Source organism: Haliotis rubra, unplaced genomic scaffold (genome assembly GCF_003918875.1).
Source record: "Haliotis rubra isolate DU_JTF1 unplaced genomic scaffold, ASM391887v1 Scf92, whole genome shotgun sequence".
Taxonomy (NCBI): domain Eukaryota; kingdom Metazoa; phylum Mollusca; class Gastropoda; order Lepetellida; family Haliotidae; genus Haliotis; species Haliotis rubra.
This window is the reverse complement of record NW_025767657.1, coordinates 638003-782181: the sequence shown is the minus strand read 5'-3', so window position 1 is coordinate 782181 and position 144179 is coordinate 638003. Positions and strand designations below refer to the sequence as shown.

The window sequence follows — 144179 nt, the reverse complement described above, 5'->3', positions numbered from 1 at the left end:
GCTAAGGAAGCATCCACTGATAAGGTGTTGGACAGTGTAATTGTTATTATTATCATATTATTTGGTGTTCATTTTCAATGAATATCAACAAAACTTCGTCAGATTTTTCTAGTCTTTTCTTCCTTTGCGTTCCTCCATTTGTGGCACGGTATGTGTTTAAATGAAAATATATGTAACATTTATCTTACTATTCAGTGCTTAATATCGCTCCCTACACTCGCCTTGCTTTATCTCAAAACAGTATTGTATTAACGGGCGATTCTGCGATACTTTATCTATGTAGATGTCTATGATGTGGGTTGGGGCGTTGTGGGTAGCCTAGTGGTTAAAGCGTTGGCTCGTCACGCCGAAGACCCGGGTTCGATTCCCCACATGGGCACAATGTGTTAAGCCCATTTCTGGTGTCCCCCGCCGTGATATTGCTGGAATATTGCTAAAAGCGGCGTAAAACTAAAATCACTCACTCGCTCACTATGATGTAGGTTAATACAGAGAGTGAGTTAGGTTTTGTACAGTTTTAAGCATTATTCCATTGATATCACCAGAGACACCAGAAAAGGGTTTCATCTACTGTATCCATGTGGGAAATCGAACCCGGGTCTTCGACGTGACGAGCGAACGCTTTCACCACTAGGCTACTCCACTAGGCTTTGATACAAGGAACAATCGGGTTTTCGCCGGTCATTTGCAGAAGCAAGCTATGGAAAATGGTTGTATACAGGAACAAACGCAAATGAATTAGGTTTTAATTTATTGTAAATCCACATTTATATTTTAATCGCTGATCAATATGGCGTGAAGATGTTTCTTAGTAGTTGATAAGATCTGAAACAACAAGCATGATACATGGAATATTGAAAACCCCAAAACAAGGAAATTATGACGGCGGTTGATATAAAATATCTCTTTATCTGATCGTGCTTACTGATGAGCTGACAATGATGTGTCCGTATACTTCATATACTCTCCAAAAAAGAAACGCATAGATAATATTGCTGTACGAAATTTCAAATATTTTTCTCAAAATTTGTGGTTGATCGTTATAATTTTGCCATTATAATGCTGCTTTATGTGCTTTGAACCAATGCACAGCGCAAAAACATATCTCGAAAGCTTTCATGCACGCTCGCGTTCGAAAACGTCAACTGGAGAAAAGGCGGCTCGCAATGTGTGCGCGCAGTTCTGAGTAATCATGAGCAGGGACATTGCTGTTTTCCTTTTAGACGTTGATTGGCATTTGTCAGCTAAGTGAAAGAGTATCGTTATGCCGCGACTGACTGCTGTAAGTCGAAACATTAGCACTGGACGTCTGGATGCTGGGGAGTCTCGATCTGTCGTTGCACGTCACCTCAATGTTCACCAGAGTACCGTCAGTCGTTTATGGATAGATTCCAACAAACGAATTCCACTCAAGGTCGTCCTCGAAGTGGTAGACCTCGGGTTACTACTGCAGCGGAGAGTCGGTACACCCGGGTACTTCATGTGCGGAATCGAACTGTCACAGCAACTGCAAGTGCATGTGCAGAGCCTGGTTTGAGGACAGTGTCGGCACAAGCCATTCGTAATCGTTCACGAGAAGCTGGACTTCGAGCCAGTAGACCTATCTTGGCCGTCGACGGGTTTGGCGGTACAATAACGTTCGATTCTGGAACGTTTTGCCCATAATTGCCCATAGGTTGACCGATATGGTGGTGGGAGAGTCATGATGTGGAGGGCCAATTTCACTTAATTCTAGCTTAATTTAACTGCTGTTTGGTACAGAGACGAAACGGGTTGACCGATATGGTGGTGGGAGAGTCATGATGTGGAGAGCCAATTTCACTCAATTCTAGCTTAATTTAACTGTTTGGTACAGAGACGAAACCTCAGACAGCACATGCCACTATTCAGTATCTTCAGGATGAGAGCATTACAGTGCTTCCTTTGCCTTCCAGATCACCCGACTTCAACCCCACCAAGCACTTGTGGGGTGAACTCGGCCAACGCGTACGTGTACACCAACCGGCGCCCCAGACCAACTGCCGCAAGCATTGCAAGAAGAATGGACCAGAATTCAACAAGGACGAATTCAAAGACTTATTCAGTCCAAGCTGAGACGGTCCAGAGCAGTTTTGGGAGCTCATGGTGGTCACATCAGATATTGAAGACAACCTCCAACTGGGAACGGACGCCTTCACTGATTGAACTTGTTATAAGCTATAAATATTAACAGACATTTGATCTTTTACACTGTGAAATGTGTCTACAACTGATCCAGAATGACATGTTATCGCAATTATAATTTAGTAGATTAAGGTTATTTTAAAATACACCTATGCGTTTCTTTTTGGGAGAGTATATGTCCTGATTGTTAGTAATCATGACAACGTCGCAATGCCCCATCAGATAGAGTCTTTTTTACGTCATAAATATATTTCAAGCCTTTAAACATAAAAGTGTAGCTCAGATTAAAATCAAAATGTCTTTTTTCCCTTACTGTCTCAGTCAACAGTGGTATATTAACCAAGTCAGCCAAGTCAAACACCCGATCCCGTTAGTCGCCTCATTTGACAAGCCCAGGTTGCTGCCAACTAAATCTAAGCATCAAAAGGGAAGGCAGATGAATATTTAGGTAAACAAATAAACAAACGCTTGACTAAAATATCATACGTACATTGATCAAGGAAGGTGTCGTATGGGTTATAACCTCCGTCTGTGGGAAACAAAGTTATATGTCATCAGTCTGAAACTACAACCAAACACTGTATTGTCGAAGTTGAAGGGACTTTCATTAAGACCTTGTTTTCAGACGTTGGACACGACAGCAACATGATGACTAAATAAGGTAAATGCAAGGACCAAGCTTTTACTTCGAGATAACCGTAGGTCCGATACAGTGAAGTCCAATGTTCATTTCCTTACCACATGTCTTATGTGCCGTAAACGTCAATTTACAAACCTGTCCACTGACAATAATAAAAGCCGGTGCACTTACTATAACGGTAATCGTCACAGTGTTGGAGAGTGTCATAGATCGAGTGATTGTCTCCGTTTTACGACACAGTAAATAGTAGTAATGTCTCGATTCACGATACACCAGTGCATCGCTGGCAAGCTTAGCACGATACGATGCATGATTCATTTGTTTTAGTATCGATTATAATTTGACATATATCGATAATTATTTTGATGCTGCACCGATATTTCGTCTAAAACAATTGTTGTTAAATACAAACAGGCCATTTTTAAAAGTGAAAACATGTGAGACCCTGTAAATGTATTTGGTATTCTATTCCAAAATCCTAACATGTGAGACCCTGTCAGTGTGTTTTGTATTCTATTCCGAAATCCCAACAGGTGAGAGGCTGTGACTGATTTTTGTATTCGGATACCAATGGGTGCGACTCTGTTTTGTATTCTCATCTGAATGTATTTTAGTGGTGGCTCAGCATCAGGAAAATGGATGTAACCTACACGGGTGGCTAACAGTGAGTGAGTTGAGTTTTACGCCGCTTCTAGCAATATTCCAGCAATATCACGGCGGGTGACACCAGAAACGGACCTAATACATTGTACCCATGTGGGAAATCGAACCCGGGTCTTCAGTGCGACGGGTGAAAGCTTAACCACTAGGCTACCCAACCGCCACCAGGTAGTTAACAACGCTAGCAACCATGACAGCCTCTTCCCTCTCTCATAGTGTTTTCTTCCTTTCAGGAATTAAAAAAGAGGTCGAGGTAGTTTGTATTCAGTCTTTACTTACTGTTGATGGCTCCAGAGGCTCCTGCTCCTGGGGCTCCTGCTCCTGGGGCTCCTGCTCCTGGGGCTGCGCCTGGGGTCGGTTTTGGTGCTCCTGGTGACAAGAACATACATTGAACGCCACACAGCAATATTCTAGCTATATGAGGACAGTCTGTCAATAATCCAGACAATGCAGTGATCAACAGAATGAGCATCAACCTGCGCAATTGGGAACCGATGACATGTGTCAACCAAGTCGGCGAGCCTGACCACCCGATCCCATTAGTCGCCCCTTACGACAAGCATGGGTTGCAGAAGATCGGTTCTAACCCGGATCTTCACGGGTTGTGCATGGCGACGTACGACCTTTGCGCTTCGGTAGCATTTACCGCATGTGTAACTTACAAGTCCTATCAGAGTATAGTTCTAAGGAGCTGATTGAAATAAAGCTACTACTGCTCTCTCTGAAGGCTACGAGCAAACATTTACCTAAAATTACCAAATGTATGCCTGGTACATTATTAAACAGACTTTGTCTCTGTAGGCTACGAGCAAACATATACCTAAAATTACCAAATGTATGCCTGGTACATTATTAAACAGACTTTGTCTCTGTAGGCTACGAGCAAACATATACCTAAAATTACCAAATGTATGCCTGGTACATTATTAAACAGACTTTGTCTCTGTAGGCTACGAGCAAACATATACCTAAAATTACCAAATGTATGCCTGGTACATTATTAAACAGACTTTGTCTCTGTAGGCTACGAGCAAACATATACCTAAAATTACCAAATGTATGCCTGGTACATTATTAAACAGACTTTGTCTCTGTAGGCTACGAGCAAACATATACCTAAAATTACCAAATGTATGCCTGGTACATTATTAAACAGACTTTGTCTCTGTAGGCTACGAGCAAACATATACCTAAAATTACCAAATGTATGCCTGGTACATTATTAAACAGACTTTGTCTCTGTAGGCTACGAGCAAACATATACCTAAAATTACCAAATGTATGCCTGGTACATTATTAAACAGACTTTGTCTCTGTAGGCTACGAGCAAACATATACCTAAAATTACCAAATGTATGCCTGGTACATTATTAAACAGACTTTGTCTCTGTAGGCTACGAGCAAACATATACCTAAAATTACCAAATGTATGCCTGGTACATTATTAAACAGATTATTAAACAGACTTTGTCTCTGTAGGCTACGAGCAAACATATACCTAAAATTACCAAATGTATGCCTGGTAACATTATTAAACAGACTTTGTCTCTGTAGGCTACGAGCAAACATATACCTAAATTACCAAATGTATGCCTGGTACATTATTAAACAGACTTTGTCTCTGTAGTACGCTACGAGCAAACATATACCTAAAATTACCAAATGTATGCCTGGTACATTATTAAACAGACTTTGTCTCTGTAGGCTACGAGCAAACATATACCTAAAATTACCAAATGTATGCCTGGTACATTATTAAACAGACTTTGTCTCTGTAGGCTACGAGCAAACATATACCTAAAATTACCAAATGTATGCCTGGTACATTATTAAACAGACTTTGTCTCTGTAGGCTACGAGCAAACATATACCTAAAATTACCAAATGTATGCCTGGTACATTATTAAACAGACTTTGTCTCAGGAGGCTACAAACAAACATATACCTAAAATTACCAAACGTATGCCTGGTACATTATTAAACATGCTACAAACAAAATTATGGGATATGAAGCAACATGTGTCTTAGAAGGCAACAAACGGATTATGCCTCGCAAACGTTGTAACAAGCTTAATCTAAGTAACCTACTACCCCATCTTGTAGAAGTAGTAATACGTTTTGTCTCTGTAGCCTACAACTGGCAAATGAAGTAAAAGCTTTGCCTAAGAGTGAGTGAGTGAGTTTAGTTTTCCGCCGCACTCAGCAATATTTCAGCTATATGGTGGCGGTCTGTAAATAATCGTGTCTGGACCAGACAATCCAGTGATCAACAGAATGAGCATCAACCTGCGCAATTGGGAACCGATGACATGTGTCAACCAAGTCGGCGAGCCTGACCACCCAATCCCGTTAGTCGCCTCTTAGACAAGCATGGGTTACTGAAGATCAATTCTGATCCAGATCTTCAATGGTCCTTTTGACTAAGAAGCCTACAACCTGAACCTCTGGATACCCAAAGCTTACAACCTCAGTACTGGCCAATATTGTCACACTTCTTACAGCCTGACCACCAGTTATGTAGATCCATCGCGAAGTCCATCACTTTATATTCTGATCTATTTACAGACCGCCGTCATAAAGCTGAAATACTGGTGAGTGCGGTGTTAAACAAACAAACATACAACATAAACGAATAGAATAAAACTAACAATAAAAACCGTAGTACAACGAGGAAACACACTTATAAAAAATTAACCTTATATAACGCAAATTGTTCCCTTAAAAACCTGCAGGTGTTTTCTAATATAGACGCACCATCTGTTATATCTCCATCACAGTCTCGCCTCTGTAGCCGTCAGGTAAATATTTCTCTGACGACAACAGTATTGCAACAAAAAACAACACATCAGTCACAGAAGTCACGATCACTGTGACAAGGCCTGTCACAAGTTGAAGCGGTGTGATGGACGTCATTGAGAAGGACGTACTGACAAGAGTTTTATGCTGTTCAACTCGCAGCAAAAGTATTTCGGTTGACAGAGCGGACGCCAGTAATGCATTGTAATGTGACAGATTTACAAAGGAAATAAAAGTTATTGGTTTTCTACGTCTCGATTGGGCATGAATATTCCTTGCTGGTATGCTACTGGTGTAATTCAAGGTGGCACTTATCATTGTCTTGTTAAAATAAAAACTGAATTGATGTTCTCCCAACATGTCCATCATACATGTCCTTATGTACGTGCAACTTTTATTGTACATGTATAAATTTTATGTTGAATAAAGATACTGAATATAGTCTCTATCCAGCTTAATACAAAAGTAAGTCCACATCTTTTTGGATGCAGTATACCTCAAACTACACAAGAAGTGTTTTCAGTGAATATGTCTACAATTCTAGTCTATTTTTCAGTGATTATGTATAATCACTGAGTGAATCAGACATTATACATAATCACTGAAAATTTCAGTGATTATACATAATTCCTGGTTTTACATTTTCACAGTAACATATACACGACTATGTATTTAACGAAGGAACATGAACACTACATTATGTATATTACTCTATAGATTCTCCTCGTGTATATTATCGCATCCCGTTATAAGGTTCAGCAATTAGGAATAAATAAATCTTATTTGTTGGCATTTGATTCGGTAACGCCAACTAAAGGGCTGTTGTTTCATGATTGGATAGACAAAGAAGAGGAGGAGCCTGTGTGGCGATATTTAAAGGATTTTGCATTTCTGTCAACAGTTTCGTGCATGGATAATTAAGTAAGCAGTCTATGAAATTATTATATCGATGTAATTGATTATAAGAATATATTTCGATATGGTTTTGTATATATGGAGTTAAACTGGTGTATATATGGTGTAACACTTGTATGACCTCTTCGCGCACTTGTGGATTTACACAGTGTACACGTTCATACATACAAAACATAACAATATTGAAATCATGTAACTAATCTAGTCTGGACCAGACAACCTAGTGATCAACAGCATGAGCATCGATTTTGAGATACGTTGACATGTGTCAACCAAGTCAGTGAGCCTGACCACCCGATCCCGTTAGTCGCCTCTTACGACAAGCGTGGGTTGCTGAAGATCAATATTCTAACCCTGATCTTCACATGCAGCATTGATGACAGTGTCACGATTGACATAATAACATAAGGTGAGAGATAGCGTACCGTAAGCGCGACGCAGCAAAGCCTCTTGAAGGAGGTATTCACTGGATGGGTGGAGGTCGCCATACACGGATTCACCAATTCCAAGAGATGCCAAAGGTGACAGATGTGCCCCGGGACCAAGTGGATTCAGATGACCCAGACCATGTCCAAGGGGATCCAGTGGGTAGTCGATGAGAGGATCTGGGTAGATCAAGTCAGGGTCGAGAAACAATGGGTTAATTCCTCTGAAGGGACTGCTTGGATGGCTAAGATAGGGGTTGTAGCCTCCGGAGCCGGCTGCGGAGTTGACTGCGGGCTTTGTTGCGGGTTGGCTGGGGCGGTAGATCGGCAGGCTTTGTGCTCCTGTGGCTGGTGCAGCTGTAGGTGCAACTGCAGCTGTAGGTGCTTTTGCGGAGGCAGCAGGGCCTGGTATTTTCACTAGTGACAAAGATAACACACCGTATTAAATATAACGTTATCATTTGATTTTGATTGTTTGTATGTTGTTTAATCCCGCATCCAGAAATATTACAGCTATATCGCGGCGGTCTGTAAATAGTTGAGTCTGAACCAGACAATCCAGTGATCAACAGCATGAGCTGGGATACCATGACATGTGTCAACCAAGTCAGTGAGCCTGACCACCCGATCCCGTTAGTTGCCTCTTACGACAAGCATGGTTCTAACCCGGATCTTCACGGGTCCTTATCATTTGAAACTGTTCCACGTCCTTAAGGAACGTGTCGTTAAATTTCAGTTTAAATATTATCGTTTACAAAAAATTGGAATAATGATACCTCGTACGCAATCAGCAGCTGATACTAAGAAAACAAATTGTACATATATATTGCTCAAAAGAATTAAAAGAACACAATATGTTTTCATATTGCAATAAGCCCGAAGGATGAATTATTGTAATCTAAGAGGGATCAGGATTTCGCTGACACAACAGTTTCTTTCACATCACTGTAATCTGTCACATTCAACTCATTTTTTCTCACTCACTCTCAACTCACTCTCCATATGGCATTACAAGCACAGGTTGACGGATAACGCTTTTAAATGTTAACATATTTTTAAAAACAGGAATTACTCAAATGCTTTGACGCCTCAATGAAAGCGGTTCAGTTACATGGTGGCGGTCCATTTCACTAACGAATTTAGAGGCGGTGAGGTAGCCTTGGGGTTAAAGCGTTCGCTCGTCACGCCGAAGGACCGGGTTCGATCCCACTTGGGTACAACGTGTAAAGCCCATTCCTGGTGTTCCCCGCCGCGATGTTGCTGGAATATTGCTAAAAGCGGCGTAAAACCAAGCTCACTCACTCACGCTGTCCTAAGCAAGGAGGCCACTCATAAATGAAATATCACAAAAGCGCTACAGAATTTCTATTAGTCAGAACTATTTTCTATTTCGTTACTTACTACAGTGTCCGAATACCTACCAGCATCCAGTCCTGTTCCTGCCAAGGCAATCAGAACCAAAACCCCCAAAATCTGCATCTCGAATGTTAGTATCTCTGTGAAAAGCGTTAACAAATCAAATATTACATGATAAACGATCGGGTCAAGAATAAATGGAAAAAAATCGACAAAACCATTAAAAAAGAAGAATTATCTGCTAAAAGTCTCTGGACGATTCCGACCATTATCACGTTTATGAATCACTCTGAAAAAGTTAACTCCTGTGTTAAGGAAAAAATATAATATCTTGTGGTACATTTATATTCCTTATATAAAGATTGTATTCAGCATTTAATCCACCGCCACCTATTACATTTATATTTCACACATTTAATAACATGTCTAGTAAGGATCAGTTGTCATAGGTTAGTACAGAAACACTTCCACAAGATTTAATCAAGATAGCGTGTGAATCAAATTGTCATTTATACAGGACCTAGTTCTTGCCTAGTGGTTAAAGCGTTGGCTCGTCACGCCGAAGACCGGGTTCGATTCCCTACATGGGTACAATGTGTGAAGATCATTTCTAGTTTACCCCGACGTGATATTGCTGGAATATTGCTAAAAGCGGCGTAAAACCATACTCACTCAATCATTTCTCCTGACAGTGGGACGACAGATGGAATAAGAGAGGGAATATGAAAGGAAAAGTACGACAGATGGAATGAGTGAGTGAGTGAGTTTTACGCCGCTTTTAGCAATATTCCGGCAATATCACGGCGGGGGACACCAGAAATGGGATTCACACATTGTACCCATATGGGGAATCGAACCCGGGTCTTCGGCGTGACAAGCGAACGCTTTAACCACTAGGCTACCCCACCAGATCCTACCCTAACCACCCCAGATCCCCAGATGGAATGAAAAAGAAGGCAAACTAAAGGAAGAGTACTACAGGTGGAAGAAGAAAAACAGAAAACGAAAGGAAAAGATGCGAAAGATGGAACAAGAAATTGACAAAACGGAAGGAAGAATACGGGAGGTCGATCACGAAAGATGGAACACAAAGATAGGACACAAAAGAATTTAATATCTTCGGCGTGACGAGCGAACGCTTTAACCACTAGGCTACCCCACCGCCCCCAGATGGAATGAAAAAGAAGGCAAACTAAAGGAAGAGTACTACAGGTGGAAGAAGAAAAGATGCGAAAGATGGAACAAGAAATTGATAAAACGGAAGGAAGAATACGGAAGGTCGATCACAAAAGATAGAACACATAGATAGGACACGAAATAATTTAATATCTTCGGCGTGACGAGCGAACGCTTTAACCACTAGGCTACCCCACCGCCCCCAGATGGAATGAAAAAGAAGGCAAACTAAAGGAAGAGTACTACAGGTGGAAGAAGAAAAGATGCGAAAGATGGAACAAGAAATTGATAAAACGGAAGGAAGAATACGGGAGGTAGATGGAACAAGAAATTGACAAAACGGAAGGAAGAATACGGAAGGTCGATCACAAAAGATAGAACACATAGATAGGACACGAAATAATTTAATATCTTCGGCGTGACGAGCGAACGCTTTAACCACTAGGCTACCCCACCGCCCCCAGATGGAATGAAAAAGAAGGCAAACTAAAGGAAGAGTACTACAGGTGGAAGAAGAAAAACAGAAAACGAAAGGAAAGATGCGAAAGACGGAACAAGAAATTGACAAAACGGAAGGAAGAATACGGGAGGTCGATCACGAAAGATGGAACACAAAGATAGGACACGAAAGAATTTAATATCTTCGGCGTGACGAGCGAACGCTTTTACCACTAGGCTACCCCACCGCCCCCAGATGGAATGAAAAAGAAGGCAAACTAAAGGAAGAGTACTACAGGTGGAAGAAGAAAAACAGAAAACGAAAGGAAAGATGCGAAAGACGGAACAAGAAATTGACAAAACGGAAGGAAGAATACGGGAGGTCGATCACAAAAGATGGAACACAAAGATAGGACACGAAATAATTTAACAGGATAGAGGTAACAAGGAGTTTGAAAACTAAAACTAGAAATGGAAAAAGCAACGGAATACACACTCACCACAGTCTGTCCCTTGAAGTATGTTATGTGCAACAGCCCAACTTATGCTCCGAAGATTAAGAATCCACTGGTTTTGATTGGCTGAAGTGACACAAACAAGGGTGGGGTGATTGATGGGCGAATTAGGCATAGCTTTATATGAGCAGAACATTGTCAGTTATGGGTTTTTCCATATTTGTCTTATTCGTCTTTGTCACGAATATCCCAATATGTGAGGGAACTATGTTAATACGTCCAACCCATGCTAATACACTCGGGTGCACGCACTTAATCTGACATGCGTTTGTTCCTATCTATGTCCCAAAAATGCAAATATAAGTTATTTAAGTGACAATTTAAACCTGTACGTGTCAACATTGATTGATTTAGCTTGACAACCTTCTTCATATTCATGCAAGAATTCGTTCAGGAAGGACACAATTTTTAAATAAATAAAATATCACACGCTAATATCTATAATTCTATATGTAATGCGTCCGACCTAATCCCTAGATGTTTCCATGGAAACAAGATCGGACTAAATTCATTTTGTCAAGATGCCACCAATATCATCAATTTACTGTCGGGTAATTTTGAAGAAAATTAATCAATCCCCTATTTCAACGGACTTCTTCTGAATTTGTCTGAATGTGAGAATGCCCCAAGTTTTAATAAAAAAAAATTATTATGATAAATGGTTCTCCCAAGTTCTGGCCCCTTTGGTTTATTAAAAACCTTTCACTGAAATTATATTTTCGCTTCCGTTGTACCTTTTGACATCTCAGTTATATAGTTTTAATAATATTACATCAAAAGAGGTGATGTCACAATGTCACCTATAGCAACCGACAACAAATAAACTCTACTGTATCTCGAGGTGTGATCTGTTCAATTAGGAAAGTTGATCTAGTGAAATGAAGGATAAAGCTTGAAATAAATATATGTGAATTTGGAGAAATGTGAAATCCGCGTGATGCGTACTGTATGTTGTGAAAGTGATGCTGTACGCTACGTGTTGCATCATGGGGGAAGAGACGAGATGCGTACACTATAGTGACTGAAGATCCGTGACGTAATTGACAAGGTGTATTCTGTGAGGTGAGGTGAAATTGGGTTTAACGTCGTGCTTGAGAATATTTCGCTCATATGACGACGTGCATGCGTGTGTATGTGTATGTGCGGCTGCTTGTACTAGCCCAGACTGAAGCTGGTTTTATAGTGCTAGCCCACTGAGATACCATGCCGCAGTGAAGCATGAATACCCACTCAGACACATAATACTGACTCCGAGCCGACCAGTCCTTGTTGTACCCATTAATGCCGAGCGCCAGGCAGGGACCAACAAGTACCATATTTTAACGTCTTTTGGTATGACGCGGTCGGGGATCGAACCCGCGACCTTCGGCTCTCCGGGCAGACGCACAGGCAATTTTCAGTGCACTATGTCGCGAATGAGTAGAGAGTGTTTTTGTTTGGTTGGTTGTTGTTTAATGTCACACTCACGAATATTCCAGCTAAATGACGGCGGTCTGTAAATAATCGAATCTTGACCAGGAAATCCAGTGATCAACAGCAAGAACATCGATCTACGCAATTGGGATACGATGACATTTATCAACCAAGTCAGCGAGCCTGGCCACCCGATCCCGTTAGTCGCCTCTTACGACAAGCATGGGTTGCTGAAGACCAATTCTGACCCGGATCTTCACGTGTCTTGTGGAGAGTGAGTGAGTGAGTGAGTGAGTGAATGGGTTTAGTAAAATGCCCCATCATTGATTAGTTGATCCACGTGTTCAGGTCTTGTGCAGACAAACCATTTTACCTAGGCGACTTTGGGTTGAAACGTTTGATCAGAGGACACACACTCGATGTGTCTGGTACCGTATAATTGTTTCAAACCCTTATCTCATTAAACCTAGCTATAGACGATGAATAGCATTCGGAATCAGTCGTATAGCACGTGACTCGTTTGGAATGCCCTGTGTTAACCTTTTCTAGGTCATATCATACGGATTTTGACATGTGCGATCTCGTAAGCGAGGTTCTGATTGATTAGGCGTCCTGACGTGACCTATAATGGGATGTCCTCTGATCTTAGTTTGTAGAGGTAACTAGCACCAACATCTGACTTTAATGAGAGTTTGATGGAAACTCCGCCCAATGCTGCTTTCATTGTGCATCTGTCGCTTTTACTGTTTAAATTATAGCTGTATGTTGTGTGTAAAATAGTCCCCAACAACCTCCAATTGTACACTCGTCAGATGGGTACACGAAGTATGTACGAAGCATGTCATCTGGAATGCCAGTTATCAGACTTCCATACTTTTAATAAGGGAATTTGTATCCCCATTCTAATCAATTTCTGACTGTTCCACTATACAAAACAACGTTTGATAATGCGCTCTCTCTATACATTTCCCCTCAATATTAGACAACATAGTCATCCCCTTGTTTTGGCCAACGACCAAAATGGAGTTTATCTGAAATCTGAATTGACTTCAATCGTATGTAACGCTATTCGTGACTTTTAATGCTGCAGTAGGGTAGCCTACTGGTTAAAACGTTCGCTCGTCACGCCGAGGACCTGGGTTCGAGTTCCCACATAGGTACAATGTATGAAGCCCAGTTCTGGTGTCCCCCGCCGCCAATATGCTGAGGAAATGGTTAAAAACGGGGTATAAACTCACTCATTCACGCAGATGTAGCTTATAATGTCTTTTGTTAAGACTCCGTTAATTCCTTCTTGAAATACATGTATATTTCTTTCCTACTCGCTGTTGCAGAAACACACTATTAGAATGATGTTCTCCAGTTACCTGAGTACTTTAAAAAACTTGTCAGTGGCTGTTAAAGAAAAATAGTTTCTTCATGTAAACAACTTACGAAAATATATTTCCTTTGGCGTAATAAAAGATCACTGAGCTGTGAAAGTGACAATATCGTCGATCATGAGATGACATGCTCATCACGTTCTGGCAATTGATAAAGTGACGGAGGATTACTTCAGTGTAATCTGTCAGTAATCGTTCTGTCTGTAAAGATGCCCCAGGGCCCCGTTCCTCAAAGCGATCGTAGCGCTAAGGTGATCGTAACTCCCATACTTTAACAACAGACTTACGACTGTCGTAGCGCTACGATCGCTTTCAGGAACAGGGCCCAGGTCCTTTGTCATAACTGTGGCAATGTCTATGTAGTACTGAATTTGACTAAACTTGCCGATTGTCGTCTATCAATTTGTCTGCGATCATACTTGCAGTGTGCTGTATATTGACGTAACCTTTCTACAAAAAATAATACACGTTTTGCACATGTATTGTACATAATGCTCTTGTACACACACTCGCGAGCGTCTGTGTATAGAACAAAGAGCGAGACACACATACACACACACATGCATGCATGCATACATGCATGTATACATACATGATTACATGCATGCATACATTCATGCATGCATACATACATTCATGCATGCATACACACATACATACATTACATGCATACATACACATACATGTTCATGCATGCATGCATACACACACATACACATACATACATACATACATGATTACATGCATACATACATGCATGCGTGCATGCATACATACACACATACACAAACACATACATACATACATACATACATACATACATACATACATACATACACACACACATACATACATACATACATACATACATACATACACATACATACATACATACATACATACATACATACATACACACACATACATACATACATACATACATACATACATACATACATACATACATACATACATACATACATACACACATACATACATACATACATACATACATACATACATACATACATACATACATACATACATACATACATACATACATACATACACACATCACACACACACACATACACACACACATACATACATACATACATACATACATACATACATACATACATACATACATACATACATACATACATACATACATACATACATACATACATACATACATACATACATACATACACATTAATGTGATCACGTTAACACAGAAACAGATGGTCTAGATTGTACCAATCATTGTTGACAAAGCTACAGTGTCCTTATAGAGAAAAACTGTGTCACTAAGACAATCTTGGTTCTTATCTCATATCTGATTCATGATCCGCCATTCACGTCTTGTCACCTCACGGTCGCCTTGTCGGAAACAAATGGTCACCATGTTGAAAACATTAATCGTCTGTCTGGCTTTACCGCTTGCTGGTAAGATCATCCACTGTTGCTGCGTAGATTTAATTCACAGTCGGTATACTACATATGTTGAGTAGTGAGTGAGTGAGTAAGTGTGGTTTGACGCCGCTTTTAGCATCATTCCAGCAATATCACGGCGGGGGACGCATGAAATGAGCCTCACACATTGTACCCATGAACGCTTAACCACTAGGCTTCCCCACCGCTCCAGATCTGTTGAGTAAATATATAATGTAACGTCGACATTATGTCGTTTTGCACCGAACGGGTCAATAAAAGTAGTACCCAGGGGACAAGGCGGGCATTTCCTTTGAGCATTTCTTATGTATAACAAACCCCATCCTCATTATAACTTTTGTCGCTCATGAAGTTATATGTTTAAACTTTCAGTGAATTATCTTGACCAGTTGACCATATCTCGCGGTTTTCTCGATATGTCTGTTTGAGTACAGATACACTACTGCCTCAAAGGTCACTCCCCTACACGCGTGTGCAGCGCGTGACGCAACCCGTATGAGCGGCGTTGGTCACTCATGTGGAACCCGTTGGCCACGCGTTGTACACGGGTGTGAGTGGCGTTGGTCACTCATGTGGAACCCGTTGGCCACGCGTTGTACACGGGTGTGAGTGGCGTTGGTCACTCATGTAGAACCCGTTGGCCACGCGTTGTACACGGGTGTGAGTGGCGTTGGTCACTCATGTAGAACCCGTTGGCCACGCGTTGTACACGGGTGTGAGTGGCGTTGGTCACTCATGTGGAACCCGTTGGCCACGCGTTGTACACGGGTGTGAGTGGCGTTGGTCACTCATGTAGAACCCGTTGGCCACGCGTTGTACACGGGTGTGAGTGGCGTTGGTCACTCATGTAGAACCCGTGAGTCACGCGTGTGAGACCCGTGTTACATGCGTTGTACACGGGTGTGAGTCGCGTTGGTCACTCATATAGAACCCGTTGGCCACGCGTTGCATGCGGGTGTGAGTCGCGTTGGTCACTCGTGTGCAACTCGTGACACACGCTTTTCGGACGGAACAAACTTTTGGCCAAAGGAGGACCCATGTTAACCTGAAATTGGAGGCCGTAACAGGGTGATCAATTTTTAATTATCTGATCAAGTCTTTTTAGATATGATCTTGCAGGAAACTAAGAGTGATGTGATCAATCAGACCCATTTTATATGTATTACCTTAGTTTTCTAAATGCTATGCCATGGTGTTCTTGTCATTGAAAGGTTTGTGTAAATTCACATAAACAACTGAGGCACAACTTCCTGTGAGTTTATACATGAGTGAGTGAGTGAGTTTAGTTGTACGCCACAATCAGCAATCTTCCAGCTATATGGCGGCGGTCTGTAAATAATCGAGTCTGGACCAGACAATCCAGTGATCAACAGCATGAGCATCGATCAGCGCAATTGGGAACCGATGACATGTGTCAACCAGGTCAGCAAGCCTGACCACCCGATCCCGTTAGTCGCCTCTTACGACAAGCATGGGTTACTGAAGGCCAATTCTAACCCGGACCTTCACGGGTGACATGAGGTTAGACGATGAATTGTTTTTACTGGATCCTAATTACTTTGAGATGGCTTCGGTGATTTTTCAGTTAGCACCATGTATGATCATAACATGCATATGTAAGTTTGATACTTTGATTAGGATACATGTTGTCTTTATTCTCTAAATAGCAAGAATATTTGAATATTCGGGTTATATATTTTGATGAAAACGAATGTGTCGCCTGTGTTGAACTGTTGAACTCCTTTTGACAATGTTAATTTCCTCACCTCTTTATGTTTACAAACCAATCGAAACACTTTGTTCTTTGTGACAACGTCACTATATGGCTGAAATATTGCCGGGGTGACGTTAAATTTTAACTCCTTCACTCTTTGTGACAACCTTCGTAACAACGTCACAAAAACGTCATTAGTATTTGGCCTTCAAGGACATTCCAGCTACTGTTTTGTTTGTTTGTTGTTTAACGCTCAGCAATCTACCAGCTACATTATATTTGTCAAGTAATAATAATAATAATCCAGTCTGGACCAAGCAATCTATTGATTAACATGCAATCGATCCATGCAATTGGGATACGATGACATGTGTCAACCAAGTCAGCGAGCCTGGCCACTTGATCCCCTTCGTCGCCTTTGGGTTGCTGAAGACCAGTTCTAAGCCTGATCTTCACGGGTTCCAGACAGTGTACGTGAATGATCTTGGATTGAACAGTATTTCAGTTATATCCATCGTAACGTGGAGGGCCCGACGTGATGCATGCCTTTTTACGTATATTAAATTTGACGATTTCGCTGGCGCAAAAGCTCAAGGTGAATCTGGGATTTGAACTAATGTAAAACGATCCTGCGCTACTGAAGAATGGCTTCTACTCAAGAATCTTACTTGTTTAGTTTGCCACACTCAGCAATATTCCATCCATATGAAAGCGGTCAGTAAATAATCCAGTCTGGACCTGTCACTAACCTCACAGCAACGATCTACGCATCTGGGATGGAATTGTATACAATCTGTGAGTATGGTTTACGTCGCTTTTAGGGATAATTCAGCACTACCCCGGCGGGGGACACCAGACATGAGTTTCACACATTGTGCGCATACAGAGAATCAATTCCGGGCCTTTGGCGTGACGAGCGAACGCTTTAACCACTAGTCTAACCCACCGTACTTGATCACCCAGTCCTCTCACAAGCAAAGGTTGCTGGAACTATAATAGTACCGGAATCTCCACGGAGAGATAACATGAAAACGTAAATTTCTGCCCACAGCTTCCTGGACCTTGGACTGTACTAGTTTGGAGAACGGCATCTACCTCTATACATGCTTCTCCTACACCGAATGCGTCAACGGCAGTAAAGGAGTCATCAAGTGTGCCTCCAATGAAGTGTTCAGTGCAGCCGATGGCTTGTGCATCAAGTACGTGTTGACTGTATCTGTCAGTGTTGACTCGCTGTTGTATAACTGTCTCCAGGTGTATCTGCCAGTGTTGACTGGCTGTTGTATAACTGTCGCCAGCTGTATCTGTCAGTGTTGACTTGCTGTTGTATAACTGTCTCCAGCTGTATCTGTCAGTGTTGACTGGCTGTTGAATAACTGTCTCCAGGTGTATCTGTCAGGGTTGACTTGCTGTTGTATAACTGTCTCCAGCTGTATCTGTCAGTGTTGACTGGCTGTTGAATAACTGTCTCCAGCTGTATCTGTCAGTGTTGACTGGCTGCTGTATAACTGTCTCCAGCTGTATCTGTCAGTTGTTGTCTCCAGCTGTATTGTATAACTGCTGTCTCCAGCTGTATCTGTGAGTGTTGACTCGCTGTTGTATAACTGTCTCCAGCTGTATCTGTAGTGTTGACTCGCTGTTGTATAACTGTCTCCAGCTGTATGTGTCAGTGTTGAGTCCCTGTTGTATAACTGTCTCCAGCTGTATCTGTCAGTGTTGAGTCCCTGTTGTATAACTGTCGCCAGCTGTATCTGTCAGTGTTAGGTCGCCGTCGTATAAGTAAGTGCTCGCTTATGTTTCAAATGTGTAGAATATAATTCATAACAGAGATTGATTGTGTCTGTGCCTTCAAAAGGAGTTGAAGTACTGTAAAATTAGTGTCCCTCTGAGAGGGTACGTAAGTTCCATTTAAATCAAAGTATTGTTAATTTATCATTGTTTAATAGTAGAATATGTGTTATTTTAATATTCGGCTAAATTTCTAAATAATCGCCAACATCTGAAGGCATCGGGTAAATCCAGCTTGGGTCCATGCAGGTAGCAAATGTACTGTTAGTCCCCATGGCCCCCAGTATGGTCATCTACCTTCAGTTGCTGGCGATACTCAGCCCGATTTTATATTGTATTGTCCTAATGAAAATCCAGTTTTAGAGACAGATGGTAGTTTTGATTATTGTTTCTGTGATATCCTAGTTGGTTTTACAGGTTGTTCTATTTGTGCTGTATGTATTACGACTTTGTTACTAGTTCTAGTCACGATATGGCTGAAATACTTCCGAAGTGACTATGAACTAAAACTCACTCACTCATTTACTTGTACAGCTATTATTCCCAAAGAGCCAGTTCCGGCTCCATTGTTTATTGCTCCTATGTTTCAAAGGTCATTGTCCGAGAAGGTGCTGCACTGGCTTGTAATTACAAAGGCATTGCATCCAATACTGCTATATCTTGGTTGGCTGGTTGGTTGGTTGTTTAACGCCGCACTATATGGCCGCGGTCTGTAAATAATCGAGTCTGGACCAGACAATCCAGTGATAAACAGCATGAGCATCGATCTGTGCAATTGGGAACCGATGACATGTGTCAACCAAGTCAGCGAGCCTGACCACCCAATCCCGTTAGTCGCTCTTACAACAAGCATGAGTTAATGAAGATCAATTCTAACCCGGATCTTCAAAGGTGTTGTTATATCTGATATCTAAACACGTCACAAATAAATTCAGGAAACCCATTTGTCAAGTTTCTGACACAAAACCTGACAAACATGTTATCATGATTAGATCGCTGACTTTGGGTGCTGGCGACAAGATGTCTCACTCTAAGATTATGGGTTTGAATCCCGGGTGGAACTCAACCAAAACGAAGAACCAAAATATGTCCTTTACCGAGAAAGTGTCATCCAAAATATAACATATGTTACGATTACACATAATAATGTCCATATGTCCGTAGGTTACGTAATACGTAAAAAGATTAGGAAAGAGTTTCCGCATTTTTACTGAAAGAGTTTTCGCAATTTACTGAAAGAGTTTCCGCATTTTACTGAAGAGACGAAAACATTTCATTGTTATTAGATACGAAAATTAGAGTCACAAACGTATTGAAGTCCTAGTAATTGGAAGGCCTTACAATGTAATGAAGTCATGTTCGCGAAAAGTCATGGCGTAAGAATACGAATACTCTTCACCTTTTGCACACAGAATTCCCGATTTGTAAAAGCACTCTTAAAATTCAGTTTATATTTAATTTACATTTTATTCATATTATTCAGGATTTATCTTTTGAATTTATGATTTATGGGTATTTTTTGTATTGGAAACATACTGTCTTGCACTGTGAAATATAACGCGACTTCCTTGAGTTAGGTTTATATGTTCATAACATTGCCTTCGACCGACTCCAGTTTAAGTGCACTCTGAGTCACATATTTACGAGTTGAAGTTGAATTATGATCTAAAAGAACTTCGTTAAAAAGATTTTTACGAACGTTTGTAAAGAGTAATTGAGCCCAGCTGTCACAGACTGTTCGTCTTTTTGCCTATCACTTTCAGCAGCCACGCTTGGGTTCAGCAACCCAGTAACCTTTCCTTATGTAACAGGTAAAGTATTTTTTGTTGGAAAGAAATAAACTTCCACACTTAAACTGCAGTGATCTATTATGTTAATTTGTCACAGACAGTTTTAGTTTTGAGTTCAAACCAATCAATGACTTCTTTGTCGCAGTACATGTCACCTCTCTACATATATATTACATGAAGTCTTTTAAAGAAACGTTTAATCATCCCTTCCAACTTTACCCTAAAGCTTAACAGTTCTAGCAGCCTCTATTCCTGAACTACACTAAATCAGCGAATAAACGAAAGGCATAACTACTGGATACGTTTGGGAAAACACTGAACGAAACAGAATTGGGAACATACAGAATTGGGAACATACAGAATTGGGAACATACAATTGCAATGAAATAGCAATCAGAAATAACAAAATTGTTTACATAATCCTCAGAAATCAAAGAGTCCATCATTCGACTGCGTTTATACCATACTTCCTTATCATTAGGCTAACAACTTAATAACCTCCAGTAATATTTATTATCAATACTCATTAAAAATAATTAGTTCGTCACGCCAAAAACCTGGGTTCGATCCTTATGTAGTAACGATATGTGAAGCCGATTTCTGCTGTCTGATGTCTGTGATATTACTATAATATTGTTAAAACGGCATAAAATATTACTCGCTTACTCAATCGCTCTCTCCACGACACAACTGTTCAAAATATTCAACTATTGTGAATGTTTTGGGGCCTGTTTGAGAAGTTTGTTCATGAAAATATTTCTCAAAATATCTATGAAGGAAAGAATAGGAATCTACTGTTTTGAGCGAGTATGGAGTCCGTAGGATGAGAAATTTAATTGTCCAGATTTTCTATTTTCCGATTGACATTTGCATGAAATGTGACAGGAACAGCGACATGTTTATAGCATGTGAGCTGGAACAAAGACACGCACTGTTTGGAGTTCTGTTGATTGTACAACACCTGAGCATGTGTCATTGAGTACTACGACTTCAAAACATCGGAACAAATGCGTATTTAATCAGGTTCTGCGTTGATAAACAAATTGTTGAAGTTTTCTTCGGGATGGGACTTTAGGATCGGTTATTCGTAATAAAAGTAATAGAAATAGAACCTCTGATCCAATGAAAGCTTAAGCGTAATTATGATGGTTTGTGTTAATAGAGTGAGTTTGGTTTTATGCAGCTTTTAGCAATATTCCAGCAATATCACTGCGGGGGACACCAGAAATGGACTTCACACATTGTACTCATGTGGGGAATCGAACCCGGGTCTTCGGCGTGACGAGCGAACGCTTTAACCACTAGGCTACCCCACCGCCATCTGTGTTAATAGAGTCAGCTGAACAGTATTTATGATTCTAGTGCGAGATTTTGTGGTCTGGTGTCCGGACACAAAGTAGCACAACATAGAATCCTAGATGAATATTAGGTAAGAGCTCCAGCGCCATGCCAGTCGACTTGTTATAAACGCAGCTTATGCTTACAGACCCGCGGATGATTCCTGGCCGTGCCAGGATGTTGTGGACTGCAAGAAGCTCCCGGACAAACGCTACGCCGACACCAAAGGAGGCTGCCAAACCTACTACACCTGTCAGAACGGCTACTTCTACGGTCACAACTACTGTCCAGAGGGTAAGAGTCCATAGCGGGTCATGAAGCCACTTCGATGTCCGATGCAATTCCCTATATTGACGTTCCTGAATTATTCCAGGTGAACAAATGACTAGACTTAGCATATGTTTATGACGGGTGCCATCGGTGGGGCAGGATACGCTCACCTTTTCGCGAACACCTGGTATCATCACTATTTCATAGTGATTCATAAACACATGCTGTCATCGTATCGCATGGTGACAATCACTGGATAGCCTGGTTCAGACCCGATTTGTTTACAAACAACATCATACAGCTGTAATACTGCTGAAATAAATATCTGCTCATGATATAGTCACAATTGTACAATCAACTCTGCTTTTGGCAGAGATTTTCTATGAATGTAACAATCCCCAAATATTGGGTGCTCCATGTTCCTTGAGACTTCACCTACTTGTCATCTGTCTGGAAACACTTGAGGTTCTTGAGAGGCATATAGAAGTTGGTATTCAAGTATAAGACAAAATATTATGGATGTCAACTTCTTCTTTATTGTATACAAAACGTTTCTGGGGTTTTCCTTGCCCCTTCGTCAGGTGAATGTTGACTAATATATATACAGGATATATATACTAGTAATGTACATGAAGCCAGGGTTAATTTAAGCATGTACCGTATTTCCTCTAATAAGCGCCGGAACTCTATTAAGCGCCAGGATTCAAGCAGCCATTTAAGAAATAAGCGCCTGGTACGTTTTATAAATGTATTCTCCCTTGATCAAAAAATAGATTTATTGAGGACTGGCCTCTTTAGACATAACTTCACTAACAATTAATCACAGCCAGTAAACGCAATAAGCTCCGGGCCTAACCTACTTACACCACGTGGGCGCCGAATGGACTCGTCCATTGCTTGTTGCACGTGCGTTTCCTGCACCGCCACGGTTGTTATCCACATATCAACCTCTGCACGTGCAGATAACATATTCGCCTCAGTAATGATCCACGGTTATGTCAACTTAAACTGACAGTCACAATACAATTACAGAAATACTATTCCAATGCACCAACATTCTCGACAGTTAAAACAATACTTGTCATGTAAATGTACCTGGCATTGACTGTTTTGAAGTGTAGGATATAACATGACCCTCGGGCATTATTGAAAAATAAGCCCGCTTGCCGAAGGAAAAGGGCTTACCTTTCAATAATGCCCACGGGTCATGTTATATCCAACTTATAAATAAACCTACTGAAGATATAATTTCAATATTTGGTACTTACTGTTGAAATCAACTGGGATGAGACTGGCAGCCGACACCTTGCCTTGCACGCGCTACCCGTGTCCTGTACGTGCCCTGCCCGCACTACCTGTCTTGTGAGGAACACACGGTTCATGCTGATAGGCAATCGTATTCTTCACAGCGATCCTTCGTAGCCTAGTGGATAAAACCGCCAAGCTAGAGAGCGAAGGGTTGCGGGTTCGAAACCAGATATCGGCACTATATGTTGGAAGTTTTCAATAATGTGATGTCTTACGATCGCATTCAGTGATAGCAAGAGAAAGTTATATCAATCTTCAAAACAAGTAATATTGAAGTAATATCCCGGTGCAGAGGGACAATATTGAAGTAATATACCGGAGCAGAGGGACAATATTGAAGTAATATACCGGAGCAGAGGGACAATATTTAATTAAATTACATTTGTGATGTCATTCCATTGTCAGGAATGGAGCGATGTGTACCAGTTTCAAATTAAAGCCTTCATTTTGTCATTTTGACATTTAATTTTGATAACAGAAATATTCCCAATACTTTGAATGCAATTTACGTAGGGTAATGTATTTCTGTTATCAAAATTAAATGTCAAAACGACAAAATGGAGGCTTTAATTTGAAACTGGTACACATCGCTCCATTCTTCAAAAGTTATTTAATTTTGATAACAGAAATATCCCCAATACTTTGAATGTAATTTAAGTAGGGTAATGTATTTCTGTTATCAAAATTAAATGTCAAAATGACAAAATGAAGGCTTTAATTTGAAACTGGTACACATCCCTTGCCTTGCAAGAACAATAAAGTGACGTCACTGTCGGTTTATAACTACAGTTCCACTGCTTTTGCACTGTCATTATCCATTGTCCGCGTTTTACATTGTAGCTCGATAAACAAATATTTCTTTCTCGTTGGACGATAAAGGAAGCAGCATTAATACGTACAGTTGGTTGTGGTATTGTTTGCAGTTTGTACCACGTATATTTTAAGCCACCTTTGTTTACTGAAACATAATTTTACAATAGGTATGTATTACCGATAATAAAAGAGGTGGGGTGAGGTGAAATTGGGTTTTACGTCGTGCTTGAGAATATTTCGCTCATATGACGACGTGCATGCGTGTGTATGTGTATATGCGGCTGCTTGTACTAGGATAATAAAAGACGTGTGCAAGTAATTACAATGAATTGAGATCTACAAGATGTCTTATTGTGGCCGAGCTGATTTTAATTCTGGTTTGTAAATATGTTAGTAACATCGTTTACTTTGTCGAATTTCTGTCTCAGCCAGTGCCTGTCTCAAGTGGCTATTGTGAAGTTAGTAATATAAGTGAGGGGTAAATATATTGTTATGTTTCATATACTGCTCATGTCATATAACCAGTCTAAGTAAACTGCTAAATTATTATGTATATTTTACTAGGACAATGTTGGATAATGGTGTTAGTTCACATATTTCAGGAACCGTGTTTGATGAGGAGCGCCAATTCTGCAACTGGCCGGCAAATGTTAAGCAGCCTTGTGGCACAGCGGCATAGCGTGGATGTATCTAAATACTTGAGTTTTCAATAAAATTGCTCCAATACTGATGACGGACCGATTTTTGTTCGTGTTTGCTTACAAAGAAAGTATAATAACTTGTGTATGTGTTCTCCCAATGTGTTATTGAACACATTTGAATTTTACACTTGATTAATTGATTACCATAGTCTAGTGGACAAGGCGTCAGCCGGAGAGCGGAATGGCGGTAGTTCGATCCCGACAACGTTGTACCAAAGAAAGTTAAAAAATGGTACTTTATGTAACTCCGGCGCTCAGATATAGAGATATTAAACTGGGGCAGACGGCCATGTGAGTTTGGCTGGTTGGTTGTTGTTTAACGCCGCACTCAGCAATATTCCAGCTATATGGCGGCGGTCTGTAAGTAATCGAGTCTGAACCGTACAATCCAGTGATCAACAGCATGAGCATCGATCTACGCAATAGGGACACGATGACATGTGTCAATCAAATCAGCCAGCCTTGACCACCCAATCCCGTTAATCGCCTCTTATAACAAGCATTGGTTACTGAAGACCAATTCTACCCCGGATCTTCGCGGGTGAAGTGTGTTTGGAGCCAGTACACAGCGTCTAATGGATGTATCCGAGTTACGCTATGACATGGTATATCAGCACACTATAAAGAGATAATTTACATGATCAGCAGCCACACGTATGTACATACGTACTTGAATGCTAGTGGCTAGTGGAATAATCCAGAATGGAATTTTAACCTCCGCTCACCTCACCTTGCTTCACGACACCTCCCCTCTCCTCAAATTACCTCACTTCAATTCACCTATTTCACCTCTCATAAACTACCCTACCTCACCTCACTTCACCTCACCTGACTACATGTCATCTCACTTGACCTTACCTCACCTACTTCACCTTACTTGACGTCACTTCACTTGACCTCACCTGACTGCATCTCACCTCACTTGACCTCACCCCACTGCACCTACCTCACTTGACCTCACCTGACAGCATCTCACCTGACTGCATCTCACCTCACTCCACCTACCTCACTTGACCTCACTTAACAACATGTCACCTCAGTTGACCTCACCTAACAGCATCTCACCTCACTGACCTCACCTCACTGCACCTCACCTCACTGCATCTCACCCTACTTGACCTCACCTGACTTGACCTCACCTCACTGCACCTACCTCACTTGACCTCACTTAACATGTCACCTCAGTTGACCTCCCTGACAGCATCTCACCTCACTGACCTCACCTGACTGCACCTCACCTCACTGCATCTCACCCTACTTGACCTCACCTCACAGCACCTACCTCACTTGACCTCACCTCACTGCACCTACCTCACTTGACCTCACCTGCCAGCATCTAACCTCACTTGACCTCACCTGCCAGCATCTAACCTCACTTGACCTCACCTGACAGCATCTCACCTCACTTGACCTCACCTGACTGCATCTAACCTCACTTGACCTTCACCTGACAGCATCTCACCTCACTTGACCTCACCTGACTGCATCTAACCTCACTTTACCTCACCTGACTGCATCTCACCTCACTTGACCTCACCTGCCAGCATCTAACCTCAGTTGACCTCACCTGACAGCATCTCATCTCACTTGACCTCACCTTACTGCATCTCAACTCAACTGACCTCACCTGACTGCATCTCACCTCACTGGACCTCACCTGACTGCATCTCACCTCACTTGACCTCACCTGACTGCATCTCACCTCACTTGACCTCACCTGACTGCATCTCACCTCACCTGACTGCATCTCACCCTACTTGACCTCACCTCACTGTATCTCACCTCAACTCATCCCACCTCACTGCATCTCACCTCACTGCATCTCTCCTTAACTCATCCTACCTCCCTGAACTGAACCTCAACCAATAATTATGCAGCTACTTCGGGTTAGATTCCAAACACATGAAGCCCTTAAGGATGTCCTGGGCGTTAGCCAATTAAGGTATTATTAAATAAGGCGAAATATTCTTCATGCAACACTTTTGTCCTATACACACGCCATGATTTCACTCGTCACAATTCTAAACATTTGTCACGATCCTGCACCCTCGCCATAGTTATACATATCCCTATACTGGAAAGTCCATAACGCTCACATGAAGATATGGAGTGAGTGACGTTTGATTTATCGTCGCAGAAAGATGTTTCAGCTATGTATCGACATAACCATGTTATAACGGATATTCAACAAAAGGAGTTACAACTAGTAATATTTTATACCTTTAATTAGATAAATAGTTAAAAGTGGCATCTGACTGAGATTTGCACCGGTCCTTAAACGTCACATGACCAGAGATTCTGTTAGATGATTGGCCAAAGCGCCCTATATTGTCCATGACGTCGTTTACGATGACAAGTGAAACACAATAATATCCGCCTCTATTCTCAAGACAATCCCAGATACCACAAGGCATACCCCAGGGCAGAGCCAAGTTCGTTGTGAGTGGTCGGTGGTTATGGACAGTCAAGCATATCCCAGACATGTTCGATGGGTGACAAGTCTGGACTGAGGGCTAGCCATGGTATGTGTTATATTCTCCTGTTGAATCGCAGCTGGCTGTTCACGACATATTGGATCATATTCATAGAACTGACCATGGTTACTATTGACAACAATGGAGAACCCACTCGTGCTCATTTGACAAACAGGTTGATTGCAATATGGTAGCCACATAGAAGCATGTCTTCTGTTAAATATACAGGTTATGAGCCTTGAAAAGATTCTTCACCAATTCACACTTAATACACAGGCGGATCCATAGTGGGGAGGGGTGCAGCCCCCAAATGCTGCATTCTCAAAATGCTGCATCCGTTACTTTTGCACGGTACCCTGTAACAGACAGATACACTACGCGTTTCTGATACTATCTCAAAATGCTACTGCGACCGGAATTAATTCTGTTTTTATTGGTACAACAGGTAGGTCATCTACACAAGCAGAATCAAGCATTGGACGTTTGCACATTCTTGTACAGAGAGCCTCCCTTTGGCAGCCGGAGAGTTCGTGAAGTTCCAATCCCAACTCTGATTATTTGTCTGTGTTAGACAGAGGAATATTTAAAGTCGATTACACTTTCTTTTATACAGATTCTAGTATTTTACTTCCCAAATATTTTTGCTTACATTTGACCACTTTCTAAAATGGCAAGTATTTCATCGTATATTTTGTCTAAATTATAACCTGCCAGGCTTTGATGTAATCAGTTACATCCATCTACGTTGTCACTTTATATCATTGTCCTCCGATGATGGATGACCTGGTGGAACCCTTTTGTAAACATTCCCCAATGTGTGAACGCCGTGATATTTTGCCAAGGCGGTATCTGGTTTGCAACAGATATATTACATGAAACACTAAAAATTTGCATTAGAAGAGGAATATTTAAAGTCGATTCTTTTAATTTTCAAATGTTATTATCCTTGACCTCTCAGACACCAATCCCTAACATCCGATGATGGATGACCTTGCAATGAACTTTTTCCATCCGGATGGACAAATGCAACATTCTTGATAGGACTGACTGACTGAGTTTGGTTTTACGCCGCTTTTAGCAATATTCCAGCAACATCACGGCCGGGGACACCAGAAATAGGCTTCACACATTGTACCCATGTGGGATTCCAACCTGGGTCTATGGCGTGACGAGCCAACGCTTTAACCACTAGGCTACCCCTAGGCCCCTCTTGATTGGAATGAAACGTGACAAGTAAGAAGAGGAAGGATCAATCAGTCTATCTGGGCAATATGTTCAATGACCATACTGTGGATGGTCAAGCATTTGCATACTAAGGGATGCAGGCTAGAGCAATACTTCCTAGTGCCCATGTAAAGGACAAACTACGGGCAGAATACAAATTAGACTAAGAAAGCATCCGGAGTTAAAAATGGTCAAGACAAAAAATTCTTATGCTGTTCTTCTTCTGGTGTCAACTGGACGAAACAGAAAGTTCTGGGTGTTGACACACTCACACAAAGATTCATGTCAGACAAAAGATTCCATCACCCTCACTCTTCCGTCAGTCGCATTAATGTACCATTTATAACAGGCGCGGTTTGATAAGCGTGGAGGCTCTTCATGACAGAATTTATTTATTGTTCATTTTCGCAAGCGTATATCTGTTCCATGATTCTCTTTTGACATTCCACCGTACAGGTGCCAATGATGGGATATAATCTAATTGCTTCAGTTTGACCTTACTAATGTGAATGAATTAATGTTGATTTGTGTTACTGACATATTGATAATACTTATATTGACTGCAGTGTCCTATGATCATTATGATAATTTATATACGTTTAAAATTTAATCTGTCCCTATTGACAGCAATGTGATTGACAAGATTCCGGAAAAGCATTATATGCGGGCTTTGCCTTTGAAACATCTCGCTTGCATCCCAAGTACACTGTCGTCAGACTCCCCATTGTTCTCGGTGCCCTTGGCGAAGATCAGGGGAGTGCCCGGGTTCTCCACCGGGAGCACAGCCCTTCTGACTCTCTGGGTAATGCAGAAGGCTGCAGTGTTGGGGACTCACCATACTCTCCGGGAAGTTCTTGGTGATTTCGACTAGGCAACACTTCCTGAGAGAATTCCCATGTCTAGCCTGAGCTGATGATGAACCTAACAAGTCTGACTGTCAGGAACACTCGAACCCTCCTTGCTGCATGAATGTGTTATATCTGTAAAATGCTGATGATGAACATACCAGCCTGACTGAATCTGCATTTTAATATGTGAATAATGCAATAACATTCTTGCACTTCTTTGACTGGCATTCTAGAAGTTGGGTAGATGAATAATGAGGACTATTTTTATGGATATACAACTTCTTTATTCTCTCTCTCAGTATCTTCGTATGAGCACCACGAGCTGCAATCACTGCACGGCATCTCCTGGACAAGAAACGGATAAGACGCCGGATTCTTTCCTGGGAATGGCCTCCACTCCTCCTGCAGTGCAACGCCGAGCTGTTGCAGCGTCTGTGGCGGCGGCTGACGTTGACGCACGCCGTCGAATCCAGAGTATCCCACAGGTGTTGCGTTAGGGTTGAGGTCTGGTGTGATTTAGAGGGCTATGGCAAGACATTGACGCTGGAATTCTGCAGAAAGTTCATTGTTGCAACGCAGTATGAGACCGGTGTCTGGGCTGAAAAATCTGTGTCTGTTGGTCAATCAATCGAGAAGGTGAGGCTGTAATACGTGGTTGATGTAACGTTGGGCTTTCAGGTTCCCTTCAACGATCACCAAGTCTGATTTCTGGTTGTATGAGATGGATCCCCAAACCATAATCGCTTTCCGCCAAATCTGTCCCCTGTCGGACGCAGATGGGCGCAAAACGTTCATGACGTCTCCTATACACACGTTTTCTTCCGTCGTGATGTTGCAAAGAAAACGGGATTCATCAGAAACCAGATGCGCCTCCAGTTTTGTAAAGTCCATATCCTTACGTTGTTGCACCACCTGAGTCGTCGGCGGAGATGTAGGGGGCGTAGTACAGGTCCAACAACTGGTCTACAGGCACGTAAACCCGCTTCTTTCAGACGGTTCCTAATCGTTTGAGCTGACACTCTCCTCAAACCTGGTATTTGTGTGGCAGTCACGGTTGGTAGGGCATGCCGATTACGCAGGTGATGGACCCGGATGTACCGATCTTGAAGGGGGGTCGTGATTCTGGCCTTCCACCTCGGGCGATCGTTGGTCAAATTGAAGTTGTTGTAGCGGCTCCAAAGTCGGGATATCGTTGTTTTGTGAACATTTAGGTGCCGTGCAACAGTTCCAAAACTTTCTCCGGCTTGAACACGACCAATGGCGATATTTCGGTCGGCAGCACTCAATCGTGGCATTTTTCACACAGCTTTTCATGCGACAAATGAATGAATATAATACGAAAGCACATGGGCTTTATACACCCCCTACATTAACTGCCATTTTCATGATTTGCATGTGTTTTTGTGCGAAGTCACCTATATAGGCAACGTTTCGACATAGATTCTTATTTAGTTGTCAAGCAAGTGGTACATGGAAAGCTTCCCAACAGTACCTTTATCACTTATGTAAACAACCTATGTACATCATTCCCTACTGGCTGCCCATCAACATCCTTAATCTCTTACATATACAACCATGTACATGTTCTTTACTGGTTTCCTTTCAACCTACTTAATCCTGTGTTATCAACCTCTTCTATTGTATAAGCAACTCATTTTCGCCTCATCCCTCATCTATTGTACAAACATATCATGTATATATATCACCCAAAATTACTTCCCATGTACCACTTGCTTGACAACGACATTAGAATCTATGTCGAAACGTCGCCTATATAGAATAAAGAAGTTGTATATCCATAAAAATAGTCCTCATTCATAATACCATTCTTGTAATTGTAGTTTTGGGTCTTGACTGTACTGGCCAGCCTAACGGAATCTACGAGTACTCCTGTTTCTACTATCTGGTGTGTTTACGGGGGATAGCCATCAACATACGATGCAATACTACTGAAGTGTTTGACCCCGACCACCAGCGATGCGTTAAGTATGTCATCAGAAAATCATTACTTCATGAGCTGTTATATGATTGTAGCTTTCATCCAGAAATATGTTTCCTAAAACATGTTTGCTACACATGTTCACGCCTTAACATAAACAGAGCCCGTGAAGATCCGGGTTAGAATTGGTCTTCAGCAACCCATGCTTGTCGTAAGAGGCGACTAACGGGATCAGGTGGTCAGGCTTGCTTATTTGCTTGACACATGTCATCGTATTCCAATTGCGTAGATCGATGCTCATGATGTTGATAATAGGATTGTCTGGTCCTGACTCAATTATTTACAGACCGCCTTCATATAGCTGGAACATTGCTGAGTTCGGCGTTAAACAATAACTAAAAAAAACACAAAAAGACATGAATTAAAAAATGATGTTTGTATTCATTGGATGGTATGCGGCGATATGTTTTGACGACGAATATCCGTCACAGACCACCTCGACCGCGATACAATAATCAGTACTGGTCGATAAAGGTATGTGTAGTGTGTAGGATCTTGGCGTGACTCTCACTCGTCTACTCACCTAGCAAAAGAAGGCCTGTCCTGGCCTTAACGTATGGCGTACATTAATATATTGTACCATCGACTGTTAACAGATTATTGTTACCAGACAGTCTGTGCCAGAGAGCAACATGACACGATAAAATCCATGAACGTCTCTATTCTTAAATAGGTTACTGTGATTGCATTGTGTCTATACTGTGTCTATTTTGGGGGAAGTAATGTTCACTAGGTCAGTTAACGGCAGGGTTGTCTCACCTGTGCCAAGTCTTTATCTGTAGTCATAGTCAAAATGTCAACTCCAGCGCAAAACTTATCAGCCGTTTAAAGCAATTCCACATACATAATTGGGTTACCCTGGAGCTATGGAACCAATTCCAGGGAACCTATTGAAAGGGATCATTATCACGGATGCAAGTTATGTTTCTTAGCTGCGCCAGGATCCGGCGCTTAAGGTTAAATAAGTGCAGAGCAGTCCCTAGAGACCAGTCGAAGATTTGAATCCCGGCTTGATTCTTGTCTTTCGCTCTTCATCACCTTACCCGAAGTGAAGTCACCGTTTCCTGTCCTCCCCCATTTTAAGTCGGTGGTGGGATAGCCTAGCGGTTGAAGCGTTCGCTCTTCACGCCGTGAACCCGGGTGCGTTTCCCAATATGGGTACAATGTGTGAAGCCCATTTTCGGTGGCCCTCGCGGTGACGAGCGAACGCTCTAACCACTAGGCTACCCAGCCGCCACTGGTGGTGAGAATGTTATTGTGTGGGCGTTCAACAACCAACGGGGGCGTTGGGGTCGCGTTTAAAGCGTTCGTTTCCCCACATGGGTACAATGTGTGAAGCCCATTTCTGGTGTTCCCTGCCGTGATATTGCTGGAATATTGCTAAAAGCGGCGTAAAACTAAACTCAATCACCCAGTCATCCTAACGACAACCATTGCTTTTTGTACCTCAATATACAAAATCGAAATTCTTCTTTTCTTGCTCTCAACTGTATTTTCACTCCTGATAGGCTCGGTACCGACTATTGGCCGTGCACGGATGTGAAGAACTGCGACGTATTAGCCGACCACAGATACCCTGACTACCAGAACGGCTGCCACACCTACTACACGTGTCACAACGGCTACTACTACGGGCACAACTTCTGCCCCGAAGGTAACTATCCTTAACAGATATTTAAAGACCTGAGCCACCCTAGTGAGATTTTACGGCGCTTTCAGCAATATTTCAGCAATATCACTGGACACCATAAACGGGCTTCACATATTGTACCCATGTTGGCATTGAACCCGGGAATTCGACGAGAACAGCGAACGCTTTGACCTCTGTATTTATTGCTTAAAGTAAGTGTATGAAACCCCAGCCAGTCATCATGGCTGGTAACTTCAAAATGTTACTAGCCCAAAATGGATTTAACCAGACCAGACGATCCAAAGAAAATAACTCAATTCTTAGATACAATGAATAATTTAATGAACCTGAAACATGTATTTACTAACAATCTATTCACAACAGTCATTTTCGGAGATTTTAAGATGTGGTGAAATTTACTTAGATGTATTTAACATGTTATCTCAAACTTTTTACCAGACCATCGGGCTGGCTAGCTGTAAATTAAGACCGTCCGTCAGAAATCTAGCCCGTATCGGGCGGTCGGACAGGCCTTATTTCATACACTGCTTGAGGCCATATCAACATCATGGTCTCTTTTCATAGATTCAAGAAATAATGTTCAGCATTCAAAATATACAGTATAATTGTTCCAATGACTAAATTGCTGAATTAGCATAAATAACCCGTGTATTTTATGTTCATAATGTTATAATTGCCATAGTGGTGGGTTAATATAAATTTAGTTTCTAATTCAATGCAAACCCAAAGGAAGTTACTTCAAAGAAGACACTACAAAAAAAACCCAATGATTCGAGGAATTGTTTTTGTTACGCTACGATATGCACGATTCATGTCTCATGGCTTTTAGCGAGGTATTATACTACTCACACTTTGCTAAGGATCAAATCATTGCTTCAACACAAAACTATGATGTGGGGTCAAATTTGGTTTAAATATCTAAGCTTCTTGTAAGCATCGATCCAAGTTTTCAGTATGTCACTGCATCTTGTGGATCCCGTACCTGCTATTGACAGGTGTTGTGTACTTGTCAATGACTCGTTCCATGATTTGCAAAATGGTTGGTTGGTGCCATGAAAACCATTTTTATGGTTACTCATGTATCAAGTGCATTATGTTAGATTAACGTTTTTCATGCCAATGTTGCCATATGGGAACATGTCATAAAAGACTTTGTAACTTTTTTTATTCCTGAGGATAAATTAATGCTTTTTGACCATATTGATCTTAAGATAATTGCCAATGTTCTAACATTTCAAAATCATACTTTGAAGTTTTTTTAAAGAATTGACCAGGGTCCCAAAATGCCAAAAAACGGGTTTTCAACCGAAAACGTTCTATAATTTTTTTTACAAATACAATTGCATTATTTTAAAACTTTTTTTCAAATGTCCTTACAAACAAATGATGTAGGTATAAAATGGCAAAGACATTTTATCATGGTAGCAGGAATTAAGGTCAAAATTTTGATTTGAAGTTAAATGTTCCCAATCATTGGCAGGATCATCGTTAAAATCAATATATTCACATGAACTGCATAAATAGATAAGAAAAACAACGAATGATCTGTTCAATTCTTAATTTCGAATGATATATCTTCCTTCTTGATAAAACCAATGCATTTATTACTGTTTTTGAATTTTCTGTCCCTTTTGACAGCAATGTGATTGGCAAGATTCACGAAAAGCATGCTAAATATGCGGATCTCAGCTTGGAAAGGTCTCGCTTGCATTCCAAGTATACTGTGATGAGCCTCCCCATTATTCTCGGTGCCCTTGGTTTGGTACCTCCTGATATCTTGGCGCAGATCAGGAGAATGCCCGGGTTCTCAACTGGGAGAGGGGAGTCTACATATTCTCCAGAAAGTTCTTGGTGGGTTCGACTAGGTAGCGTTTCCTGGGTTGCATGTAGAATGGGCAAGGGCCGTGGGCTGATGATGTGCCTTACCAGCCTGACTGTGCCAGGATTACCAGGACCCTCTTTGCTACATACTATTTTTAATCTGAAAAACATAATAATAATATATTACTATAGCGCCTAACTTCCTCCATCCATACAGGTTGCTCAGTGGTAATTTGTACAGGAGATATCAGAAAAAGTCATTCAGAATAGCTAGTCAAAGGCTTGCTTGAAGATGTGTGTCTTTAAGAAAGTCTTAAATAAGGTTTATAAGAGACAGTCCTTATAGGAAGAGGTGGATCGTTCCACAGTAGAAGAGCTGAGACAGAGAAAGCTCTATCACCCATTGATGATTTCATGATTGGAACTCATAGGCGAAGATGGTCGACAGAAGGGGTTGGTTGGTATATCTTGACAAGGCTCCTGAGATAGTGACATGGATGATTGATCATAGACACAGTTTTGGGCTAGAAGAAATATCTTGTACTGAATCATGAAATTAACGGGCATCCATTGGAGAGCCTTCAGGATAGGTGTTATATGCCCAGTTTGCGGCGTGCGCGTTGCAACCCTTGCTGCTGTATTCTGGATTCGCTGTAACTTTGTGATCAGGGATAAAGGAATGCGGAAGAAAAGGGAGTTACAATAATCCAGTCGTGACGTGATGAGAGTCTGCATAAGACGTTTTGTCGTTTCATGGTCAAGACGATGGCGGATTTTACTGATGTTGTGAATGTGGAAGAAGCAAGTTTTGCCTAAGTTCTTGACTTTTTCAAGGGACATGCTGGATTGAAATATGATTCCAAGATTTCTTGCAGATGGAATGGTTCCGACATTGCTGTAGCCAATGTTAAGCAACAGACCTGCAGGCACTTTCAAAAACTTCTGTTTAGAACCAAGTAGTAGAAATTCCGTTTTACTGTCATTTAATTTTAGAAAATTCACATCATCCATGATCTAACCTTGCTCACACAGACTTCAATTTGACTGATTCCAGTAGGTGGATTCAGATGGCTTTATCGATATGTAGATCTGATTGTTGTCAGCATAGAGATCAAACATCAAACTGTGTTTCCTGATTATATCACCTATTGGAAGGATATATATGCTGAAAAGCAAAGGCCTCAGAACTGAACCCTGCGGAACACCAACGTTAACTGCTGTCGGAAGTGAGGTAACCTCGCCAATCTTGACAACCTGTTCTGGCGGACAGATAGGATTTGATCCAAGAAAGAGCCTTTCCTGTAACACTGAGTCTTTCCTCCAAGTGTGAAAGCATTAGGGTGTGGTTTAGGGTGTCGAAGGCTGATGAAAATCAGAAGGGCCTGCTGGTCCATTGCCCTCATGACGTCGTTATGGACATGAACATGCGCAGTCTCTGTGCTATGTTTTGATTTGTAAGCACTCTGGAAGGGTTCAAGCAGGTTGTTATTGAGTAGGTGTTCTTCCAAGCCTTGGTGAAACAATGTTCTCCAAACATATTGAAATGAGATTAGACAGATTAGATACTGGCCGGTAGGTTTTTTAACTCCGGATTTAAATTGGCCTTTTTAATGAGAGGAGTTACGACTGCCTGTTTGAAAACTTTGGGAACCGTGGCATCCCTCAATTGGATAATGGACTGATGAGAGAATCCAACCTTTAAATATCCATGTTGGTATGGCTTCCAGGCTAGAAGCTTCTTTAGCTTTGGATATAACTTTGGATCTTATTTATTCCGGATAGGTTAAGAAGAGTTCAGACAAATATGTACTACTGAAACATTACTCATTGAAATCCTGATTCTGCAGAGTATGTCTAATATCAAGTTCTTGTCGTATATCCCATATCTTGGCGTGGAAGAAAACGGCAAATGTGTATCCGCTTCAAGAGACTGTTCAACAAGGAATATATGACAACAGAACAAGGATGAATGACAACAGAACTAGACTTCCGGGGAGCATGCTTATCCAGTATTCGTGATAAGCAAGTAGTAAACACATCAGTCTTGTCATCAACTCCACAAGAATCAGCGAGTGACTGCAGCAGCTCAAAACTGTCTAATATCTATATTTCAAGTCTTCCTGTAGCTAATTTCTTTTCTCACTTGCTTAGGTTTAGTATGTTTGACAGAGCACTGAGTAATTGAAAGATCAGATATCTGTTTGTAACTAACATCAACGACATCCAGAATATCACAACTATCTTTGGTTATGACTAGTTCTAGTGTATGGCCTGATCGATGGCCTCACCAGACACGTGCTGTATGAGGCTGAAAGATGTCACAGAAGGATTTAGCAACGGAGTCAGACAGAGAATCAACATTGATATTGAAATCCCATATTAGAGTGAGTGAGTGAGTATGGTTTTACGCCGCTTTTAGCAACATTCCAGCAATATCACGGCGGGGGACACCAGAAATGGGTTTCACACATTGTACCCATGTGGGGAATCGAACCCGGGTCTTTGGCGTGACGAGCGAACGCTTTAACCACTAGGCTACCCCACCGCCCCAAATCCCCTATTAGAACCAGATGACCTGGTTCAAGGGCAGTTTTGACAAGGCTAGACTAACATTCAGGAACACTTGCCACATGATTTTGGTCGCTGAAATTTTGGGAAGAAAACACATTCCACTGCGTTATACTCATCATCGTAATTTATGTGATCGTTTAACATCCATTTCATTACCTAGCTCTTCCCGGAACATTCCTGCATCACCGATTTATGTCTTACAGAAAGTTTTGTTCACTAAATTTCAAAGAAATAAGAGATATTTTACAAAAATAATAGTTTTGTTTCGTTTTCACGATGAGCCTGCCAATGTTCCCATATGGAAACATACCTGTATCTCTGGAACCGTTCAAGATATCAGTATGATATTTTGGACTTTTCTTAGTTACACCATTATAAGACTCTCATGTAAATTTGAAGTGTTTCCGACAATGGGATCTAGTACCGGTATGATAAAGGTTAAAGTGGCTATTTTCCTAAAATGTGTTACCATATCATTATTTATCCAGTTTTAAATGGATACAATTTCCAATTATAAATCAACGTTTAAGTAAAGTTGCGAATTTTTGTGATCCTTAGCAAAGTGTGGCCTGTTGATGGAAGCATTACGAATTATGACAGATGCTGTTGGGCAATATTATGAGAGTCGTGGATATTGTACGGCTCTTCAATTGAACGAATATCCATTTATCTTCAGTGTAAGCACGTGTGAGTGGCTGTGGGGTGAGGTGAGGTGAATTGGGTTTAACGTCGTGCTTGAGAATATTTCGCTCATATGACGACGTGCATGCGTGTGTATGTGTATGTGCGGCTGCTTGGACTAGCCCAGACTGAAGCTGATTTATAGTGCTAGCCCACTGAGATACCATGCCGCAGTGAAGCATGAATACCCCACTCAGACACATTATACTGACTCCGAGTCCTTGATGTACCCATTAATACCGAGCGCCAGGCAGGGACCAACAAGTACCATATTTTAACGTATTTTGGTATGACGCGGTCGGGGATCGAACCCACGATCTTCCGCTCTGCGGGCGGACGAGTGGCTGTGGGAGAGTGAGTGAGTGAGTTGGATTTAAGCCCCATCAGCAATATCACGTCGGGAAACACCAGAAACGGCCTTCTCACATTGTACCCATGTGGGGAATCGAACCCGGGTCTTCGGCGTGACGAGCGAACGCTGTAACCACTAGGCTACCCCACCGCCCCGGTGTGGGAGGAGAGGCTCCATGTGATGATGATACAGGAGTGGGTAGTGGGGTAGGTCGGGAGGCTTACGTGGTGGGTAGTGGGTAGGTGGTGTGTAATAGATGGAAGGTAGTAAGTGTTGGTGAGATGTAAATGGTGGGTATTATATGGTAACCATTAGTGGTAGGTGGTGGGTAGCAGAAGGTGATGGGTAGTAGGCGGTGGATAGTGGGGTGGTGGCTGGTGGGTAGTGGGTGGTGAGGTATGTACTAGGTAGTGCTACGTGGTGGGTAGATAGTAGGTGATAGGTAGTAAGTATTGGGTAGTGAATGGTAGGGGATGCTGATAATAAACAATGAACCATATGGACCATGGCAAATCAAATTCCAGTTCAGGATGTTACCGTTATATTTTCTTTTCAGGGTTAGTGTTCGACTTTGATGCGCAGATCTGTAACTGGCCTACCAACGTGAAACCCCCGTGTGGAACCAACATAGACATCGTTGGCTGACTGTGTATCTAACATGCCAAATCAATATGACAGGAATAAAAAGTCTCGGTCAGCTCAGAAATATTCAAATACGACGGCTCTCGGCAAACAACTGGTTCTGGACCAGACAATGTAATGATTAATATTATTACCCACAGTGGTGTGTGGAGCCATATCCTTGATACGGAGTGAGTGAGTTTAGTTTTTCGCCGCACTGAGCAATATTCCAGCTATATGGCGGCGGTCTGTAAATAATAGGGTCTGGACCAGACAATCCGTTGATTGACAGCATGAGCATCGATTTACGCAATTGGGAACCGATGACATGTGTCAACCAAGTCAGCGAGCCTGACCACCCGATCCCGTTAGTCGCCTCTTACGACAAGCATGGGTTACTGAAGATCAATTCTAACCCGGATCTTCACGGTTCCTTGACACGGTATGAGCAACAGAGCTTCCAACCCCAAGGCAGGGGCGGTGGAGTAGCCTAGTGGTTAAAGCCTTCGCTCGTCACGCCGAAGATCCGGGTTCGAATCCCCCCATGGGTAAAATGCGTAAAACCAAACTCACTCACTCCAACCTCAAGAGATTATATATTATTTATTATTTATATGTTGAGATGCCGGGATCCAAGGCCGTGGGCCCAGGTCGGGTCCAGGCTGAAATCTGGGAAGGGATGGGGGCGTATGTGGTGTGGGGTTTAGGGGGTGGAGGTGTATTCACGATGTATTCACTCATGAGCAACAAAAGCTACAGTCTCAAGCCAAAGGCGTGAGAGTTGGAAGGGATGCAGCAAAGCGGTACATCAACCGAACCTGGCCATCCGATGTATGTGGTCACCAGTTACGACCAGCATGGGACATAATCTTTCAAGCCGGAATCTCATTGTACTTGTGAGTGAATGCCGTTTAAAAGAACCATCAGCTCTTCTCCATATATGAAAATCGCCTGTATAAGATCGAGTCCTAAGCAAACAAAGAGCAGACTGAGGGCATGAGAATCCCGGAAAGCGACAGAGCCAGAATACTCAATAAGTATTGGCTAATTGGAACCATTTCAGCCCTGCAAGCTCGTGGCCTTTCTGTCAATTTGAAACCATTTCTTTCCCCGAGTTTGCAAAAATAAATACATACGCCCTCAGCATTGTCTGTCTTCCCAAGATATTACTGTAGACCCAAATAATTAAGATAATCAGCTCGAGTAAACGACTGATATGTATTTTTGCATAAATTATCTTTTACCAGAGTTGCATAATTCACATGTAATACATCCTTCAGAAAAAGGGAAACGTTCAGGTGATACTCAGAATGTTTATTGCGTTCATTCATGAAACATTCAATGAAATTGCAATATTTTTGGCTGACCAATGTTAGTTACATGTTCGTTATGGCCCCATTTCACTGGGCTACGACCAATCATGACTACCCCGATTAGTACCGATTCGTCACCTACGACGTTATCGTTCTCAATCGGCCATTTTTTTGTTTATATTTTCCTTTTCTACGTAGTATCAACGGTAAACCTACGTAATGGACGATGAAGAGACTGTAGATTTACGTATAAATGCCGAGAACACTGCGATTAAGCACCCGTTGTTGATACGATTTCACCCAGTATTGGCCGATAGGCTACGTTTAAATCACGTTTCTGCGGCGATATATCTACGATTCACTCCCGATTCCTCACGATGCTCGCCGACACAGTGATGTAAGGTTTACGATATAGAAGACTCATTGCCGTATCTGCCGATTACACGCGAAGATTGCGGATCGACGCCGAGTAAAGTAAGTATAATTGCCGAGTAAAACACGTAAAATCGGCCTCCAAACAACAAAATAGTCCCGATTCTGGGCTATAAAAGCTGACGATGACAGCCGATTCTTATTATCTAGCAACATGATCACAGCTGCACAACTAACTCTTCTGCTGCAACAACATATGGGATTGGAGACAGATATCTATCAATACAGAAGGAACCAGGCACCAAAAAGAAGAAAGCAGAAACGGTTTTGGGTTGAGGTTGGAAAGAAGATTGAACTTTGGAAACTATGACAATCTTCTATCTGACCTCAGATTCGAAGACACGTCTACTTTCTTCAACTAACTGCGAATGCCTCCTGATATGTTTGATGAACTGCTTAATTCCCTGTCTCCCAGACTTACCAAAAAAGGCACCAACTTCAGGAAGCTCTGCACCCTGGTCTGAAGTTACCATAAGTTATTATAAGGCACCTAGCCTCTGGAGACAAGTACCCCTCCCTCTCCTACCACTTCAGAGTGTCAAGACCCACCATAGCCATCTTTCTTCCAGAGGTGTGCCAAGCCATCGTAGACCACTACAAGGATACAGTAATTGCATGTCCTGTCACTCAAGGGGATTGGAAGACCATCTCCCTCATGCTGTTGGTGCCCTCGATGGAAAACACATCACGATTCGCAAGCCACATAGTAGTGGAAGCCTCTACCACAACTACAAGGGTTTCTTCTCCATTGTCCTGTTGGCCCTTGTAGATGCTAATTACAGATTTATATGGGTCATATTTCAGATGCACAAATCTTCAATGCATCAGAGTTGAAGGAGTGTACAGAAGATGGCAGCATATGCTTTCCCGAACCTGAACCATTGCCAAATGATGATCTGGATATGCCTTACTTCATACTTGCAGATGATGCATTTGCCCTTCGTCAATATCTGATGAAGTCCTACTCAAGAAGAGGTCTGTCAGAAGCTGACCTGATTGCCAACTACAGGATCTCGAGAGCAAGGAGAGTCGTGGAGAATGCCTTTGGTATTCTTGCAAACACTTCGCAACAGGGTCCAGATGTGGTTATGTTTATGGTTGAAGCTGCCGCGTGCATCCTGGCTGTCTTCTGGTGGTGAGGCGGGTGATCATCTCACCCTCTTCCTGCTGGCGGTTCTCTTTGTTCTTGCCATGTTTCCATTACAGCAGTTGAAATTGGAGTGATGTTGACGTCGATCGCCGGTGCTTTTATACCTTTTTCTGTCAGTCTGATGTGAATCGTGCAAATCGTGTGTAAAGCGTGAACATTACGTAAGTGGATCGTGTCGTATTTGGGAGGAATCGTCCTGATGCGCGGCTTTGACAGCTCTGCTTTGTTAGGCAATTAGCTTGTCGGTTCCATGTTGGGGATGTGTCGGGAGTTAATCGTGGTTGATCGGGAGTGAAGCGTGGCATTACGGGGATGACACGTGGCCGTTTCTGCCTCTCAATAATGGTACGATTCCTTCACGCTTCACCTATGGTTAAGCCGATTGCTCATGATGCTTGCCCATGAACTCCCGACACACTGGCGACTATCCCGATCAGTCACGCATAACTTACGACTTTTTTCAATCGGCCCATGTGTTTGAACTTGTTCAAAAACTTGGGCCGATTCAAAAATAACCTCCAGATTATGCAGACACACTCACGTATCTTGCTGACTGACTGACTGAGTTTGGTTTTACGCCGCTTTTAGCAATATTCCAGCAACATCACGGCGGGGGACACCAGAAATGGGCTTCACACATTGTACCCATATGGGGATTCGAACCCGGGTCTTCGGCGTGACGAGCCAACGCTTTAACCATTAGGCTACCCCGCCGCCCCCACGTATCTTGCTGATCTCCGCCGACTACTCCAGGTATATTTCCGACATTATACGATCGCTGGCAATTTTTTTAAAATGCAATCGGGACCGATCGCAGTCCAGTGACATGGGGGTATTAGCTAATGTAGTCCACCCACGCAATATTTTTAAACCTTTGTAGATTTACATAGCATCTTTTTTGAGGGACTGAATATTACAATTGCAACATGGTCATAGGGCCCCTTGAAGCTGGAGCGTCCTCTTCCCGTGAAGATCCGGGTTAGAATTGATCTTCAGTAACCCATGCTTCTCGTAAGAGGCGACTAACGGGATCGGGTGGTCAGGCTCGCTGACTTGGTTGACACATGTCATCGTATCCCAATTACGTAATGTTCAAGGAGAGATTGAACAAAGAGAGTTTGACGTGGGTTGCCGTTGTAGATACCATTTGCGGATGGTGTGATGTACGGTGAACGTTTTGTCACTGTGGCAGACCTACTGAGGGTGTACTCAACTGATATGTCTGACTTTGTCATCCCAATACTAGAAACGTGATGTACGGTGAACGTGTTGTCACTGTGGCAGACCTACTGAGGGTGTACTCAACTGATATGTCTGACTTTGTCATCCCAATACTAGAAACGTGATGTACGGTGAACGTATTGTCACTGTGGCAGACCTACTGAGGGTGTACTCAACTGATATGTCTGACTTTGTCATCCCAATACTAGAAACGTTATGTACGGTGAACGTATTGTCACTGTGGCAGACCTACTGAGGGTGTACTCAACTGATATGTCTGACTTTGTCATCCCAATACTAGAAACGTTATGTACGGTGAACGTATTGTCACTGTGGCAGACCTACTGAGGGTGTACTCAACTGATATGTCTGACTTTGTCATCCCAATAGTAGAAACGTGGGGTACGGTGAACGTATTGTCACTGTGGCAGAAGTACTGAGGGTGTACTCAACTGATATGTCTGACTTTGTCATCCCAATACTGGAAACGTGATGTACGGTGAACGTATTGTCACTGTGCCTCACATTGACATTTTAGGTTCGAATCCCTGATGGGGGTCCATCGAAAAACAATACCAGGATCTGTGAGGTGAGGTGAAATTGGGTTTAACGTCGTGCTTGAGAATATTTCGCTCATATGACGACGTGCATGCGTGTGTATGTGTATGTGCTGCTGCTTGTACTAGCCCAGACTGAAGCTGGTTTTATAGTGCTAGCCCACTGAGATACTATGCCGCAGTGAAGCATGAATACCCCACTCAGACACATTATACTGACTCCGAGCCGACCAGTCCTTGATGTACCCATTAATGCCGAGCGCCAGACAGGGACCAATAAGTACCATATTTTAACGTCCTTTGGTATGACGCGGAGGGGGATCGAACCCGCGACCTTCCGCTCTCCGGGTGGACACTCTTACCACTTCACCACGGAGGCGGTCACCTGGATCTGTACTTAACGTAGAAAGGATTATCCCAAATATGACCTATGTTGAACTGCGAGTGTTTACAATGATAGTACAGCAATGACCAGACCATATACACTAAACGCCAAAAGATGTTACCCTCCTACCTTTATGAATTATGTTAGAAGGTATTACTTTACAATAAGGTTTAAAAGCACTAAGTAGGTTTTTAACAACACAACTTTATGCAAATCACGAGAGGGTGGTGAAAATAATTCTCAAATGCATATTTAGGTGAAATGCATCTTTTTCAGTAGAGTTATATTGTCCTATTTTCGACCATGCCGAAATAAACCATTAACAGTGATTTAGATCATTTTAAAATAAAATTCTGCTTTGAGACAAAGATAAACCATTGAAGTCACCATTTTTCAACTATTAAAACAAGAAACCGCTGTTGTAGAGTGTGTAAAATTGTAAAAGAATCATTCCTATGGTTTCAGTCTTGTAAAAAAATCTGCTGATTTGCATTAGTGAAAACAAGTACAACGGGTCTTTCATATTGTGAAAAAGTGTCTAGGAACACCTAAAATTATCTTTGTTAACATTTTTGCTTGCAAAGTACCATTTATCAGTTTACACATAGCAATATCAATCGCCAAAACGTAGCAGTATTTGCATCACTTTCACGTGCAGAATGATTCTATAGCGTGTAAAGAGAGCCTAGAATGCATGATATGATACACAGGTACGAGAAATATGCTACGATTAACAGCAGAAGAGAGAGAAAGAGCCATTGGGATGTTGCAGATGGGGTCGACATACAATCGACATCGGATGCTACGGTATCACGGTTATAAAACTTAATCAGCGCTACAGACAGACTGGGGTCACCGTAGACAGACCAAAAATTGGACGTCCACGCATCACAATGCAGCAGTCAGTTTCATCCTCACTTGTGTAGATTTTAAGAAATTCATTTAGGAAGGAGGGTAGCGTTTCTTTTGGCCTTTAGTGTAATTGGTATTACCCACTCATCCTTTTGTGTGAGCAAGCGTTAACTTTGATATGCTTGTTAATTATTTACTGTCACAATGTTGGTCTGATGTTCAGTGTTAATAACAATTGTAGTATCATTCATTATATCGAAATCGGTTTATATCGAAATGTGAAACTGTCACCCCTATTTTTTTAGGTATAAGTATATCAATGCCCACACAAACTAACCTGTCACATTTTCCACGCAAGTTTGACGAATACGTTGACTGACGTTACGATGACTTCGTTGTAACGTACTGACGTTGTCATAGCGTCGTGTTAGAGGTTTTCGCATAGCGATCACAAAATGTTAATACAATACGACTGCGTCAATATCATGGTTGTACTGAAAGAACGAAAACGTACACATATATTCCTACGAATGTGTGTTTGTTTGAATGTTTTAAACACTCATAAAGCAGTTTACAGAAACGCTAAGGGACCGTTCATAATTTATGGCAAAGGGGTGGGGGTGGGGTTACGATTTTTATGAAGAAGCATGTACAGTGTGAATGACACTCCCCTACAATTTACGTACAAATATGTGACCCCCTTGCATATCATGTACAAAATCAACGCCCCCCACCTTCCCATAATTTTCAAGCATATTTTTTAAATATTCTTATGTACATAATTGCTGACACCACCCCCAACCCCTTGTACATGTGTACAACATTCATTCATAGGGATATTAGAGGGCCCACACAACCTGCCAAGCTGGTTTCTTACCTTTCCGCGTCAGCCACCAGAACATGAGAACCCTACCAGCTAACGGTACACACGTGAACTGACTGACTGACTGACTGAGTTTAGTTTTACGCCGCTTTTAGCAATATTCCAGCAATATCACGGCGGGGGACACCAGAAATGGGCTTCACACATTGTGCCCATGTGGGGAATCGAACACGGGTCTTCGGCGTGACGAGCGAACGCTGTAACCACTAGGCAACCCCACCGCCCCTTATACACGTGAACACGTCCAAGAAATGTCCTTTACACTACCACATTTCATTATGTCAATTGCAACCCAAACAGAAAGTGTTCACTTTATTGTGCTATGTTCCAATACGGTTAAGTCGAAGTAAACGGACTTACGTAAATACACGTTTACAAGGAATACACTTATAATGAACTGAGAGATATAACGAACTGTTCTCTTTTGTTCCGTCTGAACACTTTATTGTAAATACCTGTAGCAAACTACCATTATAACGAACTAAACTGAGTGGTCCCTTTCAGTTCGATATAACAGTAGTTTACTGTACTTCTAGCTATCCTAGGTTCGATACAACTACTAAGATTGACTTAATAAGAAATACACGCGACCTTTTCTTGGAGACAACAGTCAATTCGACATAACGCTGTTTGCATGTCCAAGTCCATTTCTGTATCCTGTCCTCATTCGAAACCTATTTCTCCAACGGGATATCTCGGCCGGCGCTAAAAGACATCCATACTTGAAGTAAATTCATTCTGTGACTGTCACACATCCTAATTGCGGCAACCGTTTGTTGAAGAATTCACAGATCGTCAAATGCAGGTGCATGAACAACTGTTTATTCCAACATCGAGCATCCTGCTGTACAAGTCTATGGGGTAAACATCACACTGAGCAGGGAGGACAAACGTTGTGTAAATTGGGACATGGTCCTGCCCAAAATCAGTAGAAGCAAGCGGTCATGAGTCGGAGTTTCACAATCCGACACACACAAACCGGAAGTGGATTGACACGGGCGAAACCAATATAATATACACTGGCGTTGCAGTCCTACAAACCGGAAGCTGATTGACACGTGCGAAACCAAAATAACAAAATACACTGGCGTTAAAATCCAACGAACAGACAGGAAGTGGCTTGAAACGGGCGAAACCAAAATAATAATGTACACTGGCGTTAATATCCAACGCACAAACCGTTAACAGGGAATCTTTCACAATCCAGGTAAGATGGCCACTCCGTCGCTTGGCAGCTGTTCTTGGATCTCAAACAGGTGTCTTTACAGGGTGGAATTGCTTCCTCTATGATCGTGCACACTGGAAAGTACATGGTGCAGAGAAAGAACTGCGTGTGGTTGACATCACATCTACCTTCCGTATTGACAAAGGCGAAGTCGGTTGTAAATCCCAAACGGGCATCTTCAGAACTCGATTGATTGAGGATATTTGGAAATATTGCATCATTGTAAAATTCGTGGCATTGCTGAATTACCGGGATGCATCTACCTTCTGACGCCGATACCATTAGTACCTGGGACAGAATAGACACGACGAAGACGAGAATGGCCGCCATCTTTCTTTCACAGGGTTGCGAGTCACGACCAGTTTGATGCGATGCTGCACTGGGATCTGAATCCTGACATTCTTGTAAGTGCCCTATAGTTTAATATCACATGTTCGAACAATTGTTCGTGACACATGTGGGAGTAATTACCCCCTCAGTGATGGAAGAATGACCGGAAACGCCAAGTTAAAAGTTCACGTTGATTTGAAGGTCAAACATTAATTTTGTGATTGTTGTTGAGTGAGTATGATTTTACGCCGGGAAATCGAACCCGGGTCTTCAGCGTGACGTGTGACCGCCTAACCCACAAGGCTACCCCACCGCCCCGGTTGTTGTTGAACGCCCAATCAGTAACATTTTCTAGGACGTCCAATGGCGGTGGGGTAGCCTAGTGGTTAAAGCGTTCTCTTATCATGTCGAAGACTCAGGTTCGATTTCCCACATGGGTACAACGTGTGAAGCTCATTTCTGGTGTCACCCGCCGTGATATTGCTGGAATATTCCTAAAAGCGGAGTAAAACTATACTCACCCACTCACTATGACGGCTGGCAGTAAATACTAGTAGTCGAGACCTGACTATATTTTACTAAGCGATGAACTATTAGACCACATGAACATCCGGGATACGATGGCATGCATCAACAGAGTCAGCAAACTTGACCACCCAAATCTGTAAGTCGTCTCTTACAAGAAGCAGTGATTGCTGACGACCTATGAACCCAAGTTTTGAATGAGTAAAACAGTTACCGGTTTGTGTGTCTCGCCGAGGCATTTACTCCCCAACATTTGCAAACTTCAAACGCGTCACTTATACAAAAAGGTCAGTTCTCGTGGCTCGGAACCACGTTACAAACGGAAAACCAACCATCTTAATGCAAGATGCATGTTCCCGTATCCACTCATACTTGCGGTTCAGGTGCTCGTTTCACAAAGTGATGGTCCCGGGTTAGAATTGGTCTTCAGTAACCCATGCGACTAACGGGATCGGGTGGTCAGGCTCGCTGACTTGGTTGACACATGTCATCGGTTCCCAATTGCGCAGATCGATGCTCATGCTGTTGATCACTGGATTGTCTGGTCCAGACTCGATTATTTACAGACCGCCGCCATATAGCTGGAATATTGCAGAGTGCGTCGTAAAACTAAACTCACTCACTCACTCACAAAGTGATGGTAGCGTTACGACTGTCGTAAGTCAATGTTAAAGTATGGGTGTTACGATCACCTCAGCGCTACGATCCGTTTGTGAAACGGGGCCCAGAACCGTATCAGCGACTGTAACACCATTCCGTCTTGAAGCAAGACTGTCATCCTGGCAACCAAACACGATCATGATCGTAATACATACTGAAATAAAAATAAAAGAAAAACAGACTAAGCTTTTAAGGCGTAACCACAGGAGAAATTGAACAACCCAGCTCAACAAGGTCTTATATACCCACAATAACCACGGCAAAGAGAAATTAATTTCATTCCAATTCATTCTGTTCAACCGAGAATATTCTTACTCCATCACATGAATTCAAAACAAATAGGAAACTGATAACTATACAAGGACATGTGAAACAGCAACGGTGATAGTGAGTGAGTATAGTTTTACGCCGCTTTTAGCAATATTCCATCAATATCACGGCGGGGGACACCAGAAAAGGGCTTCACACATTGTACCCGTATGGGGAACGAACCCAGGTTTGCAGCGTAACGAGCGAACGCTTTAACCATTAGGCTACCCCACCGCTCCACAGCGGTGATAGGATAACAAGGGAAACGGTAGTAATTAGATTGGCCATTAGCTATTGTGAAAGTATCACATTCAACAGTTTAAGGCGAATTTTGCAACAAATCATGTGTAATGGCCTGCGGTAGCGTCAGTTTTCACTGTTTAAATGCCCGCTGAGAATGGCTTTTAAATTGTTCTGACATTTCAAAAGGGACCACCCCTCCGTAGTTGTCAGTGTGACATGGAACAACTGATGCTAAACTAAGAGCGGATGAAGAGGTACATTAACAGAGCTCGGCGTGGTATATGCAGTGTTTTTCGATGACTGTAACTTAACAATATATCTTTTGCCAGTGTGTGTAGTCACAGAATACCAATGGTAAGATCGCAGACTTGGTATTGTCAGAAATGTATGCACTTATTTCCTTTACCGTGAGAAATCCTGCATGGAGTTTGTTCACTTAATCACCGTGACAATGTTCGTCGAATGTTCAATGTTTCTAAACATCATCTTGGGGAATATTTCGGAATAAGATGCCCATCATGTCTGTTTAATTAGACGTGTTTGCTTGTTTGTTTTGGTGTCCCCCGCCTTGATATTGCTGGAATATTGCTAAAAGCGACGTCAATCTACACTAACTCACTCACTGTCTGTTCGTTTGGGTATTTTTGTTGGTTTTGTTGGGTTTTTAACACCGCACTATTCTAGCTGTTTAATGTGTTTTCTGGATCCGACAATCCAGTGATTAACGTCTTGAGCATCAGTCTACACAATTTGGCTACAATGACACGCATCAACCCAGTCAGCGAGTCTGACCATCTGATCCTCTTTGTCGCCTTTCACCATAAGCATACCCGTGAAGGTCCGGGTTAGAATATTGATCTTCAGTAACCCATGCTTGTCGTAAGAAGCGACTAACGGGATCAGGTGGTCAGGCTCGCTGACTTGGTTGACACATGTCATCGGTTCCCAATTGCGCGGATCGATGCTCATGCTGTTGATCACTGGATTGTCTGGTCCAGACTCGATTATTTACAGACCGCCGCCATATAGCTGGAAAATTGCTGAGTGCGGCGTAAAGCTAAACCCATTTCACACACCATAAGCATGGTTTGAAAAAGACCAATTCTGACCCGGATTTTCACGGGTTCTGCTTATTGTGAGACTTTTTAGAAAGCTATATGTGGTTTTAGCAAAAAGGGTAGATCTCGTATATAAATGACATTTGCTTGTGAAGACTGCCTCTGTCAGGCTTGGACAACTGCTCTGTTTTCTTCATTCATTGGTTAGTTTGTGTATGTATTTTCTGAAAGCGCCAATGGTGGCCGCAGTAAAATTGACATAAATATTGCAAACTTACTTTTTTTTATACGAATATAGGGTAGGTGGGATAAAAAAATATTTTTAAATTGTTCTTACTTTCACTTTGGCGAATTTTGTGGGATGTGAAGAAATGTCAACTTCATAGGAGGAAAATCATACACTGTTTGAAGTATTGTTTTGTTTGTTTGTTGTTTAACGCCACAGTCCAATATTATCTATGGCAGCGGTTTGTAAATAATCGAGTCTGGAATAGACAAGCCAGTGATCAACACTATGAGCATCGATCTACGCAGGATATGCCATGTGTCAACCAAATCAGCGAGCCTGACCACCCGATCCTGTGAGTCGCCTCTTACGACAAGCATGGGTTGCTGGAGACCAATAATTCTAATCTGGATCTTCACGAATTTTCAAGTGCTAGTATTACTGAGTATTTAAGCAAGGAATTATTGGCCATGACACCACTTGTCTCAATCAGGCAGAGAAGCAATTAATGGTTCTGTGTAGTCTTAAGCACATACTTGTTGTTAGAGTCGACTAACGGGCGGTCACGCTCGCTGACTTGGTTGATACATGAATTGGTCGTGTCCTAATTGCGTAGATCGATGTTCATGAGGTCAATCGCTAGACAGTCAGGTCTAGACTCAGTTAATCACAGACGGCCGTCATACAGCAGGGACACTGCTGAGTGTGATCTAGTCTGTCTCACAGTCCCTGAACCACATTATTTTCCCTACTGCAAAGCCCTCTCTGCAGTGCTAAAGCCCTAAATAAAGCAAGTCTAGATTTCCTCATCTGAATCTCTGGTCTCCCTGAGGCTCCTTTTCAATTTAAATGGGCTTGTTTGTTACTATCAAAATTATATATATTCAGAGACTAAACATTAGTCTAAGTGTGATCTTAAACATCAAACTAGTTGACTCATTGTCAGATCTCAGCTTCAGTGTGCGAAATAGCCACTGGCCACTTAGTGTGTGAGTGTGTGAGTGTGAGTGACTGAGTGTGTAAGAGTGAGTGTGTGTGAGTGAGTGAGTGAGTGAGTATTGCTTGAAGCCGCATCAGCAATTTTGCAGCTATTCGCAGCAAGTGTGATAAGATGTATGATTTTCTCAAACTAAATTTTAATCGATTTTAAGGACATTATTTGTAAATTGTCCAAGCCGTTTTTGTAAACCAAGAGTTTGATTTCTTCTGTCTCCAGCACTTCAAGCCCCCGCGTGATTATTGGAAAGGTTTATTATTATCATTATCAAGATTATCATTTTTATGACAGGGAAAATGTTATTTATCTCCAAGACTTTCGGGAAACCACAGAGAACGGTTTTGGTAATACCAAAGAATAACAAATGCAAATGTGGCATTCGAACCCATAATAATCGGATTCTAGCACGATAAGGGAGACAACTCTGACTAAAGGCTAAATCCAGGCTTCGCCATGTGAAATCTTGCTAATTATTGTTATCCTATCCTAACTGCGAGGATTGTTCGGTTTATCCTCGCTGTGTAGGCAGTCTGTAGAGGATTAGGATTAGTGATGTTGTTATAAGGAAAAGGATCGTCCATGGCCTAGGAGCGATTCCAAGCTGATATATTGTCAGACTGATATCAACTCACCAATTATCCATGTTCAATTAATGTCACTGAATAAAACTTATCTTGTTAACAGCTATTTCTTACACAGGAAAATGTCACTATCATTCATCACCATGGCTAATGTACAAGTAAATCTAGAGTTAATTCATAATACGCAAGGTGGTGGTAACCTTGTCTATCAAGGTTATAACTTCCGAATACGGAAGAGACGCAACACAAGTTTACATTGGAGATATTGCAAGGCAGGCTGTCCTGCAACCATCAACACTTCCAACTTCATCCTCCACGCTGACCACATGATGACCATCTTGACCACAACCTCCAACCTACAACACCTTTCCAGAGCCAACACCATCTACTGTGACGGCACGTTCAGCATAAGCCCAAGTATTTACTACCAGCTGTACGCGATCCACGCCATGATCAACAACAAGATGTTTCTTCTGATTTATGGACTACCAGACACGAAACAGACCACCTACCATAGATTTTTCAGCATCATTAAACAGAAGTCGTCAGAACAGAATATCCATCTTGAGCCTGCATTTGTTTTGTTTGACTGTTAATTGCAATGTTTTTTCAGTGCTAGTGAGTGAGTGAGTTTAGTTTTACGCCGCACTCAGCAATATTCCAGCTATATGGCGGCGGTCTGTAAATAATCGAGTCTGGACCAGACAATCCAGTGATCCACAGCATGAGCATCGATCTGCGCAATTGGGATACGATCGACCTTAAGACCAGGCGTTATTTTGTCGAATTTAAAGGTGACTAATTACGGGGATTGCGTGGTCACAATGGAGATGAACAATAGAGTGCGGCGTTAAACAAGAAGCAAAATAACATCGCAAAGGTCCATAGCACGATGGCAATACAGAGGCGTGTCAGAATGTAACTATAGCAATCATATGTCATCGTACCACAATTGCGTAAATCGACGCTCATGATGTCAATCACTGGACTCCTGCATCGATTATTTACAGATTGGTGAGGTGAGGTGAAATTGGGTTTAAAGTCGTGCTTGAGAATATTTCGCTCATATGACGACGTGCATGCGTGTGTATGTGCGGCTGCTTGTACTAGCCCAGACTTAAGCTGGTTTTTATAGTGCAAGCCCACTGAGATACCATGCCGCAGTGAAGCGTGAATACCCCACTCAGACACATTATACTGACTCCGAGCCGACCAGTCCTTGTTGTACCCATTAATGCCGAGCGCCAGACAGGGACCAACAAGTACCATATTTTAACGTCTTTTCGAACCCGCGACCTTCCGCTCTCCGGGCGGACGCTCTAACCACTACACCACGGAGGCGGTCTATTTACAGACTGACGCCATATAGCCCGAATATAGTTGAGTACGTTAAACAACAAACTAAAAATATATGTCAATGGGTAACAACGATGTTGTATCGCTCTAACGCTAGAATTAATATATAGTATCCAATGGGGAAACGAAATACTGTAAAAAACGTATATAACGAACATGTTCATAACGAACCTTCGGATTTAACAAACTGTGGGTTTTTCTCGGTCCCGGTCACTTGCTGTATATTTCAGTTGAAATGCGTATAACGAACTACGGATATATCGAACGAAAATCAGTGGCGCTTTTGAGTTCGAAATAGCAATATTTGACTGTAGTGCTAAATATTGACTTTGCCATCCGTAGTGATCTAAAACACGTCTCTCCTTTATTGGAGGATACGGTGATATTCAAATGATAAACGATGATACATATATCAAAGTATAATCAAAGACTAATGGTTAAAGCGTTCGCTCGTCACGCCGAAGACCCAGGTTCGATTCCCCACATGGGTACAATGTATCGAGCCCACTTTTTGTGTCCCCTGCCGTGATATTGCTGGAATATTGCTAAAAGCGGCCTAAAGCCATACTCATTCACTTGCTCACTCATTTTGCAGACGCGTCACGTTTTTTTTTTTTTTTGCGAAATGCTTGGAAATATATGAAAGTATAACAACCTTTTTACAATAGGGCGTTGGGGTAGCGTAGTGGATAAAGCGTTCGCTCGTTACGCCGAAAACACGGGGTTCGATTCCTTACATGGGTACAATGTGTGAAGCCCATTTCTGGTGTCCCCCGCCGTGATATTGCTGGAATATTGCTAAAGCGGCGTAAAACCATACTCACTCACTTGTTTACAGCATCATATTTTGTGCAGGAATAGAGGGCTTCATTATCACAGCACTACAGCTGTAGATGAAATGCGCTCGACAGTATCAGTACATCATTACTCAAACAGACTAACATGTCACAAACACCACGCAAGGCTGGCTAAATGTATTTCGAAATTTGCAAAATACATACAGTTGGCTGTATCAGCAGTTCAGTTGTAACGTCGGTGAAGACTGACGTTGTAATGACGTCGTTGTAACGTAAATGAAGACTGCCGTCAAGATCTCGTTGTTACGTAGCTGTAGAATGACGGTACCGTGGCGTCATTGAGGAATTTATAGCAACCAATAACGTATAAAAGAAAGACATATAAAAATACACATATATTCATGCAGATTTGGGAATGCTTAAATATTTTGCAGAGTCAAGTGAAACTCTAAAACCTCGCGGTAGAGGTCAGCCCTGTTCGTCTTTGGTAACACATGCTGTTCTCCCAGCAGCCATGTTAAAGCAGGTCCAGTATGGAAGAGGGAATTCCGCGAACTGTAGGCCTTCAAGTCCACAAGTAGTCTTTCTCAAAGTCGCGTAATCACATTCGTTTCCCTGCCCCCAGCCCTTTCTGCAATGCTAAAGCTCTAATTAACGCAAGTCTAGGTTTCATCATGTTCTGAATTTCCAATCTCACTTGGGGTCCTTTTCAATTTAAATGGGTTTATTTGTTACTATCAAAATATTCAGAGACTAAGCGTTAGCCTTGCCCACAAGCTCCACAATTGGAAATGATCGGATGATGATGCTATGATCTTCAAACAATCAAATGGATCGCTTACTATACTTTCACTCAGTGGTTTGTCTGGTCCAGGCTCGATCCCTTTCACATCGTAGTTGGGATATTGCAGTGGCGTGTTACAATATCCATTCATTGTGGCATTTAAGGGAAACAAGCGCACATACAATCTGCCAAGCTGATTACTCACAGTTCCCGCGTCAGCCACAGGAGCTGAGCTTCCCACGAGATTATCTGACACAGTTGTACACCCCCAAGGAGCTTCCATGACACATCCATCTTGGCCATACGTGTATCATTTTGGGTCGATCTCATCTCTGTCTTTAAATGTTCAACCGTCACTCTCAAACAATCTTTCAATGTGCTCAGGCCCATATCTGCATCCTTGAGGATATCTCGGCCGCGGACGCATAGGCATCCATACAGGAATTTGTTTCCAAAATGTTACAATCACACGTCCTAGTTGCGCAACGGTGAAACGTTTGTGGAAGAAAGTCGAAGATTTATCTTCAAATCAAAGTCTATGCACGAATGTCATCAAGAACGAGCATCATGTACAAGGTTAATGTAGATAGCTGACAGCAAAGGGTCAACAGTATAATCATGTAATTAGGGCCACACCTGATTTGTCCAAAGAAGCCATGGACCTTGAGGATTTGGGACAAAGCACTCTACCGTCCAATACACAAACCGGCAGATGGAAATTTGTCACAATCCAGATGATCAGGCCACTTCTTCGCTCGGCAGCTGTACTTGGTTCTAAAACAGAGGCTTCTACAGGGTGGAATCGGTATGTCTAGGACCGTGCAGACTGGGAAATACATGGCGCAGAGAAAGAAGGTGGATGCCCCAACATCACAGCTGTCTTCTGGATCGATCAGCTTTAAGTCAGTTTTAAACCCAACACTTGCCTCTTCGATGCTTGGTTGGTTGAGATTGTTCGGGAAAATTGCTTGATGGTAAAATTGCTTGCATGGTGGCGGTGCAGGAACACATTTATCTGACGTCGATACTAGGAGTACTTGTGACAGTAGAACGATGAAGAAGACGAAGGTGGCAGCCATCTTTCTTTCCCAGTGTGGCGATCCGCAAAGTAGTTTGTGGTGTGGGAAAGATGAGTGAGGGCTTCTTATAGGGATCTAAATCCTGACATTTGTGTAAGCGTCGTATAATTTACTTAATCTCGCATGCTCGAAAGAAATTATCCATGAAACATTTGTTAGTAATTACCCCATAAGTGACTGACGATTGACAGGAAACTGTTAATTTGCATATCAGCGTTCATGTGAAGGGCATACAAAAACGTTTGTTTGTTTGTTGTTTAAAACCGCACGGCTACATGGCGGTGGTATATAGATAATAGTCTGGACCAGACAAGCCAGTGATTAACATCATGGTCACTGATCTGGTCATTTTGGATACGATGACATGCATCAATTAAGTCAGCGAGCGTAACCTCCCGGCCCCGATTTCTCGAAACAAACTTAAGTCTGAGTTTTGACTTAAGTTAGAGTTTCTACTCAAATTTGAGAAAATGCATTTCCCAGAATGAACTGAAATTGATATTAAACTCAAACATAGTGGACAATTTAAGTTTGGTGGATAGATTACTTAAGTTGTTTGGTCTTTTTTATTTTTAAAATGCACTTGAGTTAAAAATTCAGCTGTTTCAAATTGTCAAACTCAGTTTGAGTAAAAACTTAAGTTTGTTTCGAGAAATCGGGGCCGATCCCGTTAGTCGCCTCTTACGACAGGCATCAATTAAATCAGCGAGCGTATCATTATGATCCCTTTAGTCGCCTCTTATGACAAGTAAGGGTTGGTGAAGACGAATGCTAACTGTCGAGATAAACACGTATCAGAACACCGAGTGAGCTTGACTCACATCACCTGTCACTTGTCACGTGTCTTGATCCAAGATGTCTGACAGACGAAATGCCATAACGAACGGTGGTTATTACTACAATGAGTGATTTGGTCAGTTCGTCAAACTGACTGAATGAGTTTGGTTTTACGCCGCTTTTAGCAATGTTCAAGCACTATCACGGTAGGGGACACCAGAAATGGGCTTCAGACATTGTACCCATGTGGGAAGTCGAACCCGAAAGCTTTAACTATTAGGCTACCCCACCGCCCCTTTATTTCAGTTATGACAGTTAAGTGTAAATAAATAATAATAGACATTCATAATGCGCCTGCATCCACGAACTTGTGCACGCTCATGGTGCTGCAATAAAATAAGAGGTTCGTTTGTTTGTTTTACGCCGCGCTCAGCAATATTCCAGCTATATGGACCAGACAATCAAGTGATATCGTATTGTTCTATATTTCTTTTTATCATAACATGCTACTTTTAAGTTAAAATACTCTCATAGTTTTACTGTCCACAAGTTTTTAAGTTCTTAATTTCTTCATATTAAGATGTAAACTCGTCACGAAACGGCTGAGATAGTCACATCAGGATTGAAATATCCCGGTACATCTCTACCCTATATTTTCAGAATAGATTGTGGAAACTGACAGAAAATATCATCCAAGGTTTACACAGAAAACGGTTTGTGTACGAAAATAACTCGATTATCTTGTGAGTGAGTGTGTGATTTTAGTTTTACGGCGCACACAACAATATTCCAGCTGTAAATATTCGAGTCTGGACCAGACAATCAAGTGATCAACAGCATGAGCATCGATCTATGCAATTCGGATACGATGTAGTGTGTCAACCAGGTCAGCTAGCCTGACCACCCGATCCCTTTGGTCGACTCTTACAGCAAGCATGGGTTACTGATGATCAATTCTAACCAGGATCTGTTTGGGTCCAAAACTGACATGTAGATTAGAGGCAAGTTCGAATGAAAGCGGCGCTGAATCGCTTTTAGGTACATTCAGCCTCCTAGAAACCCCCATCACAAAACAGCTCCAGTAATCAAACCTTTTGTGTTCACGTGAGGGATGCTGGATTGAAGCCAGGCAGAGTGACAAGTACCCACGATTAATTTCTTTGGGTAAAATTAAAGATTTTTGAAAAATCTACACCTACCTTTCCCAGTCCACGTTTCCGTAGAGGCGTTGTCATATCTGTCGTGTGAAATAGCACTTATAATGTATTACTATAGTAATATAAAAATTAATAATATTTAAGTTTCGCATGCCTTGAACCAAAGATGACATGGGACTAAAAATCGGCCTAAGGTGGCCCCCATCTAAATAGTGTATTGTAATCTACTCGATTCAAGACAATTAAAGCAATAATTGGTGGATAAATATCCTGTATATAGCACTCCCACAAAAAATATGCGTTATCATTACAAATTACACCACGCGAGACCAAATGTCAGCTGAATCAGAATTTGTGACGCCACATCTACAGCGTTGCTATTTATTTCAAAGGCAGGAATTAGAAACTAATCTCTGGCTTTGACGATCGACATGATACAACGCAATACTAGAACTTAATGAGCAGCACAATATTTAGCAACTGGACCATTATCGTGCCTGTGTAATTAAACACGTGGTTGACCTTTACGGCCAACATGCGTCTGTTGCCGCTGTCGTCGTTGTCGTGCTGATGCTTTGTGATGATGACGCTGTTGTAACTGTCAGGCATGTCGTTGTAAAGCGTCCTGTGCAAGTTAGAACAGCAATCCTCTACATGTCTTCATTAACCTTGAATATTCACTGCCGTAATTGAGTGGAGTTTTGACATGGTCACAGGGTGACTTCGCAGCACTGTTTTGACAATGTATTATCTTTTAAATTATAACTCTACACTCTTACTACTACACTTACGTAGTGTTGAGTTTCAGTTCATTAGGGTAATCTAGAATACTTCACATGCTGTAGTCGACCCGTGAAGATCCGGGGTAGAATAGGTCTTCAGCAACCCATGTGCTTGCCATAAAAAGGCGACTATCTTGTCGTAAGAGGCGACTAACGGGATCGGGTGGTCAGTTTCGCTGACTTGGTTGACACATGTCATCGGTTCCCAATTGCGCAGATCGATGCTCATGCTGTTGATCACTGGATTGTCTGGTCCAGACTCGATTATTTACAGACCGCCGCCATATAGCTGGAATATTGCCGAGTGCGGCGTAAAACTAAACTCACTCACATGCTGTAGTCCAAGAGCAGCAGCCTGCCTATGTGATACAGCAATTCATATTGATATGATGACTTTTATAACCTTAATTGTTTATCCACCAGATGAGTGAGTTTAGTTTTACGCCGCACTCAACAATATTCCAGCTATATGGCAGCGATCTGTAAATAATCGCGTCTGGATCAGACAATCCAGTGATCAACATCAACACCATGGATCTACATAACTGGGATGAGATAACGGGTGTAAATGGGTGAATGAAAATAAGCAAGAATGAAAGAGGTCTCATATAGAGACGACTGCCATGTAGCATTCATATTGGGTCATCAGTGAGTGAGTGAGTTAAGATTTTAAGTCACATCGGCAATATTTCAGCCATATCGTGACTATAAAAAAAGTATAATGTTGATATAAATCATTATAAAAACCTGTCGGCGAAGGACAGTAAAATAACTAGAATATCACAGATATAATAGTAAAACTAGTATGAACATCTGAAAGATCTTAACTATGAAAGACAATACAATATAAAAAGGTTGCTATAGATCGCAAACAACTGAGGGTCATCAATATTTTTCTGTGTTTCCTTGAATTATTGTTCCGACATGAAATATAACAATGACTTCTTATCTCAATTTTCTCCAAACCAGTGGACATTGATGCGCTCGCAAAAAAAATAGATCATTTTGATTTCTTTAATCAACATATATTTTTATATAAAAACGCAAAGCATTATCAACCACATCATAAACTATGTTTCAAGACTATTACCATAGTGACAGTAATTATAAAAAATCATGAAATGAGTTACACAACTGGCAAAAAATATTTCATAATTTTATATAATATTTTCTTTTCTCTCGCCTGCCCCTCTCTTGCTGATTGATGTTGGAGATGAAAAACACAGGAAACATATGGATGGTCTTGAAACAAAGCCCTGTGTATCTACCAGGCGAAACATGTGTTTTGTACACACATCGGTCGAGTTTCAACACTGGACTGACTGACTGACTGAGTTTGGTTTTACGCCGCTTTTAGCAATATTCCAGCAACATCACGGCAGGGGACACCTAAATGGGCTTCACACATTAGTACCCATGTGGGGATTCGAACCCGGGTCTTCGGCGTGACGAGGCAACGCTTTAACCAGTAGGCCACCCCACCGCCCCCTCCCTGTAGATTGAAGTATATTATACATGTACATAAAACAAGACAAAACATGGAATTTCAGGAACAATATCATTTTTAATCTTGACTGAAAGCTAATTAAAGCTAACATTCCATCATGGGGAGAGGCAGATTGTCCCAAAACATACTTCAGTGTTAAAGGGTTAAATTCTATGGATGTCAACTTCTATGTTATAAGGAACATGGCATTTCAGAGTATACTCGAAGTAACAAGAAAATACTCGAAATTTCAAAGTTTTTTTCAGAAACTAGAAGTAACGAGAAAATACTCGAAAAAGTTTTTGACAGAAACTTGAAGTAACAAGAAAATACTTGAAGCAACGAGTACATACTCGAAATTTCAAGTTTTTGAAAGAAACTTAAAGTAACGAGAAAATACTCGAAGCAACGAGAAATTAATCGAAGCCACGAAAAAATAATTGAAGTAACGAGAAATACTCGAAGCAACGAGTAAATACTTGAAATTTCAAGTTATGAATGAAACTTAAAGCAACCAGTAAATACTCGAAGCAACGAGAAAGTAATCGAAACAATGGGTATCGTCGTTGAAAAGATAGTTCATGCTACAAAAGTGGCAGCATTAGCTTTTCGTATATTCTAACTCCTTCATCATGTGAATAAACGCTCTGAAGCAGTGAGCAGCTGACATCCTTAAAATGTTCCCCCATTATATGTATCACTTCTAAATGCCATTCCAAGATTTTTATTTCAGTGTTCGGCAGGGCTAACATGTATGCATAAAGAGCTTCTAGTACAATTAAGGAGACATTTTGGAGTAAATTCTAACACCTAATTATACAAGTGATGGATGAGGGTTATTAGAATCTGCAACAAAAATAGTTGTTTATCCGTAATATGTTGTCACTGTGCATGACACCAACTCCCAAATGCCACTCAATGAACTACATTTATAGAATTATCCTCTTACCCTAGTGGCTGAAATTTTTAAATTATTTGTTTTATTGGTAGTTTAATGCCGAACTCAGCAATATTCCAGCTATATGCACAGTCTGTAAATAATCAAGTCTGGACTAGACGATCCAGGGATTAACATCATGACAATCAATCCATGCAACTGGAATTTGATGACACGTGTCAACCAGTCTGACCACCCAATCCCATTAGTCGCCTCTTGTGAAGATAATTTGTAATTAGAATGTTCACAGGAATTCTAAACGATATGTCATCATCCATACTATATGCAAAAACACACATAAATATGCAACCTATATACAATTACTGGCATGAGGAAGGTATATATATATATATACGCACAAAATGTCCAAAATAGTACAGGTGTTCAGTCATAAATATTACATAGATAAATATTTATCTTACAGTTGGATTTGGAGTAACTGCCCTGTATCAAAGGGAAGCAACTCTAACCCTTGTCTGTGAGACTCCATATTTGTTTGGAGATGGTTATTTATTTATAATCATCCAAATTAATTTCCCAATGAATACATCATGAGTACAATCATGGGATTGAAGGGTCGCAAACCACAACCCACAAACAACGTCCAATGCTCTATAAACATCTTTTCTTTTCCAATCCAGCTCGGCTTTCATTCGTGATAAGACACAGGATGATATCCTCTCTATCATATAATTTCATTGTTGAATTCTGTAATCGAAAAACCTGTTCCAGAGACCATATACTGGTATATGGTCTCTGCCTATCACTAAACACTGCAAGATTTTCTGGAATGTGTGCATTAATATATATAAAGTCAGGCGAAGAGTGACAGCAGTCAAACACCCCGCTGAAACAAGTTACTCAAACAGTGGTATAACCACATGAAGGGAAAATAAGATACCTACACACTTTATTCTGATCTCCTTTTCACATAAACCGCAAATATTATGGATGACAACTTCTTCTTTATTGCATGTCACAACGTTTCTTGGCTATTCCTTGCCCCTCCATCAGGTGAATTGTAACAAACAAGCTGCATCAATGAGTATTGACGTTGAGCAGTAGTACTGCTTCATCTCAATGTAGATGTCTGATGTCTCAAGAACCTCCTTTTCACAGTAATCCATCGGACCACCTGCTGGAGTAACTGCCCTTTATGAAAGGGAAGCAACTCTAATCCTTGTCTGTGAGACTCCACATTTGTTTGGAGATGGTTATTTGCCTGTCATCAGCTGGTCATAACGTTATGAAGTGCAGTAATAGATGTACATGCAAAATCAAACAGGGTATCAATTTCAGCCAAATGGCCTACAAGCACAGCTATGGTAACTCATCCTACTCGACTGCATTGGTTTCCTCACTAACTTTGTATTGCAATATATACTGGCCACATAAAGAAACTGTGTACACAGAAAATATAAAGATAGACAGACAGTGTCCTTATACATAAATAAAGGTGTGAACATAGCAAGTATTGGAGACAATCATGCAGGTGCCCGTGACGTCATTGATGGTGGCCTATGGACTTGCACTGTGTTACTGCACATGCAGCCTGTGCAGCTGCACACAACATGTGAAACTCAGAAATTGCTGTCACTGTCGAAAGCTTGATCTTTGGTCATTCAAATGTTCACAAATTCACATGGGAATTCACATGCACATCATGCCAAAATTAACATCTGCTCAACGTCACGAAACCATTGGAATGGTTCGAGCAGGAATGAGTCAACAACAGGTGGCAGCACATTTCCAATGTCATCTTAACACGATATTTGCATTGGTCAGTTGTTATGGAAACAGTAATGACGTCACCGACCACCCACGTTTTGGGCGTCCCCGAGTAACGACGCCAAGACAGGACAGATGGATTCGGGTGAATAATCTCAGACACAGGTTCCAGACGGCAGTGACCACGTCCCAAACCATTCCCCAGGCCTTCAATGCTCATTTGGTAGCCTATATGCGTCGTCGATGCACTGCTGTGCTTCACGCGCATGATGGTCATACCCGTTATTGACTTTGTGACTTCGTCGTGTGACCCCCTACTCAAGTTTGAACTTCTGACGTCATGGTTACGGATATTGTTCATGTTCTTTTGACATGTTGTGGCCAGATACTTCAGCTTATAAAGTGTCTACATCATTTCATCTTTTCTGTGTTGTATTCCAATTCTGAAGGAATTTTCTGTGTGCACCGTTTCTTTATGTGGCTAGTATATCTCAAAAGTTGCCCAGTTTTGTAAAACGTCTCAGCAACATCCCAATCAGACACTGATTTCCAGGACTATGGTTATGATAATAAAGTCACAGTATTATTCCCTAAATCACAGCATATAACACCAGTTCTCAAAGCCTTGCATTGGCTCCCTGTCTCCTCTCGTATTGTCTACAAGATTTGCTGCATGTCTCATGACTGTCTCTTCAATGACAGTTATCCATCATATCTAAAGGACCTCATCTCCCTTTACTCTCCAGAACACTCATTCCGATCGACTCATTCCGAACGTCCAGTGATCACCAACTCAATCAGCTTGTATCCACCTCTGTGATATCTGATCGTGCTTTTTCAGTTTGCAGTCCCATGTTCTGGAACTCTCTACCTTCAGAATTAAGGACCACTATACCCAAGGAGGATTTCAAGTGTCTCCTCAAACCTTTCACTAGACTGTAAGGATTTTGTCTGCCCATTTGTTCCTTGACGTTTTCTGATTTTGTCAAAGATCCAGTCAGCGGTTGATGGATACTAGGCTATATAAATCCATTATTATTATTATGACAATTCTGCTTTTACCTTCTTATGAGTTAGTGAGTTTGGTTTTACGACGCTTTTAGCAATATTCCAGCAATATCACGGCGGGGGACACCAGAAATGGGCTTCACACATTGTACCCATGTGGGGATTCGACCCCGGGTCTTCGGCGTGACGAGAGAACGCTTTAACCACTAGGCTACCCCACCGCCCTTACCTTCTTATGATTCATGATAGTGAATTCTGACTGGATCGCAATCATGACCCTCACTCTTTTAACAGAGGATTCAAGGTCAGTCAAACATGATCCTTGCCCTATGAACAACAGTGTCAAGGCCATGGTCCTCGCCCTACCTACAGCAGTGTCAAGGTCAGTCAAACATGGCCCTCTTCCTATGTCCAACAGTGTCAAGGTCAGTCAAACATGGCCCTCTTCCTATGTCCAACAGTGTCAGTCAAACATGGTCTATGTCCAACAAGGTCAGTCAAACATGGCCCTCTTCCTATGTCCAACAGTGTCAAGGTCAGTCAAACATGGCCCTCTTCCTATGTCCAACAGTGTCAAGGTCAGTCAAACATGGCCCTCTTCCTATGTCCAACAGTGTCAAGGTCAGTCAGACATGGCCCTCTTCCTATGTCCAACAGTGTACCTACAACAGTGTCAAGGTCAGTCAGATTTGACATCACCATGTATCACTCCCAGTGTCAGCTTGCGACTCTCCCTGAAATAACAAAAAATGCCAACTTGTTATACTAAAGATAAAAAGGTAGTCTCTCCATGTACTAATACCTCATAAGTTTGTTATGTGACTCTGACAGGATATCAAGCATGAAAAATTGCAAAAGTATCTGCTCCTGTGTCAATTCTGTGAAATGAGCCTTCCACAGGAACAGATTTCAACAACCACTATGGCTTCATCATCAACACAGACAACTAAAATCAGCTATATACCAAGCGCTAAACAAAATAGATTTGGTTCTAGTGAGTGAGTTGGGTTTTACGCTGCTTTTAGCAATATTCTGGTGGGGGGACACCAGAAATGGGCTTCACACATTGTCACCATGTGGGGAATCGAACGCCGTGACAAGCAAACACTTTAACCACTAGGCTACCCCACTGCCCGATTTGGTTCTAATGTTAATTTGAAGAATAATGTCAGCTGGCTGTGCAGTTAATGACAAGCTGTATGGAAGTATTCCAGCTGATGAAGTAACTAGGGCCACACAAAATAAAAAGTGTACATAATACTGGAATACAATCAAACATGTTGTGTGGAGTGATTTAAAAAATTAACAGAGACTGGTTCTAGTTCTTTAATGAGCCATTTAACACTGAACTTACTTCAGTTCCTACTGACTCTGATGAATGTGTAACACATTATTTATTCACATTTCTGTGATGACTGCATGAATCATATTTTTACAGATGATATTCTGAACAGAACTGTAACATGTTTGTTTGTTCTTTGACGCCGCACTCAGCAACATTCCAGCTTTAGGGTGGCAGTCTGTACATAATCACATTTAAACCAGACAATCCTGTGATCAACATCATGAGCATTGATTTGTGCAGCTGGGGTAAGATGACATGTGTCAACCAAGCCAGCGAGCCTGACCACCCAGTCTCCTAAGACAAGCATGGGTTACTGAATACTGATTCTAACCGTGATCTTCACAGGTACGTGAGTGAGTGAGTTTAGTTTTATGCCGCACTCCGCAATATCCCAGCTATATGGTGACAGGTACGTACAACTATAACAAATGAAGATGTTACTGAAGCACAATTTTACATATTCATAGATCATTGTGTACAAAATCGTAACTTAGGCCAGACCAAATTAATGTCTTGTTTTACGGATCCGCCGGTTGTATTTTTACAAGAATAAGAAAAAAAATAATAATAAATTTTCCCCGCTCAAAAATTACATCCTAATGTAAAGATATACCGTGAGCGAGACTTTGACTATGCAAGGCAGTTTGTTGGACACTAAAACACCGGTATCTGTTCTCAGAGACTTTAAACAGAACTTTTAACAATATTTGTGATAAAAATCAGTGCTTCAAGCACCTCAGCGAATGTGAACTTGAAAAACAATGCCCTTGAAAACTCATGTGGGTTTTGGCTTTGACTGGGAATTTTTTTCCCTCCTGCCTTTAGGTTTTCTAAGGACAGAAATCCATAAAACAATAATAAAAATTGGCCTGGCCTTACTTGATAAAAAAATATAAATACAAAATACAGCCCAGCAATCTGACATTACAAGTCTGACAAATATTGATGCAACACACACAAATGCCTGGAAAGGTTTGTGAAATGGTGAGATGTTACAGTAGGCCAAAAGATCTAACTTAGACGACACTGCAGCAGCAGAACACACCTGGGTGGATGACTCAGCAAGATTCTGGTAGCAGCCCCGTTTGTGTCTGATCAGGTCGCCCCACAGGAGGGGCTGTTTACACTTGACACAGAAACCCTCGATTGGGATCACCTGACCTGGGTCATACAGGAAGCGTTGTGCCAGACACAGGATGTGGGCCTCCATCTGACAGTGGGGATGGTAGCAGGATACTGTTGTGTCACTAGGCTACAAACAAGTGCAATATGATTAAAATATAATCTGATTAAAATATAATAAAAAATAATAAAATTGTCATTATTTGTTAAAGAATCTAGCTGTATTATTCGTCAGTGTGTGCATGTGTGGTGAGGTGAGTGAGTGAGCAAGTGCGTGCGGCGTCGCGTCGCGTCGCGCGCGTCTTGTGAGCAGTGACCAAAATAGCGCTGAATTTGTGAGGAAAATATTGAAACTGCACACATGAAATATTTTCAGTGACCAGGCAGCACGCCTAAAATTATACAAATGATACTTACCATGATTCATTTAATGAAAATGCAATTCAAAATCCAAAATAAAAAGACATGCACATGGTATCAGGGTGGAAATAACCCATTGCCCTTTTTTTCTGTCGGGCAAGCAAATTTGTATATCACACTGTACGGTGTCCAGTTGACTTTCCAATGTTAATTATGTTGTTTATTTTAAAAATCAGCAGGAAAACGGTCAATATAGTGGAAACATTATCAGGGCAAGTGACATTACATGTGCCACTGTACCGGAGTACACTAGCAATTTTAAAGTTATTTCCACCCCTGGGTATTCCTCAAAGTCACCTAAGAAATATGATTTGTGGCTACATATTACGCAAAGTTTGTGGAAACTTTGGTTGTGCACATGGCAGGGATGGTAAACAAGATCACTTTGTAACTGGATCAAGGCCATTTCAAGCTCAAGTGGACAGTGATGAACATTGGGTGGCTCTTGGTGCTCATAATTATTGTAACATTTTAACCTTAACTGGTTCACATGGGGCGATGTGTTAAGCCCATTTCTGGTGTTACCCCGCCGTGATATTGCTGGAATATTGCTAAAAGCGGCGTAAAACCAAACTCAGTCAGTCAGTCAGTTAACTGGTTCATCAAAAGTATGGGCACACATATTTTTGTAATGGCACATCTAAATTATCTGTCTGGTGCCCTATAACACCCTTTGCAAAAATTGCATTTTTATTCCTGGTGTGTTTAACGCTGCACTCAGCAATATTCCAACGTGACAGTGACCAGTGAATAGTCAAGTGACCAAGTCTGGTCACTGGTTTTATCAACTGATGGTGGTTATGAGATACCTATTGTCTAATTTCTGCCTTTGATGGGCGGTGGGGTAGCCTAGTGGTTAAAAAGCGTTGCCTAGTGGTTACATGCGTTGAAGCCCATTTCTGGTGTCATCAGCTGGAATATTGCTAAAAGCGGCGAAAACCGATGCCTTTGATAAAGTATTTTGGGGGTTAAGAGATTTTACTGCCTCTTCCCACATTTTGTAAGCAAATGAGATAAATATCATGAGTGACCAACTCAGCAATATTCCAGCTGTAAATAGTTGAGTTTGGAACAAACAATCCAGTGATTGACAATATGAGCATCAATCTACACAATTGGGAAACTATGGCATGCATAGACAGACATCCAATCAAATTTTAATCTCATGAGTTCAAGAAGTGATGGGAGAATTTGATGAGGAATTCAAGTTTAATGTAAACTTCTGCCTGGTGTGGTAGAGACTGTTGCTATGGTGTTGATTCATGGTACAGACTTGTGAAGATCAGGGTTAGAATTAGGCAGGCTCGCTGACTTGGTAGACACATGTCATCGTATCCCAACTGCATAAACTGATGCTCATGCTGTTAATCACTGGACTGTCTGGTCCAGAACTCGATTATTTACAGACCGTCGCCATATAGCTAATGAATTGCTGAGTGCAGCATTAAACAACAAACAAACAGACCCATGGTAGAAAGACAATATAGATATACCTTTGATAAACAAGGACATTTCGCTATATGGCGGCGGTCTGTAAATAATTCAGTCTGGTCCAGACTCGATTATTTACAGACCGCCGCCATATAGCTAGAATATTGCTGAGTGCGGCGTAAAACTAAACTCACTCACTCACTCTCACCTTCAGTCGCTTGTAACACACAGGACAGACCCTGTGTCTCACGTTGAGACTCGAGATCTCACTCTCATTATCCTTTTCCTCTGTGCTATCCTTCTGTGTCTTCCCCTTCCCTGCCTTCCCGATCTTCTTCCTCTTCACAGGGCCATACACGATCGGCATGTGTGAAGGCGGGGCACTCGCAGGCGGAAAGTCCAGACAGTAGTCTTGCTTCAGCCAGCGGATCGTAAGTGGAAGCCGATTCCATGGACCTGTTCGGAGCATTTCGGAAACAATTCGGAATCGGAACTGATGTGCTGTCTCTTTGCGAGTTTTCTTTGGCAGATGCCGGAGACGCCTTGATTTGTCTGGGTGCTGCCACGCCCACTCAAACTGAAATAGATATGAGCGATTTTAAAATGTCAAACTAGTGGTTGATAGAGTGAACACTATTTTTACGAAGGGGGACCACTTGCTGGTAGAACAATCAGGTAATCAGCGTGTGAAGTGAAGTACAACTCGCACACCTGGCTGTTCTATCATCAAGTGGTCTTCCATCGTCAAAAATAGCAGTAAGTGACAACAAAATAATGATCGTTTGTAAACAACGTTTTTATTCGGATGTCCAAAATTATGACACAGATCATCACAGTTGATCTGTCGATTTCATGTGACTGTGCCAAATTTGGTTTTGTTGCAGTTATTAGATTTTGTGTTAGCAAGTCATCAGGTCTAAAATGAAATCAAACGGACTGTACCATATTACAATACCATGTCTTGCCAGTATACAACTCTACTAAGAGATACACAATGCCCTACCCGTAATGCTGAGATGTCATTTGGGAAGCCATGGATAATCAAGATCATCTCCCTGAAAAAAGAAAATAAAACATGTATTTTTTTAGATTAAAAATACCATTATTTCATACTTATCCTGATTCATACTAATTGCCATAACTCGTATAGTTTTGATATGATGGCATGGATCAAAATTAAAAAAAAACAACTTTCCTCAACCATACTGTTTGGTAAAATTGAAAGACTGACAAGTCACAGACTTGATCACATCAGGGCTGTTGTGCAATTATCGGGGCTGTTGTGAATGTTTATGTTGTTTTGTATTTTTTTATTGTTTGGGTAAAGACCTGTAGCCTCATTGAGTTCATGTTTTAATTGTTTACTTGATCGGGGTTTCAAGCTTCTTGTCAGTTATTGAAAGAGACTGAAACTACATTGTTTGTATTTCATATAAACTATACATTCATTTCAGAAATGACTTCAAATGAGACAATTCAAGGAGAAAAAAACATTGCAATAGTTGGTCGCAACAGACTATCGATATCCCAATGATGTTGCAATAGACTATCGATATCACAATGATGTTGCAATAGACTATCGATATCACAATAATGTTGCAATAGACTATCGATATCACAATAATGTTGCAACAGACTATCGATATCACAATAATGTTGCAATAGACTATCGATATCACAATAATGTTGCAATAGACTATCGCTATGGCAAATAGTTGTTTCCTCCTCAATAGTCACCCCTAATGTTTATACCGTTCTTGGAGAACATAACAGAGACAGTTCTCACTATATCCCACTCTTTTCACTGATCAAGAATTGCATTTGTCCTGCTTTGGATGAAAAACAACTCTTCTAACTGAAAACCCTTTAGAGAATGAAGGAAATATTTTTCACAAAAGATACAAGTTAAGGATAAGCCTACCTTTGTTTAGTATATGATACAGTTTACCTTTAATGAAGAGAACATATTTTTACCTGCTAGAGGTAGAAGTAAATAACATATCCTGTATGGACAGTAGTGTTGGGAATTGGTTAAAATCTCATAATTGGCGATTGGTTCATTTATACGACCAATCAGACATTGAAAATATTTGGTTTGCATTATTTATCAAATTTTCCTGTTATGTTTGATTAATGCACAAAATTTTTAATTTAAGTTTTAAAAATATAAACAAAACATGTAGTTCTTTTGGGTTTTTTGGCACATTGCACAAGATACATTTGCAAATTTGCAAATTTCACATCTTTAAGGGATGACTAGTATGTTAGGAACATATATTTCCTTGAGTCTTTAAGATTCAGTCGTGATTTCGAATGAGCCTGTAGAGCTTATGAAATTAACAGACAAAACCAAGATTGTGATAAATATTGTTAATGCCAACAAGTGTTAAAAAATAATGTTCGATTATGAGAAAACATAGTCATTGCAACCAATCTTCGATTATTTGTATTAATCGGACCACCACTAATGGATAGAAACCAGCTATCATTTTCCATTCTTCGAAAACTGGTTCCACTAGGCTAAGGGAGGTAACTCCTACAACCTCCCAACCGATGAGTGTTCAGTGAGCTGGCATTTGGACACTGACTGATGCAGACAGAAAATAACAGATTACAAGTCCTTGTGTTTTGGAAAATAAAATATTTTGTCAATACTCAAAATTCTCTTTTGATTATTGCACAGATATACTTCGAATTTACCCTTGGCCAGCAAACATTATAGTGAATATTTCTTTAAACTATTTTTTTAGAATAACTAGTGTTATTCTAAAACTTCAAACAGGTGGAACTAAACTGCCAGTAACAATTGGGTTGTATCAACTGAAATCTTGACATTTTCATGATAAAAAACACATAGCAAGAAATCCCCTAAAAAATAGAGATAATGTGGAAATTTTTATAACAAGCTCATAACACAATTTTGTTGTATAATGAAAATTATTTGCGTCAAATTACACTAATTAATCAACAAAGGTATTGAAGCTCATCTCTCTTCAGCTTTTAGCTTAAGCCTGACTACCCTACACATGAATCAAAAAGATGTTATTGTTATTTTTTTACGTTATCTTGATGCCTTTTCCAAAGAATTTGTATGCTGTTCACATTTTCCTGACATGTATGAATAACAAACGTCTTTTAAAAAACAACTTAAAATATGCACTAATACGTTAACTTAAGTCACTGATGAAAGTTCATGCCATAAGCTCACTTTGACGATCAACCTGAGCTAAAACACAAAACAAGTCAATGGCCATGAGTTCAGGTCGCCCGAGCAGCCAAAACAGAATGTATCAGAGTGGTGCCAGTGAAATATAACTACTACTGAATCCCCGGATAAAATACAGATCTAGATTGCTGACAGCTGTTCAGCGGCAATGGTTGATTTCTTTCCATTCATGCAGTTATGCACACAGGAGAAGATTAGTGAGGCCCAAAATCTTTACACATAGAGAGGTGCCAAATATTATTTACATTTTTACTTTGTCATGATTAAAAGTATTTATTCAGCTTAATCAAGCATAGTGATTTTGTTGTGTATTTGCTTTATAAATCAAGCAATAACTCGATTATAAGTAGTTTTTTGTTAAAAAAACCTTCTTTCAATATATTGCGATACATATTGCTTTCGCATCACAATATATCACAATATGAAAATTTCCCACAATATGAAAATTTCCTGCAATACCCACCCCTAGTGCCAAACATTGTGAATATGGATTAAAAGACCCCTGAGACAGTATTTTAAGCAGAAATATTTCAAAATACCAAGTATGCTTGATCAAAGGGAATAAAAATATGTTTAACACCTAAAGGACAGTACCAATACCAACATGAATGATGATTGGACAGTAAATACTCAGTGGTTAAATATTATCCAGGACGCTACCACATCAGTTGCTGGGGACCAATATAGTCTGTCATGCAGACCCTGAAACAAATATACCCAATGCAGCCCTTGCAAGTCTAGAAGATGTGGCAATTCTTGATTACCACATGAAGTCCTTGAAAGGCATTTACAAGTTGGACAAACATACATGACACATTTTATGGATAACAGCATCTTTTGGTTGTTTATACAATGTTTCAGAGCTAATTCTTGTTCCTTCATCAGGTGAATCCAAACACATTAAATTCAAGGAACAAACTTAGAACATATAGAAAATTTAAATCTGAAATCAACTTTGAACCATACCTTCAACACTGCAAGATAATAAAACACCGTATCCACTTCACAAAACTAAGACTGAGTGATCACAGACTAAAAATTGAACTGGGTAGGAGAACAAGACCACCTACACCTTTGGAGGACCGTCTGTGTGATAAATGCTCTGTCCTTGAAGGTGAACAACACCATTTCATGTGTTGCACTAAATATTCAGATGCAAGAAAGTCCTTATTTAACTCCCTTTCCTCTAAAATTAATAACTTTCTCAGACTTACTACCACTGAAAAATTTAACCTCCTTTTTAGAAATAATGATCCAAATAGTATAGAAATTATTTGCTACCACATGTACAACTTTAAACAAATATAGAAGATCTGATTGTCCTAGGCCATTATTATAATTATTATACACATTTGTATTATTATATGTTTTGTTGCTCATCATATATATGTGATTCATTATATATCTTGTTTATGTAGTTTATAGAATATTGTCACTGTTTTTGTATGGAACGTTTGCACAATAAATATTTCATTTGATTTGATTGATTTGATTTGTATTAGGAATAAAAAGTTTTTGTTCTCCATAAAACATGCCAAGTATTCATAGATTACCACAGTTTCAGGAATAGTAAAATAAGATTAGATAAGATAAGATATTTATTGCATAGCATTCCATGAAGAAACAGTGGCAATATTCTATAAGCTACAAATATTTACACAGTAGGTACAAGAAATATAGATACATTTCACACATAAATGATGTACATTATAACAATTTTTAGAAATCATGTGGTATAATGACATGGAAATAATATATGAGGAGACTATGGTAAGATATAGAATTCATTTAAAGTTGTAAAGATGGTGACATATTTTGGAAATTAATTCAGGACTTCTGTTCGTGAAAATTATTAGGAATTGATCTTTTTTTGAGAGTGTAGTAAATTCTTGGTCATAATAAAGCATTGTGTGTATAAGTGATTCCCTTTCTTCGTTATACTTGGTACATGATATTATATGGTGTTGCTCATCGTCTAAGACACTGCACATTTCACAGAGACGTTGTTCTAATGGGGTTGCAGGTTTTGTATATCTTCCAGTTTCAATTTTGTGTTTATTATTACTTAAACATAGTTTTGAAAAATGTGATCGATGAGCTTTGTTTTTAAAATGAAATAGGTAATTTTTGAGTTTTATAGATGACTTGACCAATCTGTATGTTATTAATTTGTTATTTGAAGTAGTGTCTGGGCTCCTTTTTATCATATTTTTTTACATAATTTAGAAACCACTTATTTCTTTAAAATGTTCATTTCAGGGGACTAGACATTAGTCATGGGAACAATTCCATCTCAGGATTTACACAGTGCCATAGTTCATTAAGCCAGAATCTAATACATCCGGCATCAGCTATGAACTTTAACCTCCGACCCCCCTCCCACCCCCAGATTGACAGATGTCTGAGAGTAAATACACAGTTTGACCAAAGTCCAGGGGGGTCAAACTCCAGCACATGGGGCAGGAGTAGATCTGTAAGTCAGATTAACATGTGCCTCAGACAAGAGGTAATAGCCCTGGGCTTACTCCTGGCAGAGAATAGGCAGGGGGCATTAATTACATGGAGGTACACCCACATGACTGGAAGTAGATTACAACTGTCAGAGTTACAGTCACTGACCACTTAATGATCCTCCGTTACAGAGATCCCAAACATTGGTGACTGATGTGTTACTCAAGACCTTTCAGGACTATAACCATCAAAGGGTGCTGTGGACTTAATACAGTACCCATGTGTTTAGAGTCTGTGAAGGACTTAGGCTTAAAACAACATAGTTTATGGTTGATCCTCTTATGGTTTAATCCTAAATTCTTGACCACAACCTTGGAATTATGCTGGCTTCTGAACAAAGGGCCCCTGGAAGGCAAAATGATGGAAATCGATAATTTTGTTTCTTTTCTAAAAGTTTGGGGTGTTTTATTAATGTATTTTGATATTGTCAGTAACATTGGACAATACAACATCCTCCTTATATATAATCAGGGATAATCTACAACAGGGATAGGTCACTCGCTTGCTTTCTTCACCATTTGTTCTAATTAGTGTGTGCCTCATCATGCTCCAACGCACACAGCAACTCGGCCTGCGTTTAACAGTACTTCAGCCAGTTTCTTGTATCAGTCAAAATTTTACAATGAATGAATGAATGAAGAGCAAAGAATTATATGTGAATGAATGAAAGAATAAATGATACACCACAGCCATCCCTCCCCAAACATGTTAAAGAACGCAAAACTATCGCTAGAACACATTTGTTAACATCAACTGTCCTTTTTAAAAAAAATCTACTTTGAGACATTTTTTTACTTTAGTAATTAATTCAGATATCTAATTGCATGTGTGGAATGGCATGGACATTGACAGAATGTTAACTGACACTGTCACAGACCCCTCAAAAACAGAAAGTTTAGAACTATCACAAAGCGTTGTAAACACCCGTCCAGTTTTGTCAAATACTAAGATCAACAAGAAAGAAAGAAGTTTTAGAACTATAACACTCAAGCATCACAAGCAACAATGGTGGATCAGAAAAGATCGGCAATATGTCATATTTTTCAAACACCTCAAATACCCCCTAACAATTTTTTAGAAATTATAAAACTATCACTATTACTTGCAAACACCTTTCATCTGATGGTATATTCCCCTCATAAAAATTAAAAGTGTATGTGAAAGATGTTTTAGAACAATAACTAGAAACACTCAAACAACGCCCTGTAGTATTTCAATGCCAGATCGGCGATATGTCATATTTTTCACACCTCAAATACACCCTAACAATTGTTTTTTAGTTATAAAACTATCACTATTACTTGCAAACACCTTTCAACTAAAGGTATAATTTCCTTCTAAAAATTAAACGAATATGTGAAGGAAGTTTTTAGCGATAGAATTTAGTCTTTCTTTGCTGTGTACCGAGAATTGAAGCCAGTGAGCTACAACATGCCGACTTGAAACTTTACTACAAATCTACTGTACTAATACAGACACTAATAACAATTATTTGACTTAAAATGAAGTGACAGAATAGGTAACTTATCTTCTACATGTAGGTTTTCAGTTGTCACAACACTCAGCGAATGTAATCAGCTGTTGAAAATAAACCGGGCTCAATCATAAAAACTACGCTGCTGCCATATTGGCTACACTGGTCACGTGACGAGCCGAGGCGAATGCTAAAGGGGCTTTTTGAGGAGTGACCACTCTCCGTTATATAGTCTCCCTGATATATAATATAACCCTTTTAACAGTGAGTGAGAATGGTTTTACAACGCTTCCAGCAATATCACGGTGGGGGGACACCAGAAATGGGCTTCACACACTGTACCCATGTGGGGAATCAAACAAGCGAACACTTTAACCACTAGGCTACCCTACTGCCCCTTTTAACAGTGAAATAAAGGAGGTATTATAATAAGAATATAAACACACAAACATACAATAATTATATTCCTTTAATTTATCAGTCTGGTCATAAAAAGGACCTGCCATGGAATTGCCATGAAAAGGCCTTAAAATTTGACAAAATGCCTAAAAGTAACTGAAAATTCCCAAATTATAATAAAATAATCCCCAAATACGTTTTATATACATCAACATATTGTAATTGGGGACATTTTTTGTCTTGTATACACATACTGACCAACCAATCATTTCATATGCAAAAACTACAAATACATCCTTGTCGGTACATAGTTTTATTTGTAGATGCCACGACGCTAACAAAAAGGATGCTTAACATATCAACAACTATATCACAGTTGGTCATGCAGGGTATTACGCGATGCAAACGTGTGCGTCCAGTATGTAGGGAATGGATGCAGTATACCAAAATTATTGCTTCTGGAGAGATGCACCAAAATACCGAGAGCATACCTACAACGCATCAAGAGTAGTTGTCTGGGTCTGTTATTTCATGACCTGTGAAGATCCGGGCTAGAATATTGACCTTCAGTAACCCATGCTTGTCATAAGAGGCGACTAATGGGATCAGGTGGTGAGGCTCGCTGACTTGGTTGACACATGTCATCGGTTCCCAATTGCACAGATCGATGCTCATGCTGTTTATCACTGGATTGTCTGGTCCAGACTTGATTATTTACAGACCGCCGCCATATAGCTGGAATAGTGCTGAGTGTGGCGTAAAACTAAACTCACTCACTCACTGTTATTTCACCCATCAGTTATGACCACTGTCCACATGACCACTGATGATCAACGACCGCCCTTCGTGGTGTAGTAGTTAGAGCATCTGCCCGGAGAGCGGAAGGTCGCGGGGTTGATCCCCGCCCACGTCATACCAAAAGATGTTAAAATATGGTACTTGTTGGTCCCTGCCTGGCGCTCGGCATTAATGGGTACAACAAAGACTGGTCGACTCGGAGTCAGTATAATGTGTCTGAGTGGGGCATTCATGCTTCACTGCAGCATGGTATCTCAGTGGGCTAGCACTATAAAAGCAGCTTACGTCTGGGCTAGTACACGCAGCCACACATACACATACACATGCATGCACGTCTTCATATAAGCGAATTATTCTCAAGCACGACGTAAAACCTAATTTCACCTCACCTCACTGATCAGCAAGGACCCATAAAGGTCCAGGTGAAACCCTTGTCATGTCTCAACAACTATATCATAGTTGGTCATGTTTGAAATATGTGCCGGCCTATTGGCCCGTGGCAGGTAATTGTCATGTTGGGCCCATACTTTCAAACTGTATGGGTTGTTTTTTGGTCTGCAGTAAATCTATGCAACAATTTATTTGTCACAAAAACTGGAGTTCCTATGATGACGGCCTGAAGAGTTTACTCAAGGCCTGTATGTCCTAATGACTGTGGATCATGATGGCAATGTGGTGAAAAACAGCAGTTTTTCTTTCCAAAATTCGTAATTTTTCAATTTAGAATATACATTAAGGTACCCTATGAAACTGAGAGAAAAACGAACGTTTTATTTTCATTTTCTCATGCAATTATTAAGGACAAAGTGATGACATATTTGAGTGAAGTCATAATATACCATTATTTATCTTATTTCTTCACACGTTTGTAATGTTAGCACCGAGTGAGAGAGAGAAAGAGAGAGAGAAGGGGAGAGGGGAGAGGGAGAGAAGGAGCGAGGGAAAGAGTGAGTGAGTGAGATAGTAAGCGATTTACACCGCTTTTAGCAATATTCCAGCAATACCACTGGAATCAGACACCACAAATGGGCTTCACACATTGTACCCAAGTGGGGAGTCAAACCTGCGCCTTCGGGGTGATGAGTGAATGCTTTAACCACTAGACTACCCCTTGATTTACTGAAATATACCCACCAGGGTCCTTTCCCATCTGTGCGCCACGCTCCTCCTGCCTGTGCTCCTGTGTTGTGTTGCTTGATCCTCCTGTTGGGGTCCACAGTGTACCCAATATAGGTCCTCCCCTTGTACCGAGGGTTCAAGTTGTAGAGGAGGTACACGCCATAGAAGTCCTCGATCTCATGAACCATGTTGATGGTGCTGGCTCTTATGTCTCAGTTGGTTAATCTTTTGTCAGTGCTGGCATCTCAACTGCTCACTGCAGAGATTTACCTGGGAGTCCGAACTAAGATCCCTTGAAAGAAAACAGGGAAAAAATATAACTTCAGTGGCATTTAGAGTGAGTGAGTGAGCTTGGTTCACATAACTGGGGTACGTATCTGTAGTACCTGTGTCGACAACAACCCCTTCAGCACCAGTTTCATTATTTTTGCGAGTTCCCACGCAATGACGTTTATGAAATGCATTAACCGAGTCTATTCTTAGGCTACCATAAATTATCATGGTTTTGACCGCACACACACTCAACTGTCCGCTAAACAAATATACCGTGGTCCAAGATACAAGTACAATCTCTTTCTTTCATACAATCAATCAAACGTGCCGCCATTTTGAACAATCACGTGATCCCGTACTACAAAGGTCGAAGTTCAGAGTTCACACCACGCCACATGTCCCTTATCGTTCGGTCTTTTGAGGTTTCATTCACTCAGCCAGTGTGTGCCAGTCAACGCGGACAGACAAACGATCGTACCGTTTCCATCCCTGAAAAGAATTTTCAAAAATGGCTTTTGCTGCTGGAAAATGGAACCTTGTCGACACCGACAATTTTGACGCCTACATGCAAGCAGTGGGTAGGTACCATTCCTGGAAACGTCCATACTCGTCTCATTTATTATTCTGGAGATGCACAGCGATCAGAGTTCTTTGGATCACGCGATTCCTGTTGTTTGTGAACGATTTTAGCTATTTGTGCTCACAGTCCTACAGAAAACATCGACACTCCTATTTGAGAAGCGTGTCGCAAACCAGTTCTTAGTGATAGAGCTTTGTATAAAACACGGCTATGCAGTAAGTGTCATATCGTACGATCGTGGCAGTATAATCGATTTCTTAAGTCATAACAGTAGTACATTGTGTTAATTGATGCAGCGCTCGTTACGATGTCTTGGTAACCGTTATTGTTCACTGAATGAGTTGAAGCTGTTTTCATAACACGAACGTTTTAGCAGGCTGGTCGTTTTAAATAGCGAAATAAATATTTTGCAACATTAGTAATAAATTATATATCGAGTTAAATGTGATGAGAATAATTTCTTCATTACTGATAATATATGCAAACTGTTTTTAAAATATTTTTTATGAAAATTGGTATGTTTTTATACTAAAACATTTTGAATGAAAAAATATAAAAAATCATTCTTTTAAAACATTTGAAGCGAAATTAATGATTATAAAAACAGGTTGTTTTAGCTACATGCAAAAAATATTTAAACTATGTTTTATTAACCTTAAAAAGTTGAATATTTTTTAATCTAAATCAAAGAGTATAAAAACATGCATTCAACATGTAAATTGATTTTGCATGTGTATGGAGAAATGATTAACTTTGAAGAAACTTGTGCTATTTCAAAGCTCCACTTGTTTTGTTTTTGGTTTTTGTTGCAAATTCCTACATGCACGGAACACTCATTCACTACACGAGAGTGAAATAAGCAGCTATTGGAGAGTTTTCGGTTTCACGAGAAGTAATTGACGTTCGCTCTGTAGCCAGCTTTATCTACAGCATACTGATATGATGGAAAGGTGTATGATGAATGCTGATATCAACCCCATGACTCACTGACGTTGGGGGACTCCCAGATAAAACAAGAAAGTTGACCTAGAAAGTGGTGAAAGTTTACAGAACTTGAGTTTATTTCATGAAATGTTTGGGATTGTATTTTGAAAGAGCTTGAAATGCAGAAATAATCATAGACCATGATTGCATATTTTTTGAGTGAGTGAGTGTGTTTAGTTTTTTGCCGCTTTTAACAATATTCCAGCAATATCACAGACTGTTTTCTTTCTTTTCTTTATTTTTCTGAATATTACCTTAGGATACATTTTGTGGCTTTAATAATTAAGAGGAAGTTGAGTATCTTGTTCATAGATTTGTTAAATATATTGTTTTAGATTAGATGATTAGACAAGGCTGAGTGATTCATTTGATTGGGTGGTTATTCTCAGTGATCCCCATTTGATTGGGTGGTTATTCTCAGTGATCTTATTTGATTGGGTGGTTATTCTCAGTGATCCCATTTGATTGGGTGGTTATTCTCAGTGATCTTATTTGATTGGGTGGTTATTCTCAGTGATCCCATTTGATTGGGTGGTTATTCTCAGTGATCTCATTTGATTGGGTGGTTATTCTCAGTGATCCCATTTGATTGAGTGGTTATTCTCAGTGATCCCATTTGATTGGGTGGTTATTTTCAGTGACCCATTTGATTGGGTGGTTAGGGTCAGTGACCCATTTGATTGGGTGGTTGACTGGATGTCATGACAGTATGGATTATTTGTGATCAATATCAAACACTGGATAGTATCAGTGACCCATTTGATTGGGTTTACAGACTATTGTCATTTTAGTTGCAATAATGTGAAGTGCCTTGTTAAGTCATGGTGACTTATTGCTTTTAATATATAGTTTTGGGAGTCATTTTTGCAGTGAGTCAGGTTTTATATTTCTTTGTTTAATCACACTCAGAACGTAACTGCAATGTCATCATGTCAAATGAAACTACAGCATTGTTCAATTCACAGCCAGGTTTACTGTCTCCTCCCAGTTCTCTGGAACAATCTGAAGCAAGCTCTTGTAAAAGTCAAACTATCATCGAACAATATCCTTCAATGATAAATCAATTTTATTGAACTGAATTGTGATTTGTAACCCACAAAACTTTTATAAAATATTTCATGATAATAGCTTTGAGAGTCGTTCACATTCATTGTTGTAATGTTGAGGAATCTATTTCATGTAAAACCCTGTTTTAACCCAGTATTATGTAAAGAGAATTTGTCAAATAATTTTTTTAATTGCTTTATTACGCATGTTAATTACAAGACATTATATTTTACTGTTAGTGACCCTGAAAACTTTTTGTTTTTAATTTTATAAAAAAAATTATGTAACTGTGTCAGCCGAGAAATGTAAGTCCTTAACTGATAACAGCGAGGGTTAAGAGTACGGGAATTAGTTGTGCGGGAATTAGTTGTGCATTCCTCTGTCAATGAGCAATGTCAACCATCACATCGAACATTGACCCAGATATGTGACTAATATCTTTGTAATTAAAGGTCGATAGATGAACTTTATCTCCCACCTGATGGCTGGTCCGGATTAGACATGTACTATAGCCTGACATAATGACGACACACATCATGAATAACATTGTCGACTCCTATCTGGGTTAAATACACACAACACAAGATGGCAACGACTTTTGAAACCTATATACTTCTGTCTCAGTGTCTGTAGTTCGTATCCAAGACCCTCGAATTTGTTTGTTTATTCAACCCCACACTGAGCAATATTCCAGCTATATGGAGGCAGTCTGTAAATAGAGAGTCTGTACCTGACAATTCAGTGATTGACAGCATGAGCATCGATCTACGTAATCAGGATATGATGACATGTGTCAACCAAGTCAACGAGCCTGACCACCTGACCATCTAATGCTGTTGGTCACCTTTTACATCAAACATGGGCTGCTGAAGATCAATTCTAACCCAGATCTTCAAGGGTTCCAATACCCTTGAGAGTCAATGAAACATATGAACCCAGCTCAAGTCTAGGCTGAAATGTCACTTTAAAACAGCCCTAGCGGTATTCACTGTAGACTTTCACAAGTTTCCAAGGCAATAAATATTAATTTGAATAACAATTACTACATTTGAATAATAGGAGTGATTTGTCCCTATGACAAACTGACATGTAAACTGATGAGGAGCCCCAGTGATGTGGGAGATTCAGACCCTGAAATCTAGACTTGCTTCATTTTGGGGTTTGGCTGTACTGTGCTGGGCAGAAGGGGATAAAATATGGTTAGGGGATGACGCTTAGTCTCGGTATATACATGTGTATAACTTTGATAGAAAAAAATAATTCCATATAACCTGAAAAGGAGCCCCAGTATGATGGGAGATTCAGAACCTGGGCCTAGATTTTCGAAGCTCTCTTAGCGCTAAGATAGTCGTAAGTGCCATACATTCACATTAACTTACGACTATCTTAGCGCAAAAAGAGCTTTGACAATCAAGGCCCTGAACTTGAGGAAATCTAGATTTACTTCATATAGGGCTTTAGCACAAAGGGCTAGGTGGAAGGAAGAATATTGTGATTCAGGGACTGTAAGATAGACTAGGACTGTGAGACAAACAAATATATCTAATACAGCAGTATGACAGTTCTGATTAAGAAAAAGGCTCAATGCGGAATCGACTCGTTCTAGGATACCTATGTTTCAGTATTCCAGTTTTGGCTAGGGTACATTTGGGTACAGAAACGTACTAGGGTTACCATCTGTGGTACCCAGCTAACAACAACCCTTTCAGCCAAACAAGGCAGTGGCGGGTTACTCTCTTTGTCTGACCACCAGGGCTAACCACTGTCCATATGTCTGCTGTCCTGCAGTGTACAGCTGGTATTGATTGATGGGGAATTAGCATGGTCAGGGCTTGTAGTGAGCAGGTCAGGGCAGTGTCAGATTCAGCAGATGGACGTTGTAACATGCTGACATGTTTATATATCATCAGGCTTGGACAAGGGGTTTAGTGTGCACCTGGAAATATCTGTTATGTGTGAGTGAGGTTTTACACCACTTTAAGCAATATTCCAGGAATATCACAGCAGGGGACACCAGAAATGGGCTTCACACATTGTACCCACGTGGGGAATCGAACCCGGGTCTTCGGCGTGATGAGCGAACGCTTTAACCATTAGGTTACCCCACCGCCCCCATCAATCTGTTTGATTGGCATTTTAGAAGCTGATGAGTAATAAGAAAGACTTGACAACTTCTTTATTATATAAATTGGCGGTATAAATTTTTTTTTTCCTCTGCCATCCAAAAACTATCCTACCGTTCTTATTTTCTCACCACATTGTGTGTTCAGACTTGATTATTTTCAGACAACTGTCGAATAGCTGATATGTTGCTGATTGTGGCGTCTAACAACAAACATACATACATACTTGTACATACTGTTACATGTATCACGAGTGTTGTTTCTTTGTACCCTCCCCCTCTCCTCTCACACACACACACACACACACACACACACACACACGACCCTGCCAAGAACCCTCCAGTCTCCCATCCAGGCCCCTCCCTCACACATACACCCACCCAGCTGACAGATAATCCCCAAAATAGGCTAACCCTTAGTCTCTCAATACATATAATTTTAGACAAACACAAATAATTCCATTTCAATTGAAAAGGAGGCCAGTCAGATGGGAGATTCAGAACCTGAGGACATCTAGACTTGCCTCATTTAGGGCTTTAGTGTTGCAGTAAGGGATGGACGGAAGGGAAAATTATGCGGTTCAGGGACTGTGAGACAGACTACAGCAGAGGCAAGCTAGACTTGCCAAATCTATACTTTGGTAGGGCTCTTCTTCAATTTATTCTCTAATAAGACCGGTCTGGGTGTGTTCACCGTAATTCATTATCGATTCAAGAGGCAATTAAACCTGAACACGTTACACAGTAAATGTCGTCAATCTATACAAATTAGATTTGTATTAAGCCAATTAAAACGGATCTGTTTACCAGTGATTCATGCTGGTTACATCCTGGTGTGTGTCATTTCTTGAAGTTTTTGCCAAGTTAATACGATGTTGGTTATGTTCATAGAGCAGAGCTCAGTGCTGTCCCCCCCCCCCTAGACTTGCACAAGTCTCTAAGGTAATAATTAAAGTAAATACACAATGAGGAAGCCGCGGAGACTGGTTAGGCAGCTGCCTTTGTGTGCTGGCAATTAGGTGCCTGACTCTGAGAATGTGGGTTCGAATCCCAGATGGGACTCAACCCCCCAAAATTACTAGGATCTGTATTTTTCTAAGAAAATGTAATCCCAAATATGACATATGTTATAATAATTAATAGTATAAATGAAAATTTCTAAGAAAATATAAATAACAGACTATTCGCTTATCTAGACTTGCCTCTTTAAACATGTTAAAGGATAGAATTACTATTCATCCATGGACTTAGCATTCACTACAGCCTTGTAGCAACTCTATCCCACCCCCCACAGACTTGCTCTGCATCCTGAAACACACACCACAGACCGTCACACGATATAACATATTGTCACAGACACATGCTGGTTTCTACAACTGATGTGTTGGCTGTATGTGTGATAGGTCTGAGTTACTAAGCCTTGCTCCAAGGCTGTACTGAATGCTGAGCCCATGAACGTGTAGTAGAGGTGGTCCGATTAATTGAAATAATGAAGAATGACAAAACGACCAAGCAATCAATCATGTTTTCTCATAATCGAACACAATCAATTTTGGAACACTTGTTTGCAATAACAATATTTTTCACCAAGGTTGGTTTTGTCTGTTAGATTTCATTAGCACTAAAAGCTCTTCCAATTCATGATTGAATTTATTTTAAAGACTCCACGAAATTCTTGTTCCTAACATGATAGTCATCCTTTAAAGATGTGAAATTTGCAAATGCATTTTGTGCAATTTGCAAAGAAAACGTAAAAACTACATGTTTTTTTCTTTATCTTTTGTGCAGTAACAAACATAACCAGGAAAATTTGATAAATGACGCTAACCAATTATTTTCGATGATTGATTGGTTGTAATGAACCAATCATCAATTATGAGATTTAAACCAATTCCCAACACTAACGTGTAGTAATTCTATCCTTCGAAGAGGCAAGTTTAGATAAGCGGACAGTCTAAGGGCCCCGGTCTCTTATTTATTATTTTTTAGAAATTGTCATTTAAACTATTAGTTTTTACCTTAGAGACTTGTGCAAGTCTTTGAGTAACTCAGTATGGTGTTGTGCTAGTTGTTAAAGTGTTCGCTTGTCAGGCCTGAGAGTCTGAGTAAGACTCTGGCTCGATTCCCACATGGGTACAAAGTGTTAGAATCAGTATAAGAATCTATACTGAAATGTCACATCATATATAATAAAGAAGTTGTTATTCATAAAGTATCTTACTTTCATATTACTCACCAACTTCTAAAATGCCAATCAAACAGATCTCATCAAATTGTATTTTTGACACATGTCTGCAAGAACAGGACACTTTTTAATGCAAAGACAAAATTTTTAGACAAAATCCTTAACATCTTTTTACCTTGTTTCGTTGATCGCTTGGTCTGTACACAATGCAATACCTGACTGCAATTTAAAGTGATAACTCACGCTTGCAGTTTTACTGTTCTTCAACAACAGGTTCTTAATTTCTAATTTTCTTGATCTTTAATATAGTAATTAATTGTTCTCACGACGATATGGCTGAACTACTGTTGATGTGATGATAAATGCTCACTCGCTCACTCACTCACTCTGAAAGTGATAAAATAACAAAATACAGGTAGTTATCCATGTTCATCTTATAAACCTATCTAATTTTTTCTATCAGTTTCTAAAGTGTATACATAATTTTCACCCTTTAAATTTCAAAGTACCAAAGAGCCTGCTTAGAGGTTGATATTCTGCCCCAAATATTCAGTAAATGTCGGCAAACATTTTGAGATGGAATTTTGTTAATTTCAGAATTCAGTGTCAGAGTTACTCCTCGTAGTATGCTGACTCAAAGAGTGGAAGAGGCTTTAATTCATCACTTAATTGTATGAATAAATTTATCGAACATAATTTTAATGCAACATTATCTCTGAAATTATGAAAATTACATTTTTTTAAAAATCTCAAAATTAAAATTTTTCCCACTTTACCTGCAAGGGTACTTAATTTTGAACACAATGTAAATTCCTGTACACATATTTATAAAGGACTTCAAGCTAAGATACAAAGATGGCCAAAGCCTCTCTGCTGCTGTCAGTGGAACAGATGTTTAGTTTAATATGCGGGATCAAGGATATGTTGCATCATCAGGAGCAGTACATGAGATCCACACCAGCTGTTTGTAAACCCATAGCCCCAGGTTTGATCGGGGAACAGCTGTTTGTTATTTACATTCATGAAGTGTAGATTAACAAGATAATGTTGCTGATCCTGCAATTCTGAAATAGTGATGAAAAGATACATGTTTCAGATATGCACAATGAAATAAAATTACAACAGAAACAGAAAACAATTGTTTATGTTCTTACCTGGGATTTACCTGGTGTGTTGGTTAACGAGTCCAAAAGATTCAGTGGTTCTGCTGGGGGTCAAAGGTAAAATACCTTTTTCAGATATTCACAAGGAAGTAATATTATTAAACGGAAACAGAAAACAATTGTTCATGTTCATACCTGACATTTAGATGGATCCCAGTAAGGCTTGTAACATAGGCAGAGCTACAGATAACTTTTTGGGTCATTGAGTTATGTACTCGTTTGTGTTCATCTCAATTGGGTATCCTAATTTTCCTTTGAGTAACCAAATAAATTGTACTCACCTCACTCAAACTCAGTTGGGTATTTTGCCATTTTCCATTAATTTTAAAAATATAATAAAGTTTACATGTTAGTGTTTGTTACTTATATTTCATCTGTAATATGAGAAATGATGAGAAAGATTGCAAGTTGTCAAGTTCATGTCCTGAAATAGAACCTCTCAATATACCTCAGTTATTTTATCTATCCATCAGTATGCAAGCTAAGATTTGACATTTTCGTGTGTATACATGTAAGATCACATTTATTGAGTATTTACCAAATTCAAGCGTACTTGTACGCAATAGACTTAATAGGAATTGAGTTTTCACATAAATATTTGCATAATTTATGCAGATACGCAGCTTTTCTGTACCTCTGCATATGGCAAACAGCAATTGATTTAGAAGAGCAATCACAAAAGACCATACGATAAGATCAATATCAATTAATATATTCCATTATGTAGTCTCTACTGTCACATCATTGCTCCCAAACAGAATCCTAAAGCTGTTCTGTAGATTGGGATTTCAGTTTTCAAAAGAATTTTACCAGTGTCACATCACATTACAGTATCAAAATATTTAAGCCTACTATAGTCTGTTTGGAATGAAAACGTACCGATGAATTTCACTTTAAAGGTCACATGCAACCCAAAAATCAAACATAATTAAAACACAATTATCACTTCTTCATGACATATAATATGCATTGCTGATTATGAAAAAACAAATAAACAAAATTATAAGCGTATAATCGCAAATCAAAAGTGCAATATTTTGTACTTTGGTTTACCTCCCTCGAAACGAAGCAGCCGGGATACCGAACCCAGTCAGAGCGGGTGGGTGTGCACTCAAGTGTAACGGCTGGTTCATTAGCAGATGCCGTCTTCAAGGCTCATTGTGTGTGTATATATAGAGATGTTGGGTTTTGTAAATAAACACTCATTTTTTATGTATAACATTTTGCAATCAACAGACATCATAACATGTCATGTGTTCAAGTATCACACCTGCCTGTCTGTGTAATTACATAATGTGACAGAGACCTAACTCGGTCATAAATCAATGCGCTTTTGTTTATGGTGTATAGCCTGATTGGTGTTAAGTTCAAATTGCATGTGGTCAGTGATCGCAGTTGTGTATTGAATATTGTCATTAGCAGACAGGCAGGCAGACACAGAGGTGTTAATAAAACAAGACATTGAGTTTTGTCTGTGACAACGACATATCTATATCACAGTTAGAAATTCTGTCAACGCTAAATAATGACATTGCTTTCAAGTATCGAACTGAGAAAGTGACTGGGTAAGAAGAACGTGTGGTGAAATAGACAAATGAAATTATATAAATAGTTAATTTACTGTCATAACATATAAAAAGCTTGCGCCTGTGAGATATCAACAAAACATTATGAAAATAGCTCACACCAAAGCCTTCACCGAAAGTATTCACCCGACAACCCGGCTTCCAAGCTGCGTGAACCTATTTCACCGAAATGCGATGCTATGAGCGCAGCCCAGCTGTTGAAACCCGTTTCCCCAGAAAAGTCGGGGAAAATTAGTGAAACGCGTTTGAACTCCGATTTTATGGCGTTTTTTTTTTTTCGGCGTTATTTTTTAACTTAATAAGTTGAATTTGCATTTTTGACGATTTGTTTCGGTAAGTCCATACCGAAAGGTATCAGAATCTGCAAAGTTGTGTTTTACGTTGCATGTGACCTTTAAACAAAAAAGTAAATCAAGTAAAGTGAAAATTAGATTGCAAATCTTCATAATTTTAACTTGCCAAATGAACATTTAAATCTGATAAATTTATATAACTTAGAATAAAAGTTGTTTAACAAATGATCATAGTTTCAAGTCGCTATTATTGGTTTGTATTACAAGGGGGCATGCACATTAAATGAAACACTGAGGACAAATAGGTTTGTTAAGTTAACGCTCATCACGTACAGCACATGCATTTGTTTCACTGTTCCAACTACTGCACTTACCCCCTTGTAAATCACTTTATTTGAATTTAAGTGAAATTCATCGGTATATTTTCACTACAACCAGACTATAGAGAGGGATTTTAATGTTAGGATGTCTTGAGTCATAGAGTTATATTGATGTCACAGCATTGTAATGAGGAAACTCCTGAAGCTTATTACAGATGGTGATTTCAAAGTTGGATTGAAGAACGTCAACTAGGATGTACTTTGTAAATTTCTTAGAAGAGGAATGTCAGTTATGTGAAATATGCAATCTCTAGTCTTGATAAATGAAGATCTGGGAGAATTTGTCTTCAGCTTAAAACGGTGTAAGAATCTACACCGTAATATTGCTCTATGCAATAAACAAGAATTTGGTAACCATAAAGTAGTATGCTTTATTATTCAGGAAACTGTGTTTGTCGTAAAAGGCAACTAACTTGGATCAGATGGTCAGGCTCACTGATTTCAATCACTAGATTGTCTGGTCCAGACTCGATTATTCACTGACCGCTGGAAATTGCTCATCGAGGTGTTAATCAGACAAACAACATATCAGTGATTTGACAAGTGCTTATTTGCATCCCAAGGCTTCAGATGCTTATTTGCGAAGAGCCGGGTTTCACATGGGCACAATGTGTGAAACCCATTTCTGGTGTCCCAGATGGAAAACGTAAAACCAAACTCAGTCAGTCAGTCAGATGGAAAACGTGTGCCAATTCTACTTTTTGTATGTACTCATGGGGATACAATCAGTATCCCAAACCCTGTATCAAATGACGAGGGAGATTGCCATCCAATGAAGTGACATGAGATATTACTTTTCTTATGTGGCCTTATTGTTTCTATTTTGTTAACATGTATAAAAAACACCTGAAAACACTGTTCCCTTATTTCTTTTCTTCAGTATATAAATGCATTGACACTTGCAGATTGAGTGAGTGAGTGAGTTTAGTTTTACGCCGCATTCAGCAATATTCCAGCTATATGGCGGCGGTCTGTAAATAGTCGGGTCTTGACAAGACAATCCAGTGACCAACAGCATGAGCATAGATCTGCGCAATTGGCAACCGATGACATGTGTCAACCAAGTCAGCAAGTTACGACAAGCATGGGTTACTGAAGATCAATATTCTAACCCGGACCTTCACGGGTTGAAGATTGAACTCATAAGTGATGCATAATATCTTCAAGAACTCATAGCATTTACAGATATTTGGATATCTAAATCCAAATCTAAATCAAAATCTGTTTCTGTTTTAGAGATATTTCTTTGCCAGTATGAGTTGCTAGCCGTTCAGCATGTTTGAGGTTTTACCGAAGGCCTGTTGAGGATAGGATTATGCTTAATAAGACATCATTATTTTTATAGTGTAGTTTATCTGTAATGAGTTGGCATTTTAATATGACCTACTTTCATGCATTAATTCTAATCACATGCGTTACAAATGACTGTCTACAACAATCCAGTAAACAAACCACTCGTACAATACAGAGATATCAGCTTGTTTAAATGCATCACAAATATCAAACATTTTATTCTGACATGCATCATGAATCTACTACACCATATTTCTATGAGGCATATTTGATGTATTTATTTTAATATATTTATTTACTTTACTTTCAGACTATTATAAGTCTGATTATGCAGGGATTTTTGTATTTCGATGCTGTATTTTAGCAGTGTATGAAATAAGGTCCGTCCGACCACCCGAGACAGGCTAGATTTCTGACGGACGGTCTAAATTTACAGCTAGCCAGCCCGATGGTCTGGTAAAATTTTTAGATGTTCCATACATCTAAGTAAATTCACATATTAGGTCTGGTTAAATCCATTTTGGGCTGGTAACATTTTGAAGTTACCAGCCCTGATGTCTGGCTGGATTTTGGCTTATTTCATACACTGATCTTAGGTGTAATAATGCACAGATGGCCAGACATTCTTTGTAAAAACAATACTTTCCAGCTTTGATGGATGGTATATTATTTGTAATAAATGTCCAATTTTGCATTATATTCTGAACATAAGGAAATATAAATGTTAGATTAAAACATGTAAGGCAGAGTTATACATCTGACACCACTAACAAGCAAGACTAGTCTGCAGAGCAGAAACAAGCAGGGGATAAGATAGTTTTTCAAATATATTTGATATACTTTCTTTCCAATAACATAGGGTGTCTTTGGCATAATGTTACTGTCTTTTATATAACGGGACTAAAAAGTAAATGTTTTATGATCTAAAGAGTAAGACATTGTCAGAAATCACTCAGAAATATCAAAATGTTCTCTTCAAATTACCTTCAGTGCAATGATGTTTGAGGGGAGACAGTTGAAAAGATATCAAGAGTATTGCAAAGTACCCACAGATTTAACTTTTTCATCTGACACAGTGTAGAACAGGTTTATTTAATAAAAATACAATTTTAGAACTGATGTTTTAAGTGTGAGTAAAAAAATAACACATAAGGTAGATTTTACAATACAATATCTTTACATATCAATGTATTTTTAAGAAAAATGTGGATATTACTGTTGTTACAGGAAAGACATTGTGTTTTCGTCCTAATTAGTTTAATTAGTCTTCATAAAAATATAGCACATAATTAAGCCTCAAATACTATTGATATGTGAACCTTAACGTATCTTGCCATCTGTCAAAATAAAGGTTGACGATTTTGTTTTTCAATTATGTTGTGTTTTGTACACCAAATAGCTGCAATCTTTGAGAATGACTCATGACTCTTTGTGTCTACCTATTAACACTTCACAGAATTATGGGGGCAGCCTGTACTCAACCTTTGATTATGGGTTGAATTCCCAGTTCCTGCTGATTACCTTTCAGGGTTTGTTACTACCACACCTGTGCTCATCGCTTTCAGTGGGGGTGATGGGGTAGGAAAGTGGTTAAAGCCTTCACTCGTCACGCCAAAGACCAGGGTTAGATTCTGCATATGTGTATAATGTGTGAAGCCCATTTCTGGTGTCCCACGCCATGATATTGCTGGAATATTGCTAAAAGTATCATAAAACCATGCTTGCTCACTCACTCACTCACTCAGGGAATAATGTATGCAATTTGATTATTTTGACAGAAATGTTTACTTGAACTTCTGACCTGCTTTCCTTAAGTATTGTTGACCTTTGATTTCACGATATCAAACATGAAATACTCAACACTCTCAAAACCCTTAAACTTATCATTTGAAGATGAGTGGATACAGGAAGCTGATAGATAAGTCTGTCTCACCGTCCCTGAACCACATTGTTTTCTCTTCTGCCTTACCCGTGAAGGTCCGGGTTAGAATATTGATCTTCAGTAACCCATGCTTGTCGTAAGAGAGACTAACAGGGATCGGTGGTCAGACTCGCTGACTTGTTGACATGTCATCGGTTCCCAATTGCACAGATCGATGCCCATGCTGTTGATCACTGGATTGTCTGGTCCAGACTCGATTATTAACAGACCGCCGCCATATAGCTGGAATATTTGCTGAGTGTGGTGTAAAACTAAACTCACTCGCTTACTCACTCCTTAACAACAAACACCAGCCAGGGTAACAACAAGTGCCATCTTTTAACATTGATCATGTGGACTTTTTTAAGTTCAAGGGATTCACATTATTAAGCAGTAAATGTGAAAGATCTGTTAGCCCACATGAGTGTTCATCTCATTGTGAACTATACTTGGTCTCTATCCTAAATTGTAACTATTTATCTGTGACAAATGGACTGTTTTTAAATTTATTGTTATGATGTTTTTATTTGTAAATAATACTGTAATAAAGAAATATGTATTTTAAGAAGCTCCTTTAAACTTTCTACTGAAAATAGACCTGTATGTGTGCAAACTTGGTCTCCTCGCTTTATGACAGAAATAATGCCGACGTAAAATTTAAACTCACTCACTCACTCCTACCATCTTTTGGTATAATAGTGCCAGGCATGAACCCCAACATTGAGCTCTCTGGGCAGGTGCTCTGTCCACTAGACCATGGAGCAGCTTAATCATGAAGAGAGAGCTCTTGAAAATTACTGATAACATTCGTATTTTACAATCTTTATAACCAAATGATGAGATCTATTTGATTGACAACCCTTGAGGGCACTTATATTGATTAGGGTATACATAAGTGATTAGATCCGTCTCTGTAGTCATGGAAACCTGAGGAACTGATGCCAAGTAGATACATGTTGCATATATCTTTACACATGATACAGATAATGGTAATCCTGTATCTGACATATTGGTTTTATTTGAATATCATAGTTGTAAATTGTTCAAGTTTATGGGATGCCTGAATTGATGATTTATATCTCAGTTGAGCATATTGGCCTTCGCTCTCTGAATGTAGATATTCCAAACACCTGATAATGGTGCCACTTGGTTATATATGACACGCACCAATTGTAATGTGTGCAATAAATATTCATCAGCACTAAAGCTGTGACGATCTGGGTTAGAATCCAGGCTTTCAGTAACCCATTCTTGTAGTAAAAGGCCACTAAAGGGATCGGGTGGTCAGGCTTGCTGACTTGGGTGACACTTGTCATCACATCCCAATTGTGTAGATCGATGCTCATGCTGTTGATCACTTGGTTATCTGGTCAAAAACACCATAATTAGCAGAGAGCCTCCATATAGCTGTCATATTGATGATACAGGCATTATCAGCCTACCCTTGAGATTCCAAGTTAGAACCGATCCCCAGCAACTCACTCACTATCGTCATTATGCCCTTATGGAATGGGACATTGCTCATCATATCAATCACTGGATTGTCTGGTCCAGGCTATGTTTTTTCAGGCTGTTGTAGTACATCACTTTAATATTGCTAGTACAATATTGAAGGGGGACTGTGAAATTATCTCGAAAGTGTGTATACAAAAGAGCCAGTAGTCTAATGCTTAGTTTCTGAATATATATAATTTTGATTGTAACAAATAAACCCATTTAAATGGAAAAGGAGGCACAGAGAGACCAGAGATGCAGAACCTGGAGAAATCTAGACTTGCTTTATTTAGGGCTTTAGCATTGCAGGGTGGGCTAGGCTGTAGGGAAAATAATATGGTTCTGGGACTGTGAGACAGACTAAAGAGCCAGAGACTTTCTTCATATTCTGAAACTAAAGTATTCAGAGACTTACCAAATATAAACTGCAGTATTCTTAGACTTACCAAATGTTTTTGTCTGTGTGGTAGCTGTTTCATGATAATAACAGAACATGATTTCCCTGAAGCGTACTAACTGTATGTGACAAAGGAAGTAAAGAAACAGTTCCAACAAAAAACCCAGCCTGCTATAATTTAGAAGGATGCTGCCAAGACCAAACAACCAAACTGGTTTTCCTTCTTCAACTGCCAGCTCCTCACAGTGATAGCTCATTCAGTGACAATATATACAGAGTGTCAAGCACTGTGATGGAGTGCAGATGAGGGCATACTTCTCTATCAGTTAGGTTCCTGCAGGCTACAGCACAAAGCCATCTGGATTATTTCTTCATCACAACAATAATTTTACAGTGGTTCATTTCCAACCCAAATAATCTGTCTCACAGTCCCTGAACAACATTATTTTCCCTACTGCCTAGCCCTCCCTGCAATGCTAAAGCGCTAAATGAAGCAAGTCTAGATTTTCCAGTTTTAGATTCCCTGAATCTCCCAACTCACTGGGGCTCCTTTTCAATATAAATGGGTTTATTTATTACTATCAAAATGATATATATATTCAGGGACTAAGTGTTAGTCCACAACCAAATTGATAAAGCTTCTAAGGCCAGACCAATTTTATTTCTTGTTTTACGGATACGCCGGTCGTAATTTTTCAAGAATAAGAAAAAAAACTAAAAATTAATTTAACCAGCTCAAAAAATAAAATCCTTATGTTTTTATTGGCCCTAAATGTAAACTTACAAACATTTATTTTTTAGATTGTTTTTAGCCCTATATACACTTCATAAATTGCCAAAAGTAAAATACTTTTAGTATTTAAAAGGAATATTACTTTGACTGGTGACTTTTAAAATCTTTTTATTCCCCCCTGCCTTTAGATTTTCTGAGGACAAAAATCAGTAAAACAAGAAAAGATATTGGCCTGCCCTAAAAGAAAATAACTAATTTTGTGTTTTTCATATTAACAGTGGCAGGTGGAGGACTCTTTCATTATATATGTTGACATTCACACTTACATTAGACCTTTGAACAAAAATATTTTTCATATTTTATGGCTAAATTTATTCATAGCTTATTAGTTTTGAAATAATCTGAGAGAATTTAATCATATTCCTGACACTGAACATGTCTAGAGTTGCCAAAATATTGCAATCTTGTTTGGGAATTTTCTGACATTAAAGTTACAGGATTTTAGATCTGCACAAGGGCGTAAATTTGATGATTAAGCTGAAGTAATGAGGTTTGGGTTGGGTGACTCAACAACTTCTGGTGCAGGTGGAAATGATGTGAAATGCTGTTTAACATCCAGTGATGGTTACATATACACAAGGTTGTGGGAGTATGGTATCCTGTTGTGTTTGATGTCTCACGTACACTCAGTTCCACCTGTCCAGCATTGTTCACTACCATCTAGCCTTGCTCCAAGGCTGTACTGAATGCTAAGCCCATGGATTTTAGACAATAACTGAGTGACAGGGAATGACAGATTATCTTTCCTGAGTTATATTAATTACGTAATCCGGGAGCCAAGGCATCGTTCCTGTACCGAACCAACTAGCCTTGCTCCAAGGCTGTAGGAAACGCTAAGCCTATGGATGAATAGTAATCCTATCCTTTAAAGAAGCAAGTCTAGATAAAGGGACAGTACAAGACCCCAGTCTGTTATTTATATTTTTGTTAGAAATTATCATTTAAACTATTAATTACTACCTTAGAGACCCTTACAAGTCTAAAACCAACCTACCTCCATGACTAGTCAAGGAACTGCTACATTGTACAGAATGACCTTTATACAGGACGGAGGTTAAGTTCTCTTCCAATTATCATGACTAGTCAAGGAACTGCAACCTTGTACAGAATGACCTTTATACAGGACAGAGGTTAAGTCCTCCAATTATCACGATAGGATGCAATGAATTTATAGATAGTCTTGCATCCAAATTTTAAGATAGGGATGGGGTGGGGTGGGGGTGGGGTGTCATTCACATTGTACTTGCTTCTTCATAAATATCATCATCCACCCCATCCACCCCCAGCCCCACCCCCACCACCTTTCTCAGCCTAAGTTATGAACCATCCCTTTGTGAACTTATCATTCATTACAGCCTTGGAGCAAGGGTATGTGGACTGACTGACTGACTGAGTTTGGTTTTACGCCGCTTTTAGCAACATTCCAGCAACATCACAGCGGGGGACACCAGAAATGGGCTTCACACATTGTACCCATGTGGGGATTCGAACCCGGGTCTTTGGCGTGACAAGCCAACACTTTAACCATTAGGCTACCCCACCACCCCTCAAGGGTATGTGGAGGAGTGATGAGAGAACGTGGTGATGAGAAAGGGTGATGCTGAGGGGAGGGGGTCGAGCTGAATCTCTGAATGGGAGGCGGAAGAAGCCTCCAGATGGCTTCAGGCTCAGCTACAGAGTTCTGTAAGGAGAGTACCAGAAGTTTAATGGGATGGAGCACGATAAAGAAGACACTTGTTGCAATTAATGTTTCACTGGTCCTTATGGTATTGCCATAGAATGTGAACAGGATGTATTAAGATCTTGAACCTTGGGTCACAGTGAAGTGAGGCACTTATGGAAGATGAACCCCAAATGTAAATAGTTCTCAATGAAAAGTGTGCACTAAAAAGGCCAAAAGCAGCTTAAAAGTGTACCATGGGTACATATTCAGTCAGTTGTTGTTGACATTCCTTCAATTTCTTTTCAAATGCAAAATTCCTTTGTGGCTTTGAAACTGATTGTTTCCTGTAACCTTGGTAACTGTGAAAATAATGGATTTTAATGGGATATTTTCGTATGTAATGTTGAATTTGTTAGCACTACAGCCAGGCCCAGATGAAATTATTATTTCAAAATGATTTTTAAAATGAAATTGGATTGTTGATAATGTTCATAGGATGGATAAACAGATGTGAAGAGACAGGTGGTCTAGACTAACACTTAGTTTCCTAATATATATCATTTTGATTGAAACAAACAGTTCCTTTTTAATTGAAACAAAACCACAGTGAGAACAAAATATCCAAGTCTGCAAAATTTTGTCTAATTGTTTTCAACTAATGACACTTAAAACATGAACAGATTATCAAATTTGTGTTCAAAATTTTCATCCCTTATAAGAAACATACACTGTTAGATTAGCCACATCCATCTTGTATTATGTACAATTTATTATTATTATGTATCTGTTTCATGTGTTTTTGTATATATTACAATTGTATTCGCACTTGTACCACCAATAATGGTTATTTGAGAATAAAATGATTGATTGATTGAGATGGGAGATCCTGCACCTGAGGACATAGAGTTGCTTCATTTAGGGCTTCAGCATTGGAGAAGTTAAAATATTGTGGTTCAGGAACAGTGAGACAGACTACAGGTGGTCCAGTGGTCTAAGCTGTGTAAATTCACTTTGCATAGTTGTCTCCCTTAGTTCTGACAGGAAAGAAACATGAGAGGTACGCAACTAGTCCAAGGGTGTTCTTGGCAAGAGCTATTTACCCCTTCAAAATGTGGGATATGTAAAAAGATTCATCCTTCCATCCATCCATCCATTCATCCATCCTTCCATCCATCCATCCATAGATCCATCCATCTGTATCAGAGACAGGTTGGACTTTTTACATGCATTAGAACTGGTAAATCAAGTCTAAAGACCAGCATTACTGTTTTCCCATAGTTACCTCCCCTGTTAGATTAGATTGGCTGAATAGGTTTTGGAGAGAAAAAAAATGTTTATCAGAATCATACCAGCATACTAACACTGCTTTGGATTTGCTTATTCTTGTATAACCTAAGGTGAAAGCTATCTATGTCCAGCATTAGAGACACAAATGTTACCTGATGGAGGTCACAAATCACAGGTTTGACCATAGACTGATGTGAACACATCTTATGACCAGCACGGAGACCTAATCCCACCCAGAATTAAGCATAAAGTGTCTATGCCATGGTATATCTGAAATACTGAAACGCAACTCACTAACTGACACTCCAGGACATGCTGAAATATAATTGACCAAACTTCCATTAATTGTCCATTTTTGTCTGTGCAGGTGTTGGGCTGGTCACAAGAAAGATGGCGGGAGCCCTGAAGCCAACCCAGGAGGTCAAGGTCGATGGTGATAACTGGGAGATTAAAACTGTCTCCACATTCAAGAGCTCCGAGTTGAAATTCACTGTTGGGACAACATTTGATGAATCAACTCCAGATGGCAGAAAATGCAAGGTAGGATGTTTAGTAAAGGCAGAGTTACTCGTGTTTTGTTAGACTAACAACTACTCTCTGAAATGAACATATTTTACAGAAAAATGTTCATACTATAAAAACAAAATATAATGAAAAGAAACCCTGTGGAAATCTAGACTTGCCACATTTTCTAGACTTGCATGCGCTTTCTTGGATAAATTTCCTTCAGGGGCTGTATGACGGACTAGTGTTTTGTCAAATTTGCAAACTTGGTTGTGTTTTGTCAGATTTGCAAACTTGGTCATGTCTTGTCTAAGTCTTGTTTGGTCAAAGTTCCTTTTAGTGGTTGTGTTTTGTCAAGGTCGGAATTTGGGTTGCGCTTTGTCAAAGGTGCAATTTTTGTCGTGTTTTGTCAAAGTTGCATTTTCTGTTGTGATTTTTCAAGTTCCTTTTAGTGGTTGCAATTTTGGTCTCTTTGTTTGGGGCATTCCATTGCATTCCTTTGGCATACCAGAAATCTGTGAATGTGTGATTGAATCCTTTTTCTCACAATTATGTTGATAGGCTGGTCTGCACCAGATCCATGATCTGGTTTCAGTAAGTGGTAGGGCTGTGTACTGGTAATTGTATTACAATATATTGCCATACAGGTATCTGTATAGCAATACATATTGTGATTTATTACCTACCAGAGCGAAAATATTGGGGTTCATATTTTCAATCCCTGGGCAAAATATCAATTTGTCATGGTGACGTGAAGACATGAACAATGTTATGACGTCATGTTTCTTCTATGACGTTGCATTCTACATGCGGCCAGCTTATGTTTGAAAGTAGATTTGGGTATGTTTTCCTCCATTTGACGATTTCAGTAATAAACAGAATATCATTTTCGTGCCTATATCATACTACGTTTACGACACTCGTGCCTAAATGTTGGTATTTCCCGAAGCGAGAGCATAAACATAGTATGACATGGGCACTCATATAATATCCTCTGTATATTGTGAACTAGGGTTTGACAGTGACACTGTACACACAGATCCTATTTTATTCATACTAATTCCCTAACAATATATTTTATGGTTCTGATGGAAATCTCAAAATTAGTTGGATAGTTAGGGATTTGTCCTTTCTTTTTTATGCAATTCATAGTACTTGAATGTAAATTATGCAGTTTTGTCAATTTATTACATCAGTTGTGTTTGAAAGTCTGATTAGATTTTTATTTAAATCACAGAGATAACCAAAGCAGTGGATATCTGAGGTCCAAAATACAACTCTGACAAATAATTTACAATCCGATAAACACATCTTGTTTGATTCATGACAAGCCACGATCAAACATGGGTGAATATCTATTTTTGCCCAGCAGTGAATTCATTAGTGAAAGACATTATCAGTGACTTTAGCATTGTACAGTGACTTGAAGTGTTAGCCATCACGCCGAAGACCCAGGCTCGATTCCCAACATGGGTACAATGTATGAAGCCAACTAGTCTCCCCACCATGAAATTGTTGGAATATTCCTAAAAGCGACATAAAACTAAACTCACAGTTACTTCCACATTTGCCAGAAGAAGTAGAAATGTAGATATTCCCAAAACAAACTGAGAGGTTTGTGTTTTCCGGGTTTTATGAGACACCCAAATGTACGCCCAGTACACAAATGTATAGAAAATGGATGCAGAAAAAAAATTCACTGCATCTATAGGGACGCACAATATTATTCACTGGACCCACAACACATCTATGACGTTGCTAAGAGCAGTTAAGTTTCGTTCAGTGCAGTTACCTATCAGTCTACATGATCAATGATTTACTCCAGGCCCTAAAGAAATTATCAAAACTTACAGTTCTCTTCACTCTTACTCACAAGACCCTAGTAAGGACCCTTTAAACTGATAACTAACAATTAGGGGTTTCTGGGAGTCGAGGTAAATCCCTGTGGCATACATTTTTTTGTACAAATTCCCGTGCTATAGCAATATCTGTTTCTTGTTTACAGACAACAGCCACTCTGGATGGTCAGAAACTAACATTAGAACAAAAGGGTGATGTCGACTCAACGATAGTAAGAGACTACAATAACAACGATATGGTTATGGTAAGAATTGTTTAATCATTTGGTGAGGTATAGAAACACAACTGATCCATTTATTCACTCGTGATCTGAAACTGTTGTGCTGGGGCTACTATTGAAGTTAGCCTAGCCTAGTGGTTAGCCTAGTGGTTAAAGCTTTCGCTCGTCATGTTGAAAACCCGGGTTTGATTCCCCCACTTGGTACAGTGTGTGGAGCCCATTTCTGGTGTTCCCCGCCGTGATATTGCTGAAATATTGCTAAAAGTGGCGTAAAACCATACTCACTCACTCACTCACTCACTCTCACTCACTCACTCACTCACTCACTCACTCACTCACTCACTCACTCACTCACTCACTCACTCACTCACTCACTCACTCACTCACTTAATAGTAGTCCCTTATTAGTATATATAGTTCTTCAATGGTGGCACCTTAATAGTTGTTCCTCAGTAGTGCCCCTCAAATAGTAGGTTTTCAACTGTAGCACCACAATCTTCAATAGTAGTTCACCAATAGTAGGCCCTTACTATAAATAACAAATAGTAATATGATCGTGGTCATGATAACGTTGAAAGCTATAAGCTGACACACATTCAAAGTTCAGACATGAGACAGATCTTTTCATTACATGTTTTCCGTTTTCCAACATGACTTAGCCTGTCTGGGTCACCCAGTACATATTTATCAACTTTAAATAGCTGCCATTGAAGCTAATATATATACATTGCCTAAGTTTGTCAGATTATTTACTCAGCAAACTTCACAGTTAGCAAATAAATCATAACAAGTCTGATGGGTGGAGTTCCTCCGCAGACAGCCGTGACATTGTTGACACAGTGCATTGATGTGGCTGAGTTTATGTTACCCGTCAATCCTGTAAGCGACAGTGATCAATTTCTCTGCACCGAATCATGTTGATTTCATATTGATGTGCATAACATTTTGTGTTAATTTCAGGCAAGGTGTTGTTAATTTCAGTAGCCCAATTTATATTTTAACGAGACCTTATTGACACGCTGCATGATGTAAATAATTTGATCTCTGCACCGAATCATGTTGATTTCATGTTGATGTGCGAAAGATTTCGTTAATTTCAGGCAAAGTGTTGTTAATTTCAGTAGCCCCAATTTATATTTTAACAAGAGACCTTATTTCTTTGAGAGGCATTTTAGAAGTTGTGAAGATGAAGGAAAACTGATTTCTATGGATAGTCAACCTCTTTATTGCAATGAGTGCGACGTTTCGGTGTAGGTACTAACACCGTTATCAAGCAAGTGATACAACAACTGAAGCAAGGAGAATATATACATAGCTGTATAGTGAGTATATACAATTAACAAGGTTGATTAACAAGGACCTTGTTAATCAACCTTGATAATTGTATATACTCACTATACAGCTATGTATATATTCTCCTTGCTTCAGTTGTTGTATCACTTGCTTGATAACGGTGTTAGTACCTACACCGAAACGTCGCACTCATTGCAATAAAGAAGTTGACTATCCATAGAAATCAGTTTTCCTTGACCTTATTGACAAGCTGCAAGATGTGATTATATCTCATTATGAGTAGGTTGTTCTAAATATATAATTTGGTCGCTTAAACCAGAGCTTTAATGTCAGAAAAAAGGAAATTGTCATGAAACATGACAAGCAGTTTGAAATTCTATGCATCACTCATAAGTGGGTTTTCTAAATTATGTGAGCATCAGTTACAGGCAAGGCATGGTGTGTATATATAAAGAAATATGAGTCGTAGGTTTGCTATTAACTCTCCCACTCAAAAAGTCACAGACACAATCAACATTAAGTGTGGATACTGCGACTGAGGAAAGAGTGGGTGCAATAGGCAAACACAAGTTAACATGTGCAAGTGTTAGATCAATGCAAATAATTAGGACAACAACATTTGTTCTGGTATGTTAGTTTTGAGAAATGTATTGTTGTAATAATGGACATTAGTATGCCACAATAAATACGAAAATATTCTAATGTATGAATATTCGAAGTGTATTGATATTCCAAATGTGTTAATATCTGAAATGTGTTAATATTCTAAATGTTTTAATATTCCAATTCATTTATATCCAAAATGTATTAATATTCCAATTTGTTAATTATTCCAGATGTGTTAATATCTGAAATGTGTTAATATTTTAAATGTTTTGATATTCTAAAAGTATTGATATTCCAAAATGTTAACATTCTAAATGTATTAAGTTTACCATGCTGCTATAGAAAGGGACACCCCCTGACAAGTTGCATCGAGGCAGACATCCCGATCTGTGTACAAGCATTAAAACATGATGATACCTCAGTGTAAATAGCATCCTAGGAACTTAAAAGAACTGCAACCCCCAACATCTTTTTATCAGTATAAGAATTTCTGTATGTCATAAATGGATCATCACATTAAAAATAGGTAGACTCCAAGGGAGCTGAGAATACACCCTGATTCAATAGCTGAACTAATAATGCAGCATATTTTTAACATTGCAATGATGACAATTAATTAAATTAGTGGCCTGTTTCAAAACCTTACTTTATTAACTCACCTGTCATCTTTATGGATAAAACCTTACACAGATTCTTGTTTTTATCCTTCAACTATATAATTTAATCTGAATAGATGACAGCAAATGTTTGATATTTCTGAGTGCAATTTGGTATACATGGTGCTTTGTTACATTGTTACATCCAGTATATACACTTCCCCTTCTTCATGTTCCATTATGCTTGACAACGGTACAAGAATCTGTAAGGTGACATTTTTAGCTGGTTATCCATAAAGTTTGTTCTATATTTTACATCTAAAATGCCACTCAAAGAAATTTCTAAATTTGATGGGAAGGTCTTTTAGGTGGTGACTGTTGCATCAGAATGATGGTACTTTTACAGAATGATGTCTGACAGTGATTGACATGTTGTTATGTGCATCTGTCATATGTGGTACAGGAACCCAGCAGAGGGTGGGGGGGGCAGAGGGCTGGTCACAAGTCATACATTACAGTCCGTTTGAGTCAGAAACGGACCGATGAATTGCAAATTTTATCATTGTACAAAATTGCCACATAAATATAAATAGTACACATGTTTATCATTTACTAATACCCAACAGCTTTCTTATATTTGAAAATTTTCCTGACTCCACCAAAAAAGTTCTTTAAGAAACTATCATTAAAATTTTGACACAGTTCACTATTTATTACGAGGGAGGAGTGCAGAGAAAGGGACAGCCAGGTGTGCGAGAAAGGATGGAGACGGCACAGCACAGGCTAATGAATCAATAACTTGGTGGGCACTTGTGCACGTGCTTCTCTAACACCTGGCTGTCCCTTTCTCTGCACTCCTCCCTCGTAACAAATAGTGAACTGTGTCAATATTTTAATGATAGTTTCTCAAAGAACTTTTTTGGTGGAGTCCGAAAAATTTTCAAATACAGTCAAATCCCGATGAGTCGAATCTCTGGGGACCAAGTAAGAAATTCGACTTATCGATGTGTTCGAGACATAGGTATGTCTATGAGGGTAGAAAAAAAGATGATCCAGTCCTAATTGCTCCGCTTAAGCATTTGTTTACCTAATGATTTCCCTATCACTAATAGGGGCACCTTATCAGTTCCAGTCTGATTAGCACAGACAGTGATTTCCGTAAAATCACTAATCTGCCTTTTGAACTCACCCCTCAAAGGCGGAAAGGTGTGAGCGCTGGTTTGTTAATTGGATCAGTTTGCTACACCAATCAACTTCTCATTGACTGACTTCGGCTTATGTATACAAGATTGCTGTTGTTTGAATCTCATGGGACCAAATTTCCTTTCTCGAGTCATCGTGTGTATTTATGAGACGAATTCGTGTAACCGGTATTCAAATGATGACAACTATAACAGGGAATGGTCGGGACCGACAGGTACTTCGAGTTATGCATAATATTCGAGACACCGGCATTCGACTCATCGGGATTTGACTGTATAAGAAAGCTGTTGGGTATTAGTAAATGATAAACATGTGTACTATTTATATTTATGTGGCAATTTTGTACAATGATAAAATTTGCAATTCATCAGTCCGTTTCTGAGTCACCTGTAGATCCAGGTGGAAGTTAGGGAGGGTCACAAGTACCAAGCGAATCTGAAGAGAAGAGAGAGAGAGAGGGGGGGATGGGTGAGACCTGCTAGAGTGGGGAAGTGGGGAGGGGAAACTCTAACAGAGTGGAAGGGTAGAACCCACCTGAGGGCGAAGGGGAGAACTTGCCAGAGGGGAGAAAGGAAACCCTACCATAGTAGGGGTGTAACGGTGTGCTCTTACCACGTTACGGTACATATTGTGGTACAAGTCCTTCGGTTCAGTCCGTTTCAGTTCGGTATATGAGATATGATCATAATACAGAAAAGAAACGAATAGATTTGGACAAAATGATTCAATTTCTAGAAAAAACGAAAATACCAATTTTTGGATTGCATTACGATATACTGAACCAAAGGCAAAATACCGCGGTTCTACTAATAGTAATACTGTGGTATACTCTTTGACTCTGAACCTAATTAATTTTTGTTGACATGTTTCTGACGAGCAGCAAGACTCCCGTAAAGAGCAAATTTATTTTTACTTATTCAGAACATATATGTAAACCTTTGATCTCAAACCAACCCGTCCTCTGCCAAACAGCTGACAGTATCAGCACAAATACTTATATATCTGTCAGTGTCAACTGGTCCAACAATTACTTGTAAATCTGCCATTGTCATAGTAGACTGGACTGTCATGGAAGACTAGATCGAAGAGAGTGGTAACAGTGGTGGGCATGGTGAGTGTGTTAGCTTTAACACTGCTTCAGACAGTGTTTATGACATCATGTATGTCAGCTTGATGTGATACAAAATCCAAGATGATGCAGACCGTTGATGTTTGCTACTTGGCTACTAAGAAATAGCATTAGGGTGAACTTGGATTCAAACCCATTACATACATACATACATACATACATACATACATACATACATACATACATACATACATACATACATACATACATACATACATACATACATACATACATACATACAAACATTTGTATAGCGACGATATCCAGTACAACTGCTCAAAGGCGCTTTGTTTTCCCTCGATCATTGGATATCCATCACAACGGCACATCATATTTTTCAATCTCAACTCCCTGGGGATCATACAACTCTTGCTGCCTACTAGGCGCACCAAGTTAATGTGGCTTTTCATCCTTACGACGAGCTACCCATTCACAGCTGGGTGGACTGGGACACATAGTCACAGTACTTAGTCCAAGTTTACTGCACGTTGCTGTACCCGCAACTAGGTGTTTGCACGTATTCATGTTGCCACCATTTGGTCATCTACCAACGGATTCGTGGGTTCTTTTAAGTGCACAGGGTTGTGTACTGTACACTAGGGGTTGTGACAACACTGAAAGAGTCTGCACACAAAGTTGACTCCAAGGTTTTTTACACCCGGTCACAGGTGGGCTCGATCCCGGCACCTCCAAGTTCGCTGGATTACTAGCCTGGCGCCTTAGACAGCTCGCCCACCACGCCCCCAAACCCATTGGTCCTGTCATTCCAAGGGGACACAACTCTGCGCAGCAAACTGCAAACACCTAAAAACTTTTGTAGGGTGTTAATTTTGGGGGTCGGGGATGAGTAATATGCCACATGGCAGTGCTTGGTTAATTGATTGGAAATTTAAGAAAATATTTAAATGTCCACAGCTTTTATTGATTGGCTCAGAAATGTACATGTAACATGGAGGAAGTCTGATATATTCGTTGAACATTTCATCTTTGAATTGCAGAAATATTTTAAAAAGTAAAATTCATGATTGGCTCATAATTGTGTGCACTAACATACATTGAGAATGTATGGCATTTTCGTTGAACATTGTATCCATAATTGTAGAAATGTTTAACAAAATAAAATTCTTGATTGGCTCATGAAAGTACACTCTAACCTAGAACAAATATGATGTTCTCTTCGATGAACAGTTTTGTCTATAAGTTGTACAAATATTTAAAAAAATACAATTCTTGATTGGCTCATGAAAGTACACACTAACAGAGAAAATATGAGGTTATCTTCCGTCATGTTTTATCCATAAATTGTAAAAATAAATATATTTTAAAAAGTAAAGTGCTCTTAATATTAATACTCTTCTTTGCAGAGTTTGTCTATGTCCCTCTATACTAATGTGGATATTTTGAAGGTGCTGAGCTATATATGCAGCACATGTTACAAATTTCACAAATTTTACCTTTTCCTATTGTCAGAATGAATGAATATTTTAGACATAACTGTTTTTTGACAGAATGAAATACATGCACTATTAACATGGATGTCTGTTATAAATACTGATTGCTTTGATCCAATTTTGCAATTCTACAAAAAATCTCCTTAGATATTTGAGATGGTAATCTATACTTGCAAGGGCCTGAAAGGCTTAATTCAATAGCTTACTTGAGTAAACACAATTTGGTGCCTTCAGATCCTCAAGTACCGATAACCTGGTCACCCTGTCACCTCGTGAAACAAGAATTTACGGTGTGTGTTTGTGGTGTGTCTGTCAGTAGCTCCACGCTCAGCAATATTGGACAGATTGTAGTATGAAAGAATTTACAAGTACATTTTTGTTTGGATTACCATTTAGGACAGAATTTAAATTATATGCATGTTCGTAAAAATACATGAGATGTCTGATGTTAGAATAATTAGGACAAGGGTTTGTTTGTCGCTTAATGCCGCACTCAGCAATATTCCAGCTACATGTATATGGCGGCGGTCTGTAAATAATTGAGTCTGGACCAGAGGATGCAGTGATCAACAGCGTGAGCATGGATCAACGCAGCTGGGACATGATGACTTGTCAACCAAGTCAGTGGGCCTGACCAGCCAATTTCGTGAGTCGTCTTTTAACAAGCATGGGTTGCAATTCTAACCCAGATCTTCAGATAGCTCACTGGGTGGGAATGTCTCAACTCGTGTGAGGTGAGGTGAGGTGAGGTGAAATTGGGTTTATAACGTCGCGCTTGAGAATATTTCACTCATATGACGACGTGCATGTGTGTGTATATGTATATGCATATGCAGTTGCTTGTACTAGCCCAGACTTAAGCTGGTTTTATAGTGCTAGCTCACTGAGATACCATGCCACAGTTAGGCATGAATACCCCACTCAGACACATTATACTGACTCCGAGCCGACCAGTCCTTGTTGTACCCATGAATGCCGAGCGCCAGGCAGGGACCAACTCATGTCACCATGAATGTTACAATGGATATCACTGTGTGTCTTTGAATGAGCATCACTATAAATGGAGAGTTATGACATGGAGATCATGATCTTGTCAACAGCGCATGGAAAGCAAGGCACAATTTGAATTTAATTATAGTTGCCATGAATGTAAAAATATATTAATATAATATGGATATGAAAATAGCAAATAGCAGATACAGTACTGATTGGCCTGTACCCCACTGACATATACTAGACTATTCCCATCTTGAATTTTATTTGCAATTCACTTGGAGACAACCAACTTTAATCTTCATGAGATGATAATGATTATGTATTACAGTAATGGCGTAGTGTAAATATACCAGCAATATCACGGCAGGGTACATCAGAAATCGGCTTCACGCATTGTGCCCATGTGGGGAATCGAACCCAGGTCTTTGGTGTGATGAGCAACGCCTTAACCACAAGGCTACCCCACCGCTCCAGTTATCAGAAGTGTACATAGATACAGTGGAGAAAAAATAGTATTGCACCATGCTGTTTATTTGTGTTTTGCTTGACTACAAAATGAGTATGATTAATTTACTGTACCATGGTAGTCACAGAGCCTTCAACATATTGATTTATTGACAGTTGAAGGAAAACATGTATTTACTCAGATAGTAGATAAGCTGGAGCTAGTCATGTATGTTTTCAGACCTATGGATATATACTGTATCTGTATGTACACAAGTGTGAGGCCCAAACCTGTTTTACTCTCTTAAATAATTTTACTGTTAAATACTTGTTAATAGGTGAAAAGAAATACAATGATGATCAGATTTTCTGTCAATTTTCTTTTCAAGTATAAGAAAAAAACTTGTTGTAAGCTACGACACAAAATTTATTTGGTTTTGGCTGTTTTTTTTAAAAATAGTAAATATTGGATTCTTGTTTTAAACAAAAAATTGGTGTAAAATGCTATCATCATACTGACAGGTTAAAAAATATGAGCAAAATCAGAAAACTTTCTTTAGGGGCTGTTCATAATTTATGGTTAGAGGGGGTGATGATGATTTTTATGGAGAAGCATGTACAATGTGGATGACCCCCCCTAAATTTATGTACAAAATATGTGAACCCCCCTGCATGTCATGTACAAAATCAGTGACACTCCACCCCCAGCCATTAATTATGAGCGGTCCCTTATCCATTTTTAGAAAATATTATAAGAGTCAGTGTTTCCTTAAAACAAAGAAACACAGCAAAATCCTTTGAGAGCACAGAAATGTTCTGTTGACAGTACACCAATTTTGGCAGGATACCATAGTGCCTGGGAACAAACTTTATTAACTATCAAACTGTTCTAATTCTCCATTTTGAAATGTCCAAATATGTCCATTTTCGAGATATTGAAATATATACTGTCCAAGAGATGGTAATAACGTCCTAGTTCTTTCAAATAGCCATGATGGATTCACATTAGCAATGTGAAAAAATATACATATGTAAAAAACATACAGTTGAGTATACATATGTTATAGCGTTTGCTCAAGTATCAAATACATGTATGTTGAGTTGTAGAGGCTTGTGAAAAGTTCCTCGCACTGTTTACACTTGATCACTCCCTGTGTGAGAGCTAATTGCTGCAGTAATTATATGACACTCATTATACCGTATGTTGTTTTTGTCATAGGATATACCAAGGCAAAGGTTACGGCTTTGATATTATCAGGATGCTCCTCTACATGTAGGCAATAAAAGAAAAAGATGGTCATCACGATTTTTGAGTGTTAACAGTGATATGTTACTCTTGTAACAGGTTGTTGGAGAAGATTTATTGCTGAACGTGTCGTGTCAGTTACAGTGAATACAGAACTGGTATATTCACCAGTGTGTCTGTCGGTGTTTGTGTGTTTCTGCCTGTGATGGAAGTTGTGTGTCTGCCTGTGACAGGGACACACACACACACACACACACACACACACACACACACACACACACACACACACACACACACACACACACACACAGAGTAGGACAGACGTGCAGAGAGAGAGACAAAGAGAGAGACAGACAGACACACGTAGAGAGATACACAGAGAGAGAGACACACAGAGATACGCACAGACATTGAGAAAGAGACAAAGGGACACACACACACACATACACACAGACAGACAGACAGAGAGTGAGAGAGACAGACTTCCAAGTTCGGGTAAATGCAAAATGGGTAGCCATTTGTCACAAGATATATATCAAGTCAAGTTTTATCAACACTATAAATCTAACAGTGAACAGATACAAGTAAGTGTTTTATAAGCTCATAAAACAACCACACTCTCCTGTGACAATTTCATTCTCATTAATTTACACTCACTACCATGCCTGAAGTAAGTAATTACAAACACCAGACAGCCGAGTCTTACACTTAAGTTCAATGACTCACAGCTGTACTAGATAAACACACAGCCTATGTCACCAGGCACACCGTGATGCTTATCTTGCCAGTGAAATGTCCTACATGAGCAGTCTTGTTATGAAAGGTGTACATCAGACCATGAGTCACTCGGGTTGTTAATCAGCTAATCAATAAATGAGACCAACGTCCTTTACACATTAATGCAAAAAGCAGGTAAATAGAAGTGATTTGATCAATATAGATGGTAAGGGATAAGTGATGGATGTGTGGTAAGATGAAGCATAGCGTCGTGTGTGTGTGTGTGTGTGTGTGTGTGTGTGTGTGTGTGTGTGTGTGTGTGTGTGTGTGTGTGTGTGTGTGTGAGAGAGAGTGAGTGAGATGTGTGCTTGCATGCATGCATGTCTCTCTCTCTCTCTTTCTCTCTCTCTCTGGCTCTCTCTCTCTGTGAGAATTCATGCTGTGTAAACACTCTCCCCTGTTTTCCCCTTTTTTATCCATTTATGAATATTTGGGTTAGTAATAGGTTGACAGTGAATGGAAGAAGATATAGATGACCAAGTGGTCATTAGAATGAAAGGTAAAAAAAATATCATTGATTAATTGTGAATGCATTTTGAACAAGTGTAAATAACATTTATGCTGTTTTGGGCAGTATTCCAGCAAAATCATGATAAGGGTTAACAAAATTGTTGTCCTAATTGAATCCTTTGGTGTGCAAAGTGGATGCTTTACCCTCAACCCTGTCCCTCATTTTCAAAACAGTTTGATGATGAACGTTTGCACCATGGAAGGTAATGAAAGCTATCAATGACATAACATTTCTTTAGGTAAAAAGTTAGGTTTTCTATCATGAATAGATATTAGTTCAATTGTCAATGTTTAATGAAGTCCTAGATGTTAGAAATTTCCCCACTCTTCATAGCGCCTTGTCAAGCATTCCTCCAGTAACATATAAACACCTGGCAGTCAAATTGGAAATCAATATATTCATAGTTATTTAACTTTGTATATTTGAGATTGAGGTATGTGCAATAATATAAAACTGAGCAATAAAAACTTTTTGTCAATGAAATACAGGTTACATGAAGTACAAAGCTATAAAATTGGTCATATACATGGATTTTTTGTTTGTTTGATTTTTAATACCAACTTGGGAATTTACAGTGACATTTGCTTTAGACTTGGGGCTGAATATCACCCTCGGAGAGGTACTACCTAAACCCCTGCATATGCTAATATTAATCCAGCAAGTAGGATTAAGAAAGTAATAAGTTTTAATTCTGAATTAACTTTTTGTGAACTCTAGCTTATTTCTTCAAGAGATGAACAGACCGATCCATATTTATTTTGCAACCTGCAACAGTTTTGTTTGATTATGCTCACAGTCTGATAAAATCACAGTTATGGATGGACGATTTCACAGCCATATCATTTATCTCCTTACAAGTAGCAGCAATACTAATCCCTCAGATTGCATGTAAAAAGCAATTCGTCAGAATGATTTGTTGTGATATCTACCGGTAATTATTTCAAGTGGTTCTAAAATAAAACCACTTGTACAAATCGTTAATTACAAGCCGTTAAACTAGTTCACCCAATTTTATCATTAATTTTTAAATGTTCTTTACTTCCAATTCCGCCATTCCAGTCTGTGTCACTTCACCCTTGGATGTGTACTCAGGTTGACTTGCTGAAAGCAGGGCTGGCTAAAGAGATAAAGTTAAAAAGAAAGCGTAATGGTTTCAGTGCGAGGGAGAGATAAACACGATGATGCAATGTCACAATGAGTGGGTTCCTTGTTATTTTTGTCAGAGAATTAATGCCTGTGAAGCATGACTCGCATTTTATGGACTTACTATATGTTAATATGTTCTGCTAAACATTCTCAATAGGTCAATGTGACCTTTTTTAGAATAAATGTATGTGGTTATATTATTGATTCTTGTTTGTTCCGTTTCTTCATCCATGCTACATATGTTGTTCCGAGGAATCAAAAAGGATTCTGATGCAGGCGGTGGTCTGTTTTCGTCATTGATTTCATTTCAACAAATTGTTTAAATATATTTATTTTGAAGAACATGTTGTTGTAATGGGCTCATGGGTCAGTATGTTTCTCAGGGAGTTCAGACTGATATTTCAGTGTGTACTGTACAATCTATACTGTTTAAATTACTTTTTCATTAAACATTTGAAAATATATTTATGAATCATTAGAACTTTAAAAAAACACATTATAATTTTAGAATTGTTTAATTCATTTACCATAAAGAATATTAACATTAGATACTTAAAATATTTTCACATCCAAAATAATCAATTCTGCTTACATTTTGATTTTAAAACAATTAGGGAACATTTAGTATCATCTAAGAGTATCATTGCATCATTTCAGCCTCACCCGAGGTTGTGAGTTGGGTTAAGTGCCCAGTTTAGACAGTATGACTCCTTGATGTGTGAGCAAGTTTCAAAGAGATGCAGGTCATAACCATTAACCACTTTGGCTTTGATTGGTTGTTGTTTATGCTGCAATATTCCAGCAATATGGCGGGGGTCTGTAAATAATTGAGTCTGGACTAGACAATCAAGTGATTGACATCATAATAAAACTTCGATCCACGCAAATGGGATACAATGACATGTGTCAACAAAGTCAGCGAGCCTGACCACCCAATCCCTTAGTTGCCACTTACGACAAGCATTAAACCAACACCTAGTCTCTGAAATGAACATATTTTACAGTAAAAAAGGTTCATTGCGAAAAAAAATGTAATGAAAAGGAGCCCTGAGACTTTCCTGAAGCTGTGGAAATCTAGACTAGCCACATTTTCTTACAAAGACTTGCGTGGGCTTTCTTGAATATATTTATTTCAGGGACTGTATGACAGACTAGACAAGCATGGGTTGCTGAAGACCAATTCTAACCTGGATCTCCATGCTTGATCCACATTGCATGGGGAAAGACTGAATCATTTTAACCCAGGATTCGAACCGACAGCCATTAAATGTCCAGGCACATCTAAGTTACACAACTCCGCACACTGCCTCCTACACAGCTTGTTAATGTAATCAACAGGAAATTGATTCAAGTTTGGATAATGTCCATGAGGGAGATGTAATTATATCACCGCTCCTTGTGGTGTAAGTGCAGCACAAGGTCGACCAGCAGTGGACAATTTGAGACTTTCAGTCATAGCTTCCTGTCACTTGTCTGGAGATATATACTTGAGTTGAGGTGTCAGTTGGCTCTTTTTTCTGACCGATTTTGTGTCAGATGACAATTTAGTATTTTCTTAATTAACTTAATTGTGCAAAAAGTAGGACTGGCTAAAATATTTATATTCAGAAATATTGTTTATAGGATGAATTATTAATGTCACCTCTCGCCATTGATGTGAAATATTTTGATTTCTTTCATACCTTTTGGGCACTTTTGCCCCAAGTTACTTCTTGGATATTTGTATTTCTCTATGAACTATATCAATGGCAGCTCTTATACAATGATAAAAGTTTTAGAGTTGGTTCGCATGCTGAAATAAATACATTTTATCTAATTATGAAATGAATATTGGTGTAGAAGTGGCAGTCTTAGTAATGGTGGGTTGTTATGATGAAGTTTATGGTCATGAGATATACGTTATGAAATAATTCATATTTTTTGTTATTTTCATTTACATTTTGTGGAGATATTTTTTCTTTCTTGACTGATTTCATGCAGAGAAGTGAGTGAGTGAGTTTTGCTTTATGCCGCACACAGCAATATTCCAACTATACGGCGGCATTTTGTAAATAATCGAGTCTGGACCAGGCAGTCCAGTGATCAACATCATGAGCATCGATCTGCACAATTGGGAACCGATGACATGTATAAACCCTGTCAGCGAGCCTGAACACCTGATCCCGTTAGTCGCCTCTTACGACAAGCATGGGTTACTGAAGATAAATATTCTAACCCGGACCTTCACGTGTATATGTAGAGAAGTAGTTATCAGTGGTTTTACCTGTAGAAAATCGTGTGTGACTAATGGAATTGGTTCTGTGGCTAATGCAGCTAATATAAAGGGATTTGTGGCTCGTTATTTGGGTCCGTGGCTAATGTAATGGGGTCTATGGCTGAAGTAAGAGCGTGTACACCTTCCTTTGAAATGAATATAGTTTGAGCAGTTTATTTGAAATTCCTATTGTTCTGATAAAATCCATTCCACTGCAATGGTGACTACATCATTGTCTCTTGTCAGCCATTGTGTAAAGTTATGTTTGTCCACTGTGCCATGTTTGTCCAGCAAACACAAGCACCTGCTCTGTCCCTTCTCCCATAGATAATCTCATCACCTTGCCACGTCTTGACCACATGTCAGAGGTAGCTCCACCAGTCACTTAACTGACCACTGGTCGTGGCATATTTGTCTGTTCATCAAGAAGGTGTACTTGTTATTCAACAGTGGGTCTTGGTTATTCAACAGTTCATCATGTGTTATTCAACACTGGACAGTGCAATAGAGAGAACTTGACAGTGTGTTATTCCATAGAATACTTTACAATAAGATTTAGATGGAATATTTTCAATGTGTGTGTGTGTGTGAATACTTTACAATACGATTTAGATGGAATATTTTCAATGTGTGTGTGTGTGTGCAAGGGCTCAATTTAAGAGATTTCAACCTACTTGCACAAGGTGCAACCTAAAATAAAAAACTAGTTGCACCAGGCAAATTCCAATTGCTCTGCTTTTATTGCAGTATGTAATGTAAGAAATATGCTATTGAATTATTTAGATGTTTTATTCAGAGTTTATCCACTCAAAAATTAAGTTGCACCTGGTGCAAGTTAGACTAATAATTAGGTTGCACTTTGTAATGTTGGGTTGCACCAGTGTAAGTAACAAAGCACTAAATCGAGGCCTGGTGTATGTTTATTCCATAGAATATTTAAAAGGTTACTTTTCAGAAGAATATTTTACAATGTATTATTCAATGAAATATTAATAATTACAACAAGTATTTGAAGCATGAGACAAACCACATCCCATCTCTATCAGACAAACGCTTAGTCTCTGAATATATATCATTTTGATAGTAAGAAATATTCCCATTTAAATTGAAACGGAACCCCCCAGTGAGTGAGATGGGAGATTTAAACCTGGGGAATGACTTAAAGCCTGAAACGACATCTCTACTTGTGTTCAGATCGCTTCCACGGAAGTTAAAGAATCAAAACTACTTACTAGTTGTAGTAAAATATGCATATGATTGATGACCATAAAGATTTTCTATGACACAACTTGTAACATAACGATTTCTTCCTCGGAAGTGAGGTTGTGGTCAAGTAACAATAATATTGTAAGTAGTATTATATTGACACCCACCTCGCTGCCACGAGAGAAATTGTTATGATATACTTATGTCATGCAAAATCCTATTGGCCATCAATAAAATACATATTTACTACCAGTAGAGAAAGTAGTTTTGATTTTAAACTCAGTGAAAACAAACCTAAATACCATTTATCCTCAGACTGGCGGATTGTCCCGACAGGGCTTCATTTTAAAAAATAAAAAATCTGTTAGAATTCATGAGATTATAGTTTGTTTTTCATCAAGTTAGAAAATCAAGACTACTTTCTACTCGTTGTTAAATATGTATTGGAATCATAACCAAACGGATTTTGCATGACACAACTTATAACATAGCGATTTCTTCCACGAAGCGAGGTGGGGGCGGGTCACAATCACTGCTGCCGATAAATTTCTTTGCTACATTCCCATGGTTAATGTCCACTCACCAGTATGTAGATACTAGTCAATGTGCGCCTTTATATTTGGTCTTATAATCCTAATTAGTTTATTATCATCACTTGTATGCATTTTGAAACTAAATAAAAAGCAGACGCGATCTGCTGATACTTATAGTGAATTTATAACAGAACTGTAATATCTAGACATTTTATAGTTTGCCAATGTGAATCATAATTCGCACACACACCCTAGTGCATGTTGTCTGTCTCATTACACTTCACGCAGTGGAAAACAATGATTCTGTTGAATGCTACGACAAATGAATAAAACAAAATGCAAATATTAAAATTAAAACAGATTAAAGTTATAGGAACAATATCAGGCCATTACCTTGTTCGAGGAATGTATCCATCAATATCCACAAAACTGTTCCAAATGATGTGTCTTTTTAACAGTTTAATATACGAAAAAGTGATAAATCTTTTCAGGTATTGGTGTATAGTCTCATTGGTCACCCAAGATAGCACACCTGGCAACTAATTGCATAATGTCCGCCTTTCTTTAAAAATATAGTAATTTAGTTAGCCAATAATGGGCAATCAATCAATGTATTGCCGGTTAATCCTTTGAAAGAAGGACGTTGTTTTTACGCGAGACACCGACACGACAGAGTGTATTCAGTATAGATTAGTAACTCTACATACATAAACACTACCTTTTGACAATTCCGCTGTGTAAGATAAAAGTAATTAATCAATCAGCGTGTTATCGGTTAATCCTTTGATCGATGTTTATAATGTTGAATATTTACTCCAGACACAAGAAATGCCAAATGGGAACCTTTGTCAGGTAATCTCAAGTGTGTTACCACTAATTATACCTGTTTTAAATTCATTAACTGACCATCAAGTGAATGATGACAAATAACATGTGTAGGTTTATACCACCTAACACGGGTTACAACGAGGGAGTATTAATTGCTGTATTGCATGTGAAAACTTATGGGCCGACACTGTTTGAGAATACAAACAGATTTTTACATGACATGATTAAATATCGAGGTAAAACAACACAGAAATGGGATCAATTTGGATCAGTCATTATACAAATAGGGCCTAACGACACCAATCGATTTTGACAGAATCGTCTATGAAAACAAGTTGTAACTCGGAAACTAGGCAAAGCAGGAGACAAAATTAAATGACAGTAGATTGTGAGAACATATAGCTTTCATTTTTCCACAACAATTGTCACGATTTCAGGTTTATACAAGCCTGTAAACACGAGATAATTTACCCCTAAAATGTAGATGAATTCTGCATCGGCTCTCAAAGCTATTTCCTCATATGACGTCACAGAGCGCCATTCTGATTGGTTGAAATTTCGTTCGCGGGTGAGAATTGTGCACTGTTGTCAAAAGGTCGATTTAAGTCAATTAAAGGTCGAAATGAGTAGTTTTAATTACGGGGTTTCATTTATAACGATGCCAGTTAGTGATTTATGTATTTGTACCCCTAGGGTTTATGTGACCTTTTAAGACATTTAGGGCTTTAGCATTGCAGGGAGGGCAGTACAGTAGGGAAAATAATGTGGTTCAGGGACTGTGAGACAGACTAGGAGGGCAGTACAGTAGGGAAAATAATGTGGTTCAGGGACTGTGATACAGACTAGGAGGGCAGTACAGTAGGGAAAATAGTGTGGTTCAGGGACTGTGAGACAGATTAGATCTCTATCAACCATACAGCCTGTTAATTCAATGCTATATAATTGACTATCAGTAAAATCCAGCTACAGTGTGTAGAAACCGTGGTGCTCCAAAATGGTAGCATGTATCACATATATGTATCCATGAGGATATAGCAATGCAGCTTTACTATTTTCGACACCTCAGATTCTCAATTACATTCCTTTTCAAGATGCAGGTATCAGATATGCTCCTCTGAATGCTTCCCTCTTTTGCCAAGAATTTAGAAATCTTAATGCTGATTGGTTGACACATCCCCCAGTGGACATATCCTTGTGTTTGATGTTTATGAGATTAAGATTAAGTAGGATCCTGGAAGCTGTAGTATCAGTGATAACAGAGAGGACTAACGGATTTCAACTGTGCCTTTGATATCAGAAAGATAACATACAAGGGCTTTCATCCGTTGTTAAGATGGTGTAGTTAAACTATGAGACAAAATAACGTAGCGAGTTTGTGACTGTAATTGAAAACAGGAGGAACTGTTGAGGAACTGTAAATTTGACTGTTCATAGGCATATTCTTGAAACAGTCCTAGATCAGGAAGAGATTATAGGGGGGCTTTCACCAGTTGTTACAGGTATCGTAGACTGAGGGACCAAAGAAAGTAGGCAGTCTTTGTTGGTTTTGTCTTTTTTTGTTGTTGTTGTTGTTTTGTTGTTTTGTTTTTTGGGGGTTGTAACTGAAAGAACTCTTAAATTGGATTTGTCTGTTTAATCATTACATATTCCTTCATCAGGAAGATATTATACGAGGACTTTCACAAGTTGTTGTAGAAAGTATGCAGACTTTGATGTCTTTCAGTGGCATTTAGAAGTTGTACATTGATGTCCAAGATATTTTTATGGATTAAACTTCTTTTTAATTTCTTTCTCCAGCGTTTTGAGACCATTCCAGGTCCCATCAGTTCACCTGATGAAGGGACCTGGAATGGTCTCAAACGTCGTGAGAGAAATTAAAAAGAAGTTTAATCCATAAAAATATCTTGGACATCTATGCAGACTTTGTTGGGTTTTTTTGTCACTATAAAAACTCTTAAATTTGATTTTGACTGTCCATTACATATTTCTGCAGCAGTCTGAATCTGTAAAAGTATTCTGTAACGGTAATTTAGTTTGAAAATAAATAAGTTTAGAATCAAAATGTTTTAACTATATGACCATATAGAAGTATTCTTTAATTGTTCAGGTCAGTTATGACAGTGTACTCCTAATTGTGATTCATTATCATGCATTAGTCAAATTAAACTACATCCTTGTGAAAACCTCATGGTTTCAGAATGTTTGATAAGTTCATTTTTTAAAATTTTAATTAGCTTGTATTACCATTATGCTTTGATGATCTACAGATATGGAGGAACTATTTTTGTAAAGGATTACATTAAGTATGAGTAGAAAGCCGTAAGCCAGATGTCGCCTCTTACTGTTATCTGATCTCAGAACAGACAACATATGCATTATTTCCTTGATATGAAATAGGGATCGTAAAACATAGATTCCTGCAGACATGCCGGTCATATACCGTTCACCTAACAACTTGTTTCAAATTGTATGTTTTGAAACATTTAATTGTAAGGTATATTTTCTCTGATGGACACTTGTGTAGTAATCTCTTGTTATTCTCAGTGGCCATTGTGTATAGCTGATCACCATTTTGTGTCTAATGCGTCACATTTTTGGTACCATATATAAGCTCTCGAGTTCCTTGTGGGCATTATTCATGAAAATGAGACTTATGGCATTAATGCATTCATGTATTCTGTGATGATTTTTGTTCAGAACTGCATCCTTTGACCTTCTGCTCGTAATGAGAGGCAACATAATGCAGGTTTAGAGACAATCATAATCTGATCAAACGTTGGATTTAAACTCAATTGTCGGATCCTGACAGGATCAAGGGACATAACTATGAAATGGATGACTAACTTACCTAAGTTTATACTGAAAGCTGGTAATAGTGACACTGAAAAGCCTTGCTAAGCTATTCATGCACTGGTGGCATACATAGCTGTGTATATACAGATGAAAACAAAAACTTTAGTAAATTAATCCTGTTATATCTGAGCTTATGGCATTAAAGCATGTATTCTGAGGTGATTCCTGGTTAGAACTGCATCCTTTGACCTTCTGCTGGTCATAAGAGGAGACTTGGGGATTGATGCTCATGTCTGTCTCAAGAGCCTTTACAGGCCTACCAAAGAAAACTTTCCCACTCGCTACTGAAACAGTAAAAACGGCAACGAAAAACTATGAAACTGCAACATTTTTATATCAGCGAACTTTGACCTTTACTGCACATCCGGGCTTCTTTCCAATTTCCGAGCAACCGTGAATCGCCTCGCGTAGAAAAAGTATTAAATATGTCGAAATAATTGCTGTCAATCGTTTCATACGAATGGAAAGTAAACTAAACAAGTGTGCTCACAAGTATCATGATGATAAATGCCAAATAACACAACAGAAATACTTAAAAAGGATTGTAACTTTCGTCCAAGCTGGAAAATGTCAACATGCGGTCGAGACTTCCTCTTCCATGTGCGCATGCACAAAATCGAAGTTGCGGGCTCCTCGTTTTATGATGCAGTGTTAGCGATTTAAAGTTGCTGTTTTTACTGTTTCAGTAGCAAGGTATTATGTTTATGTTGCCATTTCCACGATTAATGTGAGCTTTTCTGCGTTTTTCTGCACAGTGGGAAAGTTTTCTTTGGTAGGCCTGCTTTATAGGCTGGTGTTTCATAGCTCGACCAAATTCTACAAAGAAATCTTAGTGCTAAGGTGTTCATAACTCCCAGACTTAATGTAGGCTTGTGATGGTAGCAGTGCTTAGATCAGTTTGTAGAATGGGCCATGGGAATGTTATTGAGTGTGCAGTTCATAGCAAACTCATTCATTCTTCATTCATTCATTCAAGCTCTTACTTTCATTCTTCATTCATTCAACTCATTCTTCATTCATGCAAGCTCAATCTTCATTCATTCATTTATTCAAGCTTTCGTTCATTCCTCATTCATTTTTCATTCATGCAAACTCATTCCTCATTCATTTATTGAAAATTTCTTTCATTCTTCATTCATTCAAGCTCATTTTTTCATTCATCATTCATTCTAGCTAATTTTTTCATTCATCATCATATTCATTCAATGTCATTCTTCATTCGTCTATTTAAATTCTTTTTTTTTCATTCTTAATTTACTCATTTATTCATGTAATTCATCTTTGTTGAATCCTCTTCTTTCCCCTTCAGACACTCACAGCAAAGGGAGTGACCTGCACACGAAAATACCAGAGAGAATAGCAACACCTTGAAGACATTTTGTCAACTTACATCATCGACCAGTTCCTTCCTTCCATTGATCAGTGCATGAGTCCTGCTGATTGGCTGATCATTTGGAGATGTGTTGGTCACGCTGAATCACAAGAACCATACCCCTGGAGAAGTCTTTTATTTCCAGGAACAGGAGAAGGATTGTATTTCAGAAATGTCAATAACCTAACAACATATATTTTTCACTGTTACAAGCAATTGTGTTGTTTGACTTTATACTTCAAGAAAAAATGTAAAAATGTTGAAATTAGCATAATCACAATCTACACTATTCCAAAGTATTTGAATGGGTTTGACCAAGCATGCAAAAAACAACTTGTAGAATTATTTTTCTGTAATCAATTCATCACTCTAATGATTATACTGACAAAAAAACACCATCACCTTTCTCTGAGATGAACTGAAATTAATCAGAGACCTCTTGCCAACCAAAACAGATATGGTTTATTTGTCATTTCAACAACTCTGAAGTTCATACAGTCCTTTAAATCTGACTGTGGCAATGGTTGTTATCTGATTGGATAATAATTGGTGTCTGATGGGATAGCATGTGTCATTTATTTGGTCAGTAACTGTTGTTATCCAATAGGATAATGGTTGTTACCGAATCGGATAATGGTTATCTGATTGGATAAGTTGTTATCTGATGGGAAAATATGTTATTAAATTAGATAATGGTCATTATCTGATTGGATAATGGTTGTTAACAGTTAGACCAATGCCTGTTATCTGATGGCAATGACGGTTGCTGGTTTAGATAAAGCATATGGGTCTGTGATTCAGCATTTACCAACAGGTGATACCTAACAATTTCTATGAATTGATGCTTCAGAATACTGCAAACAAATACCTGACAACTTACGAACATTGCACATGCTTTTTGAGGCTATCACTGAATTTTATCTTGTTTTGGTTTCATACATTCTTCACAATGCTTTAGTATAGTCTACTGCAGAATTAGTTTGTTTTCAAGTTTGGTAGATGTAGAACTGAGACTATTTATTCAGCAGCTAAAGGAACTTGACCCCGTCTCATAAAAATGTCTAGTCAGCATATATTTTAAAAATCAATTCACGAAGTCAAGGTTCCTTTTTACAATATCATTACCAATATGTAAGTGTTTTATGTTTTTACAACAATTTTGTTAATATACTTTTAATCCAACCAAAGATAGATATCTTTACAATGAGTGTTTTTTACATCCTATCCATTGATTGTTACGTTGAAGATTTAGCAACTTGTGTGGAAAAGAAAAGGAAACACATTTTATTTTTATTAACTGTGTTATTATTTTTACTTTTTATGATGAAGAATTGAAAGATGAATAGTATACATTTGAAAGCAATAATTGATTACATTCTCATTTATAAGTTTTCCGTCAAGATGTTAAATGCTTCAATTAATAATTGTGGGTAATATTTAATTTTTTGTGATGACAAATATATACTTAAGTGTCTTGGTGCTTCAAAAATGTAAGAGAGGGTTACACAGTATTTTTTCATTGAGCTCACTTTAGTGCATATAACTGTATCCATGGTAACATAATTTTTTTACAAAATAACAGGTTTAAATTTTTGGGCCAGTATGGATATTGAATTAGAACAGTATTTATTTCAGAAGGATGTCAAATTGTGAATTTCTTACCATTGTTTATTGCTATGTATAGTTTTACATAGGTTAGGATTGTGGGAGATTGTGATAAAGACACCGTGTGGTGTCCCAGTAGAGAATTGCAAGGCACATTGTCATGTTGGTATCGGTTTAGCATATTAACTATGGCAATAAAATATTTAATCTTACAGTTTGCTGTCTGGTTTGTTTTGTCTTTTTAATACAGCAGAAATGCAAGTGAGTAAGTGAGTGAGTTTACTTTTACGCCACACTCATCAATATTCCAGCTATATGGCGGCAGTCTGTAAATAATCAAGTCTGGACTAGACAATCCAGTGATGAACAGCATGAGCATTGATCTGCGCAATTGGGAACCGATGACATGTGTCAACCAAGTCAGGGAGCCTGACAACCCAATCCTGTTAGTCACCTCTTACGACGAACATGGGTTGCTGAAGATCAATATTCTAACCCGGATCTTCACGGGTAGTGAGTGAGTGAGTTGGGTTTGATGCCAGTATTTCAGTCATAAGACTGATATCAGATGTGGTGGGAGAGTCCTTGACCTTTGTCACTGAAACCAAGGATCACAATCATAATCCCAACAGATGTTGGATTCAAACTCAATCGTCGGATCCCAACTGGATAGAGGGACATAACTATGGATGACTAGCTTGCCCAAGCTTATACTGAAAGCTGGTCATAGTGACACTGAAAATCCTTGCTAAGACATTGATGCACTGGTGGCATATGCAGCTGTGTTTATACAGATGGAAACAAAACTTTGAATTAATTCTGTTACAACTGGGCTCCAGCAAGTTTTTTCAGCCATGAAGTTTTCTCCAAGTTATCATTTTTCTCTGTATCCTCCAAAACACCTTGGTCAGTCTATCAACCACTGAACTGTCCATTCCAGATTTGATTACAGACAGGTGGCCATATCAGATTACTGCATTATACCAATAAATACATCTGTTGTCATTTGCTACCTCCAACAGTTCGTTTGTGTCCCTTGTCAGAACACCGGTGTCCGGTACCGGTGTCCCACATTGTACTCATGTGGGGAATTGAACCCGGGTGTTCAGGGTGACGAGCGAATACTTTAACGACTAGGCCACCCTATCACCCCTGGACAAATATGACCGATAATAAATGCTGACAAGCAGTACCGGGATTTCCCATATTTAAGCCCACTCGAAATTATGCCCATGGGCTTAGAAATTTAAGCCCTGGGCTTAATTATGGGGCTTTTATATTTGGTATTGAATGAGCTGGGGTACTCCATTTTACAAGCGATCTTAGTTAGTAACTCTATGTTAAACATGGGAGATACCGCTTCATTGAAACTCTGAAAGTGAGTTGTATCACAGAATGTTGGTGTACTGCCCAAAATGATGCGGGTCTTAAACATTACCGCTTCATTGAAACTCTAAGTGAATGTAGTTTTACGCCACTTTAAGCAATATTCCAGCAATGTCATGGTGGGGAACACCAGAAATGGGCTCCACACATTGTACCCATGTAGGGAATTGAACCTGGATCTTTGGGGTGACGAGCGAACGCTTTAACCACTAGGCCACCCGATCGACCCTGGAAAATACGACTGATAATAAATGTTGACATGCAGTAAGTGAATGCACTGGGTTTAATCCTCATATCTTACGAATACCCCAGGCCGTGTTTCACAAAGCGATATTAGTGCTACGACTGTATGTTAAAGTATGGGAGATACAATATTCATAGCACGAAGATCGCTATGTGAAACGTGGCCCAGTTGTATCACAGAATGTCGTCTTACTGTGGAGGAGAGCCCCTAGTGATGCAGGTCTTAAACATTACCGCTTCACTGAAACTCATAGTGACAGGGTTTTACACAGACTTTTAAAAATGGGAGTCATGGTCACTCAAAATATTTATTTTGGGAGTCATTTTCAATATTTAGGAGTCATGGAAATTTTAATATTTCTTTGTGTTAATCATTCTCAGTATGTAACTGTGTATGTCACACCACCAAATGCCACTACAGCATTGTTCAATTCAAACAGCCAGGATTGCTGTCTCCTCTGAGTTCTCTGGAACAAACTGACAACTCCGTAAAAGTCAAACTATCATCGAACAATATCATTTTTTGCTTATCAAATTGATTTTATTGAACTGAATTGTGAGGACCACCTATAAAACTTACGTCAAGCTTGACTCGTATGATAGTATTTTGAGAGTCATTAACAAAATTGTTGCGTCAAATACGCAGGAATCACGCGTCTTGTAAAACCCTGATAGTGAGTGAATGAGTATGGTTTTACGACGCTTTCAGCAATATTCCAGCAATATCACACATTGTACTCATGTGGGGAATTGAACCTGAGCCATAAACTATCAACGGTCCCTTAATCAGTGTGATCTGGGAATTAAACCACAATCAAAGGTTGAGTGAAATGTTAAATACAGATATGCACACAAACTGTGGTAGAGACGGTGGCGTAGTGGTTAAAGGGTTCGCCCATCACGCCAAAGGCCTGGGTTCAATTCCACATGGGTACAATGTGTGAAGCCCATTTTTGGTACCCCTGCCATTAAATTGCTAAAAGCAGCGTAAAACCTCACTCACTCACTCACTCAACTCACAAGCTGTGGCAATATGTCACTTACCTGTGTGCCCTTGAATACTGTATTACACATGGACAAATATGTTGAGAATGAATATTGACACAAGGCCATTTGTATAACATGATTTAATCAAGATTAACTTTCAGCAAGCAAAGATAATTATGCCAACAAACATCTGCATTTGTTTACCAAGCAAACAAATCATAAAAAAATGACATTTCATGCCTTGAAATGGGTCACAACTCATGAAATATGTAAACATTAAATTTAGAAAAAGGAAACCAAAAAGTAATACTTTTATCAAACAAAACATATTTAATACATCATTAACGTGAGTGGATTATATACTATGGTTGATGGACAAACAGAACCTACTTTCAATGACACATATCACATCTCAGGGTGCACCGTATTTATAAGACAATAAAGAGTTTCTTGATTTCCATTTGAATATTAATCATGCAAAACTATCAGTTACGTTTAAAGCTGATTTAAACATCATTCACGTGTCTGCTTAATGTAGGAGGAAGACCCTAAGTAATGCAAGTCTCAAACATTTACACATTAGAAAAACACATGGACATAAAAAGTACTTCATATTATGAAAATAATGTGAAGTACTAGTAACTTCACTTCAGCCTACATGTGAAGTCTGTATCGGTGGGTAGTTCGACTCATCGAACGAATGAGAGGGTGAGTGAGTTTAGTTTTACACCACAGTCAGCAATATTCCAGCTATATGGCGGTGATCTGTAAATAATCGAGTCTGGACCAGACATTCCAGTGGTCAACAGCATGAGCATCAATCTACACAATTGGGATGACCTGTGTCAACCAAGTCAGCGAGCCTGACCTCCCAATCCTGTTAGTCGCCTCTTACAACAAGCATGGGATCAGGTATGGTGCTGACAATAGAAATATAATCAGGGCAAATCAGGATTCAAAGCCACAACTAAAGGTGCCTTGCATTCAAAGGGAAGCAACTCTACACAGTGAATGGCAACACCGTTGACAACAGGCCACACACAAGCCCAAATAGAACCTGTATTACCTTTTAACATTCAAAATATTCACGTAAGGATGACAACAGGAAAAAAAATAGTTCAACTTCACATTACTGTACTATGAATGCCAATATTGGTTTTCCAAACTGTGGAATTCTGTTTATCAGTGTAAGCTACTCCTTCCTGTTATCTTACACAATATTATATTTATTCTTCAAGCACTTCAAAGCATATGTAAATATATATACATAGTTTAGAAAACAACTCTGGCAGCACGAAGTAAATATTGCACAGAAAATTTGTATCTTGAAAACTACAACAATTTAAACAGATACAAACAGACTTGTACCTCCAACAGAGAAATATTGTCTCTCGTAGTCAACATACGTTAAGTGATCAAGACGAACCCATGAGTATGGATATGGTGCTGACAAACACAGAATCATAAGCAGGGTGGATCTGGACTTTGAAACCATAATCATCGGATTCTGGTGTTACAAAGGGAGGTAACTATGTTAAACACATTGCTGCATCATAGACAGCTTCATCACACATAAAACTCATTTCATGACAAGAAACTGGGTCCCGATCCAAAAAGAGATTGTGGCATGAAGATCTGTGCTAATAACAGAGTATGATAGGCTTAAAGGTCACATGCAACGTAAAACACAACTTTGCAGATTCTGATACCTTTGGGTATGGACTTACAGTGACAAATGATCAAAAATGCAAATTCAACTTATAAAGTTGAAAAATAATGTGATGAAGAAACCCCGTGAAATCGGAGTTATATGATTCACTAAATTCACCCCAGCTGGGGTGAAAGTGGTTTCTACAGGTGTGCTGCGCTGCGTTGCCTGCGCCTGCGCAGTGAATAGGATCACGCAGCTTGGAAGCAGGATTGATTTATGGCTCATGAACCCGAGTTCTGTCCCTGTTACATTATGCAGTTAAACAGACAGGCAGGTGTGATACTTACACACATGACATGTTATGGTGTCTGTTGATTGCAAAATGTTATACACAAATAATGAGCATGTATTTACAAAACCCAACATCTCTATACACGCACAAAGAGTGTATCAGCAAATGAACCAGCCAATGAAAGTCCTCATTACACTTAAGTGCACGCCCACCCGCTCTGACGGTGTCCTCCCATTTGTGAGAACTCCCAGTTGTGAGACACATTAATTAATGCTTCAGTGCACATAGGTGGTGTTTCCACATCCCCACAATGAAAGTGGGATCAGCCCAATTGTTGAAGAGAACCCACAGGCATAGTTCATTGACGAGTTGATTAATGAAATAGATTATCAAAGATTTTATTTACAAAGAAGAAATAGTTCATTAAATATTTTATTTTATAAGAGGCAGTTCGACAGTAAATTCCTTGTATTTCAGAGTTATTTCTTAAACTATAGCTCTGAGTAGGTAAATTAATTTCTCTTTCAAATGATCATGAAGTTACCTACACAAAGTGTTTAATTTTTAAGGACATTTACCGGAGTATGTTAATCAATTTATCTTATAAAGTGTCGTTAAGTTACCTCCAAAAGATTCAGTTACATAGCAAATCAGTAATTAGCTAGGGTTAATCCATGCTATCAGACAGGGGAGTATGGTGTGTTTTCGTTGTTAATTACCTGCTCCACTGTCTCATAACTGGGAGTCTCACAACTGGGAGTTCTCACAAATCGGAGTAGACCGCTCTGACTGGGTTTGGTGCCCCGGGTGCTTCGTTTCAAGGGAGGTAAACCCAAGTACACAACATTGCACTTTTGATTTGCGATTGTACGCTTATAATTTTGTTTTTTTCATAATCAGCAATGTATATTATATGTCATGAATAAGTGATAATTTTGTTTTGATTATGTTTGTTTTTTTGGTTGCATGTGACCTTTAAGAATCACGTTGTGGATCTGGCACCAGAACTACATTATCAGAGACATTGAGTACACTTGAGTCAGTCAGACTAACAATTGTTATACTTTGCCTGGGCATCTCACCACAAAACAAGCAAGCATTAAGGTGATGGTAACTTCCGTTCTATAACATATACTATAACTGTCATATCATATGGAACTGTGCCAGAGTAAAACATTTTACAAAACATGCTCAAACTTACACACAGGGATTCATCTAAGCTTTAGTCATTAACTTCAAATAGAACAAAGAGAAATTGGAATTTCAATATTCTGAAATTCAGATGTATTTTAACATTGCATGCAGAGCAATAATATGAGTTCAGTATTAATACTTGGCCACATCTAATATTCTGCAATTATTTTATACTTGAATGTTTAGTTTGACACTGCAATGTCAAAATGCATCTGAACTTACGAAAATATGATCTGAATTTTCCCCAAAATCTGCTCTGTGGGCACAGAAAACAAAAGATCGTTTCTTGTTTTACACTGAGACAACATGCACACTACATCTATATACTGTTCTCTACAGAATGAGCCTCTACTGTGAACGGCACTGTCCGTATAATTTCCGGCATGCTATCATCGCTGTAGCCATGGGCCTTCCTGTAATGGATCTGGAGACACTGCTTGGTGGTGTAGGCAGTGCCACAGCCCTCATGCCTGCAGGAGAAGGGTTTGATCCCAGAGTGAGTCAACAGATGGACTTTCAGGTTGCTGCCGTCTCGGAATCCCTTCCCGCAACGATCACAGAAAATTGCGAATTCTTGTGTGTGGGTTTTGAGATGACGTTCGAGTCCCATCTTACTGTTGAAGACTCTGTTGCATTTCTCACATGAGAACCGTTCCACAGAATGATTCCGTCGTATATGATGTTTCAGTCTCCATGAATTTTTAAATGTGGAGCCGCATACGGAACAGGTGCTTGCTTCTATGTTGTCCTGTTTGTGGACAGTCTGTATGTGTCGGTTGAGTTGTCTGGCGTACAGATAATCACGTCCACACTGTTCGCATTTGTATGCCCCCATGCCGCCATGTTCGTTCTGAGCGTGGTTGGCGAGGTGGGCGTATTTATGAAACACTTTGTGACAGATTTTACACTTCTCCTTTTTCCGAGTTATTCCTCTTGGATGAACAATCCTCACGTGTTTGATGTAGTTCACGTTGCTGTCGAAGTCTAGACTACACCGATGACACTTCAACTCATCGTTTGATAACACAAGATGTTGCTGATCGTCCATATACGCAGCGTAAAACTGTATCTCTTCCCCCTTTTTAACATTACGACGGGTTATGAAATATATCTCCTTGTCCGTTTGGACATAGTACAAGTTGCTGTCCACAAAGCGTAAAGTTGGTGAGAGAAACCGGGCACCAATTGCTGTTCATTTCATCCTCCGTCGTCAGGAACGTCTGAACCTCCTCCTCGCCATCCTCATCGCCTTCTTCATCAGCTCTGACTGGATGGCTCAGACGGGGCTGAATGAACCATATATACTTGAGATCTGTCAAACACTGAATACTTTCATAGTCAATCTCCTGTCCAATCACTGGACCGAACGCTGTCCCTGCTTGAATCTTTTCTGCTGCGTATATCGTATATCCTTTTATGGTCTCGCTGATGCCCAGGTAGAACTGGGCTGGAAGGGAAGCATATGATAGGATGTGACTGTTGCTGGAAGATAAATTGTCCGGGATGAAAGACTTGGGATTTTCTATAACACACAATCCTTTCATATGGTTCAGCCTGCACATTGCACATTGAGTGGCCATTTTGATTTTCCTTCCGTCATCTTCCAATGGCCTTTTAAGATTTTTCAATTTCTTCAGAACATTTTGAATGGATTTATTTTCAGACTTTAAACGTTTCAGACCAGAGTCTGATTTGGAGTTTTTATCACTTCTTGAACGGAGTGATTTCTGTTCTGCGAAAGATTCCAAACTGTCATGGTCAGAGTCGGTCTCTGCTTGACCGTCCTGCATCACGTCAACAGTGTCATCCTCGGATACGTTCTCCTTTGATTCTTCGTCATCCCTGTCATCAAATCCATCCTTCCCACAATCCTCTGTAGTCTCTTCTTCCCCATCTTTCTCAACATCATCTTTATCGTTTTCAGTACTTTTAGCAACCTCTTCCTCCTTCTTCTCCACATTGTACACCTTGTTCGAAGGATTCTCACTCACCGTTAGTTTCATATTCTGAACCGTTGTCAAAACACTAACCCCTTCTTCGGGATTTGTAATTTCGACATCATTCAGCTTCAGCAAATCTTCAACATCCATCGCGGACAGCAAATCGATTTCATGATTATATGCGATAAGATATATCAAGTTGTCTTCCTCCTGGCACAGGTTGCGTACAGAAATATTGTCAAAGTTGATTGCGAACATAATGAAAGGTTTGGAATTGCTAGCACTGGAAACTCCACGACCAGTATGACTGTTGAACTCTGTCATGTGACGTGAGGATACATTGTCTGAAAAGCTATCAAAATGATGAATTGGTATGTCTGTGGAATGGGAAGAAAACTGATTTGGTAGAAAAGGTCGAACTGGTGGTTCAAATCTTTGATGAGTTGGAGGTAGATGGTTGGTGTACATTGGATTGAGAGATCCGTACCGTGGTTGTCCCACAGGCTGGAACGGAGGGGTCAAGGTCATGTCCATCCCATTCCAGGTTCCGAATGAGGCTGGATTGCCTTGGTAACCAGTCCATTGGTCCATTTTCTGCAAATAAATATTGAGTTTTTTTAATCATTTCTAAGCCATAATAAAGAAGGCAGGGTAGACAATTTTAAGTACAGATACTTGCACAGCATCAAGTGCAATTAAAATAATGACACTATGCTAGAATGTATTTCTCTTGCTAAATAATAGTTTCAGATACCATATTTTTTCGATTACTGCATCAGAATTCATCTCGTTATATTATTGGGTATGTTTTAACCAAATCACTGGTAGATCGCTGGGAAACATGTGCACAGCTGATTTCTATTTACACACAGTAATCTTAATCCCTGCTCTGTGGCAAAATCAAATTGGAATTGAAAAGACATAATATTGCCTAGTGATGTTTGTTGAAAAGTCATTTATTTACACACCATAAAATGGTTTGACCACCATAAAAAGGTTTGATGAAAGTGTAAGCCGAAAATAAGCCAACCCGCTTCTACTGACTTTTTGGTCCTCAAAATTTGGCTAATCTACAGTCATATACAGTGCCTATGAAAGTAAATTTTCCAACATGATGGAAAAGATCATGTAATCCTGTCTTTGCTGTTTAGGCCAGACCAATTATATTTCTTGTTTTACGGATTTTTGTCCTCAGAAAACCTGCAGGAGGAAAAAATAAAAAATAAAATCACCAGTCAAAGTAATATATCTTCCAAATACTCAAAGTATTTTACTTTTGGCAATTTATGAAGTGTATATGAGGCAAAAAACATCTAAAAAACATTTTTCTTGTAAGTTTACATTTTTGGCCAATAAAAACATCAGGATTTTATTTTTTGAGCAGGGAAAATTAATTATTATTTTTTTCTTAATCTTGAAAACATACAACAGGCGGATCCGTAAAACAAGAAATAAAATTGGTCTGGCCTTAACTTAGTAAAACATTCTCAAGTTTCTTGAAAGGTGATACACATAGGATCGCGAATTTCAGTGTTTCCATTATCCGATAGATACCGGAATTTGATCGGTACAAAGTTAGAATGTCCGGTAATTTCAAAGGCTGACGGTCATCATGTCCGCCAAATTTTAAATCAATTTTCTAATTACCTCTGTCAATTTTATTTCTCCTCGAAAAAGATTGCGCTTTCACAATGACATCAAGGTGTTGTCAAATAAAAAAATAACAGTTTTGGAAAAACCCAGGCTAAATATAGAGGCATTGACACATTGCGATACCCTCTACATTTCTGATTGGTTGTTAGGGTGCAAGGTCTCGCCCACATATATAATGAAAAGCGTGATCACTTGACCTTAAAATTTACAAATGACCATTATTTGAAATGCTAGCCGGTCACAATGTCCAGCTGTAAAAAATGCCAGCTGAAACACTGGACTTGGATGTAGCACTACTTTAACATCGGTTTTCCCATGATGTGAGAGGAAAATACTGAATGATGCAGACTGTCAAAGTGTATCATGTTCTTGAAACCCAGTAGATACTGTCACAGTTAAAGGGACATAACTCTCAACCATGGACTGTCTGGTCCATTGTAGTAACTATACTGAACAACTGACAGGAACATGAATATTTGGGGGGATATTCTAGTGGATTGAAAACTGAACCCACAATTTCATGAAAATTATATCCAAAACTATTCATGATCCATCTTTTTTTAACTTTTAACAACTTAAAGAATATTTCATTATTTGCTTTGAGGAATGAATGACCCAACCCAGTGGCAAATCCAGAGGGGGTTCAGGGATATGTGCGCGTTATAAATATGCACTATTACTATTATTATTGTTGTTCATCATAATATCAATCACTGGATTGTCAGGTGGAGGCATCCACCATCATGACATTTTGTGTGGAATTGTACAAACTACTCATTCTCAGGATGCTGTGCTCCGGTACAGATTTACTGAGTGAGTTTAGTTTTCCATCTCTTTAAGCAATATTCCAGCAATATCATGGCTGGGGACACCAGAAATGGGCTTAACATGGGCTACGGGAATCAATCCCAGATGTACTGACGAGCGAACGCTTTAACCAATAGGCTACCTGAACATACCAGATTTACTGAGAAAGTGTAATCTTGTATATAACATTTGTCATATTTTACTCTTTACTAAATACTAAGGCTGTAACGATTCACTCACATATTCGGTGAATCGAACCCTAGCCCTTCATGAATTCAATTTGTTATTCGTGGTCACCAGAACCGAATATTAACGAATAATTATGATTTTTTAAGGGAGCGTGTTTTACTTGAACCCATATGTCCTTTTGTCAAAAACAGATATGCAAGAATGGAATATGTACTAGCCTTGCAATAGCGTAAGTCATATTAGTTTGCAAAGGCCGCACATGGTACTGTTGACTATAACTATTACATACCAAATTTGAGTGTCCTGAGATCACTAGTTATTACTGTGACAAATTAACTCTGTCAACATGGGCGTTTATATTGTACATCAATCACTTTACTACAATATTGTATTCGTGAATTATTATTCATATTCGTTACCCAATATTTGTGATATTTGCCACATAGTGTATTCGTTGCAGCCCTACTAAATACAATTGAGTATTCATAGCTTCACCATAGGAGCCATGCCAAGTCACAATCGTGAGAAGGGTACACAAAGTATGTGATCAAGACTACCAGTTGTCAGACTTCCATTTCGGGTGAAGCAGCAGTGTCTGAGTGGTTTGGTTCGCTGATATTGTGTCCTGGTGATTTAGTAGTGGTGGTCCGATTAATTGAAATAATCGAAGATTGGTCACTGTGACTAAACGATCAAGCAATCGATCGATCATGATTTCTCATAATTGAACATAAACAATTTTGGAGCACTTGTTTGCATTAACAATATTTTTCACAGGGTTGGTTTTGTCTGTTACATTTCATAAGCACTACAAGCTTGTTTAAAAGCATGATTGAAATTACCTTGAAGACTTCAGGAAATTTATGTTCTCAACATACTAGTCCTCCTTTAAAGATGTGAAATTTGCCAATTCATTTTGTGCAATTTGAAAAAAAACCCGAAAGAACTACAAGTGTTTCTTTATTTTTTGTGCAATAAGTAACATAACCAGGAAAATTTGATAAATGATGATAACTAATTTTTTTTGATGATTTATCAGTCTATTTATCAGGAACCAGTCATCAATTATGAGATTTTAACCAATTCCCAATACTAGTGATTAGATACCTAACTTTGAATCATGGATGGGACTCAAGGTACTACAATATGTACTTTCCTGAGCAGCTGTAATAGAACATGTTACATCTGACCATATTTGAAATGGCACTGTATATTCTGAATGTTATGTATTCTGTGCATTTGTGATCAATCCCTGAGCTAGTAAGTGTTCCAAGCAAAATATGTAACCATTGGGCTAAGCTAGCACTCCAGGTTTAACAGAATTACACTACGACTGTCTGGTCTGAATAGAGAACACCCTCACTCATCACCTACAAACACAAATCTATCAACAGGAAAGCTCAGTATCAACAAAAAACAGTATCCCAGCTTGAGTTGCTTAACTTTTATGATTTTGCAAATTATCACCTTCAAAGACACTAGAACCTTTATTAATGGACCTCAGACTTTGATCTGCAAATCTGAAATATCTTCTATTACATTCAATCCCAAGGGGAATAAAATGAATACAGAACTATGCATACTATCAAGCTTTTTGCCTCATAGATATAGTAATTCAAATAGGGTTCAGATTATTATTTCTTGGTTAAGTTATTGCTTCCACCATTTCACTGAGTGTAATTTTTGTTGTTAATGCAGAACTCAGCAATGTTCCGGGCTAACTGGCACTGATCTGTAAATAACTGAGTCTGGGCTAGACAATCAAGCACTGTTATGATTTACATGTCAAGAAGATTTTAGAAAATTCTACCCCTACACTCATTACATAAAATACACAAGAGGTGAAACTCCCAATGCTAAAAACCTGATCGAAAACCGGACAGCCCAACTATTTTAACATGTGGTTTCCTGCACAATAATCCTGTGTTTAGGACCATTCCTGTAGTATCAACATCCTCAGTCACAAGTACCGCTAGCTAATCATACACATCCTTCAGATCTTAACATCTAGTTGTCTGTAAAGGTATCAGTTAGCAATCTAACCTCATTTAACAAATTAATACAATGTAATTTAGTGAATGAGTGAGTTTGGTTTAACACCGCTTTTAGCAATAATCCAGCAATATCACAGTGGGGGGACACCAGAAATGGGCTTCACACCAATGTAATTAAGAAAACCTTATAAGATCACAAATTAAAAGGCTACCATGTGCATTAAGTCATACAGTTGACAACTGTCCACCGGTTACAGGCCGGGAGAGACACTTTTCCGAAACAGATCACCAAAATTGATGTGGCTCTCCCAGCAATAGTTATGGTTGTGCGAACATGGAATGTGGCTCTCCCAGCTATGCTGTCAAAACATGCTTAGTGATTCAAACAGGTTACCATATTTAACAAAACAAGACATGTTTCCTCATAAAACTGTAAGACTTGCCTACGTGCAACATCACACAAGTACTGAAACATGCTAACATAACACTCCTTTGTTCTGTTGAACAGAAATCAATAACCTAATGGAAACATATGACCAAACACCTCTGCATGAATACAATAAATCTGATCAAACAATTTTGGACAGGCATAACATGTACCATCATAAAACACAATATCTGCAGCACACAAGTGTTCAATGTTCTTGTCAGTAGTGAAATTAAGGACGTCGTCACTAACACGGTGCAGGAACTGGTTGCCACCTACTTCTCCTCCAACTGGATCTGGGGTCTGGGGTCTGCTGGCAGAAAGGTGGGGCAACGTCTTGTGTCTCTGGCGGTAGAGGATAGTGGTTAGGGACTTCAGAGCTGGTATCTGCTTCAGAACGTCATCTGTGATGGTGTCGTGATGCTGGCTTAGTCTGGAGATCTCCTCGCTGTAGATGGTAGGTATGGGGGTTGTTTCTGTCCTCGCTCTCTCCATCAGTCTAGCTTTGAAGGAGTCAACTTCAAACTCAAAAGGTAGGGCGTCGTGAGAGTGACCCATGATCTCAATGGCGTGGATCATCTCACCCTGAGTTATGATCCGTGCAGTGCACTCAGCAACAACACAAGACCAGTATTTTCTTTCACTGCGAGTGCTCTTACACCGAAACTTAAAGCCATCATAGTACAAATGCCTGCCTCCTCTCACACTCTCAATAAAGTTTATTTGAACTTGTGCCTTTGCCATGGTTCTAACATGGAGTAGTAGTTATTTGCTTTAACGTCGCATGCACAACTAAGGTATTTCGGCGATGTCTGACATGGAGTGAACAAGAAGTCACTTATATGTTATGGACAAACAAGATTTACTCAGTGTCAAATAAGTGTAAATTAAGACCGCCTTTGATTTCTAAAACCACCACGCTTGTGGCACGCTCTGAGTCGGAAAGAAGAAGTCAGATTAGATTAATCTGGGGTGGGGTTTACTGATTTCTTATGAAAACAAAATTATAAATAGGGACAGTCTTTTACCAGCATTGCTAATCACCATGCTTGTGAGGAAAGAGTATTCATTTCTTGTGAATACAATGTGGCTTAGAATCATAAATAGGGACAGTCTTTCACCGGTATCGCTAAACACCAAACACACCTCTGGTCTGTGTGCCGGGCTTATCTCTGTCAAATGCACTTATTTTTTATGACCTTGCACAGTCCTACAGTGTCTGTTGTCACAGTCATAGTTGACGATTTCATACTTCTGAAACGCCACCCTCATACCGGAAGTGGAACTACGGAAGTTGATCGGGGGGAGTAATCAGTGTTTATAAACAAACCATTTCCAATATCACCAATATTAGAGATTTAGGAACATTAACGCGCAACAAACGTCGGTTGTTGTTATGCTTCATCACATTTTGTCTTGCAAAGATGAAGTGATAATCAAATACAAAAGTGGATTTGCAAAGAAAACATAATCACAACTTCACGATGTATCTAGTTCTCATTTTCACACAAAATTGAATTTGTGTTGTCAGATTGAATGTAAACCTCTTGGTGCAGTTTTTTTTCAAATGACAAATAAAATAGTGTTTTTCACGCTAAGCTTGAGCACATTTGAGATGCAATGCAGATCCCGTTGTTGAAATCAGAAACTAGTTCCCAAAACACAATGACAATCAAAGGGGAGTAACTCTAACTACGCTCCTCAAACGTTGCCGGTACGCGCTCCGCCATTTTCAAAAGCGTGAGCAGTACGGAACCATTGTTTACAATCCATCGCATCTGGACATTTGGAGGGGAGATAGAGGTCTAAAACACAACGAGGGTACAGACGGAATATCACCATGTCTATTGGTGTTCCTATTAAAGTTCTGCACGAGGCAGAAGGCCACATTGTGACCTGTGAAACAACCATGGGTGAAGTATACAGAGGAAAGCTTGTTGAAGCCGAGGACAATATGAATTGCCAAATGGCTAACATTACAGTTACCTACAGAGATGGCCGAGTTGCACAGCTGGAAAATGTTTACATCCGTGGAAGCAAGATTCGATTCCTCATACTTCCGGACATGTTAAAAAATGCCCCAATGTTCAAGAGAGTCCAGGGCAAGGGTGGCGGCGCAGGACGAGGAAAATCAGCCATTCTTCGTGCACAGGGTATAAACATTGCTTTGATTTCATTATTAAGTGCAACATTACTAGATATAAGATGAACTGTGGTTGTTGTAAGCGTTCATGCAGTTCACGCACTGTATGTTACATGTTTTATATATAAATACACTTCGTATGGTGAACGTATTCGCTCTGGCAATTTCAGTCAAACAGAAAATGCATCATTTTAGTTTGTGTTGCATTCTGGAAGAGTGATATAAAACCATTGTGGTACCGTGGGCCCCATACTATCACATTGTTAAATCGTTTTGAACTGCAGTTGTCAAGTTCTTAAGTTTAAGAGTACCCATCGATCTGGGTTAGAATTGCCACCCAATCTTGTTGGAAAAGGCAATAGATTAATGGGTGGTCAATTAATTTGGTTGCCATGTCATATCCTTGTTACGTAGCTCGACGCTCATGCTGGTCACTGGATTGTGCAGTCCAGACTTGATTATTTACAGTCTGCCATAAAGCTGGAATATTGTTGAGTGCAGTGTTAAAACAACATACCAACAAATAATTTATAGAGAGAATAATTGGATAAGGATTGTCTTGTCCTTGAAGTATTCAACAAATGTTTAAGCTGCCACAGCACAAGATGTGCATTTTGCATACTGATTTCAACATTTAGCACTCTGGCAATAGAAATGTCTGAATGTTCTGTATGCAGGGATGTAAGTTGCACCAGCCCAAGTTGGTTGACAGATGTTGATGTGTTTTCTGAGGGCTAGTAAATTTCCAGCATTTTAGCATGCATAGGGAGCTTTGTTAGATGTTTATGGATTATTGAATGTCCATTTTCTGTAATGTGGCCTAATATTTCTGAGCTTACTGGTCCAGACAGAATTTTGTTTGATGTTTGGACTTCATATTAGTGGTTAAGATTGTAGACTGCATATGCACCTAATGTGTATTTTGTTTTGAAAATCCTTGACACAAGGACAGGTTGGGTAAGACCATCTCCTCAGGTCCTGAAAATCTTGTAGTATAAATCTAGTTGTTATATGAACTATTGGCCTGTAATGTATTTTACTTTTAGACTACCCATTGAATCTTTTCTGTGGAGTAAATATACAGGAGTGCACATTCAGTATCTGTAAGGGTCTGAGTATTGATGAGTAAAAACAGATTTGATATACATGCAGTCATCAGTTTTTCATTTTGGGGAGTGACTTATGGTAGCATTGCACTGAAAACGTCAGTATTCCAAAAGGTGAACTACAGTAGTCATAACACAGTACATGGTAATGTTACAAAACTGCCAGGTACTATGTCTGACAGTGTCTCCTACAAAAAGTATTATTCAGTATAAATCTTGGACACTCAGAATATTATTCTTTAACTTAAGGATAACAGGATATTTGTAGGTTGTTCTGTTGGTTGATAGAGATGTTAGTCTACACAAACACAACTTGATAGTTCAAACATGTTACCATGATGTAACATCTTTCTAATGTAGTTGGTAGTTATTTCGACATGTCTTAAATTTAAGCCATCTTGAAATAGAAAATGGCCTGCAGACTGGAATACCTGCTTCTCTTTATAATGTTATTGTATTAAATTTCAGTACCCAGGCTTATGCATGTGATTTCTATATTGCCCTTTTATGTTGCAGCTGCCCGAGGGAGAGGAAGAGCTGGTGGGCGTGGCAATGTGTTCCAGAAAAGACGTTGATCATTCTGTTGAAAATAGCCAAGATGGCATTGTGTTGATTAAATCAACTTGATTTTCGTAAAGACATTACATGAGGCCAGGATCATGCTCAGTTCAATCATCATCCAAGGAATTTGTGGACAATCTGTCATACATCAAAAGATTACTGTATTCAGTACAGAGATTGCTTGTCTAATGCAAGCACATGATCGTTATACATTGTATATATATGCTTACTAAATCAAGGTTTTGTCATTTCATCACCACTTCATTAAACTCATTTTAATCTTTACTTGTGGATGTTTTCATTTTCTTGGGTTTATATTTTCATTGAATGATTATTTTGCTCATTTTAAACCTTTGTGTTATGCAGAATGTCTCGATTTTAGCAAGAATAGTTAGTCTCTTTGCATTTTTACTATGACAAGTGGCTGTTAAGGTAGAACTGGCGTAAACCTGGCAGCATGCTCATTCCTCTGTCGAGTAAGTCATGCTTAAAGTGCTTATTCAAAGAGATGGGTACGATTGGTAGGCAACAAGGAGTGTATTTGCTGATTGTGAGTCTTACTTCCTTGATCATTGGTTATGCTGTCACTGGTTTGCCTGGCGCATACCCGTCAAGTGCTGCCTTATAGCTGGAATTGTGAAACTATACTCCTCACCAAAAGTTAAGCAACACAAATGTTTAGTCTCATTACATTGTCATTTATTGAAATTGCAAATCATGGAATGATGCAATAGAAAGGTGAAACGTACGCATGATTAACAAAATGAAATGAATTGGTATTCAGCAATATGAGGCTTACAAATCATCAAAGCATGTACCTGTGAAACAGTCGTGCAAAATGTGCTGCATTGATGGAGCAAAATGTTAACATTAAGGTTCAAGTACAGTGAAGTGGTGTTAAGTAATGCGTATGAGCACAAATGCAAGCTTCTACACCTCTTGGCATTGACCAAATGAGCCTTTAAAGTTGCTGTTGTGGAATGTTCTACCATTCTCTCTGTAACGCCTGCTCAAGGTCATCCAAAGTCTGGGGGTGAACATGGAGACCGTAAACACTACTTCCAATAAAGTCCCAAGCATGTTCAATGGGATTAAGTGACCTTGCAGGCCACTCCATGTGTGTGATGTTGATCTAAACAACATCGTTAACAACTCTTTCTAAGGCATCATCCATAAAAATGAAGTTGGGACCCGCTTGTTGTACCAGAGGAATGATTACAGGTAGGTTTGCACCGAGGCATGTAGGAAGTGTGTAGCACATTCATGCCACACATTTTGCATGCTGTTTCTGAGGATGGTTGTGTTCGGGTGATGTTGTCAATGTTATCAGATAAATCAATTTGACAGTTACTAAAGGTTATGTATTCTTTGAATATTTACCTTTCAGTAACATGTAAGCAAAAATCACTATCAAGATTGATAAAGATATTTCACTGAAAATACCTGTTGCTTAATGTTTTGTGAGGAGTATAGTACAAGTTATTTAAAGCATGCATGAACAGAAGGGTAACCTGGTAAAGGGATGAGCTTCTGGCATACAAACAAACTTACAAAGTACAAAACATTTCATATTGTCCCTTCAGTACTATTTCTGAACTGTCACAAAGAGCTGAAGTTGATGTAAGTCCAAATTGTGCTGTACATGCCATGCAAATACATTTTCAAAGGGAGACAACTGCATAATAGATAATTTGGAAGATTTGTAGGAAAGTGGTAGTTTTGGGTAAAGCAATTCAAGAAAACTGTTTTTCCTCATATCAATGGTGATCAAATCTTGCAGTAAAACCAGGACAACAGCTGCATGGAGTTCGTGCTGATTGCAATGTATCTACTCTTGACTTGATCTGTTAACACTGCACTTGGCAATATTCCAGCTATATGATAGTTTTGACCAGACAATCCAGAAACTGTTATCAACAGCACGAGCATCAATCAAAGCAATTAGGATACAATGATGTGCCAAATAAGTTAGGGAGTCTGCCAACCGATCACAACTCTTATGGTTGGTTTGCTGTTTATTGCTGCACTCTGCAATATTCAAGCTCTATGGCGGCGGTCTGTAAATAGTGAGTGTAGACAAGACAATCCAGTGATCAACAACATGGGCATTGATTTAAGCAGTTGGGATACCATGGCATGTACCAACCAAGTCAGCGAGCCTGACCACCAATAGTCACCTCTTAGGACAAGCATGGATTGCTGTTAAACAATTTTCTGACCTCGAATCTTCACAGGCTTTGACCTGCATTTCCACTAGTTCAGGACCAGTAACCTGACTGCACTGTGACTTACAGAAACAGGAACTATTTTGTTCTACCAGTGTTAGTATCTGTCATTGGTTTATCAAGTTATCTCAAAGATGACCTCATTGCATAATTCATCTGTTCGGTTGCAAAGTTTCATAGCAGGAGTATGATTACCAGGTTCAAGAGGTGTGTCATGGTACCTTGACAGGCATTCATCAGATATACTTGTCTGGGCACAATCATTGCACACAATTAAATTGATGAACCATTTTGAGGTTTTGTGTTACCCAAGTCTCTGCAACAGCTTCCAACTCCTTGGAATTTATTTTAAAAGAATTATGAATCCAATACCTTGCTTGTTCACTTCTCAGTTATTATTTTAAATTTAAAACGTTGACTTTGCAAAGAAAATGAACACAAGTTGCACGTAATGTTTTACAACAGTATCTAAGGAGATAGGAAAGTCATTGAAGCGACCTTAAAATATTTATTCTTCAAACATCGAACACACATCAGGTAGTCAGGCTCGCTGACTTGGTTGATACATGCCATGGTATCCCAATTGCTTAAATCAATGCCCATGTTGTTGATCACTGGATTGTCTTGTCTACACTCAGTGACTTTAAAATCTTAAACATGTGAGTGAGTTTAGGTTTACGCCGCACTCGGCAATATTCAAGCTATATGGCGGCGGTCTGTAAATAATCGAGTCTGGACCAGACAATCCAGTGATCAACAGCATGAACACCGATCTACACACCTGGGATACGATGACATGTGTCAACCAAGCCAGCGAGCCTGACCACCTGTACTGTTTCTGATGACAGATGGGTTATCAGGGCACTTGATTTCAATAAACCAAAAGGTTCATTGTAAATCACATGCTTTTAATAGCCCGGTGTTTTTACATTTATTCTTTCAAGGCAGGTAACTCCTGTCCTTAGTTATTCTTGCATACCGCTAAAACAATAATACCGCTGATAGAGTTGTAACACTACACCACCCAATGCCGTTAGTCGTCTCTTACGACAAGCACGAAGATCAATTCTAACCCGGATCTTCACGGGTACACCATCTATGTACGAGTCTGAACATTCTGTCAGGGTAGGAGTGTATTTGTTTTAGACAAAGTTGCCATAATTGTTTACATATCACAGAGTACAATAAGCACCAGGAATACACTGAGAATGAGACAGGTTTGTTGTACCTCCGGCTACGAGCGAGCCAGGCATTCGGAGTAGCATATCGGATCTTTACACACTTTGTTTGGATTCAGGATCAGGAAAAGTCCCCAGCAACTCTTTTGACAAAGCATCGCGGAGGATCGAATAATCCGACTCGGATGAATTTAATTAACCCCATAGTGCTCATAATATTGATCACGGAATATGTGTTTGGTCATTTCTGGACTTTAGTCAGTCTAAATACACACTTACAAAGGACTGGTATTTAGTAATATACTCATGCCAATAATGGTTGTCACCCCTTCAAGTTTATAAATAGGCTGGGGGTGACAGCCATTATTGGCATGAGTATATATTGCCGCTCAGAAGCGCTTTGAGTCAGAGGCATAGATTAGCCCTTGTAGGCTTTGCTGCAACAAAACAGTTTTTACAACAGTTAAAACACAGAATGCTTTAAATTAGAGATTTATGGAAAACTCGATTTCCGCATTAACTATGAAGTAAAAGCGGGACAATTATTTCGGATTACCCACATGGTCACGTGGCTCCTAATTTGCTACAGCTTTGTTCATTGGCCATTTGGAATTGCCAAAATACAAAGAGACTAAGTATCATTGGCTGAAAATTATTCCAAGTGTATATATATAAAGAGGGATTTCACCGGAGAGAAAATTCAGCCTGATTATAATAAGGTAGCTCTATTTATTTATCATGCGCACGTATTGAGAAGAGATTCAATCTAACGTGTCTGTCGTATGTTGCATGCGTTGTACATATTATGCATATTCATTTTGTATATGGGCCTATGGTCTTCTTGCAATAAACTGACTGAATTGAATTGATGAATTGAGCGAAGGCTTTAACATCTAGGCTACCCCACCACCCATTAGAAAGTGTAGAAAAATGGGCTGAAGGAGAATGGCAGCTGGAGGGAACAGGGACTGTCATGGCTGATCTGAAAGGGGGTAGGTTTTGGCTTGGTGTGTGTGTGTGTGTGTGTGTGTGTGTGTGTGTGTGTGTGTGTGTGTGTGTGTTGTTGGTTTGTGTGTGTGTGTGTGTGTGTGTGTGTGTGTGTGTGTGTGTGTGTGTGTGTGTGTTTACATCTACACTCAGGGTCAAAAGAAACGATACCAAACTTTTTGAAATTATAATTTGTGTTTGGACTTTGATATTTTGAGTATTTATTGTCAGAAACATTCAGCCGAACGCAACAAAACTGACTCAATGAAACAGCGATGCACGTGCAAAGCAAGAACCCAGAAAAGTGAACTTATTCACGAAAGTTTCGTGCACGTGCAAGCATGACACACGTGACAAATATTCGGTATAAAAGCACGTAAAATGTTTATGGACATCTACATTTTACGATTACATTTGCGACCATGCCGAGATTATCGAAAGAAGAGAGAGAAAGGGCAATCGGCATGATCCAGCTTGGCGCTACCCACAATCACGTCGCCAGGATCTTCGGTTGTAGTGACAGAAAGACAGATCTGGTTGTTGTCGATGGGAATTTGAATGGGCAGCGTTATATCGACCAAGTCCTTCGGCCAGTTGTTCTACCCTTCCTACAACAGAATCCAAGAACCGTATTTCAACAGGACAACGCCACATGTCACACATCTCAACGTGTTCAAGGCTTTCTCAACGCCAACAACGTCGTTGTCCTGCCATGGCCATCACGCTCTCCGGACCTTTCACTCATTGAGCATTTGTGGGACCATCTTGGGAGACAGATTCGTGCCAAACAGGTCGCCCTAGTGAACAGACAAACCCTCATCCAGGCTTTGAGGGAGGAGTGGAACGGGATACCTCCTCACGTGATCAGACGTCTGACTTCATCTGTTCGAAGTCGTGTTAGAGCCTGCATCGATGCCTGTTGTGACCACACTCGATATTGACTCACAGGAGTGTCCCTGTGTCACTGACATTGACTTATCTCATCATACTGGAGTGATCGAATACAGGGACACATGAATATTATGGGTTTTTTGGCAATTATCTCAAACAATTATTGGCCTCGATTAATGAATTTGATTTTCCATGCTCCTCACCTATTTGTATTCAAATTACAACATTGATTTTCTGTGTATCTTTTGTC

At 39.5% G+C, this 144179-nt stretch overlaps 6 protein-coding genes and 1 long non-coding RNA gene across 8 annotated transcripts; 4 read left to right on the top strand and 3 right to left on the bottom strand.

Moving 5' to 3' along the window:
• Nucleotides 1-736: 736 nt before the first annotated feature.
• On the bottom strand, nt 737-23614 carry LOC124264354 (translation initiation factor IF-2-like). The gene is made up of 7 exons (XM_046699108.1): nt 23503-23614; nt 11070-11150; nt 9021-9095; nt 7600-8016; nt 3743-3832; nt 2654-2692; nt 737-825 (listed from the first exon to the last, which is right to left on the bottom strand). The coding sequence occupies exons 3-7, from the start codon at nt 9076-9078 to the stop codon at nt 809-811; spliced, it is 621 nt and encodes a 206-aa protein (XP_046555064.1). The 5' UTR covers nt 9079-9095; nt 11070-11150; nt 23503-23614; the 3' UTR covers nt 737-808.
• LOC124264355 lies at nt 15211-25085 on the top strand. Its single transcript, XM_046699109.1, has 4 exons — nt 15211-15328; nt 18100-18247; nt 22113-22258; nt 24958-25085. Exons 1-4 carry the CDS (start codon nt 15226-15228, stop codon nt 25032-25034), a joined length of 474 nt encoding a protein of 157 aa, XP_046555065.1. The 5' UTR covers nt 15211-15225; the 3' UTR covers nt 25035-25085.
• Nucleotides 25086-27917: 2832 nt separating this feature from the next.
• Nucleotides 27918-39379, top strand: LOC124264365. The gene is made up of 4 exons (XR_006895115.1): nt 27918-27975; nt 31444-31588; nt 33110-33255; nt 39234-39379. It is a non-coding gene; the product is annotated as an uncharacterized LOC124264365 (long non-coding RNA).
• Nucleotides 39380-64752: 25373 nt separating this feature from the next.
• LOC124264319 (structure-specific endonuclease subunit slx1-like) lies at nt 64753-78609 on the bottom strand. Of its 2 annotated transcripts, none has more exons than XM_046699070.1 (6): nt 78528-78609; nt 77997-78273; nt 69458-69509; nt 68663-69031; nt 66527-66733; nt 64753-64870 (listed from the first exon to the last, which is right to left on the bottom strand). In XM_046699070.1, exons 2-6 carry the CDS (start codon nt 78167-78169, stop codon nt 64832-64834), a joined length of 840 nt encoding a protein of 279 aa, XP_046555026.1. In that variant the 5' UTR covers nt 78170-78273; nt 78528-78609; the 3' UTR covers nt 64753-64831. The 2 variants fall into 2 exon arrangements, with proteins under 2 accessions (XP_046555026.1, XP_046555027.1); XM_046699071.1 differs by having other exon boundaries at nt 78368-78605.
• Nucleotides 78610-78646: 37 nt separating this feature from the next.
• LOC124264320 (sodium/calcium exchanger regulatory protein 1-like) lies at nt 78647-122287 on the top strand. The gene is made up of 4 exons (XM_046699073.1): nt 78647-78832; nt 97810-97982; nt 99952-100050; nt 120408-122287. The coding sequence occupies exons 1-4, from the start codon at nt 78763-78765 to the stop codon at nt 120456-120458; spliced, it is 393 nt and encodes a 130-aa protein (XP_046555029.1). The 5' UTR covers nt 78647-78762; the 3' UTR covers nt 120459-122287.
• A 5268-nt stretch (nt 122288-127555) lies between these two features.
• On the bottom strand, nt 127556-136464 carry LOC124264308. The gene is given in 3 exon segments (XM_046699056.1): nt 127556-129005; nt 129007-130362; nt 135118-136464. Coding segments are annotated over 3 exon segments (2679 nt in total). The 5' UTR covers nt 135583-136464; the 3' UTR covers nt 127556-128147.
• A 57-nt stretch (nt 136465-136521) lies between these two features.
• On the top strand, nt 136522-138933 carry LOC124264312 (small nuclear ribonucleoprotein Sm D3-like). The gene is made up of 2 exons (XM_046699060.1): nt 136522-136991; nt 138604-138933. The coding sequence occupies exons 1-2, from the start codon at nt 136679-136681 to the stop codon at nt 138660-138662; spliced, it is 372 nt and encodes a 123-aa protein (XP_046555016.1). The 5' UTR covers nt 136522-136678; the 3' UTR covers nt 138663-138933.
• Nucleotides 138934-144179: the final 5246 nt, after the last annotated feature.

Bases quoted from the DNA above. Each gene is read 5' to 3' on its own strand.
- LOC124264354 (XM_046699108.1), bottom strand. From the start codon at position 9,078: ATGCAGATTTTGGGGGTTTTGGTTCTGATTGCCTTGGCAGGAACAGGA. The intron at 8,017-9,020 runs GTAGGTATTCGG...CTTTGTCACTAG, and splicing joins AGGAACAGGACTGGATGCTG to TGAAAATACCAGGCCCTGCT. The intron at 2,693-3,742 runs GTAAGTAAAGAC...TGTTTCCCACAG, and splicing joins AGCCTCTGGAGCCATCAACA to ACGGAGGTTATAACCCATAC.
- LOC124264355 (XM_046699109.1), top strand. From the start codon at position 15,226: ATGATCCGCCATTCACGTCTTGTCACCTCACGGTCGCCTTGTCGGAAA. The intron at 15,329-18,099 runs GTAAGATCATCC...TTCTGCCCACAG, and splicing joins TCTGGCTTTACCGCTTGCTG to CTTCCTGGACCTTGGACTGT. The intron at 18,248-22,112 runs GTACGTGTTGAC...TTATGCTTACAG, and splicing joins GCCGATGGCTTGTGCATCAA to ACCCGCGGATGATTCCTGGC.
- LOC124264319 (XM_046699070.1), bottom strand. From the start codon at position 78,169: ATGGTTCATGAGATCGAGGACTTCTATGGCGTGTACCTCCTCTACAAC. The intron at 66,734-68,662 runs GTGAGAGTGAGT...ACTTGTTTGTAG, and splicing joins TGTGTTACAAGCGACTGAAG to CCTAGTGACACAACAGTATC. The intron at 64,871-66,526 runs GTGTGTTCTGCT...TTGTTATTTCAG, and splicing joins TTGCTGAGTCATCCACCCAG to GGAGAGTCGCAAGCTGACAC.
- LOC124264320 (XM_046699073.1), top strand. From the start codon at position 78,763: ATGGCTTTTGCTGCTGGAAAATGGAACCTTGTCGACACCGACAATTTT. The intron at 78,833-97,809 runs GTAGGTACCATT...TTGTCTGTGCAG, and splicing joins CGCCTACATGCAAGCAGTGG to GTGTTGGGCTGGTCACAAGA. The intron at 100,051-120,407 runs GTAAGAATTGTT...TTTCCCCTTCAG, and splicing joins ATAACAACGATATGGTTATG to ACACTCACAGCAAAGGGAGT.
- LOC124264312 (XM_046699060.1), top strand. From the start codon at position 136,679: ATGTCTATTGGTGTTCCTATTAAAGTTCTGCACGAGGCAGAAGGCCAC. The intron at 136,992-138,603 runs GTATAAACATTG...TTTATGTTGCAG, and splicing joins AGCCATTCTTCGTGCACAGG to CTGCCCGAGGGAGAGGAAGA.